At 39.4% G+C, this 114,136-nt stretch overlaps 8 protein-coding genes and 1 long non-coding RNA gene across 28 annotated transcripts; 3 read left to right on the top strand and 6 right to left on the bottom strand.

Moving 5' to 3' along the window:
* Positions 1 to 3,040: 3,040 nt before the first annotated feature.
* Positions 3,041 to 11,453, bottom strand: LOC100711465 (tetratricopeptide repeat protein 16). Of its 10 annotated transcripts, none has more exons than XM_025896865.1 (14): positions 11,301 to 11,453; positions 10,770 to 10,948; positions 10,399 to 10,489; positions 10,066 to 10,203; positions 9,158 to 9,258; positions 8,854 to 8,983; positions 7,917 to 8,131; positions 7,681 to 7,798; positions 7,461 to 7,587; positions 4,996 to 5,140; positions 4,715 to 4,880; positions 4,190 to 4,323; positions 3,947 to 4,088; positions 3,041 to 3,812 (listed from the first exon to the last, which is right to left on the bottom strand). In XM_025896865.1, exons 1-14 carry the CDS (start codon positions 11,331 to 11,333, stop codon positions 3,777 to 3,779), a joined length of 1,755 nt encoding a protein of 584 aa, XP_025752650.1. In that variant the 5' UTR covers positions 11,334 to 11,453; the 3' UTR covers positions 3,041 to 3,776. The 10 variants fall into 10 exon arrangements, with proteins under 10 accessions (XP_025752650.1, XP_005451531.1, XP_025752651.1 ...); XM_005451474.4 differs by having other exon boundaries at positions 7,675 to 7,798; positions 11,301 to 11,452; XM_025896866.1 differs by having other exon boundaries at positions 7,491 to 7,587; positions 7,675 to 7,798; positions 11,301 to 11,452.
* Positions 11,454 to 11,526: 73 nt separating this feature from the next.
* Positions 11,527 to 24,079, top strand: slc2a8 (solute carrier family 2 member 8). Of its 6 annotated transcripts, none has more exons than XM_025896869.1 (12): positions 11,527 to 11,640; positions 11,774 to 11,923; positions 12,030 to 12,261; positions 13,907 to 14,069; positions 15,005 to 15,211; positions 15,813 to 15,912; positions 18,157 to 18,368; positions 18,481 to 18,630; positions 18,922 to 19,030; positions 19,117 to 19,239; positions 20,215 to 20,360; positions 22,920 to 24,079. In XM_025896869.1, exons 3-12 carry the CDS (start codon positions 12,173 to 12,175, stop codon positions 23,064 to 23,066), a joined length of 1,446 nt encoding a protein of 481 aa, XP_025752654.1. In that variant the 5' UTR covers positions 11,527 to 11,640; positions 11,774 to 11,923; positions 12,030 to 12,172; the 3' UTR covers positions 23,067 to 24,079. The 6 variants fall into 6 exon arrangements, with proteins under 6 accessions (XP_025752654.1, XP_025752656.1, XP_013126376.1 ...); XM_025896871.1 differs by having other exon boundaries at positions 11,774 to 11,943; positions 12,126 to 12,261; XM_013270922.3 differs by having other exon boundaries at positions 11,774 to 11,943.
* On the bottom strand, positions 13,905 to 15,097 carry LOC112841786 (uncharacterized). Its single transcript, XR_003213151.1, has 2 exons — positions 14,967 to 15,097; positions 13,905 to 14,155 (listed from the first exon to the last, which is right to left on the bottom strand). It is a non-coding gene; the product is annotated as an uncharacterized LOC112841786 (long non-coding RNA).
* Positions 24,080 to 26,344: 2,265 nt separating the features above from the next.
* On the top strand, positions 26,345 to 44,256 carry hira (histone cell cycle regulator a). Of its 3 annotated transcripts, XR_266096.3 has the most exons (26): positions 26,367 to 26,637; positions 28,901 to 28,963; positions 29,146 to 29,256; positions 30,389 to 30,479; positions 31,649 to 31,743; positions 31,899 to 31,994; positions 32,115 to 32,275; positions 32,409 to 32,576; positions 32,670 to 32,783; positions 33,022 to 33,092; positions 33,317 to 33,422; positions 34,497 to 34,718; positions 35,023 to 35,108; positions 35,546 to 35,746; positions 35,923 to 36,066; positions 36,141 to 36,363; positions 36,476 to 36,583; positions 37,311 to 37,459; positions 37,866 to 38,027; positions 38,237 to 38,295; positions 38,972 to 39,077; positions 39,167 to 39,289; positions 39,383 to 39,546; positions 39,796 to 39,884; positions 41,147 to 41,704; positions 42,212 to 44,256. XR_266096.3 is itself a non-coding variant. In XM_005451467.4 (25 exons), the coding sequence occupies exons 1-25, from the start codon at positions 26,601 to 26,603 to the stop codon at positions 41,261 to 41,263; spliced, it is 3,066 nt and encodes a 1,021-aa protein (XP_005451524.1). In that variant the 5' UTR covers positions 26,345 to 26,600; the 3' UTR covers positions 41,264 to 44,256. The 3 variants fall into 3 exon arrangements, 2 of the variants coding, with proteins under 2 accessions (XP_005451524.1, XP_005451525.1); XM_005451467.4 differs by having other exon boundaries at positions 26,345 to 26,637; positions 41,147 to 44,256; XM_005451468.3 differs by having other exon boundaries at positions 36,144 to 36,363; positions 41,147 to 44,256.
* Positions 44,257 to 46,248: 1,992 nt separating this feature from the next.
* On the top strand, positions 46,249 to 58,749 carry LOC100710927 (interleukin-6 receptor subunit beta). Of its 3 annotated transcripts, XM_013270906.3 has the most exons (16): positions 46,249 to 46,899; positions 47,010 to 47,063; positions 48,349 to 48,453; positions 48,879 to 48,999; positions 49,085 to 49,212; positions 49,331 to 49,461; positions 50,582 to 50,729; positions 50,835 to 50,914; positions 51,020 to 51,233; positions 52,024 to 52,224; positions 53,952 to 54,050; positions 54,385 to 54,522; positions 54,726 to 54,851; positions 55,856 to 55,940; positions 56,462 to 56,543; positions 56,910 to 58,749. In XM_013270906.3, exons 1-16 carry the CDS (start codon positions 46,872 to 46,874, stop codon positions 57,426 to 57,428), a joined length of 2,259 nt encoding a protein of 752 aa, XP_013126360.1. In that variant the 5' UTR covers positions 46,249 to 46,871; the 3' UTR covers positions 57,429 to 58,749. The 3 variants fall into 3 exon arrangements, with proteins under 3 accessions (XP_013126360.1, XP_013126359.1, XP_019221643.1); XM_013270905.3 differs by having other exon boundaries at positions 46,249 to 47,063; XM_019366098.2 differs by lacking the exons at positions 46,249 to 46,899; positions 47,010 to 47,063 and adding an exon at positions 47,953 to 48,182.
* A 392-nt stretch (positions 58,750 to 59,141) lies between these two features.
* Positions 59,142 to 64,494, bottom strand: nudt12 (nudix (nucleoside diphosphate linked moiety X)-type motif 12). 2 transcript variants are annotated; one of them, XM_005451466.4, is made up of 9 exons: positions 64,358 to 64,494; positions 63,007 to 63,213; positions 61,806 to 62,109; positions 61,457 to 61,724; positions 61,199 to 61,366; positions 60,514 to 60,627; positions 60,154 to 60,353; positions 59,717 to 59,916; positions 59,142 to 59,575 (listed from the first exon to the last, which is right to left on the bottom strand). In XM_005451466.4, the coding sequence occupies exons 2-8, from the start codon at positions 63,210 to 63,212 to the stop codon at positions 59,806 to 59,808; spliced, it is 1,371 nt and encodes a 456-aa protein (XP_005451523.1). In that variant the 5' UTR covers position 63,213; positions 64,358 to 64,494; the 3' UTR covers positions 59,142 to 59,575; positions 59,717 to 59,805. The 2 variants fall into 2 exon arrangements, with proteins under 2 accessions (XP_005451523.1, XP_025752894.1); XM_025897109.1 differs by lacking the exons at positions 59,142 to 59,575; positions 64,358 to 64,494 and adding an exon at positions 64,105 to 64,306 and having other exon boundaries at positions 59,726 to 59,916.
* Positions 64,495 to 65,495: 1,001 nt separating this feature from the next.
* Positions 65,496 to 86,478, bottom strand: LOC100694941 (solute carrier family 12 member 2). Its single transcript, XM_003444449.5, has 26 exons — positions 85,697 to 86,478; positions 83,875 to 83,997; positions 83,065 to 83,140; positions 82,170 to 82,265; positions 81,880 to 82,019; positions 81,682 to 81,792; positions 80,645 to 80,753; positions 80,398 to 80,525; positions 80,008 to 80,092; positions 79,585 to 79,733; positions 74,969 to 75,076; positions 74,669 to 74,792; positions 74,472 to 74,573; positions 74,026 to 74,181; positions 72,936 to 73,035; positions 72,540 to 72,651; positions 72,309 to 72,449; positions 72,120 to 72,226; positions 71,466 to 71,545; positions 71,253 to 71,393; positions 70,680 to 70,793; positions 70,330 to 70,441; positions 70,149 to 70,235; positions 69,674 to 69,809; positions 69,519 to 69,586; positions 65,496 to 66,157 (listed from the first exon to the last, which is right to left on the bottom strand). Exons 1-26 carry the CDS (start codon positions 86,144 to 86,146, stop codon positions 66,022 to 66,024), a joined length of 3,291 nt encoding a protein of 1,096 aa, XP_003444497.1. The 5' UTR covers positions 86,147 to 86,478; the 3' UTR covers positions 65,496 to 66,021.
* Positions 86,479 to 91,406: 4,928 nt separating this feature from the next.
* LOC102079867 (testis-expressed protein 43) lies at positions 91,407 to 93,705 on the bottom strand. Its single transcript, XM_005451465.4, has 4 exons — positions 93,645 to 93,705; positions 92,928 to 93,036; positions 91,619 to 91,800; positions 91,407 to 91,504 (listed from the first exon to the last, which is right to left on the bottom strand). The coding sequence occupies exons 1-4, from the start codon at positions 93,674 to 93,676 to the stop codon at positions 91,459 to 91,461; spliced, it is 369 nt and encodes a 122-aa protein (XP_005451522.1). The 5' UTR covers positions 93,677 to 93,705; the 3' UTR covers positions 91,407 to 91,458.
* A 2,906-nt stretch (positions 93,706 to 96,611) lies between these two features.
* gramd2b (GRAM domain containing 2B) lies at positions 96,612 to 109,603 on the bottom strand. The gene is made up of 14 exons (XM_005451464.4): positions 109,388 to 109,603; positions 108,526 to 108,648; positions 106,850 to 106,937; positions 105,277 to 105,346; positions 104,904 to 105,007; positions 103,791 to 103,886; positions 103,604 to 103,675; positions 103,251 to 103,340; positions 101,729 to 101,831; positions 101,229 to 101,366; positions 99,724 to 99,799; positions 99,387 to 99,491; positions 98,935 to 99,019; positions 96,612 to 97,386 (listed from the first exon to the last, which is right to left on the bottom strand). The coding sequence occupies exons 1-14, from the start codon at positions 109,477 to 109,479 to the stop codon at positions 97,345 to 97,347; spliced, it is 1,284 nt and encodes a 427-aa protein (XP_005451521.1). The 5' UTR covers positions 109,480 to 109,603; the 3' UTR covers positions 96,612 to 97,344.
* Between the last annotated feature and the right edge of the window lie 4,533 nt (positions 109,604 to 114,136).

The raw sequence follows: 114,136 nt of genomic DNA, 5'->3' as shown, positions 1-114,136 counted from the left end.
GTAAATCTGAGCTTTTTACACTTCTGCACTGTGGACATCCACAGTGTCAAAACTGTAAGCCTTGATTGACATTAGCGTGACCATGTCCTGTGCCCCACACTCCACGGCAGAGTGGAATTTTAACGTCCATTGAAACGTAATGAAAAAAAACATCTGAACAAATGGAAATTACAACTTTTAGGCCAGAAAGCACAACTTTTCCCAGAATTAAAAATGCTGACGAAAATAAGGATTATTAGTTTTTATTAGATCCAATTAAACACCAGAGTGGATGGCGTGACGCGACTGACAGACTCTGGTATGTGTGGTATGTTCGTGATTTTAGCTGTTGGTACTTTCTGTGGTGAGACAGCAGCCTTTGTGCCACAGGTCCTTTCTCTGCGTCAGCTGTTGCCACAGCTGCTGTTAATGCCGCGAGGTCAGCTGCCTCGTAGAGACAACAACAGAGCTGCAGCCACAACATATCTCCACTGCTGAAACCGAACACCTGTGATACAATCAGATTTAATCCTTCTGTTGAAGTCTGGTGTGGTTAAGCTAAATGGAAAATTAACCATCAACATGTAACATATAGTGCTGTAAAACAAAACAAAAAAAGTATTTGACTAGTGTGTAACTATGACTTCTAACAAACTGATGCATTCTCATAAATTTCTAATTAATTAATTAATTAATTACATATAAGTGAGAGCCAATGAAAGCCACAGTGTTGCTTCTTGAATACATGGACACTGATGTTATACCTAAGAGACCTCAGGTACACGAGAGGTATAGGAAAAGAGAACTGGTAGGCATGTGTGTGCTGTGGAGGCAAATTTTGATTTGTGCCCTGACCTTCAGACTCAAGATATGAAAGCTCGTCCATATGTTCTATCACCTGAGAAGGAGTTTCCTTCAGCAAGGAAGCAGAAAAGTGACAAAAAGCAGCAGGAACACAATTCCCACAACTACTTTCAAATTACTGGACAGCCTTGACAACTAGTCATGTGCACAATCGCTTGTCATGTAAGACAAAAAATTAGCAACGTCACCCCCATTATGTAAGACATCAGTATTGTTGTTCTGCTTTTTAGAATAGCTTTCTGAAAAAACTTGTGACAGCAGAAGTGTTTGGACAAACCAGCACAGACCCCTCCATGTCCTCAGACGGCTGTCAGTCAACACATATGACTCCCAAAGGGATTTTTTGTGAGGAAATAATACCAAATTAGATGTGCTGTGGCAGATGTTTGGTCTTTGGATTGGAAAGGATCAGGTTTCAGACAGCGGGTGGTTTTACCGTATATTGGCAATAAATCAAGTTATTAATGTTCAATCAGAATGAGAAATAAGTGGAACTGAAACTAGGTTACTATTCATGTTAAGTCACATGATTCTGTGCAAATCTGTGGTTTGGCAGTGACATGTGGAACTAAACTCCTGACTGTGAACAGTGGCACATAGTTTTTCACCTTTAACCCTGTTCAGCATGGGTTCACTCATCAGTCGAGTAGACGCTCACCAACACTACACTTTCACCAAAGCACCTGTTTGTTGTAGCATTAAGCGATCACACTGTACTTCAGGCATCCAATATCATCCTAAATTACACCTGAATTAGTTAAACAAATTACATTTATAGATGCAGATCTGTTGCTGAATTAAAACAGCCTAAATTTTGTTTGATGCCAAATATAAAAGAAGATATTACCAGTCCAACATCATGTGAAAATGCCATACTAGGATATTATGCCTCTGCTGCCACCTATTGCACCTACCTGCTACAGTACATGATCATTAAAGGACAATACCACTGTGCTTTAGATAAATGTTGTTACTGTTGATTTAGAGTTTAGTTAACTGTTGTTGTATGATGCAATTTAAGACTATAAATCATTAGCAATATGTTTTCTCATTGTCTGTCTTGTGAACATAATATTGAAGAAGTGCTTTAAACTAGTTTCTTGTCTTTCTCACAAAAATCTTCCTGGACTTATGAATGAACTGATTAGATTTTACTAGTCAAAAATAAAAGTCGGAGGCCACTTTGACCTAACCAAACACATTTCAGTCAGGTCCTCCTTTTTATCTGCAATAATTTATTTTTGCCTGTATGCACTCCAGTTAAGCACAGAACAGAGCACATACCAGTGACAACAAAAGTGACATTTATTAGAAGAGAAACAGCACAGCTGTAGGCAGACTAGGTTTAAACAGCACACCCTATATCTGACTATATGACAGCTGTGCTTTTGGCTATAAGCAGACCAATCACTCACTCTGGGCTAGAATTCAGTTCAGCTGATCTTGCAGTTTGACTTTGTGGCCTCCCAAAACTAACCCCATACTTGATTTTTGGTCACAACTCAATAACTTTTGCACTAAATACGAGAAAATTTCAATTTTACAACTGTTTGTTGAACATTAATAACTTGATTGTGACATTTAATTACCAAAAGGTCAGGGACCAATTTTACTGTGACATAATGGTTTACAAAATCATTTTTTGCCACTCACATGGAAGTAGAACAGGTCATCTACCAATCATTTTAGAAAGATCCCTGGCTTCTCCAGTAAATTTTTCTTAGTGCCCTTGAGCAAGATGCTGAAACTTAATTTAGACCTAAATGCAGTGTAACAGTGTAACTGTTTTTGATTGCTACAAACTCCATAAAGGCATACAACAACATGCTGTATGAATGTGAATGTGAAAAGGTGGCTTGTCATAAAACCACACTGAGTGTACAATTAGAGTATAACAATGAGTACCAGTCCATATAACATTAATTAATTACATAACTCAGAAACAAAGGGAGAAACTGTCACCACATTACATTTCTGGTCAGATACTAAGCTGGGCAACATTAATCTTTAGAGCCCATCTCCAAACTGTAAATACTGTATAGAAGAGCTGTGTAGAAACATTATCTATATTTTAGAAATCATAGCTGTATTTGTAGCAGCAGCTATATGTATTAAACTTTAGGTTCATGTAAAGGTTTTATTCACAAAAAATAAACACGCCTAGTATCCTTTATGTTCTTCTCAACAGACATAAAACTGCAGTTTTCTAATTTTATTCAGCATCTTCACATGAAAGGTTTGTTGTGATGTATCCAGGTAAAGAAATCCTAGAAAAGTGGTCCTGTTCATCTGGATGCAGTATTTGCAGTGAGATAAACACCGACCCCTGCTGGTCAACAAAAAGAATGTCGTCTCTGAGACGGAAGAAGTCATTTCAATGAGTGATGAAATGTTTCTCCTACTAATAAAAACTACGTCTAGATGAACAGAATCATTTTTTCCTTAAGGCGCATGAACCGTTATACTTTTCTTGATTTTAATGAACACAGTTCTACACAATTTTGTGCAGGGATGAACTGACACGTTGTTTCATATCAGCTTTGTTGACATGATATTTATCTTCGCTGTGTCTCATAGATTTCGCTAAGGCAGAAGGAACAACTAAAAGTACAAATACAAAAATCTGCACTAGCTATCAGTCAAACTAGGATTTTAAACTCTGATATCAATCTACAGCCAATGTATCAGGAAGCACATTGTCATCAGGCACTGTTAAAAATGATTCTCTCGATCATCAAACTCCTGTGTAATTTTAAATTACAGGAAAACACAGAGTTACAGCTGATGATGGTTGTTCCACTCTCTGTATTCCTGCTATCACTTCTGAGATGTGGAACCCAAACAGCCCAACTCCACAGCACTGCATCCTCTCATGTTTACAGACGCACTGATGGATGGTAGGTGGTGTGTAGTGTGTCACGTCCCAGTGTGGTTTAGCGATGCAGTGTCAGGAATGAACAGCTGACCTGCTGCACACACAGAACAGCTGTGAAGTCACTGCAAAAAAGATCAAAACTGATCTGTAGCTGAAAATTACTTAAATTATCTGAGTAGAATTTTTACAGAACTGAACTTCTAAAATAAATGAAGTCCTGCTCTGTACCTGCAGGAGGCTCCTCACAGTTATCTGCATGTCCTCTTTGTTCACACACAGCTCCAGCTCCTTTCCTTCCTCACTTGGCTCTTTTGATTGGCTCGCTGCACTCTCATTAGTCAGAGTCATGTTGCAGAGCTTCTCACTCAGTCTAAGAACAAAATTCAACACAAGACAACGAAAGACTGACTTTGTCAGCTACCTCAATGTCAGGTATCCTCCAGCCTTCAAATTAACCTCTGTGTTTCTGACCTTTGTGGATCAGAGGAGGAGCTACACTCCTGCATGGTTTCCATCAGCTGAGCTCTGATCGCTTGTCCTTTTGGGCTGGACAATACATCAGAGACCCTGCAGCCTGGGAACAGACTCATAAGCATAGGAGCCACCTACACAAACAGACACACACAATTACTACCACAAGATTTAAAAATATTAAAATGAAATGCATCAGTAAAGTTTTACTGATAAAACTTTTGAAAGTGTTTTCAGTAAATGTTTATCCCACAAGAGGTTTTAAAGTTTCTTGTTAATTGATTAGAAGTTAACACGCAGATGACCGGCCAATAACGTCCTTATTTTAGCTGTTAATTGGCTCCTTTAATGTTGGGCTGGGATGACTGTTCGCATTAAAACGACTTCTATTCAGGGTTATTTGAGTGTCGTGTCTTCTCCTTATCTAAGGGCTCTGTCAGACATTGTGTTAATCTTATTGAATGAAATATTTTGAAATGAAATGTGGTTTTACTGAAAACCACAAAAGATCTAAGAATTTGAGACCTCCTCGTGGGTGGGGTCCAGAATCAGCATGCAGATGAAGTCCTGCCTGGCCCCGCTCAGGTTCAGCAGCTTTCGAAAAGCCTTCGATCTGCTCTCGTAGTAACGGCTAGAGGCGGGGTTGTGCTGGATGGCCAGAGAAAACATACTGACTGCCTCCTGGAAACGCCTGCAGATCCAGACACACACATTCAACAGTATATCAGCTAAGTGACATTTGATAACTTGACTCCATAAGTTTCTCTGTGTGGGTGTTAATGGGATGTTCTCCGTGTGGTTCTGACCCATCCTGGAAACACAAAGATCCCAGCGTGTTGTAAATGACAGCGAGGCGGAGGCGGACAGCAGGATCATTTGGCTGCATCATCTCCTCAGCCTGCCGGTAGTCAGCCAGAGCATAGTACCAATAACTCTGCTTAAAGAAACAGTCTGACATACACAAATAAGCATCAAAATGGTTCCTCAGTTAAGCATTTAGTGTCAATATTTCATTAACTTTACACACATTAACTCTGGTTTTAATTTTCATAATAGCTGCTTTGATGATGTAAAGAGAGGTGAAAAACTAAACCCTAACACGATGAACGCCACTCTTCCTACAGATATTCACATATTTGGTGTTTGATTGATGCTGAGAGAGTTGGGTCTCACATGTTTGTCCAAAATCTCCCCACAAGTGCTCAGCTGGATCGAGATCTGGTAATCGTGAAGGCCAATCAAATGATTCACATCAGTTTCAAACCATTTAGTCTCTTAGAATCATTATCGTGGAAGAGTCCGCTTCCAGCAGGATCAAAATGTTTCATCATATGATGACAGGAAACTATTTTTGTGTTGTTTTTCAGTGATGATTCTCTCTGAGGGAACACGTGTGGCCAAAACATATCAACAAAATCCCCAACTGGCATTTCTGAACTGGCTTCATTTTCCAGTGCTGCTCGCCTCAACCTTATTCCTCCTCCTCTCTGTGCCACCCCATTTAACAAAAATCCTGCAAATGCCCCTGGATATAACAATGAGAGGGAAAATGAAAGACAGGGTAGTGGGAGTGGGATGATGTTTAGCAAAGGGCTTGGGACTGAACTGAAATCCAAGAAGGATTCAAGCTTAACTTATGCTCCCATGGTTGTGTTAGCTTATGGAGGGATTTCCCTGTAGAAAGCCTACAGAGAGACGGAGAGGGGTTTTGAACAACTGCAAACGTGCTCCCATGCAGTCCTCCAAAATCCCAACTGCATGTTGCTCGACATGAATGACACTGTGCATCAGTCAAATGCTGATTAGCTGACACGTGGGCCAGAATAGGGAGAGGAGTCACAGTGGAGCTCACCAGGAATGGGAAAAGTATGAACTAAAAGTACAAACTATTGTAAAAACATCATTGTTTTTAACATTTCACATCACCTTTTTACATGTTATATGTCAGTTCTTCTCTGACACTGGTTAATGGACCAACAACAGCGTAAGCATGAGTGGCCCACAGACTGGTTGTACAACATATTTTTTATACAGCCCGCATCTGACAGCAGATGCTCTCTGCAGTCTGAAGCTGCATATGTACTGCCAACAGACTGTCAACGTACTACTGTCGCTGAACCATTCATTTCCAGTCACCCTGGTGTCGCATGGTAAGATGTGAGATACAGGGGCTATCCAAATACATGGCTATTAAATTATGTTTTATCCCCATCCATTCCTGATGGCGAGTGTAGAGTGGTGAAACTCTAAAAACAGTGCATGATCTTCAGCTGGAGCAGCTCTTCAGTCTTGCTGCTTAAAAATCTGGTTTGTCAGGTTTCCCCTGTCACATTAGATGTTTTGCCTCTTTTACCGTGAAGGAAGTCACATGCTTCAACTCAAACACTTAGAAGGACACCCAGTGTAAGATCCTCTTTGACTAAATACCCTGATTCACAGTGCTGATGATCCATGACAAAAGCTCGTCAAGTATAAGGTGTACTTTTGGCTTGAAAGTCTCACACTCTGGCTGTTACAAAGCATTACTTAAACTTCCAAAGTGCTGAAAATGAATGTGGGCTTGCACAGAAAGGAGAAATTTTCACACATTAATTTTCAAAAATGTCGTAACAGGTTTTGAGATCATGCAAAGTTGTTGTCCAGGCAATCACTCGGAAGGGGACATCAAACATACTTTGTACAAAACATTAGTTTCCTTACATTCAACTCAAATCAATAATGTTTAGAGCAAGCAGCAATCTCTGGGGCGGAGTGCCAAAGCCAATGCTGAAGGGCCAAAAGCTGCAGTTCCTCCAATGGCCACTTGAGGCTGACTCCAAAAGTGAGTCTACTGCCATAAACTCCTATGTAAAATGGCCAGTGTTACAGCAGAAATAACAGTTTCCCCTTTCATAAGAACTGTACATGGGATGTATAAAAGAAATATAAAATGCATTTTTTAAAATATGAGCATTAATCATGAGCATTTAAGTAGGTAATGAATATCAATTATTAAAATCACGCTATGAGATTGCAGTTATATGTCTATGTTAAAAACCTGGTGTCTATCAGACAATCAAAAAAAAGTTGCTGATGAGAATCAACCGAAACAAGGAAATCAACAGAAAAAGAAAACAAAAAGCAGGAAATCGTTTATCTAAGTTTTACATTTCCATCAGAGATCTGATTAAAGGTTGAGGTGAGTCAAAGAAGATGTTCAGTACTTTTGGGAGTGCTTGATCTAAGAATGTTTGGGGTTTCATTGCATGGGTGAAAAGAGCAGATGACTCACACACAGACAGGTCAGGTGTCACAGCCTCACCTCCTCGGTTCAGGTACAGGCCTGCCTGGCCCTTTTCTTCCTCAATGGCTTTGTTGAGAAGCAGAGTCGCCTCTGCGTAGAGACCTTTGCAAAAGCACTGAACGGCAAAATCATTGTAGATGAGAGCCAGCTGAAACTGCGCCTCCTCCTGCACAGAGCAACTCTCAGCCTTATCATCTCTGACCTCCACCTTCTGACTCCTGATTTCCTGCGGTCCCTCCTTCTCTTCTTCTCCACTCAGCTCCACAGCCTGGATTATATCCTCGATGGCTGGTATGAAGTTCTTCATCCGTCTATACAGAGTCCCTCTGTGAATGCAAGGGAATAGCATTCAGCTGAATTAAATACATGTCAGCAAGTCAACATTCAGCTATGTAACGGTCCCAAAACAGATTTTGTTAAGGTCTACACATTGGCTGGACACACCTGAACAGGTAGAGGCGTGCGTCCTCTGGGCTGTTGGCTAGAGCGATATTAATCATGCAAAGGGCTTCAGGCAACTCTCCACACAAAGCTTTATCCACCGCCCTTTGTCTCGCCTGTTCACTCGCTTCCCGCAGCTGGAGTTGCAGAGCTCCAGCCATCGGACAGGTCGGGTTCAACGCCAACGCCAACCGCACATCATGATAACAAACTGATGTCTGGACAGAAGAAGAAGGTTTCTGCTGGTTTAATCATAAATGTTAAACAGTAGGCAAAGTATACTTAGAACACTATATTGACTTGAACTGTTGAGATCTTCAGAAGTAAAAAAAACAAAAAACAAAAAAAAACAGACTACATTAAATTGTTGAGACTTTACAAAAGTTTGCAGGTTATATCTGATATGAAACTTAAACACTTAAAGACTGAGGAAATTGGCAACAGCAGCAACTGCTAATCTGGCCAAGTCTGGCTGTTTTAATACAGCAGTCATTATGATAGCAACATTAGTGTATAATGTTTGTAGACACTTTATCTACAACATCACTTAGCATTTACACAAACATTTCATATGACTTTTTTCCGCTTGGCTGAACACTAACTGAGACCACATGATATCTTTGTGGTTACAATGTGATGACAGACAAGATCTTACATGACAGGCATCCATGGATCCACAACCTCAGCACTTTGTTCTCTTATTGCTGATTTATTTTTGCCAAAATCAGTTTGTGGAAGCCTCAGTTCCCAATTTCAACTGTTTTTTACAGCCTATGTGTTGTAATGCTGCACGTTCCGTCCTGTTCTGTAGCTATAGTTAGTACATTGGCCCATTACACAGAGATCAATCAAAGAATCTTGGTATTAAAATATCCTGAACATGAATGCAAAATGCTGAGATTTTTACATAGGTTATACAGAGAGGTGTAAGAGATGAGACCTTGTTAAGCTCTTTGTGCAGTCGGGCTCTGAGGATGTAAAGGTCGGAGGTGGGACCTTCTGATGCCATCCAGTCATTTACCAGCTTCAGACAGTCAGTGTGGTGACCTGAAGCTGTCAGACAGGCCAGGCTGGGATGCAAAGTATATGTATGTTTGTTAATTTCACATTTGAACTCTTGGGGACTTGTTTTACCTTCTGTACACGAATAACAAATACTATCAATTATAAGGGAACTATAAGGTAACTTAGACACTAAACATATATTGTACTTCAGTCTAGATGTTATGGCTCAGGTTCCTGACCTTCTGACCTTGTGAGCTCTGCAACCCGGTTTCACCTCAGCAGCTTTGCTGAAAGCCTCCAGTGCATCTACAAAAAAACCTTGGTCGAACAAACACTGACCCTGGAACAATAAGTGGCAGAGGGATCTCTGTTAGGATAGTTCTCTAATGCCCACTTAAATCAAAATAGGATTCTTATTTCAACTGTAGTAATTAATGTTTGGTTGCTCTGCTCTGCAGCAGTATGCATCCCCGCCTTTCCATGGAAAGGCCAAAGGCAAGGAAAACCGCACCAAAACCCTTCTCATAGAACAGAACAGGCATTAATGACATCAAATAATCTTTAATCTTACAAATAATCAAATAATCAATAATCTTGAATATTTCATAAACAGAAGGAAACAGAGAACCTGGATGGTAGGTGGGTTGCAAGGAGGCATACACTGGCAGCAGTAGGTAAATCAGTGCATGCTATATGAGATTTGCGACTTGGGTGTGTAGTTTGGCACTAAGATCAGCTGATCTGCCAGGCCTGTGGCTGAGTTTGACTCAGTTAGCCACTAGAACTAAGTATAAGCTCAGTTCTATGTAGAATAAACTTAGATTTCAAGGAGATATATGATATAATGAACTTATATTTGAGAGAAACACTGTCAAACAATATGCAATCTTTTTCATGTCAACAACTTTAAATCAAACAGAAAATAACATGTTTTTTTCTTTTAAATTATTTTTTACTTAAGAGGTGCTCACAGCTAGAGTCGTGTCCTGAGATGACCTGAATAAAAATCCTCAAATAGAAAAAAAACTTTCTGAAGCTGAGTGTTCAGACCTTCTGTGTGTATCCAGCATTGTAGCAGTATATTCATGACAGAAAATAAGGAACGGCATGGCAGGTCTTCATCATTGGACCCCGCGAATACTTCTACCTGTAGATAGTAAATGAAGGCCAAACGATCCCTGAAGGCTCCAGGCTCCAGGAGCCAGGCCTGTTTGTAACAGGCTGCTGCTGACTGGAAGTCACACAGCTGTAGGTAGGCCTCTGCCTGGCTCACATACAGCTGAACCTAGAACATGTAATATCACAGGCTATAACAATATAGAGAGTATAAGACACAGGCCAGAAAAGAGACGCATACATAATATCCAGAAAGCATAACTAAAGATTATGTAAAAAAAAAGAAAAAAAAAAGAAGAAGCCTCTTCTGATCTATTTTACATGAAAATCAGCAACATCTTGTGTGACCACTGTGGAAGGTGACCTGTTGTGGCTTCAGAGTGATGGCTTTGGAGAAGCAGGTGACAGCCCTCTCATACTGGGACTTCCCCATTGCCTCTTCCCCATTTGTATAACTGCAATAACAAAAACAAGAAAAATATTACTTAACAATGAAAATACTTAAAATTCAATAAAACTGTCTGTATATAAGTGGAAGGTAATCAGATACAATTTGGTTTTAAAGGAAGTGGAAGGGAGCTAAAACAACTTATTCCACACAGAGGATGAACTTAGATGAAGCACAAAGGCCCAATATAACATCAATAATGACTATAATAAGAAGTATAACACCATTTTAAATTTACTGCTGTACGTATTCAAGACACATAGATATCAGTCACTGTTGATTCTCACTGCTCAGCGGCCTTGCTCTGAATGATGAGGCTCCCCTGCAGGTCTGGTCTTTGACAGGATTTTTCTGTGTGAAGAAAGATTTTACTGGAGCCAAACAGACGTTTTAGGGTGCTTTTTCTCTTGGCCTCAACCAGCTCCTCTTCTGATACAGCAGTGGGGAAAAAACTCTGCTCTGCATCCTGGAGGTGGACAATCAAAAGATTTCAGTTCACTTTTTTCTGAGGTGGCACACTGTTTTATCTGGACAACATCACATAACAGTTTATTAGTGGGGCTATTATTAAGGTACTGGAAAACATTTATTGTGTGCTGTTATACATTTAAATTTTTAAATCACAAGTGTTATTCCCACCTATAAACACTTTGCATCCCTTTCAGTGTTCACTCAGTAGCGGTAACTTAACGTTATTTAACCTGGGTTAGTGCTAGTTAACTAGCTCAGGCATCATAAATGAAACAAACATCTTTTATACACAGCCAACAGGCTGGGCATGTCTACATTTTCACTGTTGCTTTTCAGTCACTTTTTACCGTTTGGTCATCTGTCTCCTCAGATGTGTCCATTGCGTCACTGAAATTGCTGTTTCGAGCTGTTTTACACTGACGCAGTCACCTTTATTTTTTGCTTTGCTTGTATAAAGTTGTTACCTAATGTTGAAAATCCGAGGGTCGCCATGGAAACCTACTTCAACACTCCTAGAAGCTCTTATTTTGGAAACAAATCGTGAGCGGGAGATCGCTTCCTTCCTGTTGTTTCGCCATGTTGAAAAGCAAAATAAGTAACATTAATGTTTTTTAATAAGCTGCACCGATAAAGTAAAATTAAAACACGAGCAACAATTAATGAACTTCTGTATCTGCTTGCTTAAAGGTATGAGCTTTAGCTAATTCTGAAGGAATGACCGCGATTAACCAGCATATCTGGCCGTCTTCGTAAAAGGTTAAAAAGTGAGTTTAATTTTTAGAGTAAATGTGTCTGTTACTGTATCTTTCTTTTAATAAAGATGGGAGACTGCGGTCTGCTTTGGGAGATAGACCTCATACTAGAAGTTTTACTGTGAAACTCCTTACATGCAGGGAACAGGAAATAAGAGATCATGCTATATGAGATCAAATCAGCTGACTTCAATGTTGACAAAGCAAGTTAACCGCCGGTGAGAAGCAAATGTTCTCGGTAATGGTCACATTGTTTTTTCCAGCTGAATTGTCCGATATTTTCTTCACGGATATCTCAGATGCTCTAACTTCTTCTTTTTTCAGATTCCGTTCTGGTGCTTTATCGCTTTCTCCGACTGCTTTTCCAGCTTTTGTTCGGGGATTTTTAAATTAGTTTCTGACATGTGATCATTGTCGAAGGTGAACAGAGGTAAAAACCAGGAAAGATTGCTACTACTGCTGTCGGTATGGACATCCAAGATGAGAGGAGAAGGCTGCTGGATGCCGAGGGTGGAGATCCAACAGGACTCATGTCCGAGCAAGATGCTTATCTGAGGTCAGTGTAGCTCTACCACAGCAGATCATTTCAGAGGGTTTACATGTCATCTAAATATACAGAGTTGTCTACACCATGCAGATAATGTTTCCGACTTGTAGTTTTTACTCTCCCCTTGCTGGTTCAGGGAAACCAGTTTAATTACGGATATTATTGCTAGGTTAGTTTTAATGGTGCAGTATAATTTATCGGTGTGTGTGTGTGTGTGTGTGTGTGTGTGTGTACTAAATGTAAAGATTATGGCATACTGAACAAGCAGTTCATCTTTGCTTAGCTTCTTGTTGCTTGCTTATGTGGAACTTGAAAGGGCCACAGAGGAGAATCTGGAGTTTGCTTGACAACAACTGTTGTCTGTTGACCTAGATGCAAGCCAATGGCTACTAGAGGAATTACACGGATGAGTGACAAATTAAAGGAAAACACTGAACCCTTCACCTCTGGATTGGGGAGATGTGGTCTGCTGTCATGGACGGGTTTTTTTTCCCCCTCAGCAGGAAGCGCACTGAATATCAATACAATGTTCTTCTGAGTGATCGCCTTTATCCTACAGTGAAACATTTCTGTCCTGCATAGGTTTGATGAGGATGAAAATTATGTAAACCATGTTGCTATGAACAAATATAGGGATTTTAGACTTGCATACATCATCAGCAGAGAGATTGATTGAATATCTTTTGGAAAAATTGTGTCCCATTAAACTTCCAGAAAATCAGTGCGAAGCAGTACTGATGTGTATGTGTTTTTGTTCGTGTGTATGAGTCTGAATGTTTATGTTTGTGTGTGTGTGTGTGTGTGTGTGTGAGAGAGTACATGTTTAGACATCTATGTGAGGACAGAAGATTGCATGCAACTATACTTGTGTTGGCTCAAAGAAAAATCCATGAAGACATGGATGAGCAAGTTTGGTGTGGAAGAACTTGACTGGCCTGACCTCAACACCTTTGGTTTGAATTATAGTGATGATTGCAAGACCGGCTTTCTCATCCAACAGTCCAAGGGTGACTTGAACATATGGTCATGTGGTACACCACATACTGGTGGTGTAGCTGTAAAGTGGGGGGTGAGGGCAAAAAAAGCTTTTATTTTTATTTTCTTGAGTTTTAATAAAATTAATGTAATTACATTTTTTATATATTAATGTAAATCTGCAAAATAATGTTTAAAAACCCCGAAAAAAATATCATTTAGTACACCCCATGCCCCCTTTAAACTCACTGGAGCTTACAGACAATCTCATGTGCTATTAAAGCTGCTTTATTCTTCCTGCACTCAGTTTAAAGCTGCAAACTACTGTGCAGCACTGTGATCCTAGCTCTGCTTTTTCGTTCTTAGTCTGAGTTAATTAGAGTCATATCTGCTCTTTTTGACCCGTGCTCTATTCTGTACTGGATTCCTATTGTTGCTGGTGCTCTCCCAGTTTAAATACAAATCAATATTCTCTTGATTACAGTGTTCCTGACTGAACAGCTGTTAGAAATGATGCATGTGTCATCCATGCCATGATATTCTAGGCTTAAAAGAAGTAGCAGAAATGATTTTCTCTTGTGTCCCTGAAGCAAATTAATGAGGCTGAGCTTCTTTCTATCATATGTGAGACCTGACCTTTACCTCCTACACTCATCTGTGTTCCTCTTTCTCTCCACAGCAAAGTGAAGAATCGAAAGTTGTACCTTGCGACACTTGCCTCTGTTCTGGGTCCCATGAGCTTTGGGTTCGTGCTGGGATACAGCTCTCCTGCCATCCCCGAACTCACCAAGATTGAGGACTCTCGGCTGAGACTGGACGATAACCAGGCTTCCTGGTTTGGGGTATGATGGCAGCCATGTTCATTTCATATTGCACCAGGCAATTTTAACAGCAGATTTGTGTGACATCTCATTTCTTCCAACACATCCTGTAAAAAAAAAGACACAAAAGAAAGAGCCGGATGAAAGTAAAATGTGTTGACTGTATGTATAAAATTAATCATTTTAGCACATTTTAAGCTAGGCTTCAATAATTATGGTCATAACAGTTTATGACATAAAACGGTGGAATAGTCACTGAAGGAACAACTTAAAATACTGATCAGCCACAACACTGAAGCCATGTGCCTAGTGGTTTGTAGGTTCCCTTCTTGGTAACCGAGTGGTAACATTTTGGCCGCCTCCATGTTTGTGTTTTTTTTGAGCCAGAAGTGACCACACTTGGACGAGAGGCTGGATTGTTTAGTGTAATTGTTTAAAATAATAGAAGCTGGCATCCGTAACAGCCACAACTCTAATGCTAAGCCTTAAGACAATCAAACCGTTGAGTGGCTATAAAAGAAGTCACCTCCTGTATAGTGATTGATAAACGGGGAACCCCAAAAGGTTGATTCTTTTCATCTTCAAGTCCCGTCCACTGTAATGAGAGGATCTGTGTAATTTTTTGCCCTTTTAATGTTGGGAATAAAGAGTATATGCACCCTTTAAAGCCGAGCTGTCTGTTTTAAAATAGGTTGAAAGTATTTCACTTAAACAAATGGTCATGTGTTACATAGCATACTGGTGTAAAGTTGTTCGATATACTGCGAGTGCTGGAGCTTTGGCCTTTTTCAAAATAGGTGTTAATGCAAAATAGAATATGTTGTCCAGATGTTAACTAAACAGAAATAATTAAAACCCTGTAGTTGTTCTTTTAAAACAATACAATTGATCAAATGCAACATAAAGTTCAAATAGTACATCGGCGTTTATTGCTGATGATCTGTTGTCTGTTTCAGTCCATAGTGACGGTGGGAGCAGCGTTGGGCGGGCTGTTTGGTGGCTGGATGGTGGAAAAGATTGGCAGGAAGGTCAGTCTGATGTTATGCGCGCTGCCATTTGTCTCCGGCTTCACCATCATCATCGCGGCGCAGAACGTGTGGATGTTTTACGTTGGCAGAATGCTGACAGGCCTCGCCAGCGGCATCACCTCGCTGGTTGTCCCGGTATGTCATTTAAAAGCAGATTAAATGCCTCTTTAATATTTGACCCGACATCTGTTGATGTGAAGATTAGACAGAGTTTGATTCCAGAAGAAAAAAATACATCTCCAAAAAACTTGGTTGTTAGACAGTAAATTGAAATATCAGGCAGAAAAAACAAGGTATGCTTTCATTTTGTGGGATTAAGAAGTAGCTGCACAGTATCACTTGAACACTGATTACAAATTAGAGAGTATAATCTGACACATTGCCATAAATGGTGAGATATGATGACCTGATGGGCTGAACCTACACTCAGTGAGATAAATGAGGATTGTTTTGAACAGTGAATCATGCAAAGCCACTGTAGAATAAAAATATGGAGCTAGAAATGAACAGATTAAGACCACCTTTGCTTTAATAACATAAATGATTGTTAATATGGATCAGTCCATTCAAACGCCAAACATTTGTTGGCTTTGGCTTCTCAAATGTGAATCGTAAATGTGCTCTTAACTTTATATAAATAAAATTATATGTGTTTGGTTTATAAACCATTAAGAGAACAGTTCTGTATACTAAAGGTTTGCATTTTTGATGTTCTCCCTTGTCTCCCCTCAAACAGGTGTATATTTCTGAGATGGCACATGAAAAGGTCCGTGGGACTTTAGGCTCCTGTGTGCAGCTCATGGTGGTGATAGGCATCATGGGAGCTTATCTTGGAGGTATGAAACTGATGTTTAAAGTTTTTATGGCATCTTTAAAAGTCCCTTTGTAAAGTCTACATGACTACAAGAACTGCATAAACTTTAGTACCAAAGAAAAGTGTCGGATAACAACAACGTTTTACAACCTACAAATCATTGAAAGATGATGTAACAAATGTGGCATTCACATGATCATCGTCATATACGATCCGATTCCTCTGCTGCTTCTTAGACAACAGCCTCACTACTTGACCTGTGTCAAAAAGGCTGCTTCTGGCTAATCTTGTTAGCTGCGTGCTGTGCATGATTTCCTAATAAAAGCTGGTATGTTTTGAGAGGTGGATTTGTCTCGTGGTGCTCTGGAGGTGGGTTGCTGTGCAGACACAGCAGCTGTGACACACTGCAGTCAAACAGTTGTTTGGTTGTGGGTAGATGTGGTTTTTGAATTGTATCAAAAGTCTCTGAGAGATTGCAGTGATAACTTGTGGAATAACATCATGAGGTTAAAAATAGAACAATTTATTTATGAATCAGTTGAACAGGAAATGATGAACAACTATTTAGCTGATCAGTAAACTGGTTTAGAACCTGTTTCTCTGTCTGAGCCTCGTGACTGAATTTTGACCTGACCATAATATAACTGCACTCCCTCTGTGTGTCCCGCCAAAGCTAAAATTCCCAGAATAAATAAAAAAAACCTGAAACTCAATTTTCTGTGTATCAGTTTAGAGTGTGCACTTGAGTTTTATAACTAATCAAAAAAAGAAAAGCCCAAACCTCTTCTTATTCAATGCTCTGAACGAATGGTTCCTGTGCAAACGGTGCTCTGTTTTCATTCTTGGTAGACTGGCTGAATCGGGAACTGTAGTCACTGAAGTACTGAAAACATCGAGAGAGAGAGAGGCGCGCACACACACACACACACACACACACACACACACACACACACACACACACACACACACACATATACTTGTTTTCAAGTGTGAAGACATCGAGACATCTCATTGACAGAATGCTTTTCCTAGCTGCTTACCGTAACCCTAACCATGAAAAATGAATACCTAACCCTAACCCTCAGCCTAAATCTAACTACAACCTAATTGTAAGCCTGACCCTAAAACCACATTTTGAGCCTCAAAAATGCCTTCAAACTGGTGGGGACGGCCATTTTGTCCCCATAAGTGACTGTTGCCCCCCACAAGTATAGTAGCATCCCAATTTTCTATACACACACACACACACACACACACACACACACACACACACACACACACACACACACACACACACACACACACAATCTGGTAACTTGGGTAACATTTGACAAATAGAACTTATGGATAAAGTTTGAGAAACAGGAAAATGCTAAGGCATAAGGCAATTGTATAAGAATGCAGGAAAAACCTGAAGCAAAAAGCACCTGTTGGAACGACATCACATTGGTCTGTAATGCTTTTAATGACCAGCAGGGGTTCACTACTCAGTTTCAAAAATAGCTTATCACTCACTTGATTTATAACCTCAGTAAACAGGTTCCTAATTAGTTTATTGTATCAGTCACTAGCCTACTCAAGTCTTCCTCAATATAACATGATGTTCACTGTATAAATTATGGTCTCATTAGCATACAGAAGGATCATGAGAGTACACTTTAGGACAGGCTTACCTTAATATTGACACGTTGCTGCCCAGTCAGCATGCATTGTCTTGCTCACTTGAATCCGCCCCTCACTTGTAATGTTTTGTTTTAAACACTTAGATGGGGGCAGCATAAAGCTCACCTTGAGGCTTCAGTAAAAACTAAGTGTCAGTGCAAGTGGTTCTTACTGTTAAGTTGTTTCAAAACAGCTGCATGGTTTGATGTGATGGATCACACATGGAATTTGTTAAAAGGTTATATGAATCACATTGTCTTTCATATGTATAAGAAATGTTGCTTATTTCTATTGAGGCTTTTTTTTTTTGTTTAGTTTTTTTTTTAATTGGTAAAGGGGGAAATTTCTCTGTTAGACATTTTTAACTCATGATTTAGTGACTGACTACCTGTTTGGCCAAAATTAACAACCTTCTCTGAGCAAAAATGAACACATATAACACTTAAGATGCTGATTTTGAAGTATAATAAATATCCTTGTTCCTGTTCTTGTAAAATAAAATTGAAAGCCTTCTAAAACCTCTTTTTCCACATCCCTTTAAACAAAAGTTAAGGAATAGCTGTAGAAATGGCTCATCCTGAGTGTGTGTGAACCTGTCCTGCAGGTCTCTTTATAGACTGGCGTTGGCTGGCGATCTGCTGCTCCATCCCACCGACGCTGCTGATGGTCTTTATGTCCTTCATGCCTGAAACGCCCCGCTTCCTGCTGTCACAGGGCAAGCGAAGGGAGGCTGTGGAGTCACTGCGCTTCTTACGAGGACCAGACGCTCCTGTCGAATGGGAGTGCGCCCGCATTGAGGAAGCATGTGATGAGCAGGTGATATAAGACAAGATTTTCTGGCCACAGCGCCTTTGCCCTCCTCAAATGTAATTCAACCACTGTGGGAAAACGTTGGTTGATGATTGATGTTATTCTGTTTTCCTCTTAGGGCTCTAAATTCCAGCTGTCTGACCTGAAGGATCCTGGTGTCTACAAGCCTCTGGTGATTGGCATCATGCTGATGATCTTCCAGCAGATGAGTGGGATCAACGCCATCATGTTCTATGCTGAGAATATATTTGAACAGGCACATTTTAAGGTAGCTCATTCACAGGCACTACTGCTCTTTCTATCACTCACTAAACAAAGCAGATGAAGAATTTATCAAAAATTGAAAAAAGGCCAAGCCTTTTCGGGAAATAGGAGTAGGGCTAAAAACAAAAGTCATAAGTTATAATGTAACAAAATGAAAAACATTTCAGTGCACACACTGATAGAAAGCTCTCCTCTTGGAGGTGAAAATTGAATTCAACAGCAAAATTATCAATTTACAAGTTTTCAGTGAAAACATAAATTCATTATAGACCTGTCTTTCTTTGTTATTCTGCAGCAAAGTGACCTGGCGTCAGTGATCGTGGGTCTCATTCAGGTCGTCTTTACTGCAGTAGCAGCGCTTATCATGGACAAGGCTGGAAGGAAAGTCCTTCTCATTATCTCAGGTAGCCAGAATCTTTAAATGTAATTATTAACCATAATTCCTGAGATCTCTCTGTGACACCTCCTTGATTTTAATTTCATAACACAGGTGTTGCCATGGCCATCAGCACCACAGCATTTGGAGTTTACTTCTACCTGATGTCCTTACTTCCAGAACCCCATGGTGACCTGGCCTGGATGGCTCTGGCCAGCATAGCGGTGTTCATCACAGGTTAGTTTTCCAGCATATTTAAATGGGTCAATCAGGCTCCACTTCAAGATGCAAAAATTATTTAGTCCTCACACCTTTTTCCTTACCATATACTTACTACAAATAACTTTGGATATTTAATTGTTTTGGCTATTCCATCACAAATTCAGAGATAAATTTGTCAGTCATCTGCAAAACATTTAATTGGGGCTGTGCGATATGACCAAAATCTCATATCCCGATATAAGACATTTATCGTCCCTAACAACGATATTTATCACAAAAGTTTTCTGTAAATTCTGTGAATCTCGGGCAACTCGACTTGCGTGAAGTGTTTTCAGCTGGGAGTCGTGTACCTGGAATCGAGTGTTACATAAGTTGAAACGGCCGCAATTTTCACAATTTTGTGAGTATTTATTACACGGCATGCTGAGGGGAAAAGCCTGTCCTAAGGTTTATTTTTTTAAGCACCTGACGGCTCTTTTTAGCTTCTCACCCGTAAACACTCTGCATACTATTTCACGTGATTCAGTTTATTTTGAAAAATCTCAACAGGATCTTCAGCTTTATTGTGAAAGGTTTACGTAAAAAATAAACAAGCGGACGGCGGAGTCGGGCGATGATTTTGCCGTCGTTGTTGCTAACGACAACGCATAAAAACAGACGTTTGTCTGTCCGTAGTGTGGTTATTTTATATTTAAGAGAAAGAGAGAACTTTAAGAAATTCTACAGTGACCATCAAAACGATGAAAAACTATTGCCATAAACAGTTTATTTTGCGACACTACGAAACAAACGATAGCGTAATATGAAACATTAGACGTTTTCATATCGTCATCCGATATATATCGTTATATCGAACAGCCCTACATTTAATACTCCAAAAACCCAAAGAAATTCGTGCTGCTGATGGTGATTTTTTTTTTTTTGTTAAACTTGTGGGTGTATTCCCCCAACAGACCATGCCACTTTAATAACTGTTGCTGTCCTGTTCAGGTTTTGCTCTCGGTTGGGGTCCGATCCCGTGGCTCATCATGTCAGAGATCTTCCCAGTGAAAGTGAGGGGGTTTGCCAGCGCTGTCTGTGTCCTCACCAACTGGAGCATGGCATTCATCGTCACCAAAAACTTCCAGGATATGATGGTGAGCAGTGTTGGTCAAGTTACTTGAAAAATGTAATCAGTAACTAATTACTGATTACTTCCCCCAAAAGTAATCCCATTACTTTACTGATTACTTATTTTCAAAAGTAATTAATTACTTAGTTAGTTACTTTTTAAAAACATGATTTACAACCTGAATAGGTGATAAAGCGATAGATCTTTCAGCCCAAATCTACTTCTTCTGCATAATCCATCATACAAAATGTAATCAACTGGAAAAGTCTCTTTTTAAAACTTGTTTTATTAGTTTTAATCTTTTCACTTTATGCATAAAGCAAAAATTAAATTATATGCAACATTCTCTGACTGGAAGAAATTTGTTTAACATTTAAAGCTATTTTCTGCACATTCCAGCACATAAAATAAAATATTTTTTTGTCTTTACACTCACTCTTTCAAATAGATGCAAGTAAAACACAGCAGAAAATAAATAAAATCAAAGACTCAGCGGTCCTGTTGCTCTATTTTCACCTGTAAAGCAGGAGTGGGGTAGGCGGAGGTTTACCCTGGTGCAGGTGTGCCGCAGCGGTCAGTGGAATAATCTGCGAGTTTCTCTGTGAGTTTCACATTACGTCGTAGCGCACTCAGTGCTTGCTTGGAAGTTTGGGGGTGTTTTCGCTGTAAAAAGAAGTTTTCTTCCCACGCACAACGGACACTAATGTTTTTGTCACTTTTTATGGAATCAAACTCAAAATAAGGTCAGTACTTCCACGCTTTAAACGCTGCACGCTCATACTCTCTCCCGTACTCGTTATATTGTCCATTGTTGATCTGCACACAGCTGTTGTCACGAACGTCGCACTCGCTTACGTCACTGTCATGAGACATTCTCGCAAAAAACTCACGGTTTTAGTAACGCAGTAACGCAGCGTTCCTATGGGAAAGTAACGGTAATCTAATTACCGTTTTTGCAATAGTAATCCCTTACATTACTCGTTACTTGAAAAAAGTAATCGGATTACAGTAACGCGTTACTGCCCATCACTGCCCATCTCTGATGGTGAGTGCTGAACAGAATAGCAAATCTTATCTGTTAAAGATCCATAAAACCACATTTCAACCAGGATTGCAAACAGAAGTGAAATTTAATTAAACAGAAGTGAAATTTAATCTTACATCTGGGATCCTTTTTTTAGTGAATACATGAGCATACAACATGTTTACTTAAGATGCCATAAAAAGACTTGCACTTTGCAGCACCATCCAGGGGACCAAGTAGAGCCCTTTGCTGGGCTGGTTCTGGCACATAGGTCACATGTTTACCACAATTGGTTCAATGGATGTGGAATAAGATCCTGTTGGAACAGTTAGCATAACGTAACTCACCAGAAAGTCAAAGTGATGTCACACAGTAATCATGGTTGTGATGAGATAGCAGAACACAGAAAACATTGGAAACACATCATCACTGACTTATGGCAAAATTTTGATGACTCGCCCCCATCAAACATAGTTTATTCCCAGAAAGCTTCCCTGCCAACGCGAGACGAGCTGCAGAGAAGTGCGTTCCTACTTAACGAGCATGTTAAGGGAAGCATTTAGTCCAGTATACACATAGTTGTAGTTGTTGTGACTGCCTTGTTTTGCCATCAGTCATAACAGACTTAACTGGCCATTTATGCTCACCATTGTCGCTCTCACCAATGCTGCATGACTCCTGACTTAGTCAGGCTGGAAAAATTAGTGTTTGAAAAGCTTAATGTCTGTTGCTGTTTCAGTGATGGATCAGTACAGGCACATTGAGATAACCAGGGTACAAAGGGGAAAAACTAACAGCTGGAGTAAAAAAAGATAAGATTTTGTGGAGAAAACTTTCAAACCACCGTAATTATTTTGTTTCCTCTTTGGACTTGTATAATTTTTTTTCCTCTGAGTTGCAAAACATGTTGTTTACGAGAAGACTTCACCACATCCAGTGTACCACAAGCACCCTTACAATAGTTATGGGTCTGATGTCACATTTAGACTGAGCAGTGACCAACATGCCAACCATAACAGCAGCTTAAGTAGTCAGTAGTCACTCCATAGCCTGCTTAGGTTTGCTGTTTTGTCTCAAAGCGCTGTCACTTTTAGATTGGATATTCTCAGCTCAAAGGATAATGGGTTTCATTTGTTTGTACAGGATTATAGTTTTATTTTTTTTTAACCATCTGTATTTGTGAATTTAAAAAAGAAAGTTTACTGTACAGCTATATCCTCATATAACTTCCTCCTGGAGGTAAAAAAAAAAAATTGCATGTTACATTAATTGGTCATTCTAAATTGGCTTTGGATGTTGGATTGTGTAGTTGTCTGTCTCATTGCTGAAGGCCACCTCTGCTACCTTGAGAACCCTCCCCAACATACTGAGGATGGAAAAATAACAGTTAAATTCATATAAGTGACAATTTGTGATATGGGAAGCTGTGAAAACATATTTTGATGCAGGGATGAAAATTTGAATTGAATTTGCGCTGCAGTCACGATATTTTGAGTGTTTTTGACATATTTCTCTGTGGCCTTTCCTTTCTCTCTCTCTGGATACCTGTTTGCCTTGCAGAATCTTCTAACCAGTGCAGGAACTTTCTGGCTGTTTGCTTCTATGTGCATCCTGAATGTCATCTTCACCATGGTCTTCGTCCCAGAAACCAAGGGCAAGACACTGGAGCAAATCGAAGCAACTTTCAGAGGGATGTCAGGTCCCTGAAGATGCCACATGTAAAGACTAAAAGACAAAACTGCTCATTTCTTAACTCACTGCTCTACCCGGGACACTGTGTGGGTATTCTTTGTTATTATTAACACTTTATCACCTTTGGTTTTTACAGAAACGGCTGAAAGAAGTAATCCTTCACGAAGGTTATGATTTTCAGTATTTGTGTACGAGGCATTGATTCGTCTGTTGTTTGTGATACCATTGAACTGTAATGCATCAGTGAGGTTCTCCTAAATTTGAGCTGTTTTCAGGTGAAATCTGTCCAGAATCCTTTAATGTTAGATAATCTGATAAGGCAATTAAGTGCAGACCTTTCAGTTTTGTGATACTGAGAGTCTACAGAGGGGACCAGCTTCAGGCCAAAGGGGGGCTGACTCTATACTGCTCCCAGTTGTACTCTTTTTTTTTTTTTGCAGTTCTGATCAGTAAAGACAATTTTGGCAAGTTTTCCTCAGGACAGCAGTTTAGCATGAAGTTGGTATTTACGAACACAGCACAGGCACATATAACACACCGAGGGTTGTAGTAATGGATTCCAGTGTTGCCTTCCCTCTAAAATGAAATGCCAAAAATACATATAAGCTACTGTTTTTCCCTCTGTTTGTTTAAACAGAGCTTCTAAATTGAGCGGGCAGACACATGCAGTGACTTCTTCCGGGTCATTTAGGGGTTTTTTTCCGTTGCTGGATAAGAATATTTTCTATTGTTCTGACTCTTTTTAAGGACTCTAGCAGAAGACAGAACAAAAGTATAACATTTTGGTAGAAGTGAGTCAGCTGTTTACACTAATTTACCTGTGTAATTTACACCATCAGGGAAGATTTATGTGATGGCATTGTTTTTTGGGGGGGGTTTTAGCTGTGAACTGTAAAAATGTCTTTTTTCTTTAAAGTTTTATAATCATTTTTCTTTTGGGATACACTTGAAAAATGTTTTAAACACACATTATATGACTTATACACCCTTTAGGTTATGATAATAGTCACGTAAGTCACATTGTGAAAGAGTGACTTATGTTAATTAAATATCACCTTTTCTTAAACGTATTCTTTTTGTTGATCACGCTACTGGAAAAGAATAATAATCATGTTTTTGTTTTTGTTTTGTTTTTTTTATTTAGTTTGTGATCGATAAAGATGTTTGTATTAGTGTGTTTGTGTATTCTTTACAAATTCATTGTGAATTTCACCTGAACAGAATAAAGTCATGGTTATTTCCCTAGTTTCTCCTCTATGACTCTGGTATGACACAGAATAATTACATACACTCATAACATTTTTTGATGAAACATCTAAGTTCCAGGTGATAAATGTTTCAATCTTATCATAAAGACCCCTTAAGATGTTTTTGACTGCCACTTAACGGTAACATTAACAAGCAGGAAATTTAGGTCACTTTGAATGTTGCATGGTTGTTGGTGCCAGGTCTTAAAGATGCCACTGATTGCACGTAGCTGGATCCTGGCAGAAATTAGTGAGGAGGTTCTGAAGCAGCCCAACTTTCCTCAGGAAGTATACACATTGTTGAGCCCTGCCAGTGACTGTAGAGATGTGAGTGGTCCAGATCAGGTACTCTGAGAGGTGGACAGAGACAAATTTAATCTCCACATCCTGACCACTGTTTCTCTTTTCAAGAACAGAAGCACATTCATTTTTGTGAGTTTTGTGGGGGGTGGGTCTGTTCTCCTGGACCTTCAGAAATCCACTACTATCTCATTTCTCATTTATCTCTGTCTCATCATTGTTGGTAACCAGCCCCATGCCTGTTGTGTATCTGATGAATTTGAGCCACATACACCTGGGGTTGTTGTTAAAATCACCTTCTATCATCAGCCTTCATACAATGGTTGAGACTAGTAACTCAAATAACCACTCGTTACGACCAAGGTAAGCAGAAGAGGACCTCTGAATGCACAGATGACCATACCCAGTGTCAGTCCTGTCAGGTAAGAACCATAAACTGAGGCTGAGTATTGATTTCTGCTTCAATATTCAGATTACAGATTCAGCATTTGGCATAAATAACATATAAGCATGGCTCCATCCTCTATGCATACATCCTTGTATCAACGATTTAAGCTGCTGCTGGTGTAATGATGTGAGAGGTTACTTTTTTGCAAAATTTGGGACCCTCCTAACTGAGTCTACTTGGCCTACTCAGTCTACCTGTGTATTGTTGACCATATGCATCCTTTTACTATAGTGTACATATTTTTTGATGACTGCTTCCAGCAAGATAACGCACTGATTTTTCTAGTACCTTGTTGAATCTATGCCATGAAGAATTAAGGTAGTTCTGAAAGTAACAGGAAGTCCAACTTGTAGAGTCAGATTAAACCTAATAAAGTGGCCATCAATAGTACATTTGAGAAGAGAAGAGTTCCTCTTTTAATTGTGGAAATGACACTGCAGAATTATATGTTGCAGACACTGACAAAAGAAAAGTTATACATGGCTATACAAAAAAAAGATGAGACACATTTTCACAAAAGCAAAGGATGTGTGCAGTTTTTTGTTTGTTTGTTTTACCTTTCTGCTTAATTATTCTGCAAATTTCAGTGACTTGAAATAAAGGACAAAGTTCTGTATAAACACACTGTAAAAAGGATTAGATTCCCACCACACAAGCATATTTATCCAAAACAATATCTGAATTTTTTTCATCTTGGTAATCTATAAAATAAACGATATAACTAAAGAAATGAGGGCATCTCAGAGGCAGTCAAGGAGGGGTTAGTAATGTCTCTAAAGGGCAAGAGTTGAAATCTTCCAGATATTTTTGTCTGATATTCAGATTAATAATAATTCGGTTATCACGTTTTTTACCCATCAAATTACAACACTTTTTTCCAGCTCTAAGGGGTGAAGCAAAAAACAGATTAGAAGTTGGCCAGAAACTTCTCAGCTCCAATATAAAAACATATTTTAACTGTTCTTAATTTATGTTTGTTTCATTTTCAAGAATATTTAAAAGACATTTTAAATTGTGCTAATTTGTCGAAAAGAAACTCCGAGTTTGCGCACTAATCTGCTATTTAGCCTTTCAAAATAAAAGCCGCGTCAGATCCAATCGACACAAACGGTGTGAATTTGAGTTGATTTTCGGGTCTAACATTTGAGTATTTGCACTCGAAAATAAAATAATAAGTAAAAAAAAATCACAAATAATTATCTTTTGGTTGTTGTTTTCTATTTTAACTCTCTCCGTGGGTGTATTATGATATGTTGCCTGCACCCTCTTCCTGTCCGCGGCCAAAACTAACGGAAACACTTCCTGAACTGCCTGGTGTTCGCCCGTTTGTCGTCCGGGGCCGCCTGCCTGCTTGTCTGTTGCTGTCTGTCCGTTGCTCGACTCGGAGACTCGGGGATGCTGCGAGATGGGAGTTGAATCGCGCAATCAACAAAGTGTCGGACGGAGTTTGAGACAATAGGAGGGAGCTTTTCGTTAGTTTTCTCACGAACCGAAAGTGAGCGCTGGATGGATTTTTGTTTCGAAGGGATTTAAAATAAAATACCCGGGGTGAAAATGAAGCTGCTGAAGCCGAGCTGGGTGAGCCACAACGGTAAGCTTGTGCAGGAATCTGTTGGACCAAGTTGGGCTTTTGTTGTCGGAGGGGGGCGACTTGATAAGGACGCATGATGATGATGATGGTTATGGTGCTGGTGCACACTTGTTTGACTTGTTAGTCACTTAAAAGTCACTCACATGCTAAACCTAAGCCAACGTTTGGGCACTTGCATTTGGTGTTTGTGCCATTGTCAGTGTCTCTGTGCTCAAAGTATATTTGTTTGCTAACCTTAGCTAGCTAGCTAGTTAGCCCCCCCGGCTAGCTCTGGTGTCCTGACGTTAGCTAACTTACCTGGCAGATGACCCGTGTCGAAGTTACTGCCTCGGAGTGACTTTTTGGGGTCAGATTTACTCACCTCCCGTGGGATATTTTAACATTTTATTTGTGTGACGGCTTCACAGAAAGCTCAAAAAAATAAACAAGTGTCTGCTGGGATACTATTTTAAGCTGTCAGTTTGGAAAGTTAACCGCCAGGGAAATGGCCTGAATTTAGGGTGCAGCTAACGACTGTTGTTAGTAGAGCACATTTTGCCCCTGAAATAACTGACATTTTGAAGACTCCAACAAAATTGCACAACAGCATCAATATAGCATGAAACCAAATGTATTAAATGTATAATTATATTAGCAGATGGGTTCCAGCTGCTAATATGTTTACAAAGAAAACTGAGGAAATAATGCTTTGTTTTTTGTTTGTTTGGGGTTTTTTTAATTCAGCATTCAACGGGAGTTTCTTTGTAATTTTTAGACATACATTTTTGTACTGTTGCTAAAATTAAGCACGTACTCAGGGGTGTATACAGAGTGCACGGTTAGGTATGAACCTCAGCTTTAGTCACGTAGTACACAGTACTATATCTTTTATAAGTATCACTTTAAGTAATGAAAAGTTTGTAATAAGTCACAGTTTTTATTGTACAGTTGTAGCTTTTTTCAAATATATTTTAGCAATTTTAACCTTATTTTAAATTGTGGTTTCTTAGGCAAAAAGGCACCGACTGTTAAGTAAGGGTGTATTGTATAGGCTTGTACAAAAAAGGATGGACATGCACCCCCCACCCGTCACACACTGGTTCTGTTCTGAAGCCTCACTATTAGTTTAATACATTGACTTGACCATATCTGAATTAACGAGATAATTATCTAAAGAAATAAAAAAGAAATCCCGAAAAGCCTCTATTGACTCGAACTCTGAGGAACAGTAGTGACCCTGCTGCTTAGTTTAATGTGATTTGGATTTCACTTTGAAATATAGGAAGATATTGCCATATTTGTCTCTTGTATTTAACTGCTCATTTCATTCAACTGATCCTAAAGAAACAGTGTGTGCATAACTTCACAGCAAGTCACATTACTTTTTTTTTAGCTTAAAATAAAACAATAAAAAAGTATAAATTACATAGAAACCAGCTAATGATGATGTTTTTGAAATGCTGTGTAATGTATCTCCATGGCTTAACGGAAGAGTTAGGGAATTAGGTTATACTACCAAAGAGATTTTGGAGGATTTACCAGAAAGGTTTCCTTTCAGGAAAATCCTCGAGTGCATGTCGACTGTAAACCTGACAAGACACTGAAATACAGTCTTGGGTGTGGGCATGTTCTAACATACCTGTGGAAAATCACAGAACAGTTGAGTAACTTTCCATAAGGCAGACTAAACAAGGCCTGGTGAAAAAAACAGCTGAGGTCAATGCCATGTTCCTGTGTTATGTTGAAATGTGTCCAACATGCAGTGTGCTTGGAAAGTTTTCATTTACATGCTTTTTTGCATTTCAGGCGGATCTGTGCACAATACTTTGCAGCAACAAAGCAAAATAAGATTGAATTATCTAATTTACAGAAAAATGAAGATCATTTGTTAAGACAGGAAAGATTCTGATAGGCTGCCACCTTAATGTCATTTTGAACGTCCGCACTGTTGAACATACTTGTGGGAACCGTAGCCTCCATAACTTAAAATATAAGAAGTTTGCCGTGATCAGCAGTCTTCTTAGAGCTGCCTACTAAGCCAAACTGAGTAACTGAGGATGAAAGGCCTTTGTCAGACCAGATATTCAAGAGCCCAGCTGTCACAATCAATTAGGATCCAGATGCACTCTGGTGTCTTTCCTTTTAGTTACTCCTTTATTTCCTCCAGTTTTCTCAGTATCTCTAGGTTACCTGTGTACAATATCAGTCTGCAGTTTTTGTGTTCTTTAGATTTATTAAAATTGAGATGTCACTGATATTAAATGTTGATTTTTGTGTCTCTCAGGTAAACCCATATTTTCAGTTGACATCCACCCTGATGGAACAAAATTTGCAACTGGTGGCCAAGGTAAAACCAACAACTGCTGAAATGAAAGTTTCTCTCTTTAGGCTCATTTTTTAAACAAGAGCTTAGTATTCTAACTGATGGAAAGTTACAGCTGGGTTCAGGTTTACTTTCCAGCTTAAAAAAATGCTCCCTCACCTGTTGCTCCTTGCATTTCATGTTTAAAATACTTGGATTGTTTCCAGGGGAGGATTCGGGGAAGGTGATGATCTGGAACATGGCGCCAGTCCTCAGAGAGGAGGATGAGAAGAACGAGAATATTCCCAAAATGCTTTGCCAGATGGACAATCACTTAGGTAATCAAAATCTGTATATATGGTTGGTTAATGAGTGTATTTGTTCTCTAGATCCTTTTTTCCCCTTAATTAAACTTTAGGGTTACTTATGGTCTCTAAAGATAGTTCCACACTGTGTGTATATGTAACTTTCTTTAATTAATTTTTTAACAGTTATTGAAAGCTGCACAAATAAACATTTGATGACTGTACTGCAATACCAACATGCACAGCTGTTATCGTTTCCTTGCTGCAGAACAACTCATAGAAAAAAAGCTCTGCTTCCAAAAACTCTGTTACATTTTCTCCTTTGCCAGAATCACCAAACAAGGTTTTCCACCAGTGTGTAATAAGCCTAAACATTGTAATAGAAAGCCTGCAACTGTTTACTCATCCAGTTCATATCATTAGCTTAGTGTTGCTGATGAGGTTGTACAGCTGTATTTGTCCACTGATCTGGATTTTTTATTTTTTTTTTAAACACTCCCAGTTTTAAGTATAAAGTAGTTGAAGTAGAATAGTCTAAAGAATTTATATATGGCAAAAAATAAATAAATGAATAAATGACAAGAAAACTTTGAGAAACTATCTCTAAAAATAGGTTATTTAAATTGATGAAATAGTAAAAATAAAAAGGCTCATTAAATAAAAATTTAAATCAAATACAATGAAACACAATGTATAAAGTTGAATATAACACATCAAGGGGGTCAGTGAGTAAAAAGGTAAGCTAAATACTATAAGATAAGCCTAAAAGAGTTTAAGATGTAGTCAGAATGTGATTTGAATAAAAAATATCTAAGGAAAAGTAACTATTTTAAAAAATGACTAGACCTTTTACAGTATACAAAAAGAAAGAAAATTAAATCCATAAATATAAACCCATCTGACTGAAACGTTCGGAAACATTGACCTTGGATGGATGGAGATAACAGCTGCAGGAAATTAAAATCACTTCATCTTCCATGAACTGCCACTGACATAAACTGCTGCTGTGTTCAGTGACCTAATAACAAGCAGCCAGATTTAATAATGAGAGCATCATGATCTGCAGGTGCTGTTATTGTCCACCCTAACAGCCTCCTCAGCACAAATCCATACAAACTGTATTTATAGCCTCAGTGAGCAGAAGTGTTTGTGTGTGTCTCTGCAGCCTGTGTGAACTGTGTGCGCTGGTCCAACAACGGGCTGTACCTGGCCTCTGGAGGAGACGACAAGCTGGTCATGGTGTGGAGGAGAGCTGCGTATGTATACACACAGTCACCCGCTCAATATGATAAACAGCATTCACTATCTGTCGAGAAACGTCTGGAAAGACGGCCAAACAAGGACGTTTCCATGGTGACTGAACTGAAAGCAGAACGGGAAACTTTTGGTGTCAGCGTGAACGCACACTAGACTGTGTGTGTGTGATAGGCGGCAATTTTATGGCTTTCCACAGTGCATTAGATTACAATGATCTACACTTTAATAAACTTGCATCGATATTATTTATTTATCCTATTCTATTTTTTTTGTTCTAGTAACACCTACATGTTGTTAAATGGTCAGTCATATGAGTTACTGTTATAAACTAGGGCTGTTTAATTAAGCCAAAAAACAAAAATCTACTTTGTTTTTATAACCTTAATAATTCTGCAGCACCATGATCCAAAAATTGCCAGTGGTATGCTACTGCTGGAGTTGGGGCATATGCAGATTCTACAGCTGTCAGCTACTGTTGGATGATGTGCTGCTGCTGATAGATGGTATACAGCTATAATCGGCGTATTCCACAGCTCCAGGAGAGGCATGCCACTGGCCACTTTTGGATCTTGACACACTGTTTCCTACACATATACTTTACTTGGGTGGGCCGCAGAGGTCAGAACGGTCACATAAATATATCTAAATATATTTTGGACCTAATTTTAGCTTTTATTTATTTATTTATTTATTATGCTGCATGAATAAAAATAACACCAGAGTGTAACTTAGACTGCCAGACGGGGTTTTTGAACAGACTTCAACATCTTATACTGCAGCTGGTAGCTCTTCTCTGGAAATTTGCTTCCAAGCCGGACAACCAGAATAACCAGAACTTGAAGCAAGTAGGTGGATATCTTGTTCAGTTGCCGGTATATGTTACTCACACGAAGTGCTCTTGTTGCCAAAAGCCATAAAAGATGATTATTACACAAGTATTTTTGGTAACAAAGTCTATATTTATTATTCTTTGCTACTTTAAAGTATGTCCCAGTTCTTTCTCTATGTATGAACTGATTGGATGCATGCTATCCTTTTCCTGCTAGTTCAAGCTAACTTCCACTCACTGATGTTTTCTGGTGAATCTCCATTGTTGATAATTATGTCAGCCTTCACATTTGCTGCTGCTTTTTAATCATGTCTGTCTGTATGTGTCTTTTCCCTGTAGGTTCATCGGTCCCAGCACAGTGTTTGGGTCAAGCAGCAAGTTGGCCAATGTGGAGCAGTGGAGGTGTGTCACAATCCTGAGGAACCACACTGGAGGTAATAGACTCAGAAAATGCACAGAGAAGTTGCAGATGTTCACAGATATTGAACATCTGCCCGCATCCACCAACCTGGCTAGTAAAAGAGCCCTCTGAAAAAAGAAAAGTGTCACACCATTGTCATCATTTGTTATCATTGTGGTGTGTTTGCAGATGTGATGGACGTGGCGTGGTCTCCTCATGACGTGTGGCTGGCCTCCTGCAGTGTGGATAACACCATTGTGATCTGGAACGCTCGCAAATTTCCAGGTAAAGTTTAACCACAGCTCAGCCTCCGGAAAATAGAAAATGCTCGTATTTATAAAAGTCTTTTGTTTTTAACTGAGAGGGAAAAAACACTTTCTGCAAATGTCTTAATGACCTATTCAGAGATGGTCACTACTCTGCGAGGACACACTGGCCTGGTTAAAGGCCTCACATGGGATCCAGTGGGGAAATACATCGCCTCCCAGGCTGACGACCACAGCCTGAAAGTGTGGCGGACGGTGGACTGGCAGATGGAGGCGAACATCACCAAACCTTTCAGTGAGGTACAGAAACACTCACTCTCACTTTGATTGAAACCCATTGGATACGTTGTGTGTTTCCACTAATTGATTTAGGTTTTGATTTTATTTTGTCATCACAGTTTAAGTGATTTTTCTCTTTCTGTCTCCCTCTCAGTGCGGTGGGACGACCCACGTCCTGCGTCTCTCCTGGTCTCCAGACGGTCAGTATCTTGTGTCGGCTCATGCCATGAACAACTCCGGCCCCACCGCTCAGATTGTGGAGAGAGATGGCTGGAAGACTAATATGGACTTTGTGGGCCACCGTAAAGCTGTCACCGTGGTGGTGAGGATGTGCTAGCCACATGTTCAGCCAGTAAATCTATATTTAAACAAAAGAAAAGCTACTTATTGATGCGTCTGGTTTCTGTTCCTGCAGAAATTCAACCCAAAGATTTTCAAGAAGAAGCAGAAGAACGGCAGCTCTCCGAAGCCCAGCTGTCCGTACTGCTGCTGCGCTGTCGGCAGCAAAGACCGATCGCTCTCCGTCTGGGTCAGTAAAAAACCCATAGCTTTAAAGTTTAAAATAATGATAGTAAAACATAAAAGTTAGTACTCTCATTCCTTAGTCAAGCTGCAGTTTTCATGACTTATTGATGTGATGACATGTACATTAATACCCAAGTGAGGGCAGTTTTTCCAGTTCAGTGGTTTCTCACCAGGAATTGCCAAACCCAGTTTTAGTGGCTGTTTGTAAAAAAATAAAGTCTCACTCGCTCTCTCTGCTCCAGCTCACCTCACTGAAGCGCCCTCTTGTGGTCATCCATGATCTTTTCGATAAATCCATTATGGACATTTCCTGGTGAGTGAAGACATTGTGGGCTGTCACATTCTGTAGTCTCTCTTATTCTAAGTCCACCGGCCTGACATCAGATATCTGACTTCAGGTATCATTTTTAATGTCTCAATGCGTGGATGCTTTTTTACCTGCACCCTTCTCTGTTTGCATACAGGTGTTTTGTGTAGGCTTATTAAACATTACTGGTGGTGATAAATGTCTGAGTTTGATATGTATCTGTGTATCAGGACATTGACGGGTCTGGGGATGTTGGTTTGTTCGATGGATGGCACAGTCGCCTATTTGGACTTCTCCCTGGATGAACTGGGAGACCCACTGAATGAAGAGGAGAAGGTAAGAATCAAAGGATAACTGAAATTGTGACTGTATGTTTACAACTAGTCCTGTGTGCGCTTTAAACCTGTTTCATATGTATTCTACTACAACGGTAGATGCTCATGTTAAACATAGCTAGAGTTTCAAATAATGAGGTCAGCTTGTGTACAAGGAAATCATGTAGGTCAAGTCTCAAGCTTTGAATGCTTGGTTTCAGATCGTGTTTTCTACTCTTGGCTCCGTTTTATGACATATGGGGGATATCCCAAATGTGGTCATCTCAGGCACATGGCTCTGCCTGTGTGCGGAGAAATCTGCCCCACTTACTGTTTAAACTTTGTTTGTGAGTTGCAGCCAATCAGGAGAAAATAGGTTTAGAGAATAAGGAGCTAAGATGGCTTGTTTTAAACTGGGGATGAACTGAGGGATTTAGACCAAGGCCCTGTATAAGATTAGTAAGGTTTATTTTAAGTGCAGACTATGCAAGGCTATTCCAGTAGAGTATAACAATAAATATATGGAGCTGGAAAAAACGAGGTCCAATTTAAACATTATTTTGGAGCCTGAGTAAGTGCCCAGGAGTGTTGACCATCTGAGCAGCTTGCCTTCTGTACTGTCTTTCTTTACTTGTGGGGGGTAATTTAGGAGCCCAGTAAGATAAATAAAGATTATTTGAACTGTGGCTCATACAGATCTACTCTATTAAAGTGTTGCAATGAAAATGTAGAGCTGAAAATTTGTACTGCAGATATATTTAAAGTCCAAGTCTTCCCCATATCTTTTATTTATTTAGCTAATAATAAACACTAAACCAGCTAGCAGGCACAAAGTTTTATTTAAAACAGATAACAAAGTTGTCCCTTCTCGTCTTGTTTTTCATTCTTAGAAGTAGATAAAAGTAATCAATAAATAAAACATGCACCACATGAGGCCCAAACTCTGCTTTATGTATAATTATTCGTCGACATCTTTATATTCCAGGTTTTTATTGCTAAGCAGTTTAACAGATTTTTTTAATTTGTTGGTGGTTCTTGCTTAAATAAGGTTTCTTCCCTTCTATAAAACTTTTCTTTTCCTTCTTGTGACAAATAGAACAGTATCCATCAGAACATCTATGGTAAGAGTCTGGCTATAACCAGCACCGAGGCTCAGCTCTCCACCACCATCATCGAGAACCCCGAGGTGCTCAAATACCAACAGGAGCGGCAGAACTCTGCCCAGGCCAACTCAGGACCAGGTGGGGCTGCACCTGAATCCTCAGCACCCAAACTCAACAGTGTGATGAACGGGGAGTCTCTGGAGGACATCAGGAAGGTAGATGGAGCAGCCATCTATAATAAATGAAATTAAGGGAAAAATGCTTACAGAGTTCTGGGAGGTGCTTCCTATCAGAAACCTGATAATTATATTTTCGTTGGGTTTTTGGAAAACTGTTAGAGAGAGTTGAGACAACAGACATTAGAAATCAAAGTCCAACACAGTTCAAAATATACTAATACTTATGTATTTTAGATATATATTAATGTTTTAAACTTTTAATTTTCCAAAGCTGTCAAAACAACCTTTTTATATCTGTGCAGCCTAAATTTCTTGGATGCTTCATTCTCTCATCTGGCAGAATCTTTTGAAGAAGCAGGTGGAGACGAGAACAGCAGATGGCAGAAGAAGAATCACACCGCTCTGCATTGCTCAGCTGGACACGGGGTAAGAAAGCATGAAACACACTCCGGTGAACAAGACGGCTGATCTCACAAAAATAGCTAAATAGCTGGTAGATCATGTTTGGACTCTAAAGATAGCGGCTGGACTGATTAAAGATTTCTTCTGTGCCATCAAAGCTACAGCAACACAATAAGAGAAGAGCTTTAAGTACCAAATCTTTGGTTTTGAATCCACGCAAGTTCAAAGACTCCTCTCAGTCTGAACCGGATCTAGATTTATTTAACCATTGAAACGGGGGGCTATTGTTGCTGGTTTTAACAATATAGAAGCCACATGGTGCAAAGTGAAGATGATTCTGGTCCACAGAGCTAATGCATTGTAGACATAGTGATGGTTAAAGTTAGTTATTGTTGTATAAAACGAATAATAATGTTAACCAGATGAAGAGTAGAAGATCACGGGCCCTTTTCTCTCTGCAGGGATTTCTCTCCGGCTTTGTTCAACAGTGTTCCCATCCTGCCCTCGGGCTCATCCATGTCCAGCCAGCTCACCCCCCAGCTCAGCTCAGACTCCAGCCCAGGACAGGCCTCTTCTATGGGGCTTAAGCCCACACATGACCCCATGCTTACCTCACCTCCTCCCAACAACACTGCTAAGCCACTGGAGGACAACAATGATGGGTAAGGAGATCACAGATAGGAAATCTTTGCTGTTGTTTTCTGTTTTACCATCTCTGTGTTGTCTTTTTTTATACTTTCAATTCCCAAACCTCCCTCTTCCTCTTTCCAGTCGTTTACATGGCGCTTGGTTTTCTCATTCCCGCCTTCACTTGTCTTTCTCATTATCTCCGTTCTAGTGTCAAGTCCAGTCTGCTGCTCACCTCTGCCTCCAAGATTGAGCCAATGAAAGCTTTGGACTCCAGGTTTACAGAGAGGTCAAAGGCCACACCAGGTGTGACAGCTGCCATTTCGTCCACAGCTGGACTCACACCGTTAGACAGGTGAGTAACTGTGCAGATGAAGAACATCAAACACAAGAACAGAACACAGAGATATATCTGATGTCCTGTTCTAGCAGCAGGCCGAAAGACGGCGTCACCGCCCAGAAGGAGGCAAAAACCAAAGAAGAGACCAGTAGTGACAGCGAGGATAAGATGGCTGCCATCAACAAGAACCTGACATTTGGCAAGAGAAAACCAGAGCTGCTGCTGGATGGGGGAGAGGTGGTGGAGAAGAGGAAGAAGGGACGGCCCAGGAAAGACAAGATGGCCGCTTCCATGGCCCAACCGTTCACTCAGGTAGAGGGATACGTGGACGGATCTGAAGCCTGAAAATCTGTTATTTTAAGCTCTCTGGGTGCAGATAGAATAGATTAACCGAGTGTGCTTTTCTACTTTCTCATCATAACAGATAACTCCTCCGGTGGAACGGGAGCCCAGCAAGGTTGTAGCTCCTCCAGCTCCTGTTGCTGTTCTCAAACTACCAACACCAAGTACACAGAAAGCCTTCAGTCTGCAGGTAACACTCCGTCTGTCATCTCTTTGGTTTGGACGTTATGTGTTCAGTGCGAAGATGTATTGTACTTTTAGAACCACCTTAATTTACAGTTTTTCACCTCAGATTATACCTGTTTGCATCCCCCGTCTGATCTCTCACAAGCTGTATGGTTTTGCTTTGGGTCTTTATTTTTATTTTTTTGCTAAGTTCCTCCTCCTGTTCTGTCAGCTAAGGTCGTCCTTGTTCTCTGCCTGCTTGTTTTTTGTCTTTTTCTTCTTTTTAGTGTTTTTCCACTGTGTGGCGACTCATTTTGTAGCTTTTTCTTTCTTAAGCCCACATCTCAGAGGTAGCAATTCTTATGTTAGTTCAAGCCTATTTGTTTGTTTGTTTGTTTTGTTTATATGTATTAATAAATAGCCATCAGCACTTTAGAAAGCCTTCTCTGGCTTCCTCCTTGGACACTTATTGTTTCAGTTTCTTCAGTTAGAAATTCTCCCTTTTCTGTTTGAGCAGTGTAGTCTTCTCTCTTGTCTTGAAACATCAGCTTTGGTGGATTTGTCATTGATGAAGGCGATGCTGCATACATTATCCAGAGTGTTTGTTGTTCAACTCATGCTTCTTCCTGCTCCTTTTTGAACATGTATTTGTGGTCGCTTGTTTTCCTTTGTTTGTTTGTCTCTTTTGATTTCTATGTTGTTGTACTTTTTTAACATGTTCAAAATAAAGATTCAATTCAAATTCAATTCAGGTGAGCATGGAGCCCTCAGTGTTCCTGGAGGTGGAGAATGAGGTGTCCATGGTTGCAGGTTCGAAGCTCAGCCAGCTGCGATGCTCCAGAGACGGACGAGACTGGAACACGCTCCTGCCCAGCTCTGTGGTCGTTGCTGCAGGCAGCAGGTAGGAGGCACTGCTGAGTTTTCATACAGACATAGAATCTCTGTTTATACTTGAATTGATTCACTTTCACTTTTTGATGTGACTTGGAAGAAAAACTAGCAGCTTCAGAACTTAAAAGGTCAGGGACTAAAGATAAAATAGACATTTAAGTAAAGTAATTAAGTAAATTCATTGCCTAAATTACATGCAGAATATTTTTTATGTGTGCAGTCATCCTCTAAAATCCCACTTGTAGGAGGGAAAGCCTGGGAGGTATCACTGAAAAGGGGAGGATATTGTCACACAGTGCTACTGATTTTAATTTAGGCCACATGGTTATGGAAATGAAAACATCAGCAGGTTTCATGAAGACAGAAAATGTGAAAGAAATGAATGAACAGCACTAAATTCTCCTCCACTCCCTCAGTGACATCCTTGCAGTCGCCTGTGAGGACAGGATGTTGTCAGTGTTCTCTTCCTGTGGGCGGCGACTCCTTCCTGCCATCCAGCTAGGCACGCCTGCGTCTGCCTTACACTGCTCTGCCCACTACGTCATGGTTCTGACCGCTGGAGCGACTTTGTCTGTGTGGTCAGTGTTCAGCTGCTCTGTTTGATTTGAATTGCTTGGGACCTTTTGTTGCATTTTTTTTCTTTAAATCTCTGAGGTACAATACTAGTTTTACAGAGATGCCTACGCATTTAGAAAGTGCATTAATTTATGTTGGTAGTATTTAAAGAATATTTGTCATTACTCTAAAATCTTTGCTCTTTGTAATAATTAGTTTTTTGTCTGTGCAGGGATGTACAGAAACAGAAGGCTCTGGTCAAGAACGAGTCTCTGCTGACTATTTTATCTGGTGAGTCATCGCTACATCAAAACAAGCTTGACCGATAAAACAGCAGAGAGATGTAGTGCACTGTGTAGCGAGATTAATGCGTTAATGGGTATATTTATTTAAAGCTGCCTATCTAACACTAAATTGACTAATGCTGAACACATAACCTGCTGCAGATAAGTCATATTGAGATTCTTGTTTAAAATTTATACTTTCATTGAAATTTATTTTAATATGTGCAGTCTGTTGAGCTGTGCCTTACTGACGACATTCACTTGCACCCAGTTGGTTATGAGGAAAACAAATATTATGCTTGATGCTAATCTGCTGCCAATTCTGTTTTACACTGCTGGCTTTGCAGCTAATAGAACAAAAGTAATTAAAAATGAGTTCATTCGTAGGCCATTTTACACTAAGGCTATAAAATCTGTAGCGTTTCACCAAAAGCTGAAAGTATTACCCCATGACCACCATGAAGCTATGGGACAGAGGCAGAGCCACCTGTTATCTCTCACTGGGGTTTTTAGAGTTTGTAGCGCCGGCTAACAGAGAGAACGTGTGGTTATGACCAACTTGCTTCACTGCACTCTCCAGGCCAGATTTGATTTGATTACAATATATAATGTCTCAGGTGATCATTAATAAGTGAATCGAGCTGTGTTATTCTCCATGAAAACTACTTTGTTTGTGTCTTCAGGTGCTGACACTACAGTGTCCCAGTCTCTGCTGACTCAGCAGGGAGTTCCAGTCATTGGACTGTCCAACGGGAAGTCGTACTGCTTCAGCTCCTCTCTGGAGACATGGTGAGAAACACTACGGAAGTACTCACTGTACTCACAGATGAATAATGAACCGATGGATTTGACAGCTGTGATTAAACCATCTCTTTCAGGACTCTGATAGCAGATAAAAGCGACTCTCTGGTTCAGTGTGCTGACTTCAGGAGCTGCCTCCCTAGCCACGATACACCGGCGTCCTCTGGGCCTCTGGCTGTCATGCAGGGACGCAACCTCAAGTATGTCTTTAATTTTTAATCTGCACTTCTAATCTTCAGTAATATAAAATGTAATAAAGAAAGTCAATAAAAAAATCTTGGTGCTCCACGCAGTGCCGGTCGACTGGCTTCCCGCCTCTCCTCCACTCCCCACCACATGCAGCAGAGCATGACACTGGCCTTCCTGGAGAATCAGCTGGCGTCTGCTTTGACTCTGCAGTCAGCACAGGAGTATCGCTACTGGCTGCTCATCTATGCCCGTTTCCTCGTCAATGAAGGTACCAAACTATCAGCTGAAGGGACAAACATCAGATTTGAGTATTGCAGATGCATTCAGATGAAATGAGAAACGGTGGAAACTAAAACAGCCTAGGTGCTTTCAGAAAATTTGGACTCAATTGTCTGATTGAACAAGCGGTAACAGACTGCGACTGTAGAACAGCTAGCTTGCACAGTGTGATATGTAGTACACAAGCCTTGTATAAACACCTGTTATATTTCATATATTTTTCCGTTTTTCCTTCCAGGCTCAGAGTATCGCCTCAGAGAACTCTGTAAGGAGCTGCTGGGTCCCGTCCACAAATCAGCGGCTACATCCTGGGAGCCCACCACACTGGTACGACAACAAAAATCAGTCTCCTCTCTTGATTTAGTCTTTTAACTTGATCCAAAGTCCAAAAATATTAATTTTTTTTATTAGTACAGTCACTACAAAATGTGACATGAAACACAGCTTTTATTAAGGTATTTGTTTCAAATAGTAAGTGAAGCACATAACAGCTCAGTTGTCTTTAAAGGGTTTATTTAGATGGTTGAGACAAGTCAGTTGAGGATTGGACATGAGTTTAATCTTAGTTTAGTTGAAAGTTTGCACTTATAAACTGCACCAGGATCTGTTTCTGACAGCCTAATATTTCATCTTTGATTATGAGAAACAATTTCAGAGATTTGATTGGTATTAGTGGAGTCAAACTGAAAATAGTGAAAATAGAGAAAATACTACAAAAGGGACCTACAGCACAAATACAGTAGTGAGGTGATCAACAGACGTTCAGACAGTGGAAGCTGGAGCTGATCAGTATCTGCTGTGTCTCAATAAGCTGTATTGCTTCACTGTGTCTGTGCTGTTGGTGTCTTTTGAACCTTTTTGATGGACTGCCTCACTAATATTATGTCTTGCTGTGTGGTACAGACCGTCTAGGAAATGTTTGCTTCAATTTGCCGATCTAATATTTTATTAGTCTGGTCCTAATTAGCACTGCTTAGGATGTCCATCTGTGTCTCTGTGTTACACCTGGACGGTTTATGCAGCTTGCACTTTACCTTTTCTTCCCAAAAAGATAACTCGTGGCACCAAAAAACAAACAAACAAACACAAAATATTGTTGAGGCTTTAACATGAAGACCACAAAACCTCTAGGCGACAGTGCCTATGTACATCTTTATACTGTTCGTGCTGATGGGGTATTGTTGTCACCCCATTGTCAAGGTGGTGAATGATTTAGAATGTAGAATTTTGAAATTGATAACATAGGTGTGTCTGCTCGGAGGCTGAGGGGAAACACTGGCAGTCGGCGGTGGGTTTTTTTTCTTCTTTTTTTTCATTTTAGTCTTTGAGGTTGCTACTCTGTTTTGATCATTTACTTATTTCCCAGAATCTCTGATACACATTACTGGTAAGTGTGCTTGGATGATATAAACCGAAATTATCTGAACTAAAGAACACTTTGTGACGACTCCACACATGCTGTAAACAATGTCACCTCTGCAAGATGACAGCTCTGATTTCTCCCATATTTTGCTTCTTTTTGCACATTAAGAGGAAAACACGAGTCGCTCCGTGCTCACATGTTCACTGTTTGACTTGTGTGTTTTTAGGGTCTACGTAAGCGTGAGCTGCTGCGGGAGGTCTTGCCCGTCATCGGTGAAAACCTTCGATTCCAGAGACTGTTCACTGAGTACCAGGACCAGCTGGAGTTGCTGCGCAACAAATAGCACTCGCTGCTACGCAGACAGAAACTGACACAAACACACATGGACTTAAAACAGTTCGGTTTGCCTCGGCTCGGCTCGGCTCCAGTAAACTTTGACTGCTTTCTTCAACTTGAAACGCTGCTCTGGCTCAGACCTGAAAAATACGACCTGGGTGTCTTCTGAGAACTTTCACATCAGCCGGTCCTCAGCTTTTTGAGCGCTGGGACTTTTCAGTGCTGTCGTTCACCGGAGACAGTTTTTTTTTTTTTTTTTTTCTGGTTTTCAGTTTCAATTCTCCTCTCCTGTCTTTATTCCTTCTAAATGTGATCTTTTTGACCTATGCACCTCCTGCCCTCCTAATCATGAACCTAGAAAAGGTAACTCAAGGGAGATGATAGAAACGGTCGTCAGCAGCAGCAGCTGTATGGAATCATTCTCAGAGGTCTTGGAGAGAGAACAGAGGTAAAATGTAAAGAGAAATGTAAATTAGAACAGATTTATAGGAGCAATATGCTTGCACCAAAGTGATGCCAATTTAGTGAGAAATAGTCTCCCACCTGCATCTGCAAGGTGAAGGAAATAAAGGGCATCCAGACTAGGGATCAGCTGGGATTTTACAGGTTGGTATTCCCGAGTGTACCGTTATCTTTAAAATCAGCAGTTCTGATACCAAAATGTGAAAAGGGTGGTAAAATGCAAGGCCATGACTGAAATACAGGATTGTTCTCTGTGAAATAAAATTGGAAAAATGAAAAAAGAATTTGTGCACAAACATTAAGCACGAATTTATGTAAGCACTAAACTAGGGCTATCTGTGAGTCTGCACCTTGGATTGGTGCATTCGCCATTCTTTGGTCCTCCCTCCACTGAATGAGCTTTTATATTCTGTAATTTCTCCACAGTGTAGCTCCATTCTTAGCTGTTAAAAATAGATTTTGTTTGTAAAAGAATAATCCTTCACTTCTGCAGAGATGGGCTGGTGGATCTAGACGAAGGTGATTTTCAAGTCATCCCCTGCAGAGAATGGGATCGGGTGCAACTGGGAAACAACGTCTGACGCTACGACTGCTCATTAGACTAGACCAGTATCACACCTCAGAATCCCTGGCTGCACTAAAATAATCGTAAACACAAATTCCGACAAAATAAAGTTCTTTAAAAATGAACGAAACAGCAAATGGTTTATGGCATTGCAGGAATCTCTGGTAGATGTGCAATAGTTGTACATCGGTACAAGCTCTTGGTGCTAGACATTGTTTGTAAACTGTTAGTGCCGAGTCTTACAGTTTGAGAGACAGAATCGGCTTATGGAATCAAAATTTCTTCATTATTTTTTAACTGTTTTCTCAACACAAGACACGTTTTAGAGTGTTGAGAAAATGGTTCAGTTTTCAGGCCGGCCTTAGTCATTACACGGTATTATACGGTGGCTGAATGAATCATAATGTACAATATACAATTAACCCAACAGTAGGCCTTTCAGACATGAGTAACATGGCTGACTTACCAGTCTGTTACATCAGTGGCACTCTGTCATTCATAGGGCACTTTTACACTTTAACTGTGGTGTCAGACAGACTTACTGACAGCAATGAAACAATGCAAAGTGACGGGATGTGCAAGAAATTTGTCATAGTTGCAAAAGACATGACGCAGATCTAACCCACAGACTGTATAAACGATGTATGCCGTTAAACCTGCAGTCTAATATTGGCCACCAGAGGGTGATAAAGAGTTCTAGTCCTTTGGGAAAGCTGCCCTTATACTTGACCTCTGTAAAAGCTTTGCTGGTGAGTTAATGGTCTCAGTCCATCATTTCAGGTCTTCGTCAACATCAAGGTTATTTTGTAAATTTAGCTTATGATTTGTGATTGACAACTTGTTTCACAGTTGTTTGTTTTTTGCTCGTCACACCCAGTTTCAAAACAGCAAGATGGCAACAGCGAAAAAGCTTCTCTTGAATCTTCAAAGTGTGACCACAGAAGAATGTTTTCATATAGAAAACTGTAATAATGAAGACACATGCTGTCATACAAGTTCTGCTTTTTTTGTTTGTTGATTTTTTTTGTTTTCTGTCATGTGTAATCTGTCCAAACTTTGCAGTGTCGAATTTTTCCTCTGTCCAGCTGAGCAACATTGCTGACCCACTTAAGTCTAAAAGTGACCAGTGTGCGGGGTCAGGATGATGGTAATGGAAAGAGGCTAATCACAGTTACAAATCTCTTAACTCGCATGTCCAGAGTAGCTGCAGGGTTTTATTTTTCTCAAGTCCACCAAAAATGGTTCTGGATTTGTCAGATAATTATGTCTTATATTTGAAATCATGTGGACATTTCAGGAAACCACACTCGGTGAAATGTTCTGTATATGTTTTCATCTTTCTTTTTTTTTCACTTGGTGTGTAAATAAGCTGAACTCAAAAACACAACCAGAGCCGGTAAAGGCTCAGATTTCTCTCGATTTCTCTTCACGTTTCTCTGCTACTGTGCAAGAATCACTGCATACAATTCAGGATTAAGGAGGGAAAATTGTTTTCTGATATCCATTAACTTGACATTTGACCCAAAGGTCATGAAACCCAGTGACACATTAATGAAGTTCATTTACATTAATAGTATGTGTGTTTAGCCTTTTGTTAGTCTGCAGCAGCATTAATGCACTCCTCTGCCTGCTCGTTGTGATCACACAGGAAGCTTGTTTAGTGCTATATTTCACTTCTGAGTGTGGTAAGCAGCACAGAGGAATCCCTTTTACTAAACACCCCCACCCGTTTTTTTTTTTTTTTATCTGTACAGAACTTCCTTCCTTATTTGTTTCATTTCTTTTTGTTTTGTTTTTTTTCGGGGGGTTTCGCTGTCAGTCATTTTTAAATGTTTCTACAAGACGTTTTGTTTGATTTGTTTTCAATTTGTATAAGAAAAAGAAAAAATAACCAGAGACAAGCTGAAATTTTTGCTTTGGAAAAAAAAAAAGAGGAAAGATTAAACAAATGAGGAACAGTTGTGGCTTGTTAATTTCCCGTGTGGTATTGCTTCATTTTGTGCTACTGTGTGTGTTACTGGCTCTCAAGTAATGGATCCTGATGTTCATAATTCCCAACCAGATTTCAGCTAATGTCCCCCCACAGCTCTGAATCCCATCATCAACGCCACTTGTTATGCTAACATTTTTTTTAACTTGTTTGAAATTCACTTGGACCTTTTTTCTTAATTTTTTTTTACCCATTTCCTCTCCTTCTTTATAGTAATTCTTGCCACTACTTTGTAAACACATAGCGCCTATTAATTTGTTGTATTTATTTATTATGCTACCATTATTTAAGAACAGTGTTGGGTAAGTTACTTTAAATTAGTAACTTAGTTACATTACTAGTTACTTCTATCAAAAGTAACTCAGTTACTTCAAGTTACTCGTTACTTTCAAAGTAACTAGTTACTAGGGAAAGTAACTTTGGTTTTACTCAGAATTCTCTTGTTAATGTGTTGCTTCTGTAACTGGATACCCAGCCAGACTGCCAGTCTTCTAGCTTGCTTACTTGCCACAAGTGCACTGTGCCACCTACCAACAGAAAGGAAAAAATAATGTGCACATTTCCACGAGAGAAATCCCACGCCTGGACCGTCGTTGACCGCCACATGATTCTAGCCTGCTTTTTACATCCAACACAAAAACTGCAGTCGTGGTGCTTTCAACTGTACTCAGAACTCGGAAATTCTGCCTTCTGAATAGGAAGATGTAGGTAACACCAGACTGCAGATGAGCTGCATACAGAGCTGGACTGGGTTAAAAAAAAATCATCCCGGGCATCTTGACTAGAGACCGGCCCACCATTATGGGAAAAATCATAAAGCCTTTGAATGAAAATAAACACTGTTGTGACAGTGATGTACACTGTTCTGATGGTATATATGTATCAATCTATCAATTGTTTGTTGTAAGACTCAGATAATTATATTTTTAAAAGCTAGATATTTTAAATGAGAATAAGAAAGAAAAGTATTTCCTTGTGCCCCCCTTTCCCTGTTAATGCCCTACATGGACCCCTGGCAACACTTTGCTAGACCCGCCCCTGCACAGTTACCAGCTGTCAGCTACTTAGAAAAGGATCCTGGTGTTATTTGTCTCTCAGAAACAGTTCATAACTTCCCTTCAACTCATCCATGTCACCTAAAAGGTAAACCTGTTTCTCCATCACCTGTTCAGCTCTGATGATTCAGTAAGAACATCTCCTGGTTTCATCTTCATGTTTCCCTCTCACCAGATAACCAAACCGACATCATGACCAGCAGCTTTACAGCTGTGGCTCCAGCAAACATCAGCTGATACTAGAAATTAATAGCGCGACATCCGCTGGATTCCTCTTTAGTGGGCGATAAATAAACAAGAGAGAAAAGCCAATCAGCTGATCATTGATCAGTTTCATGATTGAAGTAGCAACAGGAGAGGGAGGGGGAGAGAATGAGAGAAGAAGAGGCAGCTGACTGCGTAAACACAATAAATCCAGCTTTGTGTCTTTTTATTATTGTAGCTACAGTCCGGGACAAACTGTTCCTTTTAACCTCAATACCAAACGCGTAATATTTTCTCTGAATACAAGACGATTCCGTTTTTTAGGGCACGTTTGGCAACTCTAATAATTAACTGTATGAACAAAATAAAGTTCAACATCAGTAACATAGCACCCACCCAGCTGTATAGAAACTCCGTCATGCTAGCTAGCACGCAGTACGAAAAAGTCAGCATAACGAAAATAAACTCCACCTAAACTTGGTTTATATCTGACCCAGATAGACTGCAGGTCATAACTTCTTACCTGAAGTTCAGTTCACCTGACACTCTCGGACAGGCGGCTGCTTCGGGTCTCTCCTCTTGCCTCCCTTTTCCTTCATCAACCTGCTGGCTTCCACCACTTGCTAATGTTATTGAATCTGTGGAAGCTCCGCGATAGCCACCACACGAAGTAACGAATAACGAGCCTTTCTAAATCCCAGTAACGAGTAACGCGTTCCTGGTTTGGGCATAATAACTAGTTACCGTGCTCGTTACCACAATAATAACGTAGTTACTGTAACGTTACTTAATAACGCGTTAGTCCCAACACTGTTTAAGAATAATGTTAGCTAGCAATAACCTAAATATCGTTAGCTAGCAGTAGCAGCGTAGCCATTCTGTCCATCAAGTTTGTTTCTTTTGTACCGTTTCCTTTAAATTCGTGAAACTATCAATATTTTCTTCTATATCTCGTAACAGTTTACCCTCTAACAGTTTAATAACTCATTTTTCATTAGACTAGCTCAACAGGTGGCTGTTTTGATGAACAAGTAACATTACAAATTTTACACCCTATGGCTGCTAACCAACATGTACAAATGTATATCTGCTATATTTAGCTAACGCTTTTGTTTTTATGGTTGGTAGCTCACTACATGAGTCAAATAGCTGTACACAGTTTATCCACCAGAGTGCGCTGAAAGTTACCGTAATCTATGCTTCATATACATATAATCCTCTACATACAAGTGAAGCATAAACTTTTACAAGTTTGTCGCTTGATTACACGAGTGGAGCAATTTCCTGAGCAAGCTGTGTTTGAGCTGAGAGCTGAACAGAGGCGTCTTCCTCCTTCCTCATGCACACACCAGAGACGCGTGTTCTCTGTGGGTTTTGAACCTTTTTTTTAAAGACCATACAGATTAAATGTGGATGTCCTTGGATGTTTAAATGAAAATCATTTTTACTGTTAAGATGGATGTTTGGATTCTTAAAGGGCACTTCTGTACCTGGACAGTGATGAGTCTCCTGATTGGTGTGTTTTCTTATGGTAAGTTATCCACAAATATTAAAAAACAGATTTGGCATTTTAATGTTACTAAAGTGTTTTCTGGACTGGAAATGTTTGGCTTGTGAGGCCTCCGTACTGAATTCACTAAATCCCTGAAGAAAAATTTGTTCAGGACTTTTTTGTTGTTGTTGTTATTCTGAATAAGGTCTTTTATTGATCCGTTCAAAGTTTTGTGTGTGTTTCAACTGTAGCTCTTGTACACGTTTTTTTGTTTTTGTTTTTTGTAAAGGGAACACACTTTCTGAATGAAGTACAGCTTTTTTCAATTTTATTTTATTTTATTGAACCATTTTAAAACCAGTGCGTCAGAATTAGCTCACGTTAAGTTTACTTAATCCGAAGTGGGCCGGGCATTGTTTTCACCTTTCTTTCGGTGTAGAGAAGTTCGGTTATACACTATAATGCAAAAAGCATTTGTCTGCGTTCACGCACGCATATAATTGACATCGGATTCTTAATTCATGGGTTTAATATGATATCGATATCGCCTTCTGGAAAGGTTTTCCATAAAGTTTTGGAATGTTTATGGGATTTTTTTATCCATTCTTCCAAAAGCACAGTTGTGAGGTCAGACACTGATATTGGACAGGAGGGGCTGCCTCCTCTCTGCTCTCATGAATCCCGTAGACGTTCTATCAGGTTGACGTCAGGACTGTGGAAGCGAGTCTAGTTCTTTCCACACTGCATGTGTTCCCTGCATCCATGTTTTTATTGACCTTGCTTTGTGCACTTATGTGCAGTCATGTTGAAACAGGAAGGGGCCATCCCCAAACTGTTCCCACAAAGTTTAGAGCATGAAATTGTCCATGCTCTTCACACTGCTCAGTGCAGTCAGACAAGTTCTGTAATTTTAGCCAAATCATTTCCACTTTGTTATAACCACTTAGAGTCGACTGTGGAATATTTAGTAGTGAGGAACTGGATTTGTTGCACAAGTGGCATCCTTTCACGGTACCATGCTGGAATTCACAGAGCTCCTGAATGCAACCAGTTCTTTTACAAATGTTTGTAGAAGGAGTCTGCACGTCTATGTGTTTGATGTAGTACACCTGTGGCCATGCAAGTGATTGGAACACCTGAATTCAGTGATTGGGTTAGGTTAGTGAATACTTTTGGCAATGTAGTCTTTGTCTTTAGCGAATAAACATTGTCTCACTTTCCATTTCACACTGTACAAAAACATCCAGGGCACCAAAATCATTCAAATCTTTATTTAGTTATCTTTTTCATTGACTTTCTCTGTTTCCCTGTTTCGTCGTGTCAGGAGTGACAGTTAGAGACTTTCAGCTGGAGATCTGCAAAGAAAACACGCGGGTGTGTGTCGCCAGCCCTGCAGACTGTGACCCTCGCCCACCCTCGTCCACACAGAGTGAGCACACACACCAACAGGACACAGATGCTGGATCTTCATGTTTGCTTATCGTTCTTGGTTTTTATCCTCTGATTTAAAAAAAAAATGAAGTAAAGCTGCCTCAGTATAAGGATAAGGATCTATGAGAAATCTGATCTGTTTAAACATGAGTGAGAAGTTTTTTTTATTTAAATAGAAGCTAAAAAACATATCCGGTTATATGTTTCTGGATGTTTGTTTTTTGTTTTTTTGTTTTTGGTCTCAGTGACTGGTTTGAAGTTTTCATTTAATCATGTTAATTTTATAAAACATTAAATGTAGGTCCAGTAGAAGAACGTATTCAGTTAACCCGCTCTGATGTGTCGACATGTCGTTCGCATGACCCAAAACTAATGTCTTCAGCTTTTTGTAGTGACGTGTTATTTAAACTTCTTTTCCTGCAGATACTCTGAACATGTCGTGTTACTACCAAGAGTCTCCAGACAGACAAATATCCATGACATGCGAGTGGAGTCTAGACTCAAACAGCGACACTGAGACTACCGCCTCCCTGATTTTCAGCAGGTATAAAACTTGATGATTTAGTTACGATAATAATTACAAAGTGATCTTGTGTAATCTTCTCAGATGTTTTATCTTTCATATTTAGGGACCATGACATTATATCCTGTCAGGGCATCTTCAACTCAGCATCCTTTGTCAATGTGACAGCAAGGATTAAAAACCACATGACAGAGATCTGGTCTGAGCCTCACAGTATCTTTCTTTTTGAAGCAGGTTAGACACCCCCACGTTTTGTGACTGTCACCTGTAATCCACCTGGCTTCCATCTTTCTCTGCTGTTTGCTCATATAAATGATGATGAAGTAATTCACTCCTTGTCTCCTCCTCTCAGTCAAACCCCCTACACCTGTATTAACTGTGCTCAGCTCTACTGAGGACTCACTTGTTGTGTCTTGGGCAAGCACCAGTGATGGCACATGTCAGCTTCGCTACAGACTCGACAGTGAGGACATGTGGACCCAGGTTAGCATCATACCAACACTCTGTAGGCTTTTTCTTTGGGTATCTGCAATCCAAGAAAAGAAGTCCAAGAAGAACTGCACATTATTTTAGTTTCCACCACAAAGTATGAGCCAAAAAGACCTGAAAACGTTTAAATAATATGTAAATTCTTACAGTATTTCATATTGCTGTTTCCTGCTGAAGTGAGATGCAAACAACAACAGAAACTGTTTAATGACATTTGCTAAGTGAAAAGTTTAAAAAAAAGGTGTGTTTAAGGTAACTTAGTTCAACCAAAATGATACTGAAAGTGTTGCAACAAACACTAATAACAGAGTAATTTAAGACTGTTGTTTATGTTCTGCAGTTTTTGCTGATCCCTATATATACTGATTATGAATGTGTAGACATAAGCATCAAATTCTTTACTTTTTGTAGCTTGTTACCTTAAGCCAGTGTTTCTGACACTGTGAGCGGTGGAACTGCTGCAGGTGGAGAACGTGGAGAAAAGTATCCAATGAAAATAAGTAAACTTTAAGTTTCTTTTAGGAAAATGAAACAAGAGTTTGTGGAAGATTTTTTGCACTGAGCTTAAAATTCAACTCAGCGTCTTTTGCTGTTGGTAATGATTTATGAAATTTCTGTGTTGTCAGATGTGAAGTTCTCTTTTTTTTTTAGTTTCTTCTGAAATAGGGTTTGTGGCTTAATAAGCTTTGGAAAATGTAAAAACGATCAAAAAGGGAATCACAATATGACCATGTAGGTTATCCATGTCATGGTAATCTAAGGAGAAGCTTCTTCAGTTCAGGACTGAAGAAGCTTCTCGGATGAGACGTGGAACGTCTTCAAGAAACTTAAAGAAGTCCAGTTGCTTTTCTTTACAAGCTCCTTAAATTACAAATGTATTTTAATTGTTCAATAAAGTTTTAATAGAGGCAACATTTTGATCCCAAAATAAAAATGCCTGAAACCTGAGCTTTTGACTTACAGTGATTCTTGTACATGCACTAACCTCATTATTTGAAGCTTTGGCCATCCAGCACTGTGACAGAGTAGACAGGATAGAAGTATAGAAGAGCATAGTAAGTCCACTTACAGTCAGCTTTGTCCCATAGGTTTGGTTGTCTGCTTTTGTGTCCAGGTTCCTGATTTATCTGCAAATCTGACGTTGAATTACACCATCAAAGGCCTCCTGCCGTTTACAGTGTACAGAGCTGCTGTGGCCTGCAGGGAACAGATCTTCTGGAGTAACTGGAGCTCTGAAATCAGAGGAAGAACACTGGACAGAGGTAACAGGCATTCACATCAGGGACAGAATACCTGGAGCTACAACACTGACATATATAACTGACATATATAAAATAAATAAATAAAAAAAGCTCATTTTTTTTAAGTTCCTTCCAGGCCACCAGAGGTGTTTTACAGACTGGAGAAAAAAGGTGGATCTCTGGAACTTCATCTCATTATGTTGAAGGTTCGGTGTCTCAGATAACTATGATGATGATTTCTCATATAAATGCAGAAAAATACCGTTCTGATTTACTAAAATGAATCTCTTATTGTTTCTTTTTCATCTTAGGCTCCCGAGTCTCTTGAAACTGAAGGTCGAATCCTTGGATACCAGATGAGCTATAAAGAAGGTGGACGGATTCAAAACACCACTGATGTGACGCGCCTAGTGGTGGAGGAGGGGAACTGCAACATCACAGTCAGAGCCTTCAACACAGCTGGCTACGGCCCTGCTGCCCATCTCAGCTTCAGCACACAAAGACAGAAGACGCTGGTTATGACATGTAATTGTTGTTATTATTATATTTTTGTTCGGAGTGATGTGCTGGGGTATTTGTAGAATATTGTTCAGGTGAGACAGTGATCCCCACAGACATCACAATTTTAACATGAGTTGCTTCAAATAATGTATTTCTTCCTAAAGCTACTGAACTCTTTCCTCCATAAAGGGAATATTTGACAGCAGCTCTAAAAGCATCCAAGGGGAAAGAATTAATGCATTTTAGGCCTCAGTCTTACAGGTGTAGAGGCAGTTAGCAACCCACTGATAATATCTGGTCACTACCGACATATATACACCCAGGCTAGCTTATCAGTCACCTGGTCAAAATGTAGATATGTAAAAAAACAAAAAACAAATAGCAGAAGCATCCATGTTCTGTATGCATGTGCCTACAGCAACATTTCAAATGAAAAAGATATTTGCAGTATCTTACACGATCGTGACTATTGGCCTCCAGCTCTAGATATTAGATATCATATGCGTGCTGCTCACTTTTGCAACATCCTGCATGTTATTTGTTGCTGTTAGGAAGCAGCAGACCAGTGACATGCTGTTTTTACAAAGCCTATTGCAAAATCTTTCCATGATCTCGTCTGTTTTTTACTTAAAAACTTGCCTCATACGTTTAACAAGAAGAGAAATTTCAAAAATGCGCAGTGCATTGGACCAAGTGCGGTTTGTGAATCTCAGAAATTGGAGAATTAGAAATGGTAGCTTATTTTACTGTTGATGATGAGCATTGTCTTCCCCCGTCTTAATCTAAGTAATAATGTGGGCCCTGTTTTCGGCAGCTCTTCCCTCTGTCAGAAACATGTGGATTTCCAGCTCTTACCCAGGAAAAAAAGAGCTTCTGGTCCAGTGGAAGATCCCCATCAACCCAGGTCACACCCTGCCTGTCAGCTATTTCCTGATTCAGTGGCACCCTGAGACGAGTCCATCCACCAGCCACTGGTCTCGAGTTGACGGCTTCACCACCTCCACCGTCATACAAGGTGAAAAGGGGGAAAAAACCCAAAACAAAAGTCATTTTATTTTTTAATGAATATAATATATTGGCTTCACCTTGAACTCCGTGTCCTGCAGTCATTTCAGAATAAAAGCATACTGCTCAGGCATCATCTTCTGTTTCGTGAAGTCCCATTTCAAAGGTGTACCATACAACAAGCCTTATTATTGTCAGATAACTCCATTAAAAATGCTCAAAAAGCCACAAACAGGACAAACTTCAGTTCACTAAATTGGATTAGCAGAGGTGGGGGCCAAGCAGTCAGCCGCTCTAGACCTGAGCATTTTAACCAGAGACTTTATATAGACAAACCCGCTGTGACATCACAGATGCCTTAAAAGCCTTAATATTAGTGTTTTTGTCATAGCATTGTTAGCAAACTGCATTATTTGTCAGATAATATAATTAAAATGCTCCAGAAGGCAAAGACAGCACAGAAAAGTCCAGTTCAGTGACTCAAATTCATGGAAGTGAAGCCAAGCAGAGAGGCCGCAGCTACAGCAGCCAGTGGTAGTACAAAGCATGATCAGATCTAATAATGCATATCTTTAATTGGTTACTTTTAAACAAGTTTCTTTGAAAAGAAAGCCATATTAAGTGTTTCTGGTGTAAAGGAGTGCTTTTTAACATCTATGTGGTTTGACTCACTTTTGAGGCAAGCCTCTTTCTGCTACTTGTTCTTTGGCTTTATCTTTGAGTCCTTAAGGCTGCTACGTGCTGCTGAGTAAATTTCTCCACTAGCAGGCTTTTACTGTAAAGCTGATGCAAAATAGGAGGTGCAATGGTGCTGATAGGACCTCATCATCACAATCTAGATGGTGTTAGATAACAGAGCCCCACATGGGGGAAAAAAGCTATCATCTTGTGTGTATTTGATCTGCATTTGATTAGTGGGGATTTTTTTTAAATGGAGATTTCCAGATAAAGAAAAAGGTAAATGTCATAATTATGTTTTAATAAGAGCTATTACAAAAATGTGATGAATTTTACAGCAGTTTCCTCAAACAGCTCATCATTAAGTCTTTAAAAATATGTTTGGGCATTTGTTAGGGACTAATTTTAGCAGCAGATTTTCTACACACACTCTCACACTTTGGGCTGTTGCTGAGTTTTGAGGAAGCAGAGCAGTTTATGTTCAAGTATACTGCAGCATACTGAGGGCGCGGTGTGGGGGTGTATTGATGCTGGAGACTGTCCATGTGGATTTAAATAGTGCAGATGGAAATTAGATAGTAGGTAAATTTGGTACAATGCATCTTTTCTCTTAGGTGAACTTTAATGTTAGCTTTTTTTGTTTGTACATTGTTCCTGACAAATAAAGTGGAAATGAAATAAATTTGGATTAAAGCGGCAGATAGTCTCTCTACTAATAATATTAATTTGGTTCAGTTCATTTTACATTTATTTATAGCACCAAATCACAACAACCATCACCTTGTGGCCCTCTATATTGTAAGGTAAAGACCCCACAATAATACAGAGAAAACGCAAACTATCAGCAAGCACTTGGGGACAGTGGGAAGAAAAAACCCCCCATTTAACAGGAAGAAACCTCTAGCAGAACCAGGCTCAGGGAGGGGCACCCGTTTGCTGCAACCTGTTGGGGGTGAGGGGAAATAAATAAAACTGAATGAGTGACTTGTATTTGGTATTTTAGTCTATAACAGACATTGTATTTAATACAGCTGTTCTGTTTACTGTGCATGTTTCCAGATGTTGACCCAAATAAGGAGTACCTGATCAGTGTGTTTCCTGTTTACAACCAGCAGTATGGGTCTTCTCAGTCTCTGCCGGCAAGTCTGCAGTATGGAGGTAAACACGAGCTCAGATAGAAATGTGTGGTGGTGATAACCTCTGCGTCTGCACAGGATGATTCAGATTTACCCGGTAATGTGAATCATCAGCTAAAACCTTGGTTTCAATCTCAGTATTAGTATTCTCAGTTAGTATTGTTTCTGTGAATAGAAAATGAGAAAAGTCTTATATAAGAGTCAATTAATAGTGATGCTAATGCAGTAAAATGGTCAAATAATATGCAAAGTAATTTACAGCAGAACAGAAGTTATTTACATTGAATTAAATGCGGGGAAAAAAATTGAGGAATCAATATTTGACTTTCGATCTGTGTGTGTGTTCATCTTCTCAGCTTTGATGGAGGTGGTCAATTTGAGGGTCAGTGTGACTAAGACATCAGTGACCATTATGTGGGAGTGGCAAAGGAAGTCTGAGCCAGTCAGAGTGAGCAGATATGAAGCAGTTCTGAGGAAAGACTCAGACAAACAGTGTATGTTGTCATGATGAAACATGTCTGTGGGTTAATGAGCCTTTTGGCATAAAATCTCACTCCACAGTAAAAAAAAACAACTTTGTCTTTTTTTCATTAGATTTGTCCATGTATATTTTCTCGCTTGCAGAAGTGTTACAGAAAACTGTTATGCATATTTTATCACCTTTCTGCAAATACAACGTACATTCTCTCATTTCCAGCTTTACCTTTGTGGCCAAATGACCAGCAGCACACTTTCTATAACCTGATGCCCAACGCTCAGTATTCTGTTACACTGTTGGCTGATAATGATTCTAAAAGCATCGTTCAAGTGACGACAGATTTCGGTGAGTTTCACTGAACCAGATTCCTTTATGTGTTTTTTTTTTTGCATTGCAGCATTGGCTACATTTCTTTGTAGTAGATTTCTTCTCAATATACTTAGAATCAATGATTGAAGCCATATCTGCAGCGCCCCCTGGTGTGTGGACTGCAGCATTTGTTCACCTGTGAAACCTAAGACCGTCTCCTCCTAAGAAGTCTGAGATCTCTATATCAAGCACTGCTTATGCATCTCTTTCTATTGATGTCTCATTTGTTGGGGCTGGGCTAACAGAGCACATGGACTTTCATTTAAAATTGACAAAAATTGCAGCTTCCACATTTCAAACCCACAAGGGAGGTTAAGTGACAACTTTTTTTCAGATATTATCACTTTATTGCCAAAACTGAAATGGTTTCTCCAATTTGACAGTCTTGACTTTGATTTTGCAGGATTTCAGAAATGTGCAGTAACTTTACCCCTTTCAAAACAAAACAGCATCGTTTGTAGTGGACAGCACAACTTGCTACCTCACATTTTCAACCCATCAAATAAAAACACTTTTCTGCTGTATTTCTGGAGGATATGCAAAAAAAAAAAAAAGAAAGTCTATATCATACAAATGCAAATAAGAACTTTTCACATGTTACAAGACACAATTATGTGAAACACACTTTGCAATTAAGATATATTCTATTATAATTATAAATGAGTGCACTGCCTACATTAAAGTCGGCTTGATGGCTTTTCTTTCAGCATCAAAAACTCTTATAGTAAAATAAGAGAAATAACAGAATAGAGAGCAATAAGATGTTGAATTTGTTATATAGGCTTTTAATTTGAAATGCACGGATGGATGGATAAAGTGCAGGTGGCTATTACAGAAAATGCTCGACAGTGAGGTACACAACTGACCCAGATGATGGACATAAGTATGGGTGATAGAAACATACTGCTGTGACTGCAAGAAAGTGATTTATTTATTCTGATTTTTGAAACATAAGAAGAATCTCATATTCTTCTTTCCAGATGATGTAAGGGTGGTGGCTACAGCAATTCCTCTGCTGCTGGTGGCTGTCACTGTGTTAATCCTCTCCATCCTGTCCAGGAATCTGTGAGTGCTGGGCAATCTGTTCTTTTAGCAATACTAATGCATTTGTTTTTCATGTATGCCATGTGATCTTTGGCCCAAACAGCGCATGCAAGGCATGGCATAAAAAAAAAGTATGTTAAATGTTATTTGCTAATAACTAAAGTCATATTTTGCGGTAGCATTACCAAAACTTGTCTGAGAACAGTTTAATAAATGAGAATATTTACCAGTATTTCACATTTTCTAGGATAGTAACAAGAACATTTATGGGATTTAACAGCTGTTAACACAGTACAAAACATCTGAATGTATTACAGCAATACAGCTTAGCCTTTTATCATCTGACCTCAAGTCAGTGGCCCATGAACCTGCTTTTTCTGGTCAATCCAGCTCTGAAAGATTAAACATGCTGCAAAAATGCAAACAATTTCCTGGAGATTCTCCTGGTTTCTAGGACTTACAGGAAGTCAGAAGTGAATGTTCTGATAGTACGCGGTTAGTCCTCGTCACTGATAATGACTTTAATCAACATCACTTTTTAGGTACAAGTCATACTTCTTCCCGCTAATCTCTAGCCCTCGACTAAGCAAAACAGGCCAGTGGCTGATGGACCCAAACCACGAGGTAATCTGTTTTTTTACAGCTTTCATATTTGGGTTACTTATTTACAGCTCATATATCTGTGCATGGGAGACTTCGTGCCCATCCTCAGACTCAGATTTAGAATATTAGTCCAACTAATTATAACAAAAACACCTGTTAATGATATCTACCATCACACAAAATTTGAACATGATATCTTGAAAACTGTGGATACTAATAAACAGACAACAGTGGGAATGGCAAAGACACCATACAGAAACAGGAACAAGAAAACTTCTAAGATTGACAAAATGACCACAAAGGATTTGCACATCTAAAAAAAACCAAATATATGTAAAGCTACAGCAGTCAGTCACAAAATGACCACTCATTCATTCTTTTCAACAGAAATTTGCAGAGAGGAGCATCCTTAATATTGAAGACTTCCAGGTGACTGATGTCCTCAGAGACAAAAGTCTCATCATAGCTGAGCGAACCTCTCAGCTCTTACCAGATGATGACCAGCGTGAGGATACCTCTCTGCTGTTGATTGGCTGCCTCACTCTAGACTCTGAGTATGTTTCTTATAGTGCACAACCCACAGAGAACCAGTCCCCTCCTCCTATCAAGGTTTTCATATCAGAGGAAAAGCAAGAGGCTGCCGGCGCTCCGCTGCACGAAACTAAGCTCTGGCTTCCTCAGAGCGACAAGGACAGAAATCAGGCTGACATCTCCGAGATATCACATCAGACCGAGGCTGCTGTGAAAAGTTACTTTCCTGGTTTGTCGACTGAAAGTCAGCCTGTTTATCCGATGACCTGTGAGACAGAGAACGTGTTGAATTGGGGCAGGCAGAGTGACTGCTCTTATCTGATCTGTGATGCAGGTTACATTTCTAACAGTGGCACAGGGGTGAAAACACATTGAGACAGACTCAGCAACGAATGAGCTCGATAAGATGTGGCCGAAAGGTTTATTACAGCAAGGAAAGCAGTTGCCTGTCTTGTGGGGCAGACACAGGGAAATAATTCATTGGGTCTGCATTTTTGTTTTTTTGGTATTTTTGTATAAAAAAATATAGAAAGTTCCACAGCAACATAAGTAAGGAGTGCCTCCTTTTATCCTAAGATCATTGTTACTCCATGTTTGTCAGGCTCATGTTGGTCAAATTGGTCAAATACTTAACTGAAGTACATGTTCTTCTCTCTACTTCTGCTTCACTATGTTTTGATTATGAACATTATACTTTTACTTTGTACCACTTATTTTAAGGGTTACTAATTATTTTGCAAATTTGAAAATGTTAATCTACTATTGCATTATGCTGCACTAATATAGATAAAGCAACCCAGCAGTGTACAGTACAAGTAATTCAAATCATTAACAGACACTTATACGCTATGTTCAAAAATATCCTATATTGTGCAGAAGAGATATAACTTGGACTTTTCACCATTTCAGACCACAAAATGTTGCAGGACGGCAGTGGAACTTTTATTTAACCAGACAAGTCATTAGAAAGACCTTATATGCAATGACAGACAAGACACAGACAAAGTAATGCTCCATTGGAGTCTTATTATGAAATATCATTATAGGGCTCCATGTGAGACTGAAAATAGTGCCCAGTTTTTTCTTTTAGCCCCTCTTCAGCTACAACCAAGTCTTCTAGAAAGATACTGAGGCATCGTCAGTGCCACCAGGTGGCATCTTAGTCAGATACTGAACCACTTCTACTGGCTGCTTTTACTGTGAGCTGGATGGTCTTGCTGGTTAATGAAGCCAGCAAGACCATATAATCTGCAAAACGCAGAGTCTAGATCCAAATTTGACACCTTCCACTCCTTGTAGACATCTAGAAATTCTCTTCATGAATGTTATTAAATCAATTGTTGAAAAGGGACGCCCCGGTGGACTCCAAACTGCAATATATTTCTCATAAAGCAAACCATTCTCTCTATGAATGTACAAGGGACAGATGGCTCATAATCACAGGAGCATTGAAGAGAATCAGACAAAATCACTGTCTGTTTTAGAAGCAACCTTGTTTTCTGAATTAACTTTGGGAATATATAAAATGTATCTGTTGAGGGTAACCCAGTCATTGGGGTAACCTTTATATATTTAGGGATAGGCTTCAGACTTCTTGCAATCCAGAATGCTAAGATTCTCATTGGAAGTGAGCAGAAAGGTCAGGATTAGAAATGAGCTGTCACTCAAGGTTGAGATGGTTGGGACAAGCGTAGAAGAGTGATAGGGGATGAGATGCACATAGGATGCCGAGTATGGAGCTGCTAGGCAGGAGGAAAAGAGGAAGACGGTGTGACAGAAGGATGCAAAGCATAGGCAAGGATCTCCAAAAGTTGAATCTGTTCATCTGGACGTAGTGTTTTGAGGGAGAAACGTTTCGTCACTCATCCAAGTGACTTCTTCAGTCTCAGCTGACTGCAGGTCACTTGGATGAGTGACGAAACGTTTCTCCCACAAAACGCTACGTCCAGATGAACAGATTCAACTTTTGGAGATTTACTTTCCTGGATGATTGAGAATGCATCAAGACATAGGCAAGGATGAATGAGATAAATCAGTTGATCTGTTGTGTTGAAGTTCAGCTTTCAGGGAGAAATGTTAGGCACATCCTTGCAGATATGCAATGTTCAGGTGTAACCATTATAAGGCATCTAAAAATTCCATATATAGGCTGGAATATTTGGGAAAAAAAGGCCCCATACAACAAAAATGGCTTACTTTGAGCAATTTATTTAATACTTGAAGTTTATTTTGACTCCTAGAAATAATCCAGCAATTATGTAATTTTACTCACATATTTAGATTTAATGAACTTATTAACGTAAATGAAAAAATTTAAAAATAAACAAAAGGCCCCACCCCGAAGACTCTGAATGGTTTAGCAGAAAATGGATGTATGGATGTTTGAGATTACATTTCTTGTAAAAAATGTTTTGTTTAATTAAAGGAAAGTTGAATGTGTTTTATTATAAAACAAATGAAGAGAATTCTACTTTACATAATCAAACTTTTATTATCATTTGTCCACCCGGGCAAATGAAGAAGAGCACGCTCCTTCTTCCATATTTAATCATCGTACTGCAGATATTTCCGAGGTGAAATGTCAAACCTGAGATTGTTGTACATGCGTGGAAGTCGCTTCGCAGTAAACTGATATTAAAGCACAACGTGTACAATCTGAAGAATGTGGTGAGTCAATTCAATGGGGACAAATTCGTTCCTATCCATCGAACCTCCTCAGCTGGGCGGGAGGTGGAATGATGAAGGTGTTCTGTTAGAGATTAGCGTTTATGCCGATCCAATGTCTGATCAGCTGGTGGGCGATGGTCTGCCTTGGGGGGATGTTAAAAGCTGGAGATGCTCCTCTGAACAAGGAGTCGATCACCTAAACAAGCAGAAAAGTTGGATTTCTGTCTCATTAATGTCTAGAATTGTTCATTATTAAGCATTAGAAGAATTGGCCATGGAAATGCATGAAAGCTCTGGAAAATTTCTAGTAACTGGAGCTGATGCTAACAGTTTCCAGACTGTTGTTATAAAATAATCTTCAGTAGACTTATTATTAACTCTTAACATCATGATCCCTGTTGGCAGTTCCACTAATAGTCGCACTGTTACTTACCTGTTGCCGTGTGAACCACTGAGCTTCCTCTATCTCATTCTCATCCACTTTGATGTCGGTTGATATGGCAACAGCAAGGCAGCCAAACATGAGGTTGGATGGCATTGGCCAGGGCTGGCAGGAGACATACTGAACCGGTCCGACCTTCACGCCGCTCTCCTCCTCCACCTCCCGCCTTACTGCATCCTCAATCGTTTCCCCTGCGGGGTATGACAGGGAGAAGCTGTCACCCTAATTTTTATAGCTGAGACTTGATTTATGGTTAATATTCCTGTGAGGATTAGCTTCAGGCACACATCAGTTGTTTAACAGCTGAGCAGTTTTTATGTTTTTCTGTGTGTGTGTGAGTTTGTGGTATACCAGGCTCTACAAATCCTGCTAAACAGGAAAACATCCCAGCTGGGAAGACCTTCTTCCTTCCCAGTAAACATTGGTTTCCATCTGGGTGGATCACCAGCATGATGACCACTGGGTCTGAAATCACAAACATATGGAAACTTTGTTACTCAGAGTGGGCAAAACCTACTATAGTATATGATGTGACGTCAAACATTAATAAAACTGAAGCAGGTGAATTATAAAAATATTACATTTCTGTTCATTTGTTATAAAAAAGGAAATGGCTATAGAGATAAAAACTATATTTAACCCCAGGCTGGGAACATATCTATTTCTGTTGGGCTTTTGTAAAGACTTTTTTTAGGGACATTTTTGAATTTATCTGACATTGCAACAGTAAAGAGTGGACAGCAAAGAGGGGCAAGAGAGCAGGGAAGAAACACAGGAAAGGGCTACAGGTCAGGATCATGCCCAGGCTGCTGCATACGGCTGTGTCTTCAACCAGCTTAACAGGCACCCATGGGCTTTTTTAATATGGGGGTCTGTAGGACTTGACTTAGAGCAAGCCTCAAGAAGCCACTGGAGAAACTACAGTTTTCTGTTCTTTTTAGCTTTTACATTTTTTGGTCATGTTTTTTGTGCACAGCATGATGGTACACAGTATTAACTACAGTGCCGATGAGCTGATAGATGAGCAGAGTCATACCAACTCGTGGATAGCAGGTATTGTGGACCCCCTTTAGACTCCTGCACTCAGAGTTCAGACAGCTTCTCTTGTGTCCTCCATCCTCCAGTTTGGTGCTGCTGCCACATGTCGGACAGAAGCTGTAGCGACCGTGCCAGGCCAACACCGATCGAGCCTGAGCCACGATCCCTTGCAGACAAGGAGAGCGGGAAGAAGTATTATACCCTCATACAAGAGAGGCAGGTGATCAAACAACAACACACGTTTTGTGTGTCTCACCGGCCTCTTCCTCATTTAGTTTCAGCAGGTCTCTGTTTGGCATCTTTGGAAAGGAGCAGTTCTTCTCCCTGCACCGTTTAACAAGGTCAGCAGCATCTTCATCAGTGCTGAAAGCAAACCAAGCAGGGGCCTCCCGGATACCCTCCTCAGGAGAGGAAGGGGAGGGATTTTTCCTCTTCTCCACTCCGAGGAAAATGAGCACAGTTGCAGGTTTCTGTAGGAGATCCTTAACTGCCTCATATCTGAACCGACACAGTTTGCTCTCAACCTGTTGCAATCAGATTCACAATTCACAAGACTTTCATCTTTATCACTTAAACTAGCCGTAGGCTGTAGGTTATAAACATACCGCTGCGCCGTCGTCTTCCTGGGATGTGCTGACCATGGGGCTGAGGTTCGAGAATATGAGGTAGACAGTATCTGGTTCTCTTTGTTTGGCCTCCAACCAGGCCTTGTCAGTCCTTTTCCCACTCAGGCGGTCCAGCGTCTCCCTGCTGAAGTAGTTTTCCTGTGGACTGATGTCAGAGCCCTGCAGGACTCGCCGGCAGCCATCGTCAGTCTGGCAGAGTAGGTTAGCGATGTGTTTGTGACCCCAGAACTTGGCAACATCATAGGCGGTCTGTGATGAACTGTTTACTATGAACTTATCACAGCTTAAAAAGTAGAATAAAACAAAAAAGAGGTTTTAGAGAAGTCAGGAATCCATTTATACATTCAAGGCTACAACATATCAAAGTTTGGGGCTCTTTACAACTTAGACTTTTAAGTTTTTAGATGTTTGTCATTTAAATTGCACCAACATTTTTTCTGTACCTGCTTATTATAGCTTCTTTGAGGAGGTTTTTCTATCCTAAATGGGTTTTTTTGCGACTATTTTTGTCTCTTCAGCTTTTATATTGATTTCTTTCACTAAAAGTTTTTGCCTTATCACACTGTTAATGCAAGTTTATTACTTTTAGTCTTGTTTGGTCTTCTTGCAACTCATAATTGTACTGTATTTTCACCACTAGTTTTATCCCTATTTTGCCTTGTTTTATACTTTAAAATATCATTTTAGCATATACCTCCTAGTTTAAATCCTTTTCATTGAATAAATTTAGCTACAGTTTTATCTCTCTCTTATTTTCAGTCTACTCCTATTTAATTTTTAATAAGTTTTAATTTAACGTAGCTGTGTGTAGCCAAGTTTTATTCTAGCTTCATTTATTTGTTTCAGAAAGAGAATCATCTTTATTTGGCCAAGTTTGTGCACACAAATAAGGAAATTGACTCCTGTTCACTTTGCACTTTCAGTTTCTTTAAATATTTTAAATCCTAGCTTTAGCCACTTTTCATAATGCTTGTCAGTTCCTGTTGCAGCATGTTTCTGCCCATCAAGTCTGCAAATGTTTACCTAAAAGTAACACATGTGGAATAGATACATCCCCTAAATACTAAAAATTATTAGTGCAGCTTTGAAAAAATATTCCACAATATCTCTCTTTAGTATTGTTCACTTAACAAATGGTACATTAATAACATTACAAATTAAGAGAAATGCAGTGATGTACCCATGTGACAGCAGCTTCTCCACCACATGAGAATGTCCATTGCGAGCTGCAAGCATTAGCGCGGTCCAGCCGCTGTATCCTGTCTGGTTGATGAGCGAGGGCACGTGGGACAGCAATATTGACACCTGGGACATATCTCCTCTTGCTGCAGCATCCAGAAACTTCTCCACCATGTCCTCCTTCGCGCTCAGTTGATAGCTCGTCATCCTGGATCCGGAGACAAAGACAATGTAACCTGTGCTAATATATGATCTGGCAAAATGTCAGAGGAGATATTATGAACAGATGAAGCAGCTAGCTACAAATAAATGTTAAAAAATGAAAGTGAAATGTTATTTTACAAGTATTGGTTTAAGAGCTAAAATAATCACAGATAAAAAGGTAAAAAGTTTTGAATAATTGATTGATGATTAATGTAAAGAAATGGGAATTTGGGTTTAACAACCTTAAAATATAGCTCAGTTTAAAATGCTGAAAAAACAAAGTACAACAGCAAAACTGACCCAAATAAATACCAACATGTCACTAGAACGCTATTTTTTCTATTCCATCTATTGAGTGGTTTGATACAACATCCAGAGAACGACTAAAATACGGAAAACAACTACATTTTGCTCTTGTTTTACTAACAGTTAGACCCAAGAACATTTGAATGATTTGGCCAAGTTACGGTAACTAATTGTGCCATCTTGTGGCACTCACCGGTATTACTGTAAAGAACAGCTTGACCCTTGTTCACTTCAGTTGACATCGCTGTGCTCTTTAAGATTTAGACATCAAGTCAAAATATTTTTTAATCGCATTCACTTGACAACTGCACTTAATTTTAAAATATTTTTAACTATTTCAAATTAGTGATTTTGAAAAAAGTGCCTGACAAATTATTTTTTTTGATCAAATGTTGTAATTTTCTGAAAACAATAAAAATAGGAAATACATGAATTAATGCAATTATAATTTAGCAAAATAAATAAGTAAATAATCCTACAGCGTCAATTCTACACTGTGCCTTTAATTAATCCTCCCTGTCTCATTAGCGCATCGAACTGTCAATCACTGAACCCTTTGACCTCAGCAATGGTTGCGAAATGAACTTACAGGAACCACCTTGAATTGCAGGTGTGCTTTTATAAATCCCACAGTGTTGAAGATTAAGCTTGGACACAATATTTGTTTGTCATGTGGTTTTAAAAGGCCTCTGAATACCGGCTCTGTCTCACTAACAGTTCAGGAAACGAAAACACGAACGAACAGGAGCGACATTCGCCGTTTAAGCTTCGTTTAAAGGAGACCAAACTTCACATTTCACGTTGAGTTTCATGTGAAAGATTATTAAAGCGTCATCTCTTGCCTTTCGCTTGGCGTCCACTTCCCCTCCGTCTCCTGTTGTTGGAGAAAATGTTACGAGGTGCGTTCAAGAGCAACAACCACGCTGATTATGGGTGGTGCTGCCTTCAGGTCCTCCCGGCGCTGTAGTATTTCCGACTTATAAAGGCTTCTCATACAAGAATGAAGCTATGTTAAAGTTCTTTACATAGTAAAATTGCTTCCTCCTGTATGCTCTCACCTGCCACTATATTGAGTATTACTACTAACTGAGTCCTCTAATTATTACATAGAAGAAAACTATTGCAATTAGGCATAATGCCATTGTTAAGTTGACCCTTTGAAGTTCAAACTGAGCATCAGAATCTCACTGAAAGGTAATTAAAATGAGTTTGAACATTACATGGTTGCTGGTGTCAGAGAGACTGATTTGACTTATTAGAAACAGAAAGGTTCCCACGTAATCATCAGAAAGTAACCATCAATTTTCTGTGTGAAAATAGGAAGGAAACAATAATTTAAGTAACCAGTCATTACAACAGAAGTTATGCAGAAGAGCATCTCTGAATACACAACACAACGTGCTGCTTCCAGAACAGAAAACTGAAGCTATAATTAAAATGGTATTAACAAAACTGGGCAATGAAAGATTAAAAACAATGTTGCCTAGTCTGATAAGTCTTCATTTCTGCTGCAACATTCACATGGTTGGGCCAAACCACAGTATACTTCTCTTCTGATGGCTGGAACAGGATATTCTAATCATGGATGTGCAGCTGACAAATCTGAAGCGATCATGTCAACATGGACAAAATTCTCTGAGGATTGTTTTCATCATCTTGTTAAATCTATGTCACGAAAAATGAAGATCGTTCTGAAGTCAAACGCTGGTCCAACTATACTAAGGTATACTTAATAAAGTGGCTAGTGAGTATATATGTTATGCATTGTTCTACTATACCTCTTATAATACCACTATCTAACCGAGTTTATATAAATAAAAAAAGAGTTTATGTTAATTGTTTTTTTCAGCCCTTCACTGAAGAATTGTGTCATCAGATTAAAGTTGCTGAGGATGAGATTATATTCTGATTTTGACTTTAAGTACTTCACTAATGCAGGAACAGGAATAAAGCTGACAAAAACCAAACTTGAATAAAGCATATGTTTTAGTTAATCCTTTATTAAAATAAAGTACAAAATAAAGTTAACAAAGACGGAGCCTCTCCCTTTGTGAACACAGGTGGGAAAAAAAAACATACAAATGTCATTTTATAATCACAAAAACTTACATTCTCAAATCCAAACTTTTATCCTTATAAATAAACTTTTACTCGAATTTACCTGTAGTTACTCTCATTCACATAAAACTCACAGAGGAAACGGAACAAGCAACCTGTTAGTGTTAGTGTCAAATCTAAATGTTGACCGGATTTAATTAACATGTTAAAAACAATCGATTTAAGACAAATGGAAAAAAAAAATTAGTCTAATAATTTTTTCCTTCACAGCTGAACAGTTTCACAAGCTTAAACCATCACGACGTTTCTGTTTTGGTGCAGATGGAGGCTTTCTCATACTGTAATAAATATGGAGAGCAAAACACACTGTATGTTTGTGCGTGAGCAGAGTAGGTATATGACTCTGTGTGTGTGTGTGTGTGTGTGTGTGTGTGTGTGTGTGTGTGCGTTAGGAGTAAAAGGTGAGGACGCTCTGGTGGTTTCCTCGCACCAGCAGCAGTGGTGGGAGGCCTTTGGACAGAGTTTCCAGCCAGCACATGTAGAGGGCGCTCGACACTGTGCCCTTTCTTGCCAAAGGCATGCTCCTAGACACACAGATAGAGAAAGAAAAATTCAATTTTTATGATATTTATACATATCAAAATCAAACCTAGAGCAGCATTAGAAAGCTAAAGAAGACTGCATGATCTTGTAATTATGAGTTATGAGCAGTTAATGTAAGCTTAAAGGTCAAATTATTTTGACATGTTAAATTCAATGTGAGAAGTCTAATTTACTTTATATGTAACAGCTACGATGAGTTACACTCCGTGTCTCACTATTTTAACTCTATATTTGTTTGTTTTTCCATTAACTTCACTGAATTAGCTTTAAGCAGCTTATAAAACATTAACTATGAATTATGGAGCTCAGAGCTTTATGGGTCATCCATTTTAATGCTTCTGAAGTTCCCTGAGTGTCATCAGCATTTTAAGATTTCTTCAGTATGAAAGTTTAAGATATAGTCAAACTTTCCCAACTTTAAATCTTCGGGATAACTGTTTTTTGGGTTCCAGTGTAATTGGACAAGTTAACACAGTCATATATAAAATGCAGTTTTTAATACTGTGACGAAACATGTTTCACAATCTGCTGCACACGTGGCCAGGTCGTGCTGGAAGCCATGCATGCCCATGCGTCACACCATGTCTGCTGCAGATGATGTCGTATGCTTCAGATCACGAATGGTTCCAGGACTTCTCCACACTGTTGTCACTTTGTTACAGGTTGTCTGTGAAGGTTCTCAGTCATCCAGGTCATCGTAGTCAAAGGAGTTTGCAAAGAAAAGCGTCTGGACTTCTTTAAGTTGCTTGAAGACGTTTCACCTCTCATCCGAGAAGCTTCTTCAGTTCTAAGGTCAAATGGCTGAGAGTCCCAGATTTAAACCCAGTGGGAGTATCCCCCCAAGGAGGGACAAAGGACCCCCTGGTGATCCTCTAATCACATGCGCCAAGGTGTGAAAGCGGGTGTGGGACCTAATCAGCCAGGGTTTCGGGTGAGCCCATTGTGAAACCTGGCCCCACCTTGTCATGTGAATTCCTGAGGTCAGATGGCCCAGGATGTGAGTGGGCGTTAAGGCGTCTGGGGAGGGAACTCAAAACTGGATTATAGATGTGTTCCCCACACCTCTCGTGGGGAACATCCCACACCACATCAAGAACTCCACCGACTTCACCGACAAGGTCCAGAAACTTACCCTGGATCCAGATGAAACCATGGTGTCCTTTGATGTAGTCTCTCTCTTCACTTGCATACCCACCACGGAGGCAGTGGAGACTGTCAGAAAACAACTACAAGAAGACAGCTCCTTGGAAGACAGGACCAACTTCACACCCGATCAGATCTGCACACTGTTAGACCTCTGCCTTACCACAACATACTTCAAATACAACGAAGGCTTCTACAGACAAAAACATGGCTGTGCCATGGGCTCCCCTGTGTCACCTATTGTAGCCAACCTTTACATGGAGGAAGTTGAAAGAAAGGCTCTTGGCTCTTTCAAAGGAGGAGCACCCAGCCACTGGTACAGATATGTAGACGACACCTGGGTCAAAATCAAGACACAAGAAGTGGAATCCTTCACTGCGCACATTAACGCCGTGGATAAAAACATCAAGTTCACCAGGGAAGACACAAAGGATAACTGTTTGCCTTTCCTGGACTGCGCTGTGCACATTGAAGAGAATGGCAACCTCAACATTGAAGTTTACCGGAAGCCCACACACACGGACCAGTACCTCCTCTTTGACTCCCATCACCCTCTGGAACACAAACTTGGAGTAATTAGGACCCTACACCACCGGGCAGAACATGTTCCCTCTAAGCCTGAAGGGAAAAAGAAGGAACACACACATGTAAAGGAAGCACTGAAAACATGCGGTTATCCTAACTGGGCGTTCATAAAGTCAGCAAAGAGGCACAGAAAAGAAGATCAGACACCAGCGAGGGAGGATAAGAAAGACAGACGCAACAACATTGTCATCCCCTATGTAGCCGGTGTATCAGAGAAACTCAGGAGAGTTTTCTCCAAGCACGACATCCCAGTGTACTTCAGACCCAGCAACACACTCAGACACAAACTGGTTCACCCGAAAGACAAAACTCCAAAACACAGACTGAACAACGTGGTGTATGCGGTACAGTGCAGCGAGGAATGCCCGGACCTCTACATTGGAGAGACCAAACAGCCACTTCACAAGCGCATGGCACAACATAGAAGAGCCACCTCCACAGGACAAGACTCAGCAGTCCATCTGCATCTTAAGGATAAAGGTCACTCTTTCGAGGATGCCAATGTTCACATTTTGGACAGGGAGGACAGATGGTTTGAAAGAGGAGTGAAAGAGGCCATCTATGTCCACTGTGAGCGACCATCTTTGAACAGAGGCGGTGGTTTACGACACCAACTGTCTGCCATCTATAATCCAGTTTTGAGTTCCCTCCCCAGACGCCTTAACGCCCACTCACATCCTGGGCCATCTGACCTCAGGAATTCACATGACAAGGTGGGGCCAGGTTTCACAATGGGCTCACCCGAAACCCTGGCTGATTAGGTCCCACACCCGCTTTCACACCTTGGCGCATGTGATTAGAGGATCACCAGGGGGTTCTTTGTCCCTCCTTGGGGGGATACTCCCACTGGGTTTAAATCTGGGACTCTCGGCCATTTGACCTTAGAACTGAAGAAGCTTCTCGGATGAGAGGTGAAACGTCTTCAAGCAACTTAAAGAAGTCCAGACGCCTTTCTTTGCAAACTCCTTTGACTTTGTTACAGGTTGACGTGAACAGACAGAATGCTGCTTCAGAACTGCTGGAGCCTTTTTAGAGGTGTTTTGGTGAAGTTTAACTTGGCCTTGTTGTTCTTGAGTTTGATGAATGGTTGTGGTAAATCCTCTCTTTTTTCTTTCATTGGCGCCTTCTCTTTATGGTTGACCTTGGAACTTTATGCCTTTCTCCTGGAGATTGTTCTTCTTTACCATCCCCCTGGTGTATCTGCTAAATGTCCAAGGCTTTTATAAGTTCACTGGTGTTCTTTTTCATAGTTCTAAGAATTTAATTTTTAATTAATTTTTTTAATTAAATCGTCCCACTAACCGTCTTATGGTTTTATTTCATTTTTGCAGAAAGCAGTGTCCATTCACGAAGGGATTTTCTTGTCATGCATTATTTTGCCAATTAATGATTGACACTGGTAGCTTTCCAGCTTCATAACCACTTATCTAACTTAGGGACGCTGGGAATGCTTTAACATATCCCAACCGATACAAGGCGAAAGGCAGGGTCCACACTGGACAAGTCACCAGTTCAACACAGACAGCTGTGTGCTCATATTAACCAGGTTTTTTTAAATGCTAGTTTGTCAGTAAATTAAAACAAATGATGAAAAAGTTATTACAAAGTTCTTACATGACAATGAGTTTGGCAGTGCTGGAGTGTTCCTTCAGCAGCTCGTTCAGCCTGATCTGACGATTGGTCTGAAAGTAACACACAGTATATTTACATGAACCACTTGAAGAGAGCACTGTGATTGGTCTAAGTGTGTCTGCAACATGAGGACAGACCTTGGCCTTGTACAGCTCCAGTTCGTTGTCAGTGATCCTCCAGGGCTCCTGGGCCTTCAGCCTCTCAGCAGCCTCCTGCTCCATGTCGTCTTCCTTCAGCCTGTACGGCTCGATCAGCTCCTTAAAGGTCAGCTTACTGTAAAGTAACACATTCATTAGGTTTTTAGAGCAGCACTATCAGTTTCATCCTCTCCACATGATGCTTCATTCTAAAATAACATTTAAAAAATATTTCAAAGCACTTAAATTTTTAATATTACAAACTTTCTACATGTTGACTTTCACAGTCATCAAATAATCGATATATTAAAAAAAGAAGAATTCATGAACAAATCATTCACCTTTTGACTTTGGCTTTATAACACTTTGTAAGCAATTTACGCAAGTAACACAGATGCTAAAGACATTAAAAACACAATAGAGAAAATCCATAGTGATGAAAGCTGCTGAGCTCAGGAAGTTTCAGAGGCCTTACTTGTGTTTCTTGGGTTTGGTGTTGATGTCACCGAGGACGTTTATGTCAGAGAAGTCGATTCTGAACCTGCTGAGCAGTGTGGCCATCCTAACGTGACATAAAAACAATAACACAATAATAAATTAAATGTATGTGGATATAAAGTCAAGTTCGTAGTAAAGATAAGCAGCTGTCGACTCACGCTCGGCGGTCGTGGTCGATGCGGTTGATCTTTCCGCCGATGAACACGCGGATCCTGCAGTCGCCCCACTTACTCCTGTTGGTCAGCAAGTAGGGAATCAGCAGAGTCAGGCCTGCAAACCAACACACGAGCTTAGATCAGAGATCATACGGGTCATTAAAAAAACCCCACTGAACAAAAATCTGTTTTCCAGTATAGATCAGGGAACCACAGATTTGAATGGGTTTTTTAAGCTTATTAATTTTTCACCTTACTTTTTATGACAGTGTCAATGGCATGACAGAATCATGGAACCCAAAGTCTGTTCATCAAATATGTTTTTATTTACATATAAGAATGAGAACACTAACCTCCATCATCAAAGAGCCACCACACATCAATGGTTCCTTTGCCCTGTTTCTTCTTAAACTGCTGGCTGCTCTCCAACAGACGCTGGTCAGTCAGGCTCAGAGGAGACTTGGTCTCTGGTAGGCGACGTCACATGGAGGAGCACGGTATGAGACAAGGTAAGGTCAAAGAAACACAAAAGCTCCTGGGCTGTATCACCAGCTGCTAGAAAAATGCTAGAAACATAAATCAGTGGAATATTTCACAAGCTTAGCCGTGAGACTGTGCAGGGATTGTGCCAGATGTCTTTTGGGCTAGAAGTCAGCCAATTTCAATCACTGCTGATTTTAAATAATTTACATAGCACATGGCTGATAAGAAAAAGAGATCAATTTAATTTCTTCCTTTTTTGTTCACTGCTAATGATGAGCTGCCTTCTAAAAGTACTGAAGCAGAAGTTGAAATAGATTAAAATGGAAATACTTGAACAAAATATAAGAACAACAAGTTCAGTGACAGTGAGAGTTGTATGAAAAATAAACATTAGAGTAATCGGCTAAGCTGAGGTATAATTTTAATTCTTCCTCACTGTTTACCTCTCGTGATGAGCGGGCTGCTCTGGTTGCTGGTGGTTTTTGAAGGACAGGAGTCAGAATCGGAGTCTTTAGCCGGAATGACAGAAATCAACACATCCTTAGTGATGACTGGAGGCTTCTCATGGGATGACAGCAGTTCGTCTGCAGGGATACAAGCACAGTATAAACAGAAGGTAGACAAAGTGATGGATATAAAGAAAAAGACAGACGTACCTTGTCCCTGGATGTGAGAAATATCAAGTCCCTCCTGCAGCCGCAGGATTACCACACCAAACAGAAGGTCGAAGGCATCACTAAAATTAAAAATAAATAAATAAATAAAACGCTATACAAAAATGACTCCAAGTGTGATGCAGAACCTCAGCTGCAAAATTGCATGAAAGACAAAGATTAGTCCATTTTTTAAACCTTAACCTTTAACATTACGATCTGAAAGAGAGAGCCTACATGAAAAATCTGTGATATTTTCATGCCTTGTTCTTGGCCCTCTGTGACTCTGGGGGCGATTCCTCTTTATATTTAAAATCCTGTTGATGCTCGCCTCGAAAATGAGAAGGATCCCAACATATAATTATGTTTTTGCTCCCACCGAAAAAACAAAACAAAAACAAAAACTAGTGCTGATCGCCCAGTGCGTGGGGCTGGACGGCACAAACGCGTTAACGAGTTAACTGTGCTAACGCGTTGAGGCCGTGCAGCCCCACTAGGGGGCGATCCGTGCTAACTCGCTAACGGAGATTCGCCGCGTTAATGCGGTTATGGCGTTAACGTCATTTTAACGAGATTAACGCTGACAGCACTACAAAAAACAGTATGATTGTAAAATTGGCTGTTGGTAGCTCTTTAAAAAGGCGCATTAGCCCTTACTGTATAGTGTTGATGTAATTCTCCACATCTCTCATGTTTCCATCACTCCAGTTGTTCTTGAAACCCATGACCAGTGTGTTGGGTTTCAGACGACCTAAACCAACAGCCTAGCATGGGGAGGAAACACATATTTGTAGATGGTGACTTCAATATAAGATGAAGGGTACAAAAAGAAGCCTCCTTCTGTACCTGCAGGAGTAACTGAGCTCCGTGCCTCAAGTTGTCTGAAAAAACAGGAGCATAAAAAGCCTTGATGCGTTTTTTGTTGAGGTAGCGCTGACAGCGGGCATAATCCTGATACAGCTCCCTAAAGTTCGACCGACGGGACACCTGGAGTGGGAGGAGATGAAGCACGAAATGTTTCAGCCATGTGAAAGAAAGCGTAAAATGCAGACCTAACAGACGACATTTGGTACGTACAGTTCTGACGTGACTGCAGACCATGAGGCTGACGTTCTTGGTGAAAGAATTCACCAACTGAAGCAGAGCCGGACGAGCGTTTGGATAACCCGCCAACACCAAACACTGCGGCCTGTCAATATACATTTTATACAGAAGGTCAAGTTTAGGTAGTTTTAAAACAAGAAGTCAGGTTATTTTGGTTTAAATAATTACTTTTTAAATTGGATTAAATTTTGATCATTTAAATTCAGTTAGAGCCAAGTTTCGACTGTTACTTTGTGTTGGTAACGAGTGCCGAGAGTTAACCTCGTAACATCTACCAGGTCAGCATGTCTAGAGTTAGAGGTAAGGTTTGGTTTCACTTAAGTCATTTTTAGTCCATGAGTTCAGCTCCGCTCAAAGCTTCATGCTGACCTGAAGTTTTTAACGTGGTCCTCGACTCCGGTGAGGTTCAGGCAGTGAGTCAGAGCCTGGTTGTAGATCAGAGCCTGAGTGGATGAACCCCAGTTCACATCTAGAGGAAACAGCAGTTTGAATTTGAATAGATTGGTCAGCTCATGGAGTTCAATTGTCCACATTGTAATAATGATAATCATCATCATCATCATGGTCATTATCATAATTGCAGCATATAAAATGTGAACTCATAATACAAAAATATTTGCAAGATAAACATTAAAGAAAGTAAAAGCACGTAATGCAGTATATGCAATATTAATATGTTAATACAGTAAGTATTGTTGCAGGTTGTGCAGGTGGGACTAGTGTTAACTGCTTTGCATTATATGTTTTAAATAATACATCACAGTTTATTAAGTAATTATATTTAGTTTGTTTTTCACGAGCTACTTGAATTCCTCAGGTAGCTCATAAAAGCCAAGATGCAGAACATATACAGAGTCAAAACTGAATTAGGCAAGAAAACTTTCAGATATAAAGATTATGATTATTATTCTGTTCATTGGACAGTTTTAATTAACACACAGAAATCTCTTTTAAAATGTTGGGAAAACTCCAACATATTGATTAATAAGCCAAAAAATTCCTACTGGAGCAAAAGTTTAAAGTAGATAAACATGGAAACACTCAAGTAAAGAATGGGCACAACTAAGAGTTACATACATTAAATATGTCAGCTGTCCTGAGCTCAGGTATCAGTACCACTCTATCTCTATTAAAAAGCCACATAGAGGGGTTTGTTTTCATGCATTTTTATTTATTTATTATTTTTTGCTGCAGTTGCTCTATTTTTATTTAATTTCCCAGTGACTTGAGGATGACACCAGTGCATTCATTCTCACAAGAAGTCGGACATCCAGAGAATGGGAGGTGTTGAGTATTTAGAAGTTCTTTGGTGACACCATTTAGTAGCCATTGATGAAACGGCCACTAAATGCTGCCACATGAAATCAGCTGGAAGTACCTGACCCAGAGCTTCATATTGGCGAGCAGGTTGTTGTTAGAAGTTTGGAAAGGATAAAATGTGTTGCCATTGTCTTCTTACCGGGTTTCTTGTAACTGACGTAGATGTAGAGCGCGAGGACAATGAGCAGCGTAACGAGGGCCGCCCACCAGTTAATGACAAACATCACCACGCAGCACAGGATCGCCCCCACAAGAGATACCCACATGTTGTAGTATTTGAAGCTGGGGCGCCACCCTGAAGTGAAGGGGTCAGAGTAGATCAGATGTTAACAGGTCCAACAGAAGGATTTCTTTTGATGTTTTTAATAGAAATGATGTTTAGTCCAGTGAAAAAAATAACAACAAAGGACTTTTTCTACTATAAACATCATTCACCAATTTGTATACTAGCTAAAATGCCATTGAGAGATGAGTCGAGACAAGGAAGATAGGAAGGAAAACTTTCAGAAATACCAGCATAACCCCATGGTAATTTTCATGTAATCTACAATCTAGTCATAGTTCCTTTTCAGTTCCAGTGATTACCTGGAGAGCTGGCCAGGGAGGCATGGAAAACTGAGAAGTTGATGAGAGCATATGAGGCCAGGAAGAAGTTGGAGATGATTGGAGCAATGATGTTCAAATCCGCTAGTGGACAAAAGACAGGTTTAACATTATTTTGTAGATATTTTTATTCTTTATGTTTCTTATGCAGGAGCTGAAGGTTTACTTAAACAGCTTACCAATCAGGATGAAGGCAAGACCGATGCAGAAGGTCAGAACGTAACCACGGAGTGGCTCATTGTTCCTTCCATAACCCTTTGCAAACATACCAAGTCCAGGATAGATGTTGTCCTTACAGAGAGCCTGGAATAAACACAGCTTTTGTTAACTTTGAAATCACCCAGTTTAATAGATATAGGAGTAATGTTGGCATGTTGACTGTTCGTCAAGCAACTTTGAAACAGTCAGGAGAAGGCAGATGAGGAAATAAGTCAGAGAACAGCTGAAACAGAAATAAATTGGAGCTTTATGGTTCTGACCTGGAAGACTTTGGGTGCACTGACGAGCGAGGCCAGAGCTGACGACAGAGTGGCTGAGAAAATCCCTGCGGTGATCAGAGGACCGAAGGCCGACACCAGACTCATAACCTGCACGACATAGGAGCATCTTTTAAAGTCACACTGACCAATAAACATCCAGAGTATATCAAAATGCACATGATTCAGGTATTTTGAAAGATAGATTATATACATTGGCCAATGTTAGTGGAGTTTGAGTTTTTAAAGTCTCTGATTTTATTGTAGATAATTGATGGTGTGCAGTGACCTACATTTCTGCCATTTTTCCATTCAATAATCCGCCTGTGTGAGTGTGTTTATTCTGTTTATGTCACTCGTGTGCCATTTCCACAGAGGTGTTTTCTGTAAATTTGCTTCTAAATTAACTCTGTTCAGTACTGAGGCTTCTGTCAGAGGATTTAAATATTTGTTATTAAAATGTATGTTCTGTCATTTTTCGATGGTTGCAGAGCACAACACATACAGTACTCAAGCTTAATCTAAACTGAAATGAAGCACAAATTGAAGCATTTTAAAAATATTTCCATTGACTGTTTTTTGTGAGTTTTTGCCACAAGCCACAATGTTACTGTCGCTGCACTTTTGCACCAAGCAGCGATCTCAGTCCTGGTTCTGTTTACATTCTTATAAACATTTGCTTGTACAGCCTGATATTACAGTTTGAATATTGCTTTTTCTACTCTCATAATATTGGTGTTTATTGTTGTGTCTGGGACAGAGGTTGTGACAGATGTGCTCGGCAAAATGACACAACTGTCCCTGAATCGTAGTTACTTTCATATAAAATCAAACACATTTGAAAAATCTTCCCAACATTTTATCACAAATATTATAGTTAATGAAAGCACTCGTACCTGCATGATATAACGTTTTCCAAGTTATAGGCTGCAGATATTTTTTTCCCAGGCATAGCTGACCCCTCACAGAAGATCTCAGAGTCAGTGGATGCTCATTTTGCGTTTTGTTACTTTGTTGCCTTTAACTTGTGACAGTTTTCTTTTAGCGTATCTGAATGCCAATGTTGTTTTTAAATTTCACACCCATTGTGTTCAGATATGACTTTATTAGAAATTTTATTTAATACATATGAAATCATGGTTAGAAGATGGTCCTGATATCAAAATTTAGCTAAAAACTGCTGAAAACAGCTTGTTCTTACAGGGTTGGGTAGGAGGTCCTGAACGTTTTTTGTGTGTTTTTGGTGAAAATCACAATCCAGGTGAACAATTTTGCACATGAGAAAGCAACTCTTAGATTTTAAAAGTGTATTCTGAAGCAGGACCGACTCAACTCACTGAGACGAGGCGCATCATTATGAAGCAGTGGCGTAGATATTTGGTGCAAAAACATCACCCATTCAACTGAGTTTGTTCCTAAAGAGCCGATAAATCACTTCAAGAGATAATATTTTCATATCTGATGGAAGTGAAGGAAGGAGGACAGCTCTACACAGACACCTGCGGTCAATGTATGATGTCTAAGACCAAACCCATCCAAAAAATCGCCAGAAAATTCAGATTTTTTGGAACTGAGATGTTTATTAACCCTTACAACAAAATCCACATTTTTTTTTGCTATCATGTTGTGTATGATATATTTTTATTATATATTTATTATATATTTTTGTGTCGCATTTGATACATTGGGTGTTTTTGGCAGAAACTCATGTAGCAAATATGATACAAAGGGCATTATAGGGTTAAAGATGATGAGATTCATTCAGATCTGCTTTTCTTCTTCAACAACAGTAATAATCAAACTCGAGCAGCTGCTTCGGTCTGTAGTGCTGCAACATGTCAGCGCTATCAGTGTCAGTGAGCTCTGTGTGTGCGTGTGTATGTGTGTGTGTGTAGGTGGATGTTGTCAATGCTCTCATTCAGCACTGAGCCACGAGAACCTTGTGACTCAAAACAACAGTGGCTATTATCTCTGCTGCACTTTGCACTTTGTTTGAGAACAGCTTCGTCTCTCTCTCTCTCTCTCTTGTTCACACACACACACACACAGACACACACACACACAGACACACACACACACCCCAGCCATCTACATTACGTGCACATGCAGTGGAAGAGGGTCAGAGCAGCAGTCTTGCTCATTCACACGCGTGTTAAGTAGCATTTTTTAAGTATAACTTATATCCACGAGTTATAATAACAGCAGAAATGTGCACCCAGTGCCTGTGCAGGGTGTCAGACAGGTCCCAACGTGCAGTTTATTGACATTTAATGGAATCCATAAAATGAAAATATCTTGGATCAGATTGTTGCATGTCTCAAAACGTCCTCTCAGATACAGTTTGGTCCACATAAAAAGAATACAGAGATTTCAGTTGTCTTGCCATATATGCCATCATATTGCTCAGTCAATAAAATTAATACATTTATCATAGTTCGTTGAATTTGGATTGTTGCTTTATGCTTCTGAGAGCTTTGGTTCCTGATTTTCACAGAGGTTGGACTGTGGTGATATTTGTTTTTTTATTTTAATTTTAATTATTGTTTTTTTGTCTCCTGGTGTTTCCCGGTCTGTATGCTCTTCTTTACTGTGTGTAGTGTCAGTCTTGTCCTGCTGAGTGTATAGTTAGTTTTTACTTGTGTCTTTCTTCTTATGTCTTTCAGTCTTCACTTGTCTGGGCTACTTTCACCTGTGTCTCTGTGTCTTCGTCTTTATCAGCGTACCTTCGAGCAGTACCCACTGCTCACACAATTTATGTGTAAAAACGCTGTCAGTCTGATTAAACAGCTGTTTTTGTGGAGGTGTGTGGACGACAGGAAATGGGACAGTTTTGCATCCTGACACAGCACTGACGCCAGTGTGTAGGCTTCCACTGGAAACAATAGAAGTGGGTGATTCAATTCACATCAAACTGCCTGTGTGCGACCCACTTTATGTAATACAAATTCCTAGGCTTGTCTGGCATTTTTGACTGAAGTAAACAATAAATATCTCTTAATGTGTCTTAATATCAGCTGAAAGCATCTATTTCCATATCGTGATGCCATCCTGGTCACCTCACCCAACTTGCTGCGACTCTAACACACATTTTCCTCATCATTTCTTTCTATGCTCTCCTTTTCTTACTTCGCTTTCCAGTCATGCCATGACCCTAACCAGTCCTGGCACATTGCTCCCCCTCCAAGAGTCTGTTTCTGCTGGAGGACTCTTCCTGTTAAAAGTGTGTTCTTCCTTCCAACTGTAGCCGTGTGCAGCTCATAGAGGCCATTTGACTCTTGGTGTTTTCTCTTTTGTAGGTTCTTTATTATATATAAAAAACAAAAACTCTTGTTGTGAGTTGGCGCTATGCAAAATAAAACTGAACTAAATTTTTAGATGTAAATTTAAAACAGTTCTATTCTGGCTTGGGTATACTTTAGACATCACTTACTTTACTAATGTTTTCTACTTTACTTACTACAGTTTAACTGTATTCGTTTATGTGTACTCATCTGTGATGTTCTCCTTTTTAGTCCAATTTATCCAGCGTTACATTATTTAATCTCATTTTATTTTATTTCTTACATTGTAGTGTAATTGTAGTCTACTTGAAACTTTATTTTACTTTCTGTATTTTTACAATTAGTTTTGCTCCAGTCGTATAAACAGCTTGTCAGTAATCCGACTGACCTGCATGAGAAGGTGCTATACAAATTAAGTTTGACTTTTTTCTCTGCTTGTATCCTGTCACATCTTTCTGCTGGGGTGAAATCATCAGTACCCTAGTTGAGCATAAAATACTTTTAATATTTCATAGCAGCAGGAAGAAACGGACCCATTTCAGCCTGTGACCTTTAGCAGCGTCACCAAGCAATCATCTGATTAGCATTAAAGCAAAGAGCCCAAACATCCAGCTGAGTCAAAATGAACTGCCTTTAGCCACAAGAGGAAGAAAGGATGCTGCACCAGGTGGTGCTCCAGACCCTCATTTACTTGAACTTAATCTTAAGATCCTTCCCAGTGGTGTGCGCACACTTGATCCATAAAAGATTATCATCATAAAAACAAATAAAAAACTTAAACAGTCTCACATGTGCAGCTGGGAGCTAAAAAAAATCTACTTACACAGATGGTAACAGCTTTGATATTTACTCACATATAATAGAGCATGAATGAGGGTTTAGTCATTAATAGCCGTGAACCAAAAGAGAAACAAAATATACTTTTCTCTCTCCCTCCTAAAAGCACAGTTTTGTCTTTTATTAATGCAACTTCTTTCTGATTTAACCCACTGTTTGTGGAACATGGCACCCTGTTTATAATTCAACCACCTTGCATCTTGCACTTAATTGATTAGATCTCATAATTCCTATCACAGTGTTCATAAAGTAAACGCGCAGTTCACCACAGGTGTGGAAACGTGTGTCACAAACCGCAATATCCCCACATCAAAGCAGGGTTTTATAAATAACTTATTTTACACAGTTTTATGCCAAAGTTATACTTAAACTCCAAACTGGTCATTGTCACAATATGATATGAATTATGAATTGTGATATGTTCGCCATAATCTTTGGAACAACCAACACGGTAAGTACCAAGAAAACATGTAGTGTTAAGATCATCTGCTTCAGTGTTACCTGGAAGTCATTCATCAAGCCAAACTGACAGCCTCCCTCCTTACAGATGGAAAAATCATAGCCGAGTGTGCAGGCAGCATCGGTGCAGTTCACTGTGGGGCTCACTGTGTCATTCTGGTCACCAGTTGCATCTCTCACAATACAGGAGCCTGCAGGAGGCAAAACCAGGACACAAATGTAGATCAGTGATTGGTAAAGTGACATATATACAAAGCTTTTACTTCTAAATCTATCTATCTATCTATCTATCTATCTATCTATCTATCTATCTATCTATCTATCTATCTATCTATCTATCTATCTATCTATCTATCATCCATCCATCCATCCATCCATCCATCCATCCATCCATCCATCCATCCATCCATCCATCCATCCATCCATCCATCCATCACAGGTTGACAACTGTTAAAGTGTATCTACCTGCAGAGATGGCGACAGCGACATAGGTAAGCCCTGTGATGAGGATTGCCAACAGAGTGCCTTTAGGGATTGCAGACTGAGGATCCTAAAGAGAGAATGGGATACATTTTTATTTATTGGAAAGGATGAATTATGTTATACATCTCAAACATCAGGTGCAAGAAGTATGAGCATTAAAAAAAAGAACAAAAACTAAACTCAAAAATTATAAACTAGTAAAAAAGATTCTATGTAAAAAAAAATACTTTGGAAGGTGAGTTTTCTTTTCTCACAAGTCTCTGTGTGATCTGGTTACTGTGTAACCAAAAAGCAATACTGTCACAACATATGACCAAAATGACGAAATGCATCACTTGAATTTATGTAAATGTACAAAAATGAAAAACCCACGGTTAGGTCTCCAGAGATGTTGGCTCCAGCCAGAATTCCAGTAGCTGCAGGGAAGAAAATGGCAAATACGGAGAAAAACGTCTCCCCATCTCTGAATTCTGGACCAAAGTTCTCTAAAAGGATGGCAGCTGTAAGAGAAATGAATCAAGAGAGAAGAATATACAAGCTAATTATCAACACAAATCCTAACACTGAATTTAGAGGACGCTAATTCCCGTGTGAAGAAATGACAAGAATGCAGACTGACTGTGGTATCCGAAAAATCCTTTAGGCTCTTTGCTTTCTGATGGCATGAAGGATCCAAAGAAGAAGTTTACAATGGCTGCCAGCAGAATCACCAGGAGGACAATCTGAGCCTGATGGACAGTAGAAGAAAACATATCAGTTAGAAAGAAGAGAGATTTGCTCCAGTTTCTCAGTTAAAATCACCCTGTTACCAACGTGAATGTTGGTTGATGTGTTTATATAACTACCATCTATATAACTGTCTATATAAGAGATGAGTGTACCTTCCAGGTATGAAAAGTGATAAAAATCTCAAACTATCTTAAACTTGCATTCTTTTTAATGGCCAGTAGGGGGGTCACCTTCGCTGCAAGGAGGAAACCAGTTATAAAGGCTTTCTTGGGATGATTTCCCTCAGCCTCCTTGACTCATGCACTCAGTAACACTTTCCTAGTGAGTTTATGTCAAGTCATATTAAATACAACATGGTGATATTTAATTTTTGAATTGTTATCTCCATTAGTGTCATGAGGGATGACTGAGCGGAGTATGCTGTACAGACACTCAAGTCACCAATGTATGCCGAGGCAGAGGCAGAGGTGGAGGGATCGATCCAGATATCAATTGTATCAGTACTTTATATCCTCTAAATGAAGTACATGCTTAATTCTGGTGCTAGAAAGACATCATGAGATTGCAATGTCTTGGTTACATGTTTATGAGTGCAAGATTTCATTTGAATTGTTTCAGTATTTGTAGATATAGGTCAGTCTGGACGGATGGGTGGGGTTTTTAATACTGTAGCCATGCCACTAACGCACCAAAAATTGTTCTTTTTTATTTATATTTAGTTTGATTGCAGATTTGCATTCAGAAATGAACACATACACTGGCAGACCTTTTCTTAAAAGCTCCAAATCCCAAAGTTAACTCAGCAGCTTTGATGAGAAATACATAATCAACATTTTTAAGGACACAAATGATTTATGTCCTTTTATTGAAATCTCACTGAAGCCTTTGGTTTTGACGTTTTTTTCTAAGACATTATTGTAATTATACCTTGGCTTCCCACTCCATCCCAGCTACAGAGATTCCCAACAACAAGATGATGGTCAAAGTCCCAACAATCCGAATGTCATTGAGCTCATCAGTCATCAAGGCATCAACGTCCTGCAACCAATTAACAGGTTAATTCGATATGAGAGTCTTTCGCATATCACAGAGAGATTTCCGTAAGTACACCAGAGCATTTCTTACATTGAGCAACTCAACGACCGTCTCTGCAAAGCCTACGACATACATGGCCACAGCTACGGCATTGGCGAAGGCGAAGATAAGACCGATAGAGCCTCCAAATTCAGGCCCCAGACTTCTGGAGATCAGATAGTATGCTCCTCCTGGATGACATGACATTCAGATGTTAAGTGATATAAATTATTGCTGCTGTCATACATTTGAGCAGTTTCTAGTCCATTTGTAGGTTTAGTTTTGAAATTCTAGAAGTTAAAGACCTTTTGCAAAAGTAAAATGTCTTATGTGGGTCTCACCTCCTCGTACAAAGCCGTTGGTCGCTATAGCAGATGTAGACAGTCCAGTGATGGTGGTGACCACAGTGGCCATCAAGATGATAGCAATGGTCAGTCCTGTTTTACAAAAACATGAAAAACATTTGAAGTTACAGGCAAATGAGCAAAAATCAGCAGTCTTCAATAAAATAACATGAGGATGTTATCCAAGTTCAAATCAGTACAGTTGCAAACAAAATATAAAAATGCATATGGGCCAAATGGGCTTCCTCCCAGCTTATTTATTTATTTATTTTTAGATTCAGTTCATCATCACAGGTAAGATTACATAAAATTCTAAGAAAAAACTCTATTATGCCTGCTATATTTGTACACGAGCTTATGTGGTCAATAAGCAGTCTGCTAAACATAGAGGAGCTATTTTTAATGACTTATCAGTAGAAATGAACAGTAATACATTTCTGTCAGTGTGTAGCCAGCACACCATTCTGGTATTTCCTAGCTGGTTCTTCTGTACCTTTATGCACAACTTAAAGATAGTATACATTCCATTTAGGTGTTTTACTGTGTGGGTGGAGGACTGTTTAATACTTTTATCTCTACTGAAATTTAAAAGAGACCTTTTCTGCTCATTTCAGACTCCGTGATTTTACGCTTAGACTTTACTAGAGTAGCTTGAACAAAATCAGACCTTAAAAACAGCCTCCCTCCTTACACATGCATGAATAGCGTGAATCAGTTCAAAACAATCCTCATTTATCTTGGTTCAGCCTCTCAGTTCATCTTCTTTCTGCAAACAAGCTGTTTAATATTCTGATGGCTCCCAAAGCAATGTTTGTTTGCATGTAAGCCTGTCATATGAACACTGGGTGTTGAAGGGTGTCACACATTCCCTCGAGTGACTAATTGTTTGTACCTATTCCAGCCTGTCCCACAATCCAGGACATTCTGATGAAGAGCATCACACCCCAGATATTCAGCATGCAGCGGATCTGCAACACACAAACAGAAGTTAGTTAAAATGTAAAGATGGACAACATCACAGCTGCCAAAAAGAAGGCCAAAATACCTGAGAAAAAGACGCTGCTATATTTATGTGGTACATCGTTTGCTTTTGACCAGAGTTTACTGTCTTCCTTTCTGCACTAACCTCAATGACAAGCTCAAAGTACAATCAACCTATGGGGAAAATAGTTTATATGTAGCCAACTGGCTATAAAACTACCACTTAATATTTTCATGTGCAACGTGACAAGCAAGCTTCTATACTTCTATACAGCGCATTCTCATTGATGCAGTCATATTCAGATGAGAGGCAAGACCTTAATAGCACATTTCCACCCCTGATCACCACTGTGTAGACTCTATGCAGAACCAGTTTCTGCAATATTTTAGCTTAGCTTACTGTAGCTGTAGAGAGAAGGAGTGAATGTCTCATTGTCTGTAGGGATCTTTGAAGTTCATTTACATTTCCTAAATCTAGAATTATTCTCAAATGATCAAACCTGACAGGAATATAACCACAGAAAATACATTTTATACTTTAAGATGATGAGATTATGTATTTGATCGTCAAATTATGGGACACTAAAGGGCTTCATTCTTGCCCACTCTGTGCGAAGAAATTCTACTGTTTACAGTTTTGTTTAAGTAGTTCAACACATTTAAATACCACAAGAAGAAGCAGAATGCACCTTGTGCTTTCATTCATGACATGAACACTAACCAGGACTCCTTTAACCCAACCAAATTTGACAGTTCCTCCTTTGGCCTCCTTCGCTGCCAGTGCCGCCGCTTCCTCAGCTGCTGATGGTTCTTCTCCATTAGCCAGACCATCCTCAAAGGGCTCCTGATGGGGGAAAAAACATCCAGACAAGTCAGGAAAACAGAAACCTGAACAGAGCTGAAGCCTAACAATCAACAGGATAATCACAAGCACTTTAAAGTTGAGAACTTCCGGCTCTTGAGTTCTGATTAGACAGTCAGTGGTCTTAGTTTTGTGAGAGAGAAGTTTTTTAGTCAAATGATCAATTTATTTTTAAAAATGTTTTATGTAATGGTAATCCTAACAGAAAATCTGAAACTCTGGGTAGAAGTGAAATAGGTGGAACAGGAAAAAATAGAAAATAAAATCAATAAAAGCAGTGATTAAATGTGGTCTTATCTTATTGATTTTAATATATATTTGATTTAAAACTTTTTACTATTTATTAATCTGCTTATTAAGTGGTTTCAAATTGAAATATGACTTCTGAAAATGTAAAACTGTTTAGTTAACTAAACTTACCTGGGTTGGAAACTTACATCTTTGGTTTAAAGGTGGCGTTTCACAACAATAAGGATAAAGATAGTGTGTGAATCAGTTTTCTGTGGCTTTGTTATATAATAAGTGAAATCATTTCAGGTGCAGTATAACTCATTTTCCATGACCTCCACAGCAACAAATGCTAAGCGGTAAGTTATCCACAGCCTCGCTCAAGCAAACAAACTGATGTCCGTGTGTGTGTATGCTGGTGATTCTGTGAGATGGCTACATATCTGTGTATGTGCACATACAAGGAACAATTGATGGATTCCACTAAACACACTAAAGTGCCTCCAGTTTGGCATCTTAGAGTCCATCAGGGTTGATTTTGAGCCCAGTCATAAAAGGCAGTTTATCCAATTTAAAGCTTTTATTAACTACAGAAATAAGAACCAGTGACATTTATGATTTTTGACGCATGAAATCAAGAAAAACACATTTCATTTCTATGACAAATCAAACGAAAAAATGTGAGTGAATCAGAGGCAAAGAGGACTTGATGATAAATAACACAAATCATTTCACGTGGCCTTCACTGTCACTGGGAGAATTTGGAGAGATGTGTCAGACTGTCCAGTTCCATCACCAATACAATAACTTTGGATGTACTTTAGTGAACTTGTTCAACAAGAACCACAACTGGAAGTAGGGCGACACCTTTACGAGATGCCTGATTTTCGTGTTTTTTCACTGTTTAAATGAAGGCACGCCTAAAGGTCCTGGTGGTGCTTTGCCCAGTTGGTGTTCTGGCTCACTGTTATTGTACAATGGTGGTCTGTTACCTTGAACTGTATGTAAGGAGTGGGAGCGCGGCTGGGGGTGCCTGCAGGGTCATGAGAAGCAGTATTGTGTAGAGGGAAGAGCGAAGGGAATCTTTTCTGTTTACTGAAAAATGAACTGACTTGTATCAGGTGAACAGGGAAGTGCGTCATGACGTGTTAGTTCTGTTTTTAAATCTGGGAAATAACCTTTCAACTCTCTGCGTCAAAACTGCCTTTTAAAGTTGACGATTTTAACATGAATTGCGTTTATGATGAACTGAACTTCGCCCGATAAATAAAATCTGAATTGCCTGACTTGTACTTGTAATGATGTTTTAAAATGCAGTTAAGCGTGAATAAAACTCTTTCTTCACTCTCGCATTTGTCTTGTTTGATGTGAAACTTGAGAGGAACTATTTTAAAAACAAATTTAATAGCATTATTTAATAACGAAGACAATAAAAAATGTTTATCGAAAATACTTTATCGAGTTCGTCGTGTAGCTCCGACAGCGACGGTCTGGTCAACTTCTCCCCAAATGGCGCAGCTGTCTGCCGGTAGAAGTCGATGTTAGGCACGGCGTCTATAGTGTTGTGTCCGAAGGTCCTCATGTAGTAGGTGTTGGAGTGGGAGTCAGAGATGTGAGTGTGCCCCGTGCCAGTTGAATGGAGGCTGACTGAGTCGCTTTTTGCCGTGTCCGGCTCATGGGAGACATCAGGTGGGAGTCCAATGTCCATCGCGCCCGGATCTATGAAGCCCACCACCCTGAACCGGCCTTTGGACTCCTCGGGAGGTCTGGATCCATCAGTGGATGCCGGAGCAGAAGGGGCAGCCGGACCGGGCGCTGCAGATGATGCCTCCATTACCACATCCACTTGAAAGCGGCTCTGCGCGGAGTCATCGCTCCTCAATGACGGTTTCTGACCCGACATTTCTGTCAGTGATGCACCGAGAGACAAACGGTTACCGGGAAAAAAGCACCTGCTCCAAAACTACACATTTAATTCCAAACGCGGGTAAACTGAAGTACAGTCATTTACTATCCCGCTGTACTTTGGAAACCTCTGATCACTGGATGCGCCAGGACGCACGACAAGCGTCTCTGAAAGTGTTCATAACATGCGTAAAGGACACGAACTCGTTCTCACTCCCTCTGTCTCTGTCTCTCCCTCAGATGGTGACTCAGACGATTTATTGTCATCTCTGGCTTTGTCTCCTCCTCTCTCTGGACTCTGGAGACAGCCCAGCATGCCAGGAACACGGAGAACAATGAGGAGGAGGCAAGAGTAGAAAGGATGGATGGGTGTCCATTACGCACCAAACTCCGGCACGCGCTCCAGCGCGTTTCAGTCAAGAGGAAGAGACTAACACGACGCTTAGACAAATGAGGTAGAGCAACAGAGTTCCTCCTCATAAAGTTTGTAAACCATATAAACATGTTTATTTTTCATTGGCAGTGTTGCGCAGGAAAGCAAAACCTCTTCAAGAGGCACTGTTTTGGAGCCAGTTCTTCCAGTAGGTGCAAAGTAAACAGTAAAATCACTATAAACACAAACACAATGTCTTTAATTTACTCTTCTGTTGCATCAAGGCTCACTGCCGTAAAGACACCAACTCCCTCTTTACCACCCCCTCTCGCTCCGCTGCATGTGAGTGTGTGTTGGCATTAAACAATGACATTTGTAATCACTGCTGGTGACACACTGAGACATTCACACAGAGGCCTAGATACGCACGAAGCGAGGCAGCAGCAGCAGCATTAGCATGGGGAACAACAGCTGCTTTCTCTGTCGAAGCTCTTGATGCTGAAACCGAACACCGAACAATAAAAACAAAGACAGAGTGACGGAAACCAGTTAAATCAACCTGACCATCTAATCTTTATTTAGGATGTGGTTTTTGAGTTAGTGGCAACACTTCATCATAACTCAGACACGTTTTTTAAACTTTGCAAAACTAATGAGTAATCTTTGACTGCCTTGGTAACCCTGGTAACCCTGATTTTAAGGACTGTATTGGTTTAACAGGAAGGTGCAGCTTAACATTTGAATATTAATGGAATGATGAAAAGTTGCAGAGGAAATCCTGAAAACTGGAGTATACAGATGAGTAACACCAGCATCAAAGATTGGTTGGCTGTTGTGAACTGTGAGCTGCGGAACTGCTAATTGAGCAGTGTTTACTTAAACTTGCAGTCTTGCTATCAGCTCATCACTGGTTTTGACAGGAAATAGCAGTGTGTCAAGATGTTCTGATAAAGACTGAGGTGCAGGCGCAAAGTCTTTACTATGTGAGTTGATGTTTATTATATAAACCTGGCTTTCCTTTGAGTGTTCCTGGGTGTTTCTCTCTTTTATTTTTTGTATGTTTTTTACATGATTATACTTTCAGAGCCCAACAAATTTTTTTACACTGTTTTTTTTAGTTTGTTTTAAAGACAATCATCATATTAGAAAATATACATAAACAATCTTGAGTTTACTTTACATAATACATTATTTAGCTTTAACAACTGGGATAATTAGATTCCTGAAAGTAGATAAGACACAAATCATTCTAGTTCAGGTGCCCAAGTGGACTGGAGCATGAAAAGTACAATGACTTATATAATGATGATGATGCATAGATATAATTCATATAAATAATATATTAAAACAAATTATCCATCCACCCTCTTTCACTTAACCAATTCAGGGTCACAGGAGGTCTGGAGTCTATCCCAGCTGCCACAGGTCATCAGTCTGTTGTAGGGCTAACACCGAGGGACAGACAGAGATTCACACCTATGACCAGCTTAGAATGGCTATTTAACTTAACCCCACTAACCGCTTTGGACTGTGGGAGGAAGCCAGAGCACCCAGAGAGATTTCATCAGGATTCACCTTTTCAGATTCCCATAGACTTGCTGATGTAGGCTGATGTAGGCTGAAGCTACTGATGGACTTCCCATGATGCACCGTCATTCTCCTTCACTCCCCGTGTTTTATATACCTTTGTTTAATACAATGAACTTTTTTTCTTGTCTCTTCTGTAGTTGTTTCTCATTTGTGGTCCCTCTATGCTCCTTTTTTGTCTCCTTCCATTTCCCTCATCCCCAATCAACCTTCCAAGGCTTCTTCCTGGTTCTCTTGGTGGTCTTCCTGTTAGAAGAGAATTCTTCCTTTACACTTTTTCCAAATGCTGCTCATAGGGGATCATCTGGTTGATGGTACTCTCGCTGACAATGTACAGTCTTTACTTTTGCAATTTAAAGGTAAAGATACCCCCACAAAATCTACACCAGTGGTTTCGGGTATATACATTTAGGACACATTTCAAAAAAGTGACTGACTCCTCACAAAAAGTCCCATCATTATCACTTCAGGTTAAACTTTGTCCATTAATCTGTTCAAACATCTCCTCCCTCCACAGACACAAATCATCAGCCAGTCACAGCTAAACAAGGGCACCGGGTCATCTGGCATTAGGACTGACCCTGAGACTGTTTGCGAGGCAAGAAAGTGCAACGAAACAGTCCGACTTCTAGGAAATAACAAGTTAAGCTCAAACAAGGATAAGACTCACGGATGGGAAACAGTTGTGCAAACCACAGACGAGTAATGTTTAACACCCCTCAAAGAAAAACAAAATGATTGGCCCGGATTAACAAACATTCTTAGAGCTTCTAACTGAGCCTAAAATGTGATTTTATGGATTAAGGAAAGTTTGAGCAACTCTGAGCAAGGAAAGGAGCAAGAGTTTAATCTTCAACACGCTCAGATGGTGTGATTGGCCGATTCTTCTAACAAAGGAACAAAAGTAGTGACAAGGATCTAATGGTTAATGGTTATGTAATAACCAGTAAAAATAACACGCCTTATCATACAAGTCAGTTCAGTTCATTTTTATTTCAAACATTTCAAACATGTGCCTTCGCAATCATTACAAAATATCTTTTCATTATTTGTTTGAAAAGGAGTAGGCAGAAGTATTTACTTATTTGTCCCCACCCCCTCAAGTTTTACCTCTCATTCATTTAATTTTCTTTTAGTCTTAATTAAATTAACAACATATGAAACAAAAGTAAAGCAAAATAAAACAAAACATACATACATCAAAAACAAGAAATAAGCAAGCCCCACCACAGTATAGTTTCTTTCATATGAAAAATACAGAATGTGTAAATTTGCAGATTCACAAGTTATGGAAAAACAAACCAACAAACAAAACCCCCAAAACAATCTCTGTTTACACTGCATACTGCAATTATCAAAACTTTCATGCGGTGAACATCTCTGTTGAATAAACTGGAAGCAAGACTCCACCTGTTCAAGGTTAGATTTTTGTAATGGAGTGAAGCAGAAAAAGAAAGCAGCATAACACAGAAATACTTAAACAGAGTACATTAAAACTGCACTTCAGTGAAGTACTTGAGCAAATGTACTAAGGTGCATTCCACCACTGCTCTGATCCATGCTCTCACGCAGAGTGTTGGGCACTTTAAGATTAACAGTTTATATTTCAGGGGAACTCTGGTTAAAAGGCTCTGGAAGATCCAAGTCATCATTCCTGTTCTGTTTGCATGTTTCACATTTTCAGTTGTCCTTTCTCGTGGTGAGCGCTGTACTTCCTGGCCTCATTGAGATCTTGTATTCAGTGAGAGAGCCAATGAGACTGACCGTGCACAATCTAATCTGAAGCATTTAACAGCATTGGAAAGCTTTTTCCCTTATTTTGTATCTACTATTTGCCTAATACCAAATATTTTAATGTGAAAAAATACTTTTTCACAGTGTGTACATGTATACATTAAACAATTGTTTCTTCATATTCTGTTGATTTATTTAATACTGAAAGTTTTTGAGACATTTTAAATAACCAGTGCGATACCGACTCTGTCTGTCTTGGTTTCTTTCACATTATTGTTGTGAATTAATCACTACATGTTAAATATCAACATACCAGCTTTGTCCATTTAGTTCGTTTTTTCATGTTGTATAATAATCCGAGCCTCTGAAGCAGCTCAAGCTCATTTTACACTGCAGGACACAAACAGTCCACTTTGTGGCACAGAGCAGTGAAACTCCCCTTTCTGCCAGTGTAAAACCATAATATGCATTTAATCCCTGAAATTAATGAACTTAATATAAGGAAAAAAATACAATTACAAACAGAGGTCTCTTTTTTCTAATGTCATGCTGTAGTAAATGTAAGAAATCCATCAGCATGACTCTTTGGACAAACAAACAGAAAACGCTCAGATTTCTGTAGTAAATCGTGGAAAAAAGGGGAGTTTTTCTGGACTTTTATTGTTTGTCTCTAAACATGATATTTTGGTGTTGTATGAATGGTGAAGGTCTTTATCAGTAGCCAAAGCTGTAAAACTCGTGAAAATACACTTAAAAGTCCAAAATTTATACCTTCCTTAACATTTTCCAAAGCTGTCCAGTTGGGCTCATTCTGGCCCCCAGGCCTTATGTTTGACACCTCTGCTCTAAAGCTTAAACAAGATAAATTTTATCAGATTCTGCAAATACTTTGTTTGCTCTCTTGGAGAGGAAACACTGGCAGCATGTTGTCTCTCCTTAAAAGTTTCAAAGCTCTTAAAATCCTTCCTACCTGCTCCTAACAGGTTTCCACCTGAACTCTTCTGGGGGCGAGGATGCTTTGGGAATAACATTTATCCTTACCAGGATTTACTATTCTAACTTTAGGGGTAAATTCTTAGAAAGGATCATGATTAATAGACTTTTTCTTAGAATTTCATCAATAGGAAGCTTTGTGAGCCTTCCTGTCCCTGAGCACAACTTTACCACCTTAAAACCTAAAGTTAATGAAATCTGATAAGACAAGCAGAACAATGGGCCCATTAATGGACACTCAAGCCCGAGTAAGTGCGTGTTTTCTCTTCTCAGAAGGGGCGTTTAACATGTTTAGGGTCAAATCATCTGTTTTTTTATTTGTTTGCTTTTTTATTTGTTTTATTTTTCACTTTTACTCCTGGTGCTCACAGTTCTTATGTCCTTCATTGACCCTGTCTCCACCTTTATTTCTTCCTTTCGTATTTTGTTTTTATGGAAGAAGCTTTAAAGCTGTTAAAGTCTTCTTACTCTTCACTAGCGGCTCAAGTTCAACCAAAGAAATACTTAAACTCGAACGTTTCTGCTACATTTATATTTTGGATATCAGTACAAAACACACAGGATTCAGAGCTTTGTTTCTATAACAGATATGCATGTTTTATTGGTGTTTCTGTGATCTGTGCTCAGGTTTGGAAAAGCCCTCTGGTCGTCACCACAGAGCTGTTATACCTGTGAGGAAAAAAGTAGCAAAGATTTTATTTTATTTTAAGCAAATCACCAAAAATGTATTGTAATAGGTGGTTACAGCTGGCCTTTTCTCAGTCAGTCTCTGTGGGGTTTCACCTGGAGAAGTGGGAGGAGCAATGAGCGGGCAGTCCTGTCTGGCTGAACGGAGGCGAGGAGGAGGAAGTAGAGGAAGAGGTGGTGCTGTAGGCGGAGTCCTGGCTGTGGCAGAGACGTTCTCGACCACAGAAACACAAAGACTCCTCAAGAGGAACCACGGGGATCCCCGCCAGAGCTGCGTTCTGAGCAAGCGTACCATAGTTAACAAAAAGTGAAAAGTGTGAAAATCAGTTTAGGTCAATGACATAAAAATACAAACTGACTTTTAGGAAAAGGGGAAATGAAACTGAATCAACGGGAAAAAGTAATTTTTTTTTTTTTTTTTTTTTTTTACATTTACATGACTTTCACAACAAGCCCAAGGAAGCTTTTGCTTAATGAGACTCCATTATATACATGCCTGTGCTTATACTTTATAGTTAATTAATTAAAAGCATATATATATATCTGATCTGGACAAATACCAAAACACCCCCGGATCCCTGATTAAATAGCCAGTATTAAAAAAGATGACAATTTGAAAGCTAACGTGTAACAAGCTTCAACAGGAAAAATAAAACAATAAAGAGCAAACTTACTCTAAGTGAAACTTCATAATAGATCCTACTACTTTCCCGACATTCCTCATGTAATTTTTCTGTATTTAGGGTGTAATTTTCAACTTAATATGACTTGCACCTCTTAAGGTGGTGGACCAAAGGCATTGTAATGATTAGGCCTTTCCCATTAAAGCTGCTCTTGAACGCTCCTTTAGTCACAGGGGTCACCTGAGTTTTACACCAGACGCCCTTCTTCATGCAATCCCAAATGGATTTGTCTCCTCCCAGGATAAAATCAGGGGTCTTTCATTTGTTAGGAGAATGTGTAAACTACCACACTACGGAGCTGCTAGGCCTTTGTCATAAAAAATGTTTTAATTGTTCACTACATTAAAAAAAGCTTGCATTTTCCTTTAAAGCATTAAGCTGTTAACCCTTCTACTGGTAAGCAGTTTTGTGTAGAAAAGTTATGCTGTAAATGTTGGGAAATTACACAATATGTCACATACTTTATATGAAAATATTTTTCTAAACTTCCACCCATGCACCCTATTCTGCTTATCCAGTTCAGCCAGCTGCCACAGGGCAAGAGACAAACTCCACAGAGCCAGATGATGGAGTCATCCTACCCACCACACACCACGCTGTCCTTAGTTTAACCCCCCCCCCCAAAACAAACATAAATAAATAAATAAAAATAAAAACCAATAATTACATTGTTTCTGGCATAAAGAAATCTGATTGGATGTGTTCTCCTGACTGACACCTGCCTTCATCAGGAGTCTCCGGTTCTTCATGTCCTGCTTCCACGGCATCACGTAGAGTTTGGGGATCATTGGATGTCGGGCTGAAAATGTTGGGATGTGGCATGATGATCGTCTGGGAGTAAATAATACAGGATATGAGGTGTGGCTCTGGAGCAGGATTCATGCAGTTGGTTCAGTTTATCTGCTAGTTTGTAAAGTTTAGAGACAACTAAAGAAGCTGCAGTTTTGGTGCTGCTGCGCTGCAAAGACTTTGCCACTTAGTTCTAGTGAATAAGCCTGAGGAAATGGAAGTGCAATGCAATCACGTAGGGTCATTTTTTTCTAAATTAGTCTCAATAATCTCTTGATTTAAACTTGATTTAAAGTCAATGATGAATTGCCTGCTTCCTTGAATATAGTTTCCTTTGGTTCTCAGACCCCACTCCACCCTAACACAGTCTGAAACACTGGGAGATGGTTGCAGTTACTCTCCATATCAGAAGAACTAAAATAGATTCTTGATATAAGATAATGCATCTAAAATACATTCAGAAAAAAAGGAACATTTTCTGATTTTACACATATTTTTGTACAGATTTTATTTTCAGTAACAAACCATTTAATGTACTACATATAACTGACTGTATTAACTTCTTGTATTATTTGCTGTTACACTGAAAAGCATTTAATAACACTTTACAGCTCTGTGTTCAGTGTGAAATAATCAGAAAATGTACTCACTCATGCTGGTCAGCGCTTCCTGTATCAGCCATGTTTGTTGACTGTCAGAGTCACCATAGAAACCCTCACTCCCCCCAGTGCATCATGGGCCTTCACGGTAGAATTACAAGTAGACACTTTGGGGCTGTTTGTGTAACTTCAGTCAGTGATGAAGAAGAGCAGCAAGTATTTTCTGTTTACTACATCACATAAACTGTAACTCGGGAAAAAAATAAAACACCACCAACTGAAACTGTTTGAAATGGATCTTTGAGGAAATAAATTAAGATTTAGCAACTGGACAACATACAGTAGGACTGATGGTAAAGAAAAGAAATATTCCTGTGTTTCCCTCTTACAGCTTTCACATCATGTCTGTGTTTGTTTGCTGTTACAGTATAAACATATAATCGTCATTTTTTAAACTTCACCTGAGTGTTTTTGTCCTCACTGTTAGATTTTGGAAACCAGATACTCCAAGATAGGGATGAATCTGGCTGATCACCACACTGCATGGCTGTCGTGTCTTTTTCATTTTATGTTTTAGATTTTCTGTGAAGCACTTTGTGATTTTTGTCTTGAAAGGTGCAATACAAATAAAATTTTACTTTACTTTACTTTACTTTACTTTACTTTACTTTACTTTAATGGGACCACGAATCACGAATTGAACATAATGCTGGTGTTTAATAAGACTCAGAACTAATGACTGAGACCATAAACTAACCAGGAAACCGTTTACTGTGGCCTAATAAAATATAACCATACTGAAAGATATAACCTGCTCACTGTACATTGTCTCTCAATAATGTCCCATCCATGAGCATTTTATAATAGGCTTAATTTCTTTGCCTACTGTGGCTAAAAAATCAGATTGCAATTCTGTTCCCTTAAAAACAGATTTTTAGGTGTATCCTTACATGTTTTAGGAAAAAGTGTTGTTTGGGAGTAATGTGATGTGTCAGGCTCACACTAAAATAGGCATGTCACACAGCTGAAATATACAAATCATGGTGAGAGGAGGGATTTTTACATAACTAGCCCTTTTCATTGGACCATTTTGTCGATTTAATTAATAGTAGCCTAAATTAAAAAAACATACCATCAATACCCATCATGACATCATAACACATCAATTTATAGTCCAGCATGATCAAAAATCATGATTCTTATAACTAATTTCAATTTAAAATGAAGCTTCAAAATCCGTCTTATTTTGTGACTGACTGGAGTTCCTTCAGCTCCTCTTTTTGCTCCTCTGATGGCAGGAAGACGAAGACCAAGACGACGAAGAAGAAGAGAAGCTATGCAATCTGAGAAATGACAAATGTTTTTGCAGTAAATGTAGCTGCACATAATAACTGTATGCTATTACTTTTCACTATCATACAGTTAGTATGTAAAGAGTAACTGTGAAGTGTTAATGTTTCAGGCAAACTGCAACTTTTTTTTCTGACTTTGGTGCCACCCAGTGGTCATATTAAGAACAACACAGATGACAGCACATGCCACTGGAACTGTTTTGTTCCATAATTTGCAAATTAAAGGATTGTTTTCAACTGAAGATTTTTTTCTGTGTGCAATTAATTGTTTTGTTAATTCTAACCACAAAATGTTTTATTTTATTTTTAACTATTTGAAGATTACATGTAATTTATTTATTTTATTTATTTTACTAGGGATGAAGTCATGGAAGTAAATGTGGGATTTTTCAGGAACATAACGCAAACAGACAGACAAAGGGGTATAAATTAAATTAAATTAAATTAAGAGAGGAGGGTCGAGTTTCTCGGCAGCACGGTGGCACAGTGGTTAGCACTGTTGCCGCACAGCAAGAAGGTCCTGAGTTGTCTGTGAAGGTTCTCAGTCATCCAGGTCATCGTAGTCAAAGGAATTTGCAAAGAAAAGCGTCTGGACTTCTTTGAGTTGCTTGAAGACGTTTCACCTCTCATCCGAGAAGCTTCTTCAGTTCTAAGGTCAAATGGCCGAGAGTCCCTGAGTTCAAATCCACCATCAGGCCGGGGTCTTTCTGTGTGGAGTTTGCATGTTCTCCCTGTGTTTGCGTGGGTTCCCTGTACTCCGGCTTCCTCCCACAGTCCAAAGACATGCAACTTGTGGGGATAGGTTAATTAGATAATCCAAATTGCCACTAGGTATGTGCGAGTGAATGTGAGTGCGAATGGTTGTCTGTCCCTGTGTGTTAGCCCTGCGACAGACTGGCGACCTGTCCAGGGTGTACCCTGCCTTTCGCCCTATGATAGCTGGGATAGGCTCCAGCAACCCCCGCGACCCTGAAAAGGATAAGCGGATGGATGGATGGGTCGAGTTTCTAAGGAAAGTCTTACAAATGAAAGAAATACAAAGATTAGAAGGCTTGGTTTGTGTGGTATTATATCACTGAATGTTGTATTTTGTTAATTACACATGAGAAATGGCAGTGAGTACAACACTTAAGAGTTGGGCTTGCTTGGGGGGGGGGAAACTGAAACATTTCCACGGCTGTCGCCAAAATGAGCAACCTTGGGCTTCAGAGACATTTGTGGAAGAATCTGAAGAATCTGCTAAAGCTAAGGCTTCATAAAGTGGTTCAAAACCAATTGGTGACATCATCATCATAGTAATGTTTATATTAAATATACAGTCTGTGATTATAAAGTGCTTCACACAAGGCAAAACTTCATAACAGTGAGTAGCATAAAGTTCATAGTTTGCCTGTGATGAAAGTTAATGCCATAAGTTGCATGCTAGCAACTAATGCTATAAAATGGAAATGCTTCAAAAACAGTTAAATTATAGTATGCAAGACTTTGTATCATGTGACGGGATTATCTCTCTGTTCCTTTGAAAATGGTTGGTCCAGTGTATCCTCTGCAGAATGAGGTAACAAAGCAGCTTTACTTTCCTTTTCTTTTTCTAGGAGAGTTTGGCCTCCAGCCATGACCACCACCTGCGTTCCGGTGTTTTATTTTTTGAGCAGAATTCATTAAATGAATGTAAACTTTTTGCTTTATTTTTGGTAAATGTCACATTTAGACAGAAGTGTTTCAGCTGGCTCAGACATCACTGTGATCCACCAAACTGAAACAAGTACAGTAAACAGAAAGCCTCAGTAGAAGCACATAAAACGTGACATGTTTCCACCTTTAAATCATCAAATGATCATTTGAAATGCCAGAACCTGGCACAGGTTTAGCAACTACTTAACAACAGCTAAAGATGGTTTAACTATGACCAAGTTGAACACCAGGGTGCACACCCATAGGTGGGTGGGGTTATACATGCAAAACAGTTCAAATTTCACCAGAGGGGACATTTTTAGCACTAATGTTTCTCTTAAAATGATTTATTTTGTGTGTATCATTATTGTTGCTGCCCTACAAAGACAGACAACAGTACAGAAACCTGATACCAATGTCAGGGAGTTTCTGAAAAAACTATCATAGAATGCTACTGTCAATGCTAGCTGTGACTTCACTTTCAGTTACACATTTGAAACACAAAAAGTCTTGAAATAATACAAAAGTAAGTAAGTAACAAATATAAACCCAGATGTAGGGCATATTTGACCAAATATATACAGTAGTTACTGTATTTTGGCTTCATAGGGCAGAATACATTCCAGTAGTGTTATTTTTTTTTATAACAAACATACATATTTACACTTTATTTACAAAAATAATATACATGACTTTCACTGTGCTTATACTGGTTTCCTGTACTTTCAGGCAGCTTCCTCCAGCAGTCTCTGCAGGTTCTTCTGCACCTGAAAGAACAAAGTTTGCTTTTGCTTAACTGTATTGGCAGAAAACTCGACTGCAGATAAATGTATCTGATGATATTGCAAGTGTTTCGCTTGGTTAGTAAGTGTAGATTTCAAAAGGAAGCCTGCTTCTGTTTATCTTGTTGCTAAGGTCATTTCCTTGTCCCTGTTGAAAGCTAGAGACTCAGACTTGAAGCAGGTGATTTGTGCTACGGTCAAACAGCAGTTAGGGTCATGTCGCCATGAATATCTATTATAACACAGAGGATTTGGAGAACAGTACAAACGTGATTGACAAGTGTACTACTCTGGCACATGTGAAGCTGGCATAATTGCTGTGCAGTCAGTCTGCAGAGAGATCAGGTAGACCACTGCAGACACATGGAAACCATAGACTGTATATAAAAGATGGAGGTATCCATCAGACAGCATTCATGATTTTTGACTAATTTTGACGACCACTTGATTTGAGTAAACAATGTGAAGTTAAATAATGCTTATTTAACAAAGTAGTGCAATTAGCAGATTTCCATGAAGCCAATATGAAAGTGCAGAAAACTGCAGTTCAAAGGTGAAGATTGATGTTTATTTCTTTTGAACAGAAGTAAACATGTTTACAGGCCTAACTTTTTTTGGCAGCTGTGGATAGTTTCTCCCTAACTAGCGTTTTAAATTAAAATCATCTCTTTCAGTAGTGGGTTTAATATGAAATAAATATTTCCAGTCAAGTTCCAGTTTTCATCTCATATCATTTAATGTTCACTCAGGATGAAGATGGACCAGGCCTCTGCAGTCTGACACAGCTCTGAGCCTTTACAAACTTCTTGCTGATGAAAATGTTCTTTATTTTCTGTCTAAAACACTGAGGCGGCTGTCAGCTGCTGCTTTTTGTTTGTAAGGAGACGAATGTCAGCCTGAAATATAAATGGAGTGTAGACTGATGGAGCTCTTCTTACAAATGATGCTCTGAACTGATCACTGACTATAAATGTTTGATCAATGGCAACAGGCATCCAATTACACTTTGCTCTTTGGAAACTGCTGAAGCCTTCCTGCTGTGTGCTTTCAGAGGCTCATGAAAGAAACTACTGACAACACATTCACACAATTTTTAAAGGTGACCTGTTACGTTTTTCCTTTTCTTTTTTTTTTGTGTATACACTTGTAGACATGGCCCAAACGTCAAATAATGAGATCTGTGTAATCCCAACTCAGGCTTTAGACCCTCTAACTGCTCAGACTTGAACATTTTTGCCTATTCTTGGATCTGCAGGGTACTAAAGAGTGGATATTTCTCTAACATCGCCATCTCTGCATTTTATTTAAAGAGATGGAGCTAAAACAGCACTTTCAGACAGAGGATTAACTGCGGGGTTGCACCCAGTATAACATAAATTTCATATTTCTAAAACTGTGAATCATGCAAAGCTACTCTAGTTGAGTAAGAATATGGCCTAATAATTTAATTATTAAATTATCAATGGGGATTATAGCAAGTCCAGACGGCTGTATCTATCAACACTTGATCTGAAAAACCAAAGACAGACCAACCTTCTCCAGCTTCATCAGGTTGATGGTTAGCAGTTCAGATAAAAGATTCGTGCCCACATCAGCGGACCCACTCAGAAAATTGTTTCTGGGATTAAAACACAAAAATAATCATCATGAAAATAATTTAAAATCTTCAGAAGGTTCAGCTCTATTAGCAAAAATCTAATATCAATAAATTAGAGTGAAATAAATCTTGCAGATTATTGTACTATAGTCCTTGAGACAAAATAAGAAAACCATTTTATGTCTGTGAATCCACCTGCTTGCCTGTTCAGTTTGAATCATTAGTTTCATTATTTGTGACATTTTTTATTTGTTTTAGTGAGAATGTGGGTAAAATCCATCATGACACTTATGCAGTTTTTGTTTCTCTTTCATCTGGTTATCATTTCCATGTCTAATTTGTCAGTTTTCTAGAGCTTTTCAGAGTCTCAGACAGTCTGACGACTCACTCCGGGTGTGTGAACTCGGCCACAGCACCGAGCGTTGTCAGTCTCTGCTCCAGTGAGATGATCTTAAACGCCAGGTAACATGAAGACAAGACCAGGGTGCACACTCTGAGGAAAAACACAGGTAAAAGAGGAGATGAGCAAAAAGAGGCTAAAATGTGAAAATGTAATGATAAACTGAAATGAATGTGCATCATTGAAGGATTCGATGGTTGACTGAATGGATGGGATGAATCCACAGATCATATAACTGATCAGCTTAATTTAATTTAACAGGATGAGTCACAAAAGAATCCTTTAGCGAAGAAATGAATGAATGAATCAAAGGCTGCAAACTTACAGGAACATGTAGACTATCAGCAGAGTGTTGAGAGAAACTGGCTTCAGACACCTGCTGTCAATCACCACATCCGAACCTGAGGAAAGATCAAACAAATATGTCTTTGTTTACGCCAAAAGTACAGTAAAATGCCCTACGCGTGTGAGAGCAGCACTGCATTAAAAGGTTGGAATAGACTGCTTCATCAACTCATAGAAATCAATATGAAAAGGAGTCGTTATAAATAAAAGCAAGAAAAGAAGTGGGGCTTAAAGAGTTATGGTTGGATAAGCAGAAGAGAACCGATGGAAGAATGGATCATATGGGCGTATTTTTCATTAATATGGAAGAAGCAGCACGGCGACACGATGGTTAGCACTGTTGCCTCACAGCAAGAAAGTCCTGAGTTCAATCCCACCATCAGGCCGGGTCTTTCTGTGTGGAGTTTGCATGTTCTCCTTGTGTTTGTGTGGGTTCTCTCCTCCCACGGTCCAAAAACATGCACTTAGTGGGGATAGATTAATTGGAAACCCTAAATTGCTCATAGGTGTGAATGTGAATGCTGTCTATGTGTTAGCCCTGTGACAGACCGTCGACCTGTCCAGGGTGTACCCTGCCTCTTGTCCCTAGGCAGCTGGGATAGGCTGCAGCCTCCCCCGCGACCCCAGGGTCGCGTCCCCTGCAGAAGCAGAACCGAATAGATGGAAGAAGAAGATGCAAGAAATTTGGGCAGCTGTAAGGGAATCTGGGAAGAAGATATCTAATGCATTTAGAAAAAATATTTATCCAGGTGACGTATTTTTATATTTAGAAACAAATGTTTAAAATGAGTTTCGTGCCAAATCTCTACTGCAAATGTGCAAAATTATGGCCTATACAGACACACATGAATGCTGTAAATAACAAATAAAGAAATAAAGTTTACTGTTGGTACATGATAATATTATTATTTGACAAAAACATCAGAGTATTTTTTTTCAGTGATAAATATAGATCATTCAGGACTACATTTATTTATATCTGACAAGTTTCTGTTCTGGGAAATCCCCGCGGGTCAGTTTGCATACACGACACATGTGAGATTACAATCGGTACTTGGTTGCACCTCGGCTCACCTCTCGTGGCTTTTAGAGTTAAATGTTGTTGATTTTTGCCGTTCTCAGGCTGACTCCTTAATCCTGAGTACAGCTGAGGATATTTTCATTTTACCGCTTCTAAAAGCGATTTGTTATTTTACTGTTACAAAGTTAGCAGCAGTTTATATTTGGCTGTAAAAATAGAGGTGGGGAGAGCAGCAGTACAGAACAGTGCAGGCAGCAAGGTCAACGGAAATAAGTCCAAACAGGAGCTGAGTCAGCTAAACCGATGTTATGATGAATTTGACCAAAAAGAGAATGGAAATAAAACGTAGGGACTAAAATAATAAAATTATAAATTCATAGTCCCATGAGAGGTTCAGTGCCAGTTGTTTAAATAAAAGTCTTGATGTTTAAACTAACACGGCCCTGATTAAAGACTCATCCTACCTCGGTGGTGCTTGGAGTGCTGCTTGTTGTCTGGACCCTGCTGGTTCAGATGTGGGTTGTTCACTTTGTGCTGGTGGTCTGGAGATGATGCACTGTCTGTGCGCTTCAGCATATCCAGGAAAGGCGGAACAGCAAACTCTATAGAAGCAAAAAGGTAAGCAAAGCATTCAAAACTGGAAACCCAGGGCCTGTTATGACTTGGGGCAGTTTTGTAATCCCGATTAAGTCCTCCTGTGAAAAACATACTGAGTATGTTTGAATAAGGCGCACTACAAGCTGCTCATTTTCAACTTCATCACAGCTGTGTAAGTGGGGGGGGGGTGAGAAGAAAAGTCAACAAAAAATAAAGAGTAAAGAAGGAGCAGCACTAAGTAGCACAAGATTCTGCTACTGAAGTGCAAAAGTGGTTCAGGTTTTGTGAGTAGAAACATTGACAGCCACAGACGATACGTGTGACGATGCATGCGACTGCTTCTAATTCATCAGCTGGACAGCAGTACCTTCTATCTTCTCGTAGTCTGGAACCTGAGAGTCAGAGCTGCTGCTCTCCTCCATCTCCTGCCTCCTGTGTCTCATCGCTCCATCCAGGTCGCTGAATTCACTCTGCAGAAATTCACAGACACAGAGAGATTAAAGCTAGCAGGCACTAGCAGCTGCTTCACCCTCTCATCCAAACATGATCATATCTATCATATCGATCGTAGCTGTACAGAAAAAACTTCACACTTTCCTACAAATTATATTTTAATTGGAGCAAACAAACACAAAAGTGAATAATGAGAATAAACATTTAAAAATGGTTGAACCCAAGTCTCCAGGCTGGAAATAGGAAATGACAATTCACTGAACATAATGCTTTTAGAAAGCTGCAATTTAATTCAACTGAATACAATTTCTGTTTTAGTTTTGCTTTTATGAAGGTTATAATTTTTCAGTGCTTGTGCAAAAGACTTCTAAAAAACCCTCAAACATCTGAAACAATATTTATACATTAAAAACTAAAATAAAATCTAACATCCAGTTGCAGATGGTGCTGAAACTGGACGTTGGCTTGGCTGTGTCAGCTAATTTTATCTTTTATCTTAACTTCCAAAATGTATCCCTTGGCAAATATCCCATGTAATATAATATTTAAAAAGTCTAAAAACAACAGCTAAACCAATAAAAACTAAACTGTAACTCAAGACTATCAAACAATAATAAGTAAAATGAAATGAGCCAACCCACATGGGAAATTAACCGAAAATAAACTGAACTCGAAGCAAAAACACACATAAACATATTTAGAATCAAAAGCAATTAAAAATGATAAAACTACAATAACTCACCTACAACCTCAACATTAAAAGTAAATGATTACGTTAAAACACATTTGCTTTGTGGAGTTTATGCAGTTGTATTAAATTGCACAGGAACTCTAAAAGCATCACTTTTAGAGATAAAGACTTTTGGGGTGAGAGAAAACACAAAATGAATTAATATGGTAAAAGTAACATTTCAAAAATCCTGTTTGGGGATAAAGTGGCCAAAAATAAATAAATACATGAAGCTTTAGGCACAAGGATGTCTGGACCTGGGGCGACTGATGCTGACATCAGGAAGTGGCTCACAGCCTTATCTCTCTTGGACACAGCTTTGTTGAATGCACAAACACAAGACTAGAATATCCAGTTGTAACATATGCAAAATGTTACTAAACGATTTGCCAACTGGCTCCTGCTCTCATGCAGGGAGTCTTTTTTTTTTCTGAACAGCTTCTGTCTCCATAGGTCAAAATGCTTCGTTGCCACGTTACAGCTCCAACTCTCGAGCATATTGGTTTTATTTCACCTCAAGTTTGATGTGTTAAAATATCTTTCTGTCAGAAAAGAGACCAGAGAGATAAGTGCGAGGATGGACCCAAAAGCATGATGCTTTCTTATTCTTATATATTTTATTATATGTAGCCAGGATAAAAACAGTATCCTTTGTATCAGTTGTACTACAGACATCATGCTTTATGGTATTGTGTGTTTGACCTACCAGAGGAAAGCGAGGCGATAGCGGTGACCTCCGACTTCTGAAGCTGTTTTCAGCTGAGGAGGGAATGGGGCTGCTGCATGGACTCTTCTCCTATTTATATTCATATAATCAATAACCAGACATCATGTGTTTAAATGATCCTCAAGTCTTCAAACTTATTTAAAATGAATAACATAAGAAGGTGAAAGAGTAAAAAAGAAAACTATCTGAAACTGAGTGTTTAGTTTAAAGCCCGAGTTTTCGGATAACAATGGCTACCTGTTGGTCATGAACATCTGGAACGGTACATATATGACAGAAGACAAGGAAAGCATAATAGGTCTGTATGGCTCTAAATAAAAAGCCTTTCTTACCTCCAGATGAGGACAGATTGACATCAAAAACTTGTAGGTGTTGTCTCTGGACAGGAAGGACACAAACACGTACTGCAACACCAGAAATAGAAAAAGTGTCTTTTGGAATACTTTTCCACATGTGCAAAAATACAGTTTTTTTCTTAATTCATCAAATCGTGGTGAGAACCAGCGAGATTCCTCTCACCCTGTCATTTGTGGTGGCGATCACCAGAGCGTTTGGCAACAGGATGGCAGTTTTGGTCTTCTTGATGTTTTTGATGGACACCACTGGGATGGCGATCTGGGACACAGAACAGTTCGATCCTTCATATCAGCTTTGAAACCAGAGAAAAAGATTCACGCACCTGTAGGCCGGCTTCACTGTGCGACAGCACAGATCAGAAGCAGAGACGAGCTGTTCACTGACCTCCGGCAGCTTTAATTATCACCATCTATACACATTAACTGCAATTACTTTCTCAGCCTAGATTGATATTTCCAGATGTTTCCCATACAGTAACAGATGTAAAACAATCCAGTCGTGACCACACAGCAGCAAGGTGTCATCTGCACGTGTTCATGCATGCAGCAAAATATTAGTCCCTCTGCAGGCTGTACCTGCAGGCTGCGTGCGTGTAAACACAGCTGGCTTACAAAATAAAGAATAATGCTCTACAATGCCCGCACAGTATCACCTATCCACTTAGCATGTCCCTTCATGGAGGAAAAACAATCTTTTTTTATTGCAGAAGCATTGCTTGAATCAAGAGGTGGCAAAAGTTTACTTAAGTGGAAGTCCAGATATTTAAAAAATACTCCTGCAAAACGTCTTTACTGAAGTGAAAGTGAAAAAGCTCTCAAATGTGCTCAGACGTCGTTTATTCATAAAGCAAAGCTCCATGATTGTGCTGCCAAAACAAAGAAACACTTACTATTGAATTAAATTGTGTTGATAAAAATCAAATTGAGTTTAAAAATCTTATTTTACATCACTGAATTCTTCTTGGTTGTGTTCTCAAGTGTCGTGTAACGGATAAAACGGACTGTTTGCTGTTTTCTGAACGACAGCAAATTGTTCACTGTTTTCTGTGAAACTTCTCCAGGTAACTGTTAAATAATTTAAACCGACATATCTCATCAAATCAAACGGCTGCTGCTGCTGGCACCTCACTGTATTCGCCACTTTAAACAGCATCAACACCACAAAGAGTCTGACACTCGCGTGGAACCGAGAAACACCACTGAAAACATCTGTGGATTCTCTTTCAGATTCTCAGCCTTTCCTGTGGGCCGATACAAAACAGACATCAGCGCATACCTTGGTATCTTTTCCAAACACCTTGGAGTGGAAGCAGAACCAGTGGTCGGAGACAAACATGCGTCCTTGGTAGAGGATGTCTTTCTGCAGAGCACAGGTGTAACCTGACAAACAAGTAAAGCACATTAAAAAACACATTATTTTTAGATGTTTGTGAGGAAAAAACAAAAAAGACCAGTTCAGTGTTTGTATTGAACAAAAGAGTTTGATAAAGTTATTATTGGACTTTGATTTGACACTGTAGTTCTATCATAAGGATTCTGTTATTATCAGGTGGTTAACAAGAGGCTCTGGTATCAAATGTTCAACTATGACCTAATCCTTCATTCAGTATTTAAGGTGGAGTGGATAGCTGTGATCATTAAAGACTTACTCTGTCTGAGCTGTTCTTCTTTGCTGATCTCCTTAAATATTTTATGGTACTGGCAGTTGGTCTTCGAAAGCTGAAATACAACACACAACACACACACACACAGACACACACACACACACACACACACACACACACACACACACACACACACCAATATCAGTTAAAGCTAAGGCCGACATTTTGATGAATTCTTATCAGAGAAAAGTAATAAATAAATGTGGCTTGTAAAACTCACGATACTCTTACAGTAAAGTTCTGAAACAGAGCTAACTTTCTTTGGGTGGTTCAGGAGAACTACAGAGCATTTATTTGTGGGATTGTTGTTTTGCAGCAGTGTATATATATGTGTTGTTAGACAGAGAAAAAGTTCTAGTTCCACTCCATCATAGAAACATCACTCAAACACCAAAATAAGCTCGTGTGTGTGCAGGCATCATGGTGTTTAAATCGTGGATACCAGTTACAGTTTAGAATTTATAAGACATTTTTGCAAGAGAATTGCTAAGGACATTTCAGAGAAATGCATTTTTAGACCAAGTCAGGCAAACTTAACCAAATAACTGTGGTATTAAGTTAAACCAAACCAACTGGTTTAGGCATTTTCAACCATTTACAAAGTATAAAGATATTTTTTGTAATTACTCTCAGCAGAATCGAGCTAAAACGTTCACCTCTCGGGAGCAATATTTTCCCCTGGACATGTGACGCTGTTGTTTTAACACTCTTGTCCTTAAGAAGTTTTGCCTTTTGCGCTGTAAAAAACAATGTGTTCTTAATGTTTTGCCCAGTTAAATAAAGGTCACATTGACTCACTGCACCATCATGTAGCATTACATGAATATTTATTCTTGTTCTAGCTCTTCAGTGTAACATACAGATATTTTGGACATGAAAACATAGCTGAAAATGTAAAATAATATTTAAATATACAAATTTAGACTAAGTATCTTTAATACTGGTAGAATTATTAAACACTTTATAAACATCACTATAATTCCACTGTTAGCTTTGAATAAGCTATAGCTAACAATTCATTAGCTAATTAATCTATTTACTAACAATTTATCAGCAACAGTTATTTTTAAGTTTTTTAATTCTTTCATTTGAAAGTGTACAAAAACCTCTTTGTGAAAACTGATTAAAAAAGATAATTTTTGAATTGTTGATTGACTTTCAAATGCCTAAAAAGTACCAGATATAGACAGGCTGTATCTTTATTATTATTATTATCATCCATTGTCTTTGTGAACAGAATTTAAAGCAGCAATTTAGTGATGTAATTTAAACTTTCATTCCTTAGATGACTTTGATTAGTGGTGCCATGTCAGAACACTGGATGTGTTAATGTTGGTGTCATGAAGTAAAGGAAGCACCAACCAGAAGGAGGCCTGACCCACAAACTGTTTATAACCTGATACATTCCTAAGGTAATAAGGTTGCTTGGAAAAAAGCCAGTCAGCAGAAATTTTATCTGATATTACTCATTTGGAAACCAAGTGACCGAGAATGGCCTACATGTAACATTTATAGGTGTAATAAAATATGTATCAGAGTTTACTTAATGACCTCTCACCTGGCTGTAGTGAGACTTCTTCCTCTCGATCTTGGAGTCTCGGTCTGTCTGAACCTGAGTGAGGAGAGAATTGTCGAAGGTCTTTGACCTGAGGACAGAGAGAAAATTCAGAGAGGGGATTTAACATATTCCATGGCCAATAAGACAGAAGATAAACACAAGTCAGCAACCTTTGGTAATCTAATTTCAGTGTATTTAAGAATTACAGCTGTCGATTCCTGACATCATACTTTTATGAGAACCTGGAAATATTAAAATAATTTGAGGCTGGAGAAAAAAAATGTACTAACCAATATATGAAGTTGAAATGATTAAGATTATGCTCTTTTTCTAGGACAGCATTATAATTAAAGCTGGGGCAGATTAGCACCATCATATGACTCCTTTGTTCAAAAAATCGGATTTTCTTTGAATTTATGCTTTAAAAAAAACACAATTCAGAAGTCAATTTGTTCAAATGGTTCAAAACATCAACCTGCAGTCATTGTTCCACTGTTACACATTTTGAGGTTACAGAGGAATATTGCTGCCTAAGGTAGTGGGACAGAGTCAGAGGTCAGATTATTATTCTGAACAATGAGGAACCTTCTCAGAGTCAGATCATGGTGAGATTAAAGGTTTCTGTGGGTGCTGAGCATGAAGTCAAACAACACTTTGTGGGAAACTGATCATTCATCAATCCATCAGTGCATTTTCTTGTTGTGGTTCCAGCAGGTTTAACAGGATATTCCAAATGGTCTCTTCTCCAGCAACATTTTCCACTTCCTCCTGTGGGATCCCGAGAAGCTCTCAGGACAGATCAGATTATCGTTCTGCCTCCACCGCCACACCAACCTGTTTGAGTCGTATCATTTATTCAGTCATTACCCAGAAGTCATGATCATACGTGAGGGTTGTAACATGAAATGATTGGTAAGGCAAAATCTTAATTTTCACACTTAACTGACTCATCACCACAATGATGTGGTACAACGCCTGCATTGCTGTATATGCAGCAACATTCACCATCTGACACTCTACTGTCCCATCACTCTTGTATAAGAGCCAGAATAATTAAACTCCCCGAGTGGGGCAGCGATTTCCTCCCGATCCAGAGTGAGAAATCTACTATTTTCTTGATCAGCTGGATCGAAAACACCAAAGTTAACACACCACGAGGATTACGATACATCAGTGTTTGTCCAAAAGAAAAGAAAAGAAAAGCTTTATAGAAAACATCACACGAGATATAGAATTTACTCCAATCAGCAAAAGTCCCTTTTACACTCAGAGGATAGAAAGTGTCTTGGAATTGCTTCTCGGGAAGGAAACAAGGAGTGGACTGAGATATTACAGCATTGCAGAGGTCAAGAAGGGAAAATGTGTTGTTTTCTGGTGAATCCCAGTTAAGGAATAAAACCAACAGGAGCAAATATTATACAATAATGTACCTTTAGTGGTATTATGGTTTGTCACATGGTTGTTTAACTCAACCTTGAAAGTGGGTAATTATTTGTTCTGTAGTTGTTTGAACCTTACAGACCTTGAACCTCTGGTGACCAAAGGGCAAGCTAAAATTTCAAGGCAAACCTATATTTATAACTGGGCATATTTGGACCTAGCGTGATGTATGCAACAATCTAAACAATACAAAGATATTTATGGATAAAAACCAGAGAAAATCTTTTGTAACTTACCTGACTAACACTGGCTTTCTCCTCCCTGTTAGCTCCTGCTGCTCCTGATCAGCAGCCTGCAGTGGTTCACTGCACATCCTGCTAAATCTTTGCTGCTCCTCTGCCACTGCCTCTGTATCTGAACTACACACGAAAGGAAAAAGTGAAATAAAACCCCAAATCATACTGTCCAAGAAAAGTGGGAATCAACACAACCTGCAAAGATTTTTTTCTTTCTTTTTTTGTTTTGTTTTGTAACTCTCTGGAGTTTTATGTAAGGAAAATCCTGCAATAGCACATCTTGCTTTCTTGTCCAGCTGCAGTGCAAAAGCCAAGTTTCCCAACTTTCTGTTGTGACATTGCAAAACAATAGATAACACCTTAGATATCGCTCAAGGTGAAAATTTCCAAATGATGAATAGACGAAGCAGAATTTTTACAAGTCACGAAACCCACCATGGTGCCAATAAATCACGAATCCAACAGTTTGGTAAGTAAACATAAAGAATCCAGACAGCTAATTATGAATAAAAGCCAACCTTCATAAAATGTGCATCCCTCATTTCCCATTATGCATTTTTTTTCTTTGCAGTGAAGGTTGTGTGATGAATATCCAAGTCTCCAGGGGACCTAAAGACTCCATATTCACCATGTGGTAAATTCACGACTGAATCATTTTAATTCATACAATTCCAAAAGCTGACAAGCCAAGAAGATCTGTCAGTTAATCAGTCAATAATCTGAGTGATTGTTCTGCTATTCAAAAAGATATGAGTACTGCTATAAGTTTTACTAATGCAACCAAAACAGCTAACACAAATATCTGTGTGACACTGCCTTTTGTACTCTAGAGATGTTTTTGTTTTTACAGCCACAGACTCACTGAGAATCCCTTTCTTCATGCTTTGCAGCTCCTCTGCTACATTTCCTGGCATCCTCCTGCGACGTCTGCTGGTTCCCACACTGTTCTGTCATTATGCTCAGCAGATATTTTCCAAGCAAATGCTCAGCTAGACGTCCTGACTGCTGCCGTGAGAACTGCAGCCTGATCCGCTGCTCCCTACACCTACCTGCTTGCCTGTCTGTGGGAGTGTCCTTTGGGCCCCTCGGTTTCACATGTCACAGCCAACCAGATCACAAAAGGGTGACGTGTGTGTTTGTGTGTGTTCGAGATAGTGCGCATTTGAACCTTTGATCAGTGACATTTTACTCGGCTTTGTTTGTGTTCCTAAACTTAAAATGGTCTCATAATCAATCTAGTTTTGTTTACACAGGAACAAAACTTCTACCTTCCACTTCTGTCTAAACAGGGTGAAATCTGATCTGCTTCCCTTTGCTGAGGGGAAATGATTTCACATGTTCAGCCTGCTGTATCCCCGTATCCCTGCCGACTTTCTTCATGTTGAAATGTGTATGTTTGTTTTCCAGTGGGGAATTAGAACGCTGCACAGAGAAGCCCCTTAAAGATTTAAGAAAAAGCTGGCTTGGCTTGCAAAAAATAGACCCACACCTTAATTTTCTAATCCCATTTTTATGTCCCTCCTGTTGGCATGATTTACTGCATTCAATCTTTAAAACATCTGTAAGTGCATGACGAAAAACGGCGGCTATGTAAGTAGTATTTACACGGGCTGCATGCAGCCTGCACTCAAATCTACATGTTGTTGCACAAAACTGTAACTCATTACATTACAGTTAATGTGACTGAAGTGCTGGTAAGAAACGAGGACCCAACAGTTCAGGTTCAGATGTGTATTTTTAACATGTTGATATCCTCACTCAGCCTGAGTGAGGATACACGATCCAGCTGTTGTTCTGGTCGTGTGTGTGTGTGTGTGTGTGTGTGTGTGTGTGTGTGTGTGTGTGTGGGCGCGCGCGCTCGCTGCAGTGTACGTGTGTAATGAGAGCTCTCAGCCGAGGATTGCTGGGTCATGAAAACAGTCTGTCTAAACACGTTTTATCAATACTTCTTTGGACTTAAAGTGTTTAGCTTATATATCCTTAATAAATTTCTGATTGCTCCACAGGAAATGTGCACCAATGACACCATTTTAATTATGGCAGAAAATACTTCCTGTATGGAGCTAAAAGTGCAAACAGCTTGGAGAAGGTACCAAAGTGGCTTCGGTCTTTAACATTTAATGTTTAAAAAACACACACACACAAAAACAGACAATTCATAGTCAAAAAGCTTCAAGATGGTGTATAAGAATGTATGTTGAATAAATAAAGATGACTGTGTGTCATACTCATCTCAAGTGGGCCAGACCATTAAACTGATTGTAAAATGACCTTTTTTGCATAAAGAAGGAAAAGTAACCATCCAGTTACAAAATAATGAACAGCCTTTAAAAAACCAGTACGTCTCATTTCATGTACATTACTAAATAATTATTACATTTTGCTTTTTCTGATCCAAACAATTTGTCAAGATCCAGAAAAATGTGAACTTGTGAAAATGTGAAGTATTCTTAAGTAGATCATTTGGAGGGCCAGCTGTGGCCCCTGGGCCATATTTTTGACACACACAGACTGATCACAGTGGACGCTGTACCGGTCCGTCGTGGTGAAGAGAGAGCTGAGTGTAAAAGTGAAGCTCTCGATTTACCAGTCGATCTGCGTCCCTACCCTCACCTATGGGTCCATGGTGAGGGTAGGGACTCCACAGCTCAGATGAAAATATTTTCTTTGGTCGTTATCGTTGCTTTACCTGCGTCTCCTCAGCTCATTTTCTAACCCACACAAAGGAGAATCTACTGTGACCACTGATGACATAAAAGCCCAGTAAAGACTCTATTTTTAATTATTATTTCACTGATAAATACCTTTTTACTACATTACTTTTTAAATGTATTTATTTGTGAAATTAAAGCCATGTTTAAGTCAAGTCTTACAGAGAAAGGTCAGAGTGAGCAATACAGTCTTATTAGTTTAACACTGATAGTCTGAAGTAAAAAACAACAACAACTCTGGACTCTCCAACAGTCCTGTGAAGAACTGCTCACCAGTCTGTTAGCGACTGCCAGATTTCTCCAACATTTGTTGTTGTGTCTTTCTATTTGTTGGCTTACAACCGACTTTAGCCCCCTTTAGGGAACGTACACACAGAAACAACGTGGTGCACTTTGAAATACAAACAGAGCTGAACTGTTTGCCAAGTGTTTTTTTTTCCTGGGGTCTTTTAGTAGCTGATTCAGCTTTTCCCTCATTTTTAAAAGAACAGGTTATAAAGATAAGATGAAGACAGTCTGTGATCCAAATGCTGACTTTCTCGTGAAATCCTCATGTGGCCCATGTCGTGGTATGAAACAACCAAAATTACTCTGTTTTGGTTTTTAGTACTTTTATGGCCAGTTCTGGGCAGTTTGCTTCACGTGAGCTAAGCTGAGAAAATAATCTGCATACTGAGAGCACTGGATCAGAGGTGTGTAAACAGACCAGATGTCCTTTGAAATGCAAACATAAACCAAAAGAACTGCAGGTTTCAAATGCTTATGCCTAATATTTAAGATTGTGTATGTTAATTGTAAATAATACCTGGATTCCATATGAATTTTGACTTAAAGTAACAAACTGAGTGTACTAAATACTGCATGCGTCATTTTAAATATTAATATTTAAAATGTTTTAAATAGTTTTGTATTCAACATGAGGTGTTTCAAATGCATTTATTCTCATTTTGGAAAAATAAACAGGCTCAATTAGCTGTTACTAGTTTCTCTATTCTAATCTGTGATAAATGTAACACTAAAAAAATTGACACTTTTTTGCTTACCGACGCATTAGACACAATTACGAGATCTTTTTATTACATATCAGACTAAGTTATGAGGCCTGTTGTTTACATTAGTGACTACTGGCATGACACACAGTTTGCCATCACTCAAGCTGTGGGCATAGACTGTAAATAAACGATAGCTTTGTTCATGATTAAGCTCAAGGCTTTAATATGCAGGTGGATGACATGCATGCATCTGTTTATGTGATGCTTTTTTTATACGTTTAGCCTGGCCCCACAGTTCTGCAGCTGTCGCTGATAGAATCGCCGATGCTTTTTAAAAGAGGGAAATTTAAAACAAAACAGCCTAGGCCGTAATGGGCTAAGATTACAAGCATAGATATAGAGACGTGACACCAATTTACATATCTGAGCAAATGTGGCTTGTTTTAAGTAAACAAGAGTAGCAGTGAGCACTGCCAGCTGGATGTAGTGCAAACATCTGGGATGTTTTTGTTGCTGTTGTTGCTTTAAAATTTTACACTCCATAAAGAACTTTTTTTTCCCCGTGACACCCAGTTTCCTCTCCATCCAAGACAGGTGTGGACATCACACCTCTTCCTTTAATAGTGAGTAGTCTGTACTGAAGCTCTCAGGATCACCGAGTGACACTTCACAGGAGGCACAGCTGACTCTCGTCTCTGCATCATAAACTATTTATCACTGCTGTCTTCTAGTTCATATTGTGTTGGATTCGATGGAGTGTACTCCATTCTTCCTCAGGTATACTGCAGGGCACAATGAGGTCAGATATGACATACCTGCTGGATCCCAGCAGGGATTTTATCTGCTGTCGGTCTATGCTTTGACACGTTAGGCTTCCTTCTCCTGCTATCCTAAACCTTTTATCTCTGGTTACTGATTGACACACTCATAAATGTGTTTTGTACAAAATTAGACATTTCACGGGAGCACTCCAGCATTTTGCCAAATATATTTGTTTGAGCTCCCTCTCAGTCAGATTGCTTCATTTCTGTGACTGGAAGCAGGTGCACACTGCAAATAAAAGAAGCCCAGTCTCATTTGCATGTTGTGTTATGCTTATTTAATGCATGTAGGAACGGAGCAGTGTTTGTGCGAATTTGTTTTCGCCATAAACTGTAAAGAAAAGTTCATATACACCTAAGTACTCACCAGCTTTTGTCTTTTAAGTTCTCCGTTTTGAATTTGTGTTTCCCTTAATTATGGATTTTGTCTTTACACACTTAATGTGTAAAGATTGTGTTACTCAAAACTGCTATTCCACTCTCATTAATAGACACTGACTATGATTTTAGTTTGTTTGATTGTTCAGATTTGCAGAGTACTATTTCTTAATCACAACCAATTCAGCTGCAGACATTAGAAAATATCTTCACACTAGAAGCATTGAGCAGAGTGACAATATTACTTGGATATACACACTTGTCATTCATGCCATTTTATTCCTCCTCTGCCTCTTGATTCTTTCATTTATCTGTCAGTGACGATGGTTTCACTTCCACACTGTGAAGGAAACACAGATGATGCTCATACATCATTCTTACGTCTCATAACATGTTGGGATGATGGAGGTTTTTACATAGTGCTAACTGCATGAAGTTATGATTGCTTCGGGTCTTTAAACCATGTGAGTGTATTTGTGTAGTTTTTGTGACTAGTTTTGTTCATTTGGGTCTAAATGTGATTATTCATCATCATATGATCATTTTGAGTCTCTTTAATGTTATTTTGTTGTGTTTTTCTGGTTCAATGTCATATTTTTTAGAATATTTAAGGGCATTTTAAGCCTTCCCTTCAGAGTTTCACATTTTTTTGTGGTAATCATAAACTAACTGATTAGGGTCTCAAATAGAATCTCTTGGTGGTGTGAAG

The sequence above is a fragment of the Oreochromis niloticus genome, linkage group LG12 (assembly GCF_001858045.2).
Source record: "Oreochromis niloticus isolate F11D_XX linkage group LG12, O_niloticus_UMD_NMBU, whole genome shotgun sequence".
In the NCBI taxonomy this organism is placed as follows: Eukaryota; Metazoa; Chordata; class Actinopteri; order Cichliformes; family Cichlidae; genus Oreochromis; species Oreochromis niloticus.
Note: the sequence above shows the minus strand (reverse complement) of the source record. Positions and strands in the feature narration are given on the sequence as shown.

Excerpts from the sequence above, each read along its gene's own strand:
- LOC100711465 (XM_005451469.4), bottom strand. The coding sequence starts at position 11,333 with ATGGACACATCTGAGGAGACAGATGACCAAACG. Across the intron at positions 5,141-7,460 it reads GACACCTGACCTGTCTGTGT|ACTGTTTCTTTAAGCAGAGT; the intron begins GTGAGTCATCTG and ends TGTGTATGTCAG. Across the intron at positions 4,881-4,995 it reads TCTTTGTGTTTCCAGGATGG|GCGTTTCCAGGAGGCAGTCA; the intron begins GTCAGAACCACA and ends CTGGATCTGCAG.
- slc2a8 (XM_025896869.1), top strand. The coding sequence starts at position 12,173 with ATGGACATCCAAGATGAGAGGAGAAGGCTGCTGGATGCCGAGGGTGGA. Across the intron at positions 18,631-18,921 it reads TTGAACAGGCACATTTTAAG|CAAAGTGACCTGGCGTCAGT; the intron begins GTAGCTCATTCA and ends GTTATTCTGCAG. Across the intron at positions 20,361-22,919 it reads AAAACTTCCAGGATATGATG|AATCTTCTAACCAGTGCAGG; the intron begins GTGAGCAGTGTT and ends TTTGCCTTGCAG.
- hira (XM_005451467.4), top strand. The coding sequence starts at position 26,601 with ATGAAGCTGCTGAAGCCGAGCTGGGTGAGCCACAACG. Across the intron at positions 28,964-29,145 it reads ATTTGCAACTGGTGGCCAAG|GGGAGGATTCGGGGAAGGTG; the intron begins GTAAAACCAACA and ends GATTGTTTCCAG. Across the intron at positions 36,364-36,475 it reads TGGCCCAACCGTTCACTCAG|ATAACTCCTCCGGTGGAACG; the intron begins GTAGAGGGATAC and ends TCATCATAACAG.
- LOC100710927 (XM_013270905.3), top strand. The coding sequence starts at position 46,964 with ATGAAAATCATTTTTACTGTTAAGATGGATGTTTGGATTCTTAAAGGG. Across the intron at positions 50,915-51,019 it reads TTCATCTCATTATGTTGAAG|GCTCCCGAGTCTCTTGAAAC; the intron begins GTTCGGTGTCTC and ends TTTTCATCTTAG. Across the intron at positions 54,852-55,855 it reads TCAAGTGACGACAGATTTCG|ATGATGTAAGGGTGGTGGCT; the intron begins GTGAGTTTCACT and ends TCTTCTTTCCAG.
- nudt12 (XM_005451466.4), bottom strand. The coding sequence starts at position 63,212 with ATGACGAGCTATCAACTGAGCGCGAAGGAGGACATGGTGGAGAAGTTT. Across the intron at positions 61,367-61,456 it reads ACTAAATGAGGAAGAGGCCG|GGATCGTGGCTCAGGCTCGA; the intron begins GTGAGACACACA and ends CTTGTCTGCAAG. Across the intron at positions 60,628-61,198 it reads TACCTGCTATCCACGAGTTG|ACCCAGTGGTCATCATGCTG; the intron begins GTATGACTCTGC and ends TTGTGATTTCAG.
- LOC100694941 (XM_003444449.5), bottom strand. The coding sequence starts at position 86,146 with ATGTCGGGTCAGAAACCGTCATTGAGGAGCGATGACTCCGCGCAGAGC. Across the intron at positions 82,266-83,064 it reads TGTGGGACAGGCTGGAATAG|GACTGACCATTGCTATCATC; the intron begins GTACAAACAATT and ends TTTGTAAAACAG. Across the intron at positions 80,754-81,681 it reads GGATGGAGTGGGAAGCCAAG|GCTCAGATTGTCCTCCTGGT; the intron begins GTATAATTACAA and ends ACTGTCCATCAG.
- LOC102079867 (XM_005451465.4), bottom strand. The coding sequence starts at position 93,676 with ATGGCTGATACAGGAAGCGCTGACCAGCATGA. Across the intron at positions 93,037-93,644 it reads GGAAGCGCTGACCAGCATGA|ACGATCATCATGCCACATCC; the intron begins GTGAGTACATTT and ends ATTTACTCCCAG. Across the intron at positions 91,505-91,618 it reads TGCTCCTCCCACTTCTCCAG|GTATAACAGCTCTGTGGTGA; the intron begins GTGAAACCCCAC and ends TTTTCCTCACAG.
- gramd2b (XM_005451464.4), bottom strand. The coding sequence starts at position 109,479 with ATGACAGAACAGTGTGGGAACCAGCAGACGTCGCAGGAGGATGCCAGG. Across the intron at positions 105,347-106,849 it reads AGAAGTCTCACTACAGCCAG|CTTTCGAAGACCAACTGCCA; the intron begins GTGAGAGGTCAT and ends GTTGTATTTCAG. Across the intron at positions 99,020-99,386 it reads GCCGAGTTCACACACCCGGA|AAACAATTTTCTGAGTGGGT; the intron begins GTGAGTCGTCAG and ends TTTTAATCCCAG.